At 36.2% G+C, this 109309-nt stretch overlaps 5 protein-coding genes and 1 long non-coding RNA gene across 7 annotated transcripts; 2 read left to right on the forward strand and 4 right to left on the reverse strand.

The window, feature by feature from the left end:
* Positions 1-5362: 5362 nt before the first annotated feature.
* On the reverse strand, positions 5363-21295 carry LOC136805085 (SCO-spondin-like). Its single transcript, XM_067061649.1, has 25 exons — positions 20782-21295; positions 20274-20435; positions 19479-19634; positions 18828-19012; positions 18548-18632; positions 17335-17742; positions 16993-17190; positions 16662-16859; positions 16270-16428; positions 15709-15852; positions 15160-15452; positions 14296-14389; positions 13922-14092; positions 13378-13554; positions 12963-13172; positions 12561-12749; positions 12011-12214; positions 9923-10318; positions 8359-8547; positions 8066-8260; positions 7375-7758; positions 6548-6688; positions 6139-6446; positions 5807-5893; positions 5363-5607 (listed from the first exon to the last, which is right to left on the reverse strand). Exons 1-25 carry the CDS (start codon positions 20840-20842, stop codon positions 5575-5577), a joined length of 4827 nt encoding a protein of 1608 aa, XP_066917750.1. The 5' UTR covers positions 20843-21295; the 3' UTR covers positions 5363-5574.
* Positions 21296-26901: 5606 nt separating this feature from the next.
* LOC136805093 (uncharacterized) lies at positions 26902-30319 on the forward strand. Its single transcript, XR_010846333.1, has 3 exons — positions 26902-27101; positions 27310-27446; positions 29922-30319. It is a non-coding gene; the product is annotated as an uncharacterized lncRNA (long non-coding RNA).
* A 10366-nt stretch (positions 30320-40685) lies between these two features.
* On the reverse strand, positions 40686-55065 carry LOC136805084 (SCO-spondin-like). The gene is made up of 25 exons (XM_067061647.1): positions 54789-55065; positions 54406-54618; positions 52204-52368; positions 51791-51966; positions 51075-51552; positions 49883-50035; positions 49572-49745; positions 49189-49347; positions 48730-49013; positions 48054-48156; positions 47675-47845; positions 47257-47454; positions 46868-47077; positions 46554-46718; positions 46178-46348; positions 45584-45760; positions 45247-45453; positions 44648-45043; positions 44346-44534; positions 44061-44255; positions 42601-42984; positions 41795-41935; positions 41396-41691; positions 41070-41156; positions 40686-40852 (listed from the first exon to the last, which is right to left on the reverse strand). The coding sequence occupies exons 1-25, from the start codon at positions 54853-54855 to the stop codon at positions 40820-40822; spliced, it is 4992 nt and encodes a 1663-aa protein (XP_066917748.1). The 5' UTR covers positions 54856-55065; the 3' UTR covers positions 40686-40819.
* An 859-nt stretch (positions 55066-55924) lies between these two features.
* On the reverse strand, positions 55925-72696 carry LOC136805096 (glutamate-rich WD repeat-containing protein 1-like). The gene is made up of 13 exons (XM_067061659.1): positions 72572-72696; positions 65014-65073; positions 64223-64251; positions 63498-63575; positions 63197-63265; positions 61644-61749; positions 60123-60226; positions 58525-58692; positions 58364-58407; positions 58142-58280; positions 57592-57716; positions 56801-57077; positions 55925-56535 (listed from the first exon to the last, which is right to left on the reverse strand). The coding sequence occupies exons 1-13, from the start codon at positions 72597-72599 to the stop codon at positions 56431-56433; spliced, it is 1332 nt and encodes a 443-aa protein (XP_066917760.1). The 5' UTR covers positions 72600-72696; the 3' UTR covers positions 55925-56430.
* An 11433-nt stretch (positions 72697-84129) lies between these two features.
* On the forward strand, positions 84130-99478 carry LOC136805095 (F-actin-monooxygenase mical1-like; the record flags this gene model as incomplete). Of its 2 annotated transcripts, XM_067061657.1 has the most annotated exon segments (23): positions 84130-84738; positions 84897-84998; positions 85719-86074; positions 86375-86632; positions 88527-88729; positions 89042-89187; positions 89445-89601; positions 89875-89923; positions 90041-90182; positions 90486-90605; positions 92194-92351; positions 92644-92691; positions 93032-93367; positions 93608-93887; positions 94135-94351; positions 94524-95131; positions 95511-95675; positions 96306-96478; positions 97232-97445; positions 97967-98137; positions 98559-98667; positions 98822-98868; positions 99364-99478. In XM_067061657.1, coding segments are annotated over 23 exon segments (4557 nt in total). In that variant the 5' UTR covers positions 84130-84272.
* Positions 99479-103221: 3743 nt separating this feature from the next.
* On the reverse strand, positions 103222-104764 carry LOC136805097 (NADH dehydrogenase [ubiquinone] 1 beta subcomplex subunit 8, mitochondrial-like). Its single transcript, XM_067061660.1, has 2 exons — positions 104596-104764; positions 103222-103736 (listed from the first exon to the last, which is right to left on the reverse strand). The coding sequence occupies exons 1-2, from the start codon at positions 104735-104737 to the stop codon at positions 103309-103311; spliced, it is 570 nt and encodes a 189-aa protein (XP_066917761.1). The 5' UTR covers positions 104738-104764; the 3' UTR covers positions 103222-103308.
* Positions 104765-109309: the final 4545 nt, after the last annotated feature.

Genomic DNA, 109309 nt, shown 5'->3' on the forward strand with positions numbered 1-109309 from the left:
TCTGAGCCCAAAAACAGCTTCTAGCTGTAACGTTGTAACGTTGCAAGCATTTTGACTCCAACTCCCTGGCGGAGGCCGGAGAGATCATTCAGTCATTGTGTTCTCCAAAACAACTATTTCCATGTATTCCAAGTACAAGACAAGTATTACAGGGACTACCAGGTCCCAAAAAGGCACCCTTAAAGGAGACAAATACCCTCTTCACATGCCTAAGACTAAGAGAGGTAAGTGTCGTGCAACTGAAAACAATTGGAACAATCAATGGGTCTTGTCTTGTCTTGGCCCTTTCCTTTGGGTGGTTTCCACTGGTAGAACTATAAATATCACAACATACTCTGGGAACCAGATATCAGATTTAATGATTTGTGTACCTGAAAAACGTTAGGAACAAAATACTTACGTTGAGGAAAAAAATCGAAATCAAAAGATCAGCAGTGCCATGCAACAATCCAAAATCCAAAAGGTCGTGGCTTCTTCGTACGGGTGAGAGTAAATCTTGTATTTTTCTATCTTTGATCTGGAGTTTCCTGGAGTTTCTGAAACTTTACTTAGGATGTTGCCTGGCCGTAATTTTAGCCGTGTTTCATATGAGGGGGGGGTTCGGCTCGTAAAGCCGGTCCGGACTAGTCTACCTCTACAAAACCCCCAGGTAGTATAAGGAGCACGAATCCGTTAGTGGATGCCAGCAGCCTAGGTCCGGACTAGTCGTCGTGGGTCGGGCCGCCGATTTTCGAAGGTTGTCGTAGGTCGGGGCGGCACCCTTCGAAAGTCGTCGTCCGACCAGGAAGTCGTTGGGAGGGACATCGTGGGATCCTCTCTTTCATTTTATCCGTCTTCAATCCAATCTAACTAATTAATCTGGTCTTTAAAATATTGGTATGTCGTTGGCCCGCCGTCCTTCGAGAGTCGTCGTTGGCCCGCCGTCCTTCGAGAGTCGTCGTCGGTCCACCGTCCTTCGAGAGTCGTCGTTGGTTTCCTCGTCGAGCAGTGGTCGTGTTTCAAGTTGAGTGGTGGTAAGTCAAGTCGAGTGGTCGTAATTCACGCCGAGTGGTCGTAACTCAGGCTGAATTATGAGATTGGTTGGATTTCCAGAGGTTTTACTTGTAATCGTAGATTTGGTGATTATGTACATGAAAATATAGAAAAAGCGCGGGAGCGAAAAAAAAATCTTTTATAGCGGAAACAAAAAATTCTAACATACTAACATCGCTGTGGTAACTCCAGTAACTCCCGTTTCGTAACTCTGAGAGAGATAAAGATTAGAGCTTATACTCTGGCTTTTTGCTTTTTGAAAATTTGATGAAACTGAGTCCCGTAGAGTAGAAGAGATGTTTTGATACTTTCGATTCCTGGCTTTCTTTTTCAAAGTTTTTTTTTTTAAAACGTCAAAACAACATGGGACCAGAGGGTTGAAGAATAAACCTCTATAAATTTTTGCATAATAGTCTCACAATTTGGAAAAAAGAGGTGTGGGTCAAATATTTAAATTCTTCATTTTTTACCTCCATGATTGTATCAGGACTTCGGTGTTACGTACAATTTACTATCCAATACTCAAATTTCGGGGATAGACTCAACCCCGAAAAATAATCTCTTTTTAAAGTAAGCGGAAAGGCAAGGTTCTCGAAGTTGTTAAAATTCCAAGGCTTTCTTGATAAAATATGGTAAACTACAAAATAGCAATGACAAAAACTCGCTGAAACCGTAAAATTAGTCTCGCTAAAATTTCTCCGATTTAAGTATGAAATTGTTTTATAAAGAAAGATTTTAAGATGAAAAATTAAAACTTGTCTTTTCATAGCCAAACGAGGTCTTTTTAATTAGTTATAGCCGAAAACCATGGTCAAATTTTACATGAAAAGAGCGAGACGCGGCGGGTTCCCCCTCTAGGTTCATGAATAAGCAAAACGCCTTACCAACAAAATGGATCCGTGGGTTGACTAATTGTGCTTTGCGTAATGTGAGCATTTTTTCTTAAACTAAACCAATTAATAACATATTTATACACGTACGAAATGGAAAATTGCTTGAAACTATACTTTTAACACTGGATACCGTCCATCTTGTAAGCTTATGTTTCTGGTTGCTTGTGTGGTGTGGGTACGTTGCCAGGTTGTTGTGTTTTCGTGAATGCATGATTCTGTGTGTTAGAAATTTAGACTTTGGTTCCCCAAGAAAAATCTTCCCACGACGTACACGTTTCCATCCAATTGAAATTTATTGTCAAATTTCCTCAACCTTTAGTGGTCAGAATAATGAGGTTAAGCATACAATCAAGACGACGGACTAAAAATGTATAAGGCTAGTGAAAATAAGAAATTTGATTGGTTGAAACTCACTAGCCTGGTAAATTTTCGTTCGTCGTCAGAACCACTGCATTTGTTGTTTAGAAAGCTGAGACCTAGAATTTGCACCGGTGCCAAAACTCTTATCTAAAACCCTATTCTAAAATTTCTAGAGCCACAATCGCCATTTGAAATTGAATTTTTTTAAACAAAAATTTCAAAAAAGATTGTTGTCTTCAAAAAAGCGTGGCTTTTAGGGTTAAGAAACGTAACAGTCTACTATTCGACCTATTCGACATTCTCTTACTCGATGAGCTCCCATTTTCTATCAAAGTTTGGGGTCTTTTGATGGTTTTCCGTTCTCTTATTCAATTTCTAACGTGTATAATAAGGTCTTAGGGGCCGTCCACATAGTACGTAAGCACTAAAATATCGAAAATTGAGTACCCCCCCTGTACGCAAGCGTACGCAAATGGCTATACCGGGGGGGGGGGGGTTTGTAGGGGTTCGAAATACCGTTTTCCCGTCAAAATTTTTGCTGAATCCCGGAATCCCGAAAATTGAAAAAAATAATAACACCGTCACACCGGTTTGTACAAGTTCAATTACCGGCAAAATGACAAAAAATAAGGCCAAATACCGTCACCGTCTGATTTTAAAATACCGCTTTCCCGTATTTTTTTTTTCGTCAAATCCCGTAATATCGTACTAAAAAAAGGTCAATCCCGGCACACCGTAAAAGTACAAGATACTGCGGTGAATAAATATTTTAGAGTGATTTCCCTATTGACGATAAAAAGTGATTTTCCCCAAAAAGTCCAAAAACAACCCATGTTAGGCACTTTTTGGCCCAAATCTGCCCAAAAAATTATTTTTTCGAAAATCGGGCTCCATCAGAAATTAAATATTACCGTTTTATATCAATATGCAAAATGTTGGAAAAAATACCAAGCCAATCTTAAGAAATATTACTCATTTTCCCTAAATATGACATAAGGGAATTTCCCCAAATAAGAAAATCCGATTGTTACGACCAAAAAAAATTTCCCGAAAAGAACCGCTTGAGCCACTTTTTAGAGAAACTTGTCCCCTATCTTTATGCATAAAATCAGAAAAAAAAACTAATAAAGCAATTTCACACGTTTTAAGTCCAAAAAAACCATTTTTAGGCACTTCTTGGCCCAAATTTGCCCAAAAAAATTATTTTTCGGAAATTTAGCTCCGTCGCTTTTTTCATTTTGGGAATCACCATTTTGCATCACTGTGCAAAAAATTAGAAAAACTAATGATATTAGGGGGAATTTTGTTCGATTTTTTGGAATCGCTCGACTGTTTTGTTAGAAGCACTTGTTATACATTTTTGGAAAGCTAAGTGGTAGGGGAATCGAAATCACTATGTTTCCAATTTTTTTTCGGACACTTTGGTGTGATTTTTGGACAAATATGACGGTCTCATGCAAAAATCATAGGGTTAAAAATTAATGAAAATTTTAGCTCGAGAAAACGGAGACCTGTTGTATATTTTTGGAAAGCTCTCAAAAAATTAGGATTAGAGATATATTGCAAGTATAGGTGATTTCTGTGTACCTGACTCGAGATATTAACCATTGAAAACCGTGTTTTTCAGCCAGAAACATCTATTTTGTCCAGTTTTGGCGCTTTTTGAAGCTCAATATTTCGAGTTAGGTACTGAAATCACCTATACTAGCAATTATCTCTAATCCTAATTTTTTGAGAGCTTTCCAAAAATATACAACAGGTCTCCGTTTTCTCGAGCAAAAATTTTCATTAATTTTTAACCCTATGATTTTTGCCTGAGATCGTCATATTTGTCCGAAAATCACACCAAAGTGTCCGAAAAAAAATTGGAAACATAGTAACTTCGATTCCCCTACCCCTTAGCTTTCCAAAAATGTATAACAAGTGCTTCTAACAAAACAGTCGAGCGATTTTACAAAATGCCCTCTACTATGAGTCAATTCCGAGAAAAGCTGGTAACAGACTACGGACGGACGAGCAAACCGCGGTGAATTTAAAGGACCTACCACCCATCGGGGTATGTCCAATAAAATTTCACTCAGAATACTCCCTGTGGTAAAGTCTATCATTAGTGAAAATTTCATGTAGTTTAATTAACTAGTTCTTGAAGTATTTAATTTTCTTGTTTTATGACGTCGTGTTTATATCCTGAAGAAAAACCTGATCAAAAGAACAAAAAAATATACATTAGGGAATTTCCAGAGGGGGACGCCGAGCCACACACCAGGGGGGATTTTCCAGCTATTATCGTCAGATTGCACCGTTATCGAAAAAAGTTCGATATGATAACATATGTTTTTCTTCTGGAAAACACAGACAAAAGAAACGTTTATCAACGTATTTCAAATCATTGCAATTTTTTACCACAGGTTGAATTATACTAGTCTAACAGGGTCCCCCAGCGGTTTGCGTGAATGGGCATTTTTGGTTATCTGATATTCCGATGGCGGATTGGCGGCTGCCCACGCTAAAGCTCTAAAGGAGCCGGCCAATTTGCCATCAGAGAGGAATGATGGTCAAACTTTGATGTACTGCATCCCCAGTTAACCTATAAATATTTCGGCTGGGCAATCCACAAAAACGAGGACTGGGTTACAATACCTCCCGCTGCAAAATTCTTGACGCAGTCTCGCAAATTTCCGTAATGTAAACCTTCCAGATGTTGAAAATTTTCCCGACCTTCAGAGCTTTAGCAAATCGGATGAAAATTTCAACATCTGGGTGCCAGATAACATTTTCGGTTGCGTGAATGCGTGAAAATTGAAAAAAAATGCGTGAAATGAAAAAAACTTACATGAACGTGAAAATCCACTTTTTGATTGCATGAATCTGAGCATTTTCGAAAAAGAGAGTGATTGCGTGAATTGAGGGTCCAAGGGGAGGGGTTCTCCTAAGAAGTCAAGGAATTTCAGTTTCATGTGGTTTGAAGGCGTTGAGAGGGAGTGGGAGAGGGTCTGAATCGCAGACCTCTATAGATATACTTCCCGTGTAAGTATATGGGTCAAAAAGGCGTATAAAATAAAGATGGGCAAGGTAAATTAAAGCCAAACATCAAGTTTTTTTTTCAAAGGTAATAATTTTTATGGAATATTTAGAAGATTAAACAACATACAAATATAACTCAGGAAAGAAGTTAACATATTTAAATTGTATAAAAAACGACAAACAAAAATTGCTATTAAATAAAAAAATTTGTATTTGTGATGTTCTTGTGACTTTTTTTGATAGCATGAGACGGGGTATTCACCGTTTAGTTCGATGGGATCGGCTTGTACATAGATTGCTGAAATGTAAAAAAAATTCAATAAATATCAAACGTGATATAATGGTATCTTTAGGAAAAGGGCATCAATATGCGAAATCCTAAGCATTTCTTGCCAATATCTCCGATAAAATGGTTTGAAATGTTTCGCAAAGTTTGGTTCAATGTAGGAATATAAAATTATTCTGTAGAAGATCAGCTGTAAGAATATGATACTTACATATGTTCCACAGTCAACTTCATAAAATCGAAGATCATCAATAGCATGATCAGAATATCGAGTCAATGCTTGTCCTTCAAAGGTGAGCTGAAAAATGAAAAATTTTCAAAATCATTTAAAGCCGAAGACGCTGCTAATAATTTGATGAAAACATCAAGCTCAATCCCTTAGAAAGCATACACTGAGATAACACGGGGCTAATCCTAGCTATAATTATCGATATTTGAATTGGAGAATTATCAAAAGTCAAAACATACATAGAAAGCTTTTTCCAAACCCTGATCTACTTATATTCAATACAAGCATAAAATGATGAACGGAGAAAAAATTACCGTAAATGGCGCAGAAGCTGTAGTATTGTACAACGCAAATTTCCAGCTTTGATCGACAAGGTTATGGTTCAATATTACATTATTATTTTCAGTCACTTTAAGGAAGCCCATGGTACCACCAAGGTTGTCAGCTGCTGCATCATCCGCCCATGAAAAATAGTAAAATCCAATGCATTGATATTTCACTGGAATATTACTCATGGAAAAGCTTTCAGTTTTGTCTTCGTCTCTACTCTTACCATCGTCATAATACGGTTCATTATTTTCGTTGTTTCTCAATGAACTTTCAAAGAATGCATAATGAGTACCTGAAAGAGAGGAAAAATTAGAAATCATGCAAGAACATTTTCGTTTTCGCAAAAGAAAAACTTTTTGTAATGTAAGTGATGTCTCTAAGATGAAAACTTACCTTGCTGAGGTACTGTAGGACCAGTACCGTCAGTCTTAGTTTCATCAGTATCAAGCAGCCAACGTCGCGGTCCGCCATTCAGAGTTTCATACATTGTAAAATTACTACAGTAACCGTCATCGAAAGTGCAATCTTCTGGCGCTGAAAGAAACATGATAAATCCATTTTAATCAAATTGAAAATACAATGGAAGTAGAGTGTTTTTTTGTTTTGGTTTGCTTTTCAATAATCTTTCTTTATTGCACAGTAAAAAATCAGCAGATTTCTTGATACAGTGTGTTCCACAAAAAAGGATACTCAAAAAAGTAAAATCGAATTATGAAAAAGGTAAATCAACTTAAACTTTAGATTAGCTTTAAGCACACCAAGTTGGAGATTAAAAAAAGTCGAGATAGAAAACTTTCAAAGCAAAAAGCTAATTAAAATCAATGTCTCCTCAATGAAAAGCTGTTTGAATATTATTCTTTCAGCAATGGAAAGAATATGAATATTTCTTTCTGTTACATATAAAATTAACTTTCTTGGATATTTCTACCTTTTGCAAATTAACGTTAGTCGAGTTAGCTTATTTTGGAATAACTCATTCCATCTTCAATGTTAAAAAGTTGCACCCTTGTGTAACACTTGATATCTCTGGAGTAAAACCTTCTGAAGTAGATCTTAATCACAGAGAGCTGAACAGCTATGCTTTCAGCTATACTGAAAATTATAATTACAAGTTCAGTCAGTCTTTTCACAGAATTACCTTACTTTATCAGTATACTTTTTTGGGACACTGTAGATCTGATTAAAAACAAACAAAAAAGTGGAACATGAGGGAAACTTACTTCTGCAGAAATAATAACATTCAACAGTTTGATTTTCGTACATCGAAGTTGTGTTGTGAAGATCCACACATTCTTTTCCACCATTCTCTATACCCGTACAATTACGTGTTCTCATCGAAGTTCCATTTCCTCCACAAGCCACAGAACAATTTGACCAATCAGTCCAGTTAGTCCAATTACCATCTCTAACTACGCACTCTTGAGTGCAGTTGTCAGTTTCAGTTTGATTTAAGGCGAAGGTCTGAAAAAATATCGGACATTCGACATTCGCATTTGGACATTCTGATTGGAGACATGTCCTATTTCGAGTTCTATACCCGTCTGTACAGGGCACTGAGTTGTTACAATCACTCCAGCTACTCCAGTTACCCCATTTTGCATCCTCTAAAAGATGAAAGTAAAGAAAAGATTGGTGAGAGGGCTCCATACTATTAATGGGAATATTTTGGCTCTTTCAACAAATCGTACTGAAATTTCAAACTAAAAATCTCAGAATTTACATACTTCAGATATTCCCTACTCTCTAAAAAAGCTAACAAAACGATTCTTCTTCTCAACGAGATCTTATTAACGTCCCGTTATCCATTTAATATTTTATCGGTATAATGATATATCGATCTCATACCTCCACAAACTTCATAGGTTGAGATAAAGTAACAAAAGTTGTGAAAATATATATTACAGAACTTACGCTGGCAGCAAGGTAAACCACAAGAAACAGAGTCAGTATCGTTAAGCCCTAATCCGCCGTTCAATTTAAGACAAGCACCACCACCATTTTCGGGTGGAGGATTGGTGCATTCCCTTGAACGTGTTTTATTCTTGTCTTTTCCACAAGTACCATCACACACAGTCCATGCAGTCCATTCAGTCCAATTACCACTTTCTAAAATGAAATTGTTCGAAATATTTTGGAATTCCACAAGTATCATTTCAACAATATTTGAAAATTAAAATAGCAAAGAAAAAAAGGTAGATACTTACGAGGACATGGGTGAGTATTACATGTAACCCGTTTGGATTCATACAAAACACGGTCTCCGTTTTCATTTGTACATTTGTCTCCATCGTTGACAGGTGCTGAATCGTTGCAGAATCTTTCCATTGTCAAATAACCAGTATCACAACTCGCATCACAAGAACTGTTATACCAAATAGACCAATTTCCAGGAACTGAAATAGTGTGGAAATCAAATTCAAATATGAAATATGAAATGCGATAAAACATTCGATAAATTATTCGATGAATTATTCAATCGGCCCTTACCTGATATTCTGGTGGAAACGGCGCTCCGGAAGGGTGAAATCGTCGATCGAAAAAAAACAGTGTGTCCGAAAAAAATAGAACTAACAGATTTATTGATCTATCTTACTGAGTTTAGAATTATCGCAAATAAATCCAATACTCTTTTGAGCTTAATTATAGGTATGGGTGGAATAAGCAGGGGTTGGTACTCTGAGAGAAAATTCATAGTAAGTGATTTTAGACAAATAAGCACAAAAGAGTAAGTCAATCATCAATTCTGAGGGCAATTATTGAACAGATTTTAGTTTTATGTAGATTATGTTACGTTAAGTTTAGTTCGAAGTCAAATTGCGATGTCGTCAAAGTTTATGAAACTTTTTTCCATCCTCGACCCCAAGGCTTATCTGACCCCCTTACGCTATTGATGATGCTGATGGACGCGTTGACGGGGGATATAACCGATTCCTTCAATTTTGCAACACTGGCCTCTTTACGTCGCAGAATCGCTTATCGGCCCTGGCTCGAGGGTGACTTTTTTCAACTGTCGAAAAAAATGAACTCAAAAAATTGGCCATTCTTAGGGATAATCAATTGGCCATTCTTAGGGATAATCAGATACACGCTTTTTTTGATAAGAATATACTTTATTATACGAATATTCATGATGAAATTGGGCAAAAAGTTAGGAATACGCTAAGAATATCACCATCATGGAATTTTGCAACGGAACCATAGAAGGCCACATTTAGATTATTTTTTACTGTAAATTGCGAACTATCCCCCACAGGAAGACTCAAAACTTTTTTTAAATGCCACTTTTTGCTTCAGATATGTATTACATGTTAAATATAGGTTAAACTTGGATACTAATCTAAGAATACCGTAAGAATAGTTTAGGATGATTTTCCCCAAAAAGTTAAAAATATTCATGATGAAATGAAAAAACACCATTCTTATAAAAAAGGCGTGATATTTGACCTTCGCTATGGTCCTGGGTTGCGTTTTACATTTTGAAAGATATGCCGTTTCCACCAAAAATATAAATATCGGGTAAGGGCCGGTCGGATAATTCATCGAATATTTTATCGAATGGTTTATCGCATCGAATTTTTATTAATTTATCGCATCGAATTTTATGTCGAATGAATTATCGCTTAATCGAATTTTTTTTTCACATAAGGCAGCTACGGCGTTCCATAAAGTTCACCCCTGTTTTATTGTATTTCGGCCAGACTAGAAGGAAAATTCTGGTATGAAAATTCAAAACGATGAACAAAAGAGTATTTGATATAAATAACTTACTTGGACAGGAAGAGTCGTCACAAGGAACATTATACATGTAATCATAATATTGATTTATGACGTTTCTTTCAGTATCAGTGCAGTTCGTACCATTCCCAAGAGCTGAAGGATTATTACAATACCGAGTTCGATTCAAAACACCAGTTGTATCACTTATACCACACGATGTACAAATTGTAGTGTTGACCCATCCACTCCAGCTTCCATTGATGTGACATTCTGATACACAAGATTTCGTGAATATTTCAGTATCATTGTTTCCAGTACCGTCTATGTTTTCACACCAATTACCACCTCCTTGCGGAACAGGGTCGATACATTCTCTTGTAACAACTTTTGTTTGGTTTGAAGCACATGAACATTCAGTTTCGTTGACAACTTTCCATCCTCCGTGTACTACACAACGACAACGACAAAAATAAGAAAATATCAATATCGGAGATTTCTGGTACGCTAGAATCTATTCAAGACTATCGAAATTTCGGGACTTCCCGAAGAAATTAAGGGACGTAGAAATTAATAATTCTGAGAAGCTCAGATAATCTTGATTATTGACTTCACAATACATACTTTTCCAACCGAAATATTTAAAACATAAAGTACACAACAAATTGCGAATAAGTGCATTTTGTGAGACGAAATTTCGATCAACTTTACAATGTAAATGAGCAATCACTGTAAAGTATCGTTTTTTACATATTGGCAACATTGAGTTGAAAAAGACTTGGTTGATACACATTTCTTTCTATATGATTGAAACTATCTACAAAAGTGAGAAATCAAAGGAATCACAGTGGAACCTCCATTTAGCGGGAACCCTCGGGGAGTAAGCAAAGTGTCCGTTAATTGGAGGCGTCCGCTTTTTGGAGACTGTTTTAGTGGCGTTTGTTAAAACTGTCGAACGTGCTAACCGCACTGGCTCAACTTCAGTATCTTTGAAATCAGTCGTAGGCCCAATTGTAAACTTAATGGCTTAAGAAAAATTATAGCATTTTGGGTTTAGCCTCGTTTAGGCTAAAAACTCGTCCCCAGGCCCCAAAAATCAAAATTTTTAAAAAATGAAAGAAACACCCCCAGGGATTTGCCCAAGGATCAAGTGTGCAAAATTTCAGCCCAATCGGACCATTTTTGAAGTATCCAGCCTGCCCCAAAGTTTTAGCCTCGTTTTGGCTAAAAACTCGTCCCAAGTCCCCAAAAATTAAAATTTTGAAAAAATAAAAAAAACACCCCCAGGGATTTGGCCAAGGATCAAGTGTGCAAAATTTCAGCCAAATCGGACCATTTTTGAAGTCTCCAGCCTGCCCCAAAGTTTTAGCCTCGTTTTGGCGAAAAACTCGTCCCCAGGCCCCAAAAATTAAAATTTTGAAAAAATGAAAAAAACACCCCCAGGGATTTGCCCAAGGATCAAGTGTGCAAAATTTCAGCCCAATCGGACCATTTTTGAAGTCTCCAGCCTGCCCCAAAGTTTTAGCCTCGTTTTGGCGAAAAACTCGTCCCCAGGCCCAAAAAATTAAAATTTTGAAAAAATGAAAAAAACACCCCCAGGGATTTGCCCAAGGATCAAGTGTGCAAAATTTCAACCCAATCGGACCATTTTTGAAGTCTCCAGCCTGCCTCAAAGTTTTAGCCTCGTTTTGGCGAAAAACTCGTCCCCAGGCCCCAAAAATTAAAATTTTGAAAAAATGAAAAAACTACCCCCAGGGATTTGCCCAAGGATCAAGTGTGCAAAATTTCAACCAAATCGGACCATTTTTGAAGTCTCCAGCCTGCCCCAAAGTTTTAGCCTCGTTTTGGCGAAAAACTCGTCCCCAGGCCCCAAAAATTATAATTTTGAAAAAATGAAAAAAATACCCCCAGGGATTTGCCCAAGGATCAAGTGCGCAAAATTTCAGCCAAATCGGACCATTTTTGAAGTCTCCAGCCTGCCCCAAAGTTTTGGTGACAGACACACACACATACACACAGACACACACATACACAGACAGACATTCTCAGATTCTAGCTCAACTGAAGTTGAGAAAAGGGGGAATAGGTTGTGTCCGTTTATTAGACAGTGTCGGCTTTTTGGAGTGTCCGTTAATTACTTACATCTGCAAGAACTTCTTTCTTCATCCAGCCAATTCTCACAAGTTCTATTGACATATTGACGATCTCCAGGCGCATATCCGTCACAAAATACATGCGTTCCATCGCAGCTAGCATTGGTACAGACTCGTTCCCATGTCCAGTTACCCTTTCCACATTCTACTGAACATGATGTCGTGTTCATCACATCCACCCATGTCCCATTGGCTAAAAGAAAGCATAAATATGCATTTGAAGTCAAAATGATCATTGCGTGAGCTGCCTTCCCCCTAAGCTAAAAGGCTAAGTTTTTGTGACCACTCACAAAATCTAACTTTGCAAAGGTTTGAAAACAGCTTTGCATTTCTGGTGTGAGGTTTAGGTACGTTTTGCAAAACAGGGTATAGCAAAAAAGGGAGGGCTAAATTCATGGAAATAAAAGACAATGTCACTAAACTTTACAACCTAATGTCAATAAACTATCATAGCCTATAATTAAAGGTTGATAAAGGTTGATTTTATACGTTGATATTACGAAAAACAGACCTGTTAAAAGCCGTAGCTAGTAACTTACTTGGACAACAACTGGAGCATGTAAGATTTTCACTTTCATACAGTGTTTGATTCAAGCCAGTAGCATTAGCACATTTCAAGCCAAAGTCCTTAGGAGCAGGATTATTACACTCTCGGTACCTGAGCTTTGTTCCATTCCCGCATACCACACTACACGTTCCTTCAACCCAGCTGTTCCAGTTCCCATGAGCTAAAATTGAAAAACGTGCGAATCTATATTTTCCATAAAAAGATCAATTTTAGATTTTAGATTTCTGAATGTCAGCCTGTTGCCCTGTTTCCAAAAACATTATCAAAAACTGGGTTTAATGCGGTTTAAAGTAAGACTTTTGACAGCATGACACGGTACAAAGGACGATTCCTTCCCATATTTCATGCATAGATGAGGGATCAAACAACTTACTTGGACAGACAGGAAGTGTACAAGCAGTTTTTTCTGATTCAACTAAATCGTACACGTGAATTCCATTTTCAAGCGGCACGTCAAGTTTACAGAAGGATCCATTTTGTCTTGGTTGAGGGTTATCACAAATCCTTGATCGTACTTTGGTAGCCGTTCCACATGTAGCCGAACAAGCTTGGTATGGACCCCATGAGCCCCATCCACCATCACCTTAAAACATGAAAAAATCACATAAATCTAAAGCATAAACATATCGGCTCACAGTCTTAATTATAAACGCGTTGTAGACGAGAATTTACTGTACCACTCAACACCATTCGGGTCATCAATATTTGTACAAAGAGCTGAAACGCAAATCAGGCCGCATACAAAACTAGAAGAGGCTTAAGAAATTTTCAAGCGGGGGGGGACTTACGATCACATGGTTCCATGTTGCAATCCATTTTTTGAGCTTCTTTGATTCCAGAGCTTCCATCCAATAAGAGACAGACAGCACCTTGAGTATCGCAAACACGTTCTCGGCTGGTCGTCCCGTTATTACATGATACTGAACATTCTTGCCATGGGCTCCATGCGCTCCACGTACCGAAGGCTGAAAACAAACACATCGGTGTCACGTAGATAAATTTAATACCATAGTTTTGGACGCCACCCTTACTATGAAAAGGCCAAGGCGGGCGTAGAGGATTTGGATATAACATGGTGAGTAATATACTCGACACTGTGGTGTGCGTTGGCACTCATCCCTTTCAACGGTGGCGACAAGCCACTATACTCTTCAGCGTAGATTGAGTCTTATACGTTTTTATGGCATAGAACTAGCAGTGTCTGGACGGCGCTCTAATAGTTCTTAAGGACCCGTTCCCGATGGCTTTCGTATCATTATCAACCCTTCTTATAAAAGTTTTTCCTTCTTGATATTGACAGTATCGATATGGAATATTTCTAAAAATTAGTACCTTGACAAGCTTTGTCGTTGCAGGAACGTACTTCCGTAGGGTTTCCTGCACATGTTTTCCCTTCATTTCTTGGATAAGGGAAAGTGCAAGATCGTTTGCGTGTTTGTAGTCCATCACCACATGTTTCGGAGCATTTGCCCCAATCCTCCCAGGTTGACCAATATCCATCCACTTAAAAAAGAAATAAGAAGGTAATGTGAAGAAACACAAAGATTGCACTGAACAAAAAATGACAATGCGACAAGCCATGTGCCAAGTTTTGCTAAATTTACACCAGCTTTAAGTTTCAAAAATCTAGATGTTAGAGGTCAAAGATGTGATATGAGGACAGCTTTCCACACAACAGGGTTAAAGAAACAATAGTAGTACTATACCTGATTCAGGACATAGACCTTCTTTAACGACATAATTATCGATGGAAACATCTGACAAAAATGTTCCAAATGGTTTTTGAACTTTGAAAAGGATCTAAAGAGATATCATAACCATGTCATTTATCATCCGAAAAAAAGGTAGCAAATGCTAATGTAGCAAAAATCAATTTAGACCATGTTCAGACGTTACGGTTCCGTTCGGTTCCGTTCCGAAACAGTTCCGAAACAAGTGTGAACGTCCAAATTCAAAACATAAAAAAAGAAGACGTTACAAAGCAAAACAGATCGATTTCACTCCAATTTTTTCATCAGAACGGAACTGCTCCGTTTTCTTGCTCCGAAGCGTTCCAAAACCAATATGATCCGTAATGTGAAACACTCTCGATCCGTAACGAAAATTATACTGGAGCGAAACGGAACAGTAATGTGTGAACATGGTCTTAGGCATCAGGTAGGTAGTGTGACGTTTGATCGAGTTGTGAAATGTACACTTTGATGTCTGTTCTTGATTTTGGACGTTTTCTTCCCTGTGCGTCTAAAATGTGGAAAAATTCCACTTTTGTCGGTTATAAACTTGACATTTTCTTTCACGTGCGTTTAAAACCTGGAAAGCTTTTGGTTGTGAATTTGGACGTTTTCTTCCCTGTGCGTTTAAAATGTGGAAAACTTTCAATTTTGTCGTAAACTTGACATTTTCTTCCACGTGCGTTTAAAACGTGGAAATTTTTGCTGTGAATTGATGTGTTCAACAACACTCTACTCGGCGGGTGCGACGCCGGGTGACGGCTAGTTATGATCTATCTTTATTAAATGTGGGCGTTTCCTTTTTCAAGAAAGATTACCACGTTATTTAGAGAGACATACCCTGTAATCATTTCTGTTGTCAATATTAAAAAGGTCAATGTTGACTTTATGCCATTTTTTACTGGTTGGTGTTAGATCTTTTGAAGATTCCCAAATGACTTCCTGTTTGTAGCCTGCACCAAATTGCTGTTGGAAAAAATAAACAGTCAAGTTTCCCATGTGGTTCATGTCATTTGCATACATGTTGACATCGAACGAGATACATTGTTGTCCTGTAGGAGCGATCATACTTGGACCAGCAAGGACGCCGTTTTCGAATAAAGAGCTATCGAAGTATAAGAAACTACCACAGCCTGCAAAAAACAAGAAATCAATCAATTAATAATCTGCTGAAATGTTTCTTGTCACAATTTTCACCTTTGCAATGGCTTCATTTTGGTAAGACCTTTGAATAACAACGATGAAGAAGTTTCTCGCTTGTTTTTGAAAATATTCAGGTTAGGGGTGATTTCATACCTTGGACTATTTTCGAAATTAAAAAAATGATGTGGATTTTAAGAGAAACTGCCATATCCACAAAATTTGAAGCCCACAAATATCTAAAGTTACCAGTTGGGAATGTAGCATCAGCGTCAGCTCCAGTGTTAGGTGATGGTGTGCTTTTACCGACAACAAATTTCGTAGGTTCACTGTGGAATTTGGTGATACACATATTATCTTCGAAATCACAGTAAAATTGATATTCGGACGGATCTACAAAAAAAGGTCCATTAAATTATTTCTATCCATTTCTCTTTGAAAAATGAGTTGAAAGAACGTAAAATAAGTCAAAACTTATTTTACATATCATCAAAATAAAAATAGTAGTAGCAATCAGTTTATCAACCTTCGCGGTCATTTATTCTTACCATTAGGGGCCATCCATGTACGTACACAGTGAAGGGGGGTTGAGGGGGGTTATCAAAAGCGTACATCTATTGTTTAAATGACATCATTTCTATTGTTCTCTGCGTACAAGGGGGGGGGGTATCAAATTTTTGGAACATTTTTGCGTACGTACTATATGGACGGCCCCTAACCTGTAAAAGGAGATCTTTGCACAATAAAACACAGGAGTAGGAACGAAATGGCCTTCAGAACCTGTTTCAAGATGAGTTAAAGAAATCATACCAGGGCACTTGTATGTTCGACATCCAGAGCTGCATTCTCTTGTTTCCTTGGTCACACTGCAGATACCTGTACACTGTCTTGTTCGTGTCATTTCACCGAAGCCACATGTCTTTGTGCAAGGCGACCATGGCCCCCAACTTTCAAAAGTATCAAGTGGTTCTATAAAGATAAAGCAATATTTTAGAATATTCAAAAGATTTTGTGAAAGTACTAATGTACAATTAGATGGTCCAACTAAAAGCTCTAGGCTTTAACTCAGTCACAGGTGACCACATGATAAATTCGAAAATCGAATTCATACACAATTTTGAATTTTTCCTGGCACTTATGTTATTTATTTTTGAGAATATTGTCCATTGATTTCATTGCTTTATGATAACGTGATATCTTACCACATGGTTGAGTATTGCATGGCACATCTTTCATTTCCACCATACCCATTGAACCGTTCTCCATTTGACAATGAGCACCATTGATGGAAGGAGAAGGGAAGTTACATTCGCGTTTCACAGTTTGCATACCAGCGTCACATTCTTTACTGCAATTAGTGTGGATATTCCACGCGCCCCATCCTCCGTCCACTACATTATCTTTAATGGAAAAACAACAAAACGATGAGTCATTGTCGAAGCTGGATTAAGCCGAAATTAGAGATACAAAGCGTATTCCACTTAAAGAAAAGATTGACTATAGTAATACTTTATTTTCAAATAAACCGTCTACCTGGGCAAGCAACATAACAATCACTTTCAACCGTTTCATCCATTCCCCTCATGGATCCATCCACTTTCAAACATTGAGCACCTCCAGCTGGAGCAGGGTCGGAGCAAGACCGACTTTTGTTTTGTTTACCCCAACCACATGCGACACCTTGGAATTGGCAGGTGGTGAAACCAGACCATTGAGCCCATTGGCCGTCTCCTTAAAGATGAATGTGATAATAAAGCTACAATACCTATTGGAAGGATATCTAGCAGAGACTATTTTTCTTATAAATATTATCGCCGCCTTTTTGTTACCACAAATCGGTCAATAATTTTTCAACACATGTAAGAATACACTTACCACTTGAAGGGATAGCGCTACTCATAGGTGCTGATACAGAAGAGGACGGTGAGGGAGCGATTGCTGACGAAGTGGCATGTTGCTCAACTGTTGAAGACAACGGTGGTGCAGCTTGACTCGAGGACTCAACCACAGGAGCTTGACTCGAGGATTGGACAGCTGGAGCTTGGCTTGAGGATTGGATAACAGGAGCTTGGCTCGAGGATTGGACAACTGGAGCTTGGCTTGAGGATTGGACAACAGGAGCTTGGCTCGAGGATTGGACCACAGGAGCTTGGCTTGAGGACTCAACAACGGGAGGTTGACTCGAGGATTGGACAACGGGAGTGGATGATTGGACAGCTGCCTGAGATGTAGATACAGGTTGAGTAGTGGAGCTGGATGGTACAACTACTGTTGACGAGTGCCCTGTAAAAAAACATTTGCTTTATAAGAGGGGAAGGGAGATAAATTTATGTTTTCTAAGTTCATGTAAAAATAATCCCCTTTTGTAGGTTGTAAGTAAACCGGAAGACACCCCTGTCTCAATGTCCTGTCGGAACTTTTTTCCTATGTGGGGTTAATAATTTCTATCAAAATACCAATAGGGTTGAAAAACTGGTTTAAGTGCAGAATTCAAGAGTACCTTAATGGTATTAAATTTCGCGTGTTGTGTTTTGCGTGTATTAAATTTCGCGATTGCCAGTTTCTGAGATTTTTCGCGCGTATTAAATTTCGCGATTCACTTAATTTGATATCTTTAAATAGAAGGGTTAAAACAAGAAAAAGACTAATTTTACTTGAAGCACAAAATATTAGGTGCAAAAATAGTATCAAAATTGGAACAAAATATCCTTGGTCACTTAAAAAAATTCATTCTTTCTTCTTTTTTCAAAATTTAGCAATTTTCGGCCTATTTTTGAAATTTTTTCGCGTGTATTTAATTTCGCGATTTCGTATTTCTGAACAATTTAAACGGTATTAAATTTCGCGAAATTTGACCTAAAAAATCGCGAAATTAAGTACCCGCGAAATTTTGTAAGACACGAATTTTAATACCATTAAGGTAATTTCCAAGTGGAGTTGAAATTTTAGAGTGCTCCACTTGAAACGATTTTTGACAAACTTTTCCAGTGGGGCGGAGGCTCTATGACACTGGAGTACGCTACTGTTTCTTTCAATTAAAGTATTATAATTAATCAATTAATTATAATTATAATTAAAGCTATCATACCTGGACATGCGCCCAAGGACGCTTTCACATTATCAAGAGCAACAATTGATGTTGGACCATCACCAACTATCACTTGGAATGAAATCTAAATAAACAAGTATGACCATCGACATTTATAAATAGTGGGAGAAATATGACTTATTTTACTTATTTTTTACCACTACAAGCTTATAAATACTTATACCTGAAAATGTCGTAAAGAACAGCCAAGCCTCGGCCGAAGTTTACCAGTTCTTATGACCAAAGGTGTATAAATAGAAAAAAAGGTTGATCGTCTTACCCTGTAAAAGTTTTTACCAGATACCAACGGAATCGTCATTGATTTAGGAATCCAATTGTCTCCTTGATTGCCAGTAGCCACCAGAACTTCTTTTCGATCACCATCACTGAGGTTTAGTGGATCAATCTGTGGTTTAGGCGATGGTGGTAAAGCATTGCTTGATATTGGGTGTTCCCGAATCACATCTGCAAATATAGGATAAACAATAAAACCATAGACATACATACACTTTATAGATATTTTAGCTCGTACCTCGTAAGTTTTAAAACAGAGAAAGTAAACCTTCTTCGTGTGATATATAACTCTTGATCTATGAAAATTTGCGCTAATTTTACAGTATTTGAAAAAGCCGCGCTTTCTGTTTTTTTCTTTCAAATTGTATTTATTTCCAAGAAAATACTTCAAGCAACTGATGAAAGGATTAGAAACCACTACAAATAACTGAAATATTGAAGAAAGTTCAAATAGTACCTAGGGATTTTCTGGATCCTGAAATCCTAAGGTCTTATGTCTACCATTGAATGTGAGATTTAAAACTCTTCCCTTCTAGACTTAGTTAGAGCACTTTCAACTCGTCTGGTGTTACAAAACTTCGTTGGGAATTTCCTTTTTTGTCTCAAATATTATGAAAAGAATCGTAGTTCGACTTACACAAACTTCCCATGGTGGCACCGTTCATGTTGTAGAGGAAGCTTACACAAACATTAGTGTCAGTTGTTGGATCCATTGAAGTTGATCTACTCGAATAACAATGTTGTGTGTTGAGTAAACCGTTAGCTACAAGATAGAATTTGTCACCAGAAGAACCTAAAACGAGAGGATAAAAGAAGTTGTGATTATGGAAAGACGGTCAAAATGTATACAAGCATACGGAACATAATATTTCCCAAATTACAAAGCAACAAGAATAATACACAATTTACATATAGCCATACACGTTTTTTTATAAGAACGTCCAAAGTTTTTAAAGCCTTCGGATGTTCTTAACTTTTGTAGTGTTAAGCCTAAAAATGTTCTTAATATGTTCTTATTTCCACCATTTTGTGAGCATTTTTGTCCATATTCCTAAGAAATGCGGTGTTTTAGAGTCCACGAAGCCTTAAAATGTTCTTAACTCGTTATTAACATTTCGGCCATCGAAGCCTTAAATTCTTATATAGTTTGTTCTTAAATAAAAAAAAAACGTGTATGCACATTTTGAAACTCAATGTGGAATTTCGTATCGTGTTAATCATCTACTTTTGTTTTTTTTTCACCTTTTTCTAACTTCGTCATGTGTTCCTGTATTATTGACATGAAGCCAAAAGCTGCCAAAAGCTTGCCAATCTTTCCAGTAGGCGTGTGCCTCTGGCTCGATATTTTAGTTTTGAAAACAAACTTTTAATAAGGTCAAGAGATATAAGCTCTTTTTTAGATTCTTAAAAAGATCTTTAAAACAAAACTTACTTATAGTTGTAGGATCAGCACCATTCTGTGGTCCTGTGTTTGGACTTGTAGGCATAGATCGGGTCTGCCACACATTACTATCTGGTTCCAACCAATGACCACCAAATAAGGAGCAGAATTTATCGCCAGTGTCTTTAAACCTACACATGTCAATGTCTCCACCTTTAAACAAAAATTCGAAAGTCAAAAAAAAAAAAAAAAATGAAGATTCAAAGCGAGTTCAAACCTGCAAGAATGGAAATCTTAACATCATTAGCATTCGTGTTCTGTTGGCGGAAATTTTTTTTTCGCGCGTCAGACAAGTCTGTGCTTGTAGACAAGGAGATAGGAGCAGAAGACATTGAACAGATTTTAAAATTTGCCAGAGATCAGATCACACTCCACAAGCTCCATGTATAAAAGTTTCATGCGGGTTGAGAAAACACACAGCATTGGGAGTAGTAGGAGTTCATTTATATTGCACTCTTTTATTTAGAGAACAGGTCGACAAAAACAAAACTCAACTAACCTTCGATAGTTTGCAAGTTGTATACCAAACATGCCAGCACCAAAACAGAAAACGATTTCATGTTGACCAATTGAAAACAAATCAAGCCAGTAATAACATCAAGAAAAAATAAGGAGAAAACGCGCAAGGGAAAATTATCACTAAAGTATCTTCTCTAAACCCTAGGCCTGTTATTCGATATTTTTGACAAGGCCTTTTTTCAAATCAAACTGGTTTCGAAAAATTCTATCGCGAATACCTTCGTACAGAATGACTCATTTGTTTCTGTACTATTATGAAAATAATTCAGGGGGTAAGAGGTTGGACTTTATTACTCATTAAACTTATTGACTGATTTACAAAATTGATTACTTTTATCAATCAGGGGGTAAGATAGTTAACATATTGTCTAAAAAGAGCTAGAAAAAAGAATGGGGGTTAAATAATGCACAGGCTTAATTAAGGCTATTGTTGAATAGTAATTTGCCATAAGAAAAAGAGGATAAAAAATCAATAAAAAGCTATACATGAACTCAATCCATTAAATCATCTTATCTTGGTAATATGTTGACAATAGCTTTAATTAGTCGTTAAGAATTTTGTTGTTATAGCAATAAGAGAGGGAATATTACCTGCCCACTTCGCCTATTTTGTTTGCCCTTAGGAGGCAATTCATTGCCTTCTAAAAATAATGATGAAAAGAAAAAAAACGGACAGTATTTTCTATGGAAATTTTGATGATACACGTTTTTTTTATAAAAGCATCCAAAATATTTGAAGCCTCGGGATGTTCTTAATTTTTTTAAGTTTTAAGCCTAAAAATGTTCTTAACATGTTCTTATTTTCGCCATTTTTTGAGTATTTTTGTTCATTTACTTAATATTTTCCTAACTTGTTCTTAACATTTTGGCCTTAAAAGCCTTACGTTCTTATATAGTTTGTTCTAATAAAAAAACGTGCACACAAGATGATAAGTCATGTTGAAAATATTTCTTACTAAGTTCTCAAGCATGAAGGATTCAACGGTTTGTACCCAGCTGTTTGTACCAGAGAAACCCAAATATTATGTTTCCTCTCAGTCTTGTCGTCCGATATGTGACTGGGAGTAAAAATTGTTCGAAAATAAGGTTAACCTAGAATAAATCAGAACAAGAATAATTACATTAACGGAACGAAAAAGAGAAAATATCACAATTCTGAGATAACCCACAGCCAAGAAGTATACAAATTTAATGGCTAATTTAAATAAGCATTTGAAAGAACATGATTCATGGTTTACATTTTGGCCGAAACAAAAATAGTTCTTGGATTCCTAAAATCAATAAAATAGGTTTTAATCTTGTAAAAAATAATACGAGGCTGAAATTTCCTCTTTCTTATGGGTCCTCTAGTCCATTCGCTTTCAGTGTTTGTTTAAATTTTGTTCTACTTACCATTTTTCAACATGTGTCAAATGTAACATTTATTACACAGAGCAAATACTTTAATGAGATAATGCCGGGAGGGGGGGGGCTCGAGCCAAAAGGGTCCCTTTTCACACTATCCCTCAAAGGGGCACAAAACCATTAAAAAATAAGTTGAGTCTTTGTAAGGGTTCCAAAATTACGAAAATCAAACATCGACTCCGTCAAAGGGGTCATGAATTCTTGAAATTTGGACTAAAATTTGAAAATTTTGGGGAAATATGTCAAAGAATTTAGTAAAATTTTTTAAATTTGGTCTAAATAAATTTTAATTAAATTAGTTTAAATTAAGTGTCGATTTTCAAACAGACATACCCGTCATCTTGCAAACATAAACTTTCGCGAACCGTTGGATAAAAATGAGAATTTTCGATTAAAAATTGCCTTAAAAGTGGGAGATCCATAAATCCGCTAAAGACGGTTGTGCTACTACTATAAAATAGCACTGAAGGATAATAATATGCCGAAAATTTGATATTTATTAAGATTTCGAGGTTATATAGATTTTCATCTTCTTCGAGGATTTTTCGCGAGCATAAACTTTCGCGAAATGCCCTGATAAGAATTTTCAAAGACATTTGCTTTCGCGAAAAAGGCCAAAATTCGCGAAAATCGCGAAAGTTTCTGTTCGCGAAAATTTGTACGCATAAAGTCCCAATGGACTTAGGAAAGGTCTTATCGTGAAATATTTTTGAACAAAACTAAAAAAATTGTCAGATAATTACTTTTGAAATGTTAACTGGTATGGGATCAAAGAAGCGCTAATACTGTAATGCGTAGTTCAACAACCAGTATGTATAATTTGGCAGTGGAAAGACACGAAATCATGAAAATATTGTTTCCTGATAATAATAGGGGGAAATTTGTAAAATCGCTCGATTTTTTAGTCAAAGCACTGTTTTGTCCAGTTTTTGCGCTTTTTGAACCTCAATATGACGTCATATTTGTCCGAAAAAGAAATTGGCACCCAAGATATTTTGATTCCCCCACCCCATAGCTTTCTAAAAATGTACAACAAGTGCTTTGACTTTGACGAGTTTTTAAAAACGAACACATTTTTGATTTAACACAAGGTTAATTTATAGGACCCCATTGAAGGTAGGTCCGAACAACTTGTTTGAAAAATACCCCAAGGATAATTTTCCTCGGGGAAAAGTGACAAATATTTCCCGATAAGGAAAAAAAAGAGGAGGAAATGGTGATTTTCAAAAAGATAAAAATTTAGGGATAAAAAGATTGGCGAAATAGTTAGCATCTAAACTTTCTTAGTTTTGGGTTAGCCGCTGCCAGACAAAAAAGCTTATGAATTATAAAAGATCATGCGACTACTGAACTATTTTCAGACAAAGACAGTCGAAGTAGACACACTTCCGAACTGGTTACATTTCATCTGGATTCAAACTGTTTGGTTGTCGGACTAAAAAGTGTTTGTAAAAGGGGAAACAGAGAACCTAAAATTCAACTGTCGAGAATAAAAGTCAAACAAAATTTTTTATGGAATAAAAAACATACAAATATAACTCAGGAAAGAAGTTAACATATTTAAATTGTATAAAAAACGACAAACAAAAATTGCTATTAAAGTCACTAAAAAATAAAATCCAGACTTTGTTTCGAAATTCTAATTCATTCAGAATATGAATCTACTTTTAAGGAGAGAGTTTGGAAAGTTTTGGCTTGAAATAAGTTTTTTTTCCAAAATACTTGGTTTCACACAAAAACACAAATTAAATTTGAGCCAAATTGGACTATTTTTTGGGAAAAAATTAAAACCTTAATTATCAAACGCTTTTTCTGAGCACTGATTGGATCATTTAGGTGAATTACATCATGATTTTAAGTCTCAACCAATCTGATCGATTTGATTGTTAAGGGAACTTTTGGATTGGTATTAAATAGGTAAATACGGTACGGCGAGAGAGGTACCTCTCCGGCTTTTAGCTGCGTTATCGGATGTTAGTCGATTCAATATGACATGTGATGTAAACTAGTCTACACAATAGACAGCTTCAGAGTAGAAGTTTTGGAAACAAAAGAGGATATAGCGTAGCCTAGACGTAAACCAGGCTCAATTGTTAAAAGTCATTCTGAAAAAAATCAAGCTCGAATAAGAATATAAAAAACAAGACGACTTAAAGTCGAAAATTTCGCATAATATTAGAACATCAACGACGAAAACGTGAAACGTGACTCCGGCAGCATTATGGATTTTGAATGAAGCGTTACACAAAATATACACATTGTATTGTACACACAGGTCGTACCCTGTTTTCTTATGAAAAATCTCAATCCATTAAAAACAAAAAGATTCTTTAAAAAATGCGACTAAAAATTCCTTTTTATAAGCGTAAGATCTTTATATTCAGAATAAATCAGAGAACTGCAATATACAATTTTATAAATTTTAAAGTTTTTTGAAAATGAAGAAGAAAAAATGACACTTGTGATTTCACTTGCGCAAAGTTTATATCAACTTCTTTCTATAAACAGTAGGATTTTTCTAAAATTGAGAAAACGGCTACATTAGTCAGAAAAATCTGTTGTATCTTTCTGATATGAATGATGGTGCACCACCATCAAAATCATTGGGCTTTTCCAGAACAAATTTGAATATTGCAGAATATTGTGGAGGGGGAGGGAGTTTGAGGTTATGAAATTTTTTGGAAATTTACCCTGTGACTTTTGACCCACAAACAGCAGGTCTAACCTTCAGACAAGCATCAGTTGACCCCATGGACAATCAAGAGGCCATTAAATAAAGGCAAAAATCAGTTTAGTAGTTGAGCTCCAGCTTCTGAACTAGAAAATGGCAGGGTAAAAACTAGCCAACTTTAAAGAAATAATACTCTTTGAGATTTTCCAAAATCTCAACGCAATAATCCATATTGGGGGGTTTACGATTTATTGCCTCCTTTGAAAATTCTTTTATTGTTTTTATCGTTTTAATAGACCCTTTTAATTAGCCTTTTATTCTAGAATCAACTTTTTGTATGATACATTTTTCAACCTAGAAATTTCATTTTCAACCTGATGATGAGCAGTTAAGACTCGAAAAGCTTTGTTTGAATAAAATCAAATTTTTGTATTGTTTATTTATTTTGAATCTTGGAGAAAGTGAAAATAATCCATATAAAAATATATTAAGAAAAGCTTAAGGATACAGACTTCGGTCAAGATAGAATATGGGGATTTATTTACCACCACCTGTCACTCAATTCCCACCAGATACAAATTGACAAATACACTCTTCTCGAGATGCATAAATTTATTGCTGTAATCGTTTTCAAACAGATTTCAATTGTAATGAAATTATACATTTAAACCAGCTTAAATTCCCAAAAGGCAGTGAAGTCAAGTTTAAAAATATTTTGTATTAGGAAAAGCGACGGCTAGCTTACCTTTGTTGTTATTTCTCTTTTCAGAATACCACTTCACATCAAAGTTAAACCATATACTGTCAGCACGCAATTTCTCTTCATTTGACATTTAACAAAATGATAACGAAGCGTTACTCCCTTGAGACCCGACAACAGATTCAGTGCAGCCATCCGAAAATTGTTGCAGTGATTAAGAGCCAATAATTGTGCAAGCAAAACACGTAATATTTATTATGATTTAATTTTTCTGGCAAGGTATATTTATTAAAAGTAAATTCTTTTCAGCAAATGTAACTAGGACTTTAACTTTTTATAATGAGTTTTTTAGTATATCGATTCTCTGTCTACGTTTTCTTTCTTGGAGGGCGTGGTAAAAACACGTTTAATGTGGATTTAATTCCCTCTATAACCGTAACCCAATTTCGCAATTTCGTCAATTTTATTTTTAAAGTCTCAAAAATCGCAAAGTTTCCCAGGTATTGGGCCGGTAATTCAGGTCTTGGGCTGTAAAATAATCAGGGCTTGGGCCACTAAATCAGGGCTTGGGCCACTTACGGAAAAAAATTTGCAGCGGGAACTAGGTTTTGCTGGAAGACGGGCTGGCCCGCTCGATGTTTGGTAATCAGAAATTTGGAGGGCAAAACCGTAGAAACTAATCAGAAAATTTGGCAATTTAGCTATTTTTCGTAACTCATTGGCGACTGAAATAAATTTTTTTCTGTTCGCATACCCGTACAATCTATTTGCCACCATTAATGGGCACTGATCTGTTTTGTCTCGGTAAAATGGAGCCAATACTATAGTCAACTTTATCTATATCAAACTAACCCGATATTGAAGTCTTTAATGAATATAAAAAGATCACCCTCCAGTCCGATAAATCCAAGTCCGAGGCACAATAAAAGTCATAATATTTGAGAAAAAAGGAAATCCCCACGAAATTTTATAACCACACACGATCTGGAGCTGCCGGAACTTAGGTTGGAAGGGTGGAGTTTTAACGCTAGACTGAAGACCTTAGGATCTGAAGATCCAAAAGTTCAAGAATGATCTAATAGGGCTTTGAATCTAGCGTGGAAGTCTGTAAACCCCTCCCGAATTGAAAAATATTGAACAAATTTATCAATTAGCCCAAAAGCGACTTTAAATCGCTAAAAACGAGGAATTAACCCAAATTCTCAACATATTTTAACCGAGTTTGTAGAAATCACCTAACGAAAACTATAATGCAACTAAAAACGCTATTTGTGAATAGTTATAGACTGTTTAATTGCAAAATTGAAGATAACTACGGAAATGAATTAACTCCGAGACTGCCTTACTCCTTTATTTCCTTGCTGTTTTCACTTCACACTTGAAGAGGCTATCTGAACTTGAAAATGTACAGAGTTCTGTTGGGTCGTTAGTGTTAATAATGTAACGTGGACATTCACCAATATCATATTCCCAGTGAAAAACAAGTGCTGACAAACATCGTGCATGGCGTTGTTTTCATTGGACCGTAAGTTAAGTAAACTTATAGTTTAACTTATGTATACACGATGGTAATCTCGTGGGAACAAGCTACAGGAGTTAGACCGACCATGACAATCAGAAAAAGCGAAACGTCTGGAAGGAGGTGACCTAGCACTGGGAATGAGTATACCTTGTATTTTTATTGTGTTGAACAGTGAAAAGAATGCGGCTATTATAATTTGCATTTATTTTAGCGTTATCAAGAAGAGATTAGAAATCTTGGTCAAGGATCTGCCCGAATACGACGAGGAGCTGCAAAGAACTTCTCTCCGACAAAAAGACAAAGAGACCGGCGTATGTCGACTTATATGAACGCGTCGTGAAGCAATCGGTAAGCGCTTCAGATTCAAAGTCGAATGTAGAAAGCATGTGAACAAAGCAGCCAAAAACACTCTTTTTTATACGAAACAGTAAACAGTTCGAAAACAAAAACTAACTTTTCCACAATGTACTTTTGCTCTTTGATCGGGTGACGCCGGGTGGACAACATTAATAAAAACGATTCTTAGTTTATTGTACTCTTATTTTTTATAAGCATAATGTTTACCATTAATTAATTCTTCTCTGCATATTTGTTTTAAAAGTGCGAGAAATGAAAGTTAGACAACTACTGTTTCCACTTAAACTTAAACACCTTAAAACAGTGACCTTAAATGTAAAACGTAAGAATATGAAGAATAGCGTGGCTCAGGTAAACTAATAAACTTTAGTTATTATTTGCAGCTTAGCAAAGTGCTTAAAATTATAACTCAAAACAAGCTTATTACGATGTAGAAAATGAAGATCGGTTCACCCAATTCCCCGCCCAATTCCTTTTGGTCGAAATATGGACTCTGGCGAGATCTAGCATTGAGACGTACAATTTTTTAATTTAATACTAGAACTGTAGTACTCCACACGTTGATGCATGTTTTTGTCATTGCCCAGGGAGGGGGGTACTAGGTTTGCGAGGTGACGGGTATGTCCGAGCCGAAAATCGCAAATCGACCCTTTGAGAGACAAAATTTTGGTGATTTTGGGACCCTTTGAGAGACTTTTTCCTAAAATTTGGTCCATTTTTTTCAAATTTTGGTTTGATTTTCACCAAATTTTGGTCAAAATTTTTGGAAATCGTGACCCTTTGAGAGAGAAATTTTAGATTTTCGTGATTTCATCAGAGACTAACTTTTGAATTTGTACCCCTTTGAGAGACTTTTAAGGAATGAGAAAAGGTACTCTTATGCTCGCACATACCCGGCACCCATTTTGCCTAAGTACCCCCCCCCCCCCCGGGGTCATTGCCTTTGACTAATGCGAGGGATCCAAGAATTATGGCTATTTTAAGGACATGCCATAAATTATCCGATGTTCAGATATTACCATACAAAATTTGAGGCTGTATATGAAAATTTACTAAGTGTAATCTTGCTAGGAATACTTTATTGAAACGATATGTTTTTGCATTTCTATCGTTTACTTTACCAGAATTATTTTTTGCATATTATTTACCTTGCGGAGAATGATGCACATCCTTCGACGATATTCTTTGTTTCGCAATATATCTTTTCTACGAATAATGTCTTATTTTTCTTTCTTGTCTTTGAAGGCTACAAGACGAAAATTTCATAAATTACAGCTGAGGGGCCATTTGAAAAATGTAAAATACACATATAATAGATTTATTTTTATTAACATTCGAATAGTTCAACTAGACTACTTTTTTAGCTCTTGAGTGTAGGGGTATTTTCACAGATTTCTGTAAAGGCCGAAGGGCTAGATGCCATGCTTTGGTTGAAAAGTATGCCGAGATTAGGTATGAAATCCTACCTAGGTCATGTGAAATTACAATATATTTTCAGTGCTTGACCAATAAAAAGCTTCGCGGGTTTTAGCAGCAATATTTTTTGCGATATTCATATTTTTTTCTTGGAAGAGGTTAAAGCACGACATCTAGCCCTTCGGCCTTTACAGAAATCTGTGAAAATACCCCTACACTCAAGAGCTAAAAAGTAGTCGACTAGTTGAACTATTCGAATGTTAATAAAAATAGTTCGCGTTCTACCATAGAGACTCAGAGAAATGTCTCTCGTATGAAATGTTTACAAAGTTTCTTGCTAAAAGTAAGCACAAGAATGAAATTAAACACTAGTCATACTTTTAGAAGTTGATGCTTTAGACACGGTCTTTCCAACCGTAGAATTTTGTTTGTACCCACAACTATCAGCCATGATTCAACTAAAAGCAAAAATTTGTATATTACACCCCTGTCTCAGTGCCCCGGTAGAACTTTTCCCCTAACTTTTCCCCTCATTGGGGATGAAAATTTTCAATCAAAATGCCAATGGGGATAGAAAATCTATTGTTTCCAGCTCGAAAATTCCAGTGGGGATGGTTTTGGAGTGCAATTTTTTACATTCAGTTTTCAATGGGAATAAAATCATAGAGCAATTACGCCGTGGGGTTGAAATTGTAGGATATTTTTCCCACCGGGGACGATTTTTTGGCCTATTTTTCCACCGGGGTGGGGGGTCCACCGGGTCTGTGACACAGGGGTGTTATATTCATCTTGATGTTTTGTACATTCATTATGATATTAGTCATACACAAACCAGATGGCAAATAATTATACACCCCTGTGTGACAGACCCGGTGGACACACTGGAAAGCTTAATAAAAGTTTCGTCCCCTTTAGCATAAAAGCCTTACAATTCCAGCCTCACTTTCACTTTCATTTCGTCCCCATTCAAAATTCAATATCAGAAATTGCACTTCAAAACCATTCCAACTTAATTTTTAGTTTTGGACTGTTTATTTCTGTCCCATTTAGATTTCCGTAACAGACAAATATATAGACCGGAATCCCGTCTATCACTTCACTGCGGAAATCTCGAAAAAAACTCGAATTCCTTGTTCAGCATTTTCTCTTTTGGATGTTGCAGGAAAAAAGAAAAAGGTAAGACAGTGTTTCCTGGCTAACAAATATAACGATCTCCGAGGGGTAAAGTCAAGTCAATTCACGTGTCCATTTTTTGAAATGTCAAAAATAATAAAAAGATGGAAAAATATTTCGAAGAAAACGTAAGTGTTTACGTAAAAAGCCAAGATTAAGCTTTTTCACATGCACGTAAAATTTTTCGTAAAGACATTACGAAAATTTGATGTTCATTCATTCTCTTAAGTTACGTAAATTAAACGTACATCTTCTTTGACAACGAGGAAAAACTCTACCAGAAGTGTTTTGTAATACTTTCAGTAGAATTTTACGTGCATGTGAAAAAAGCTGAAGCATGTAAAAAAATCAGGTGACCCTATTCTCAATCGATTTACCCCTCGTACGACGTAGACCACGTTTCTTGGTGTTAAAAATCAACGTCATTTGGTACTTACCTAATCGCAAACAGCTATTCCATCAACCAACGAAAAACGTCTTTAAATAATTCGATTATAATGTTCAACACATTCTAACACACCCAAAAATTGATCTAGATATGACATTTTCTGCATTTTTTCAATCAGTACATTACCATTAGTTTGCAATGATATTTTCCATAGACAATTACTGTTATATCACAACAAGACTCCCTAGAGAGTTCCGCTAACATTAGTAGTCTTGCTATCATTGTTGAAATCATAACATAGTTTGTCGATTCTCTTGGGGTAACAAGGTTGTATTTTATAATTGCTTCTTCGCTAAAGCTACGAACACATTCTAATTTTGTGTTCTGTTTCCTAAAAGATTTAAATATATTAATATGCACAATTTCTTTGATTATGTCATTTTTGCTTTTAATGAATTATAAACTGTGAAATTATTCCAATCAGCCAGTAATTCCTCACGGACTTCTTATTTTATTATTGACGTATACGCACAATCTAATTACAGAGTAAAATGTCACGTGATTCTTCATTTTGAGCGCTCGCGTTAGTATAGTAAGCTTTACTTTTTCTTATCTGTGAAATAAGGGGAAATCTTTTGAACAATATCTTGAGATTTATTAACTCGAGAAAAAAATCCAGCATAGAGAAGGTGTATTTTTAAATGCTTTATCTAATGAAACAGTTTTAAAATCAATCTTATGTTGGGATTTTTGCGCAGTCACTCGTAACTATGCCTGTGCACCTCGTTGCTATGGGTTTGCTATGAAATTAGGCGAAATCGAAAGTGAAAACACGAAAGCGTAGATCTAATTCGCGTTTTCCGTAATACAAAAAAAAGCGATACTTGACCGTACTGAAAGGCAAACATTAACTCTGAAACAAGAGTACTTGAAATTCAAAATGTCTCATGAGGTGTAAACAACACAATTATCATTGTGAATATGTAATTTTATAGCAATGAAATCTGTTTGAAAACGAGGACAACAATAAATTTATGCATCTCGAGAAGAGTGTATTGAGTTAAGGAACGGCGTATTTAAAAATACACGATTTCTCTTTCGATTTTACAGTAAGTCAGTAAGTGAAAATACAGACCAGATGTGCAGCAGTCCCATGCTTCGACCAATCGTCCCAGGACATAACAAACAGTATGCAGCGGATACAAAATCAAAACAAATGTGACATGTCAAAATAAAAAATATAACCATGTCTAATTTTGATTGTTCAATTGTTTTACAAGTTTGTTTTGGACACGTGATTTTAATTGTTCTCTTTAATGACACGTGGTTCGCGCAATGTTTACATTTTACTACTTTAATGTCCCTTTAAAGAGCAGGCCAATATCTATCATCCCATCGGCCAGGCGATGTCAATCAAACTGTTCGATTACCGAACCATGTGTTTGATTGAGCTGACTGATTGAACTTAAAATCAAACTGCGATAGCTATAATCAAACATCAAACTGAAGATTTTCCGGTAAAGTTCAATTACTGTTCGATCAGGTTCGATAATCGAACACCTATTGTTCGATTTCGTTTGATGAAATTTGATGGTTCGATTACCAAAATTGGTTTCATAGGGTTCGGTTGACTACATCATCGCCTGGCATCGGGGAGGAAAAGCTGAAACTTTTTCTTAATCCAAACTCATCGAACAACAATCAAACTTCATCAGATAAAAAACTGTCATCAAACTTACATAATCAAACGAAAAAAGGAAACAAGTATCATACCTGTGCTGTTTGTAGTTTTTTGAAGAAGAGGGTTATGTGTTGTTATGTAAAATTAACTCTTTTTGTACTTACTGAGCATTATCAACTATTGGTGCATTCACTAACTACACAAACATAAAATACTTAGTAGTAAACGAATAATAAACCTCTTTAAATACTCTACAAAAGACCAGAAAACATGATAAAAATTTATACAGCAGCAGCAAGTTTCAAAAGCATGTGCAAACAAGCAGCCATTAAAAAGTTCTCATGATGAAGATGAATGTTTATAAAGGCTTGGTTACACGTATTTGCACTAGAGTATTTTAATTATCAAGAAAAGCGCTGTTTTTTATCTTTGTGAGTGAGTCCAACTTTAAAATATTGGCCGTAGTACGCCCGCAGCCAAACGCCCACGCCATAATTTGCGCCCAAAAATTTTTCTCGCCACACACACACACACACAGAAAGACTATCGTAATACTTTCGCTATGCGAAATTAATAACTAGCAATTAGCTGTCGCTATGAATGCCCCGCTGATAGCAGATATTAGCCCAGAGGAATTTAGCCATGAAGAGAGCAAGGGAATCATAATCAGACTGTAAATTGGTGAAATGAGTCTTCATAGAAAGTGCTCAATGTTACTAGAGCTGTTTAAAGTTAAGAAACACGAGCCGATGCGGTTAAAATTTCCTCAATAAGATCCATACATAACGAAAGTGTTAATCTACACTTTCTGATGCAAAGTGACCTGAATAAAACCATTACTGTACAGGTTTCGCAACATGTTAAGAACTAGAATGATATCAAAGTTGATTTTCTTCAATCACCAGATAAAAATATTTGGAAAACCCAAACATAAGAATGTGTACTGTGAAACTGAAAGTGCTTCCCTCCCATAAAGAAAACATAATGCAGATTAAAGGTGAATTCCAAAATGAAATTGAATGCATTCATTTGATTTGAAATTTAAAAAGTAAGTAACTTTGGACTGGTGGCATACTGTAGATATAATCTATTTGTATCAAAGGTTACTGAAAATTATCTGAAAAACTTTAACAATGTTTACACGTGTTTCTGCAAAAAGTTTTCAGTTACTGTAGCTTGAATAAAATTTCTTCATGGTTACTAAAGATATAAATTTGATACACGTTTTTTTTTTTATAAGGAACACGTTTTTAAGGAACTCGAGGCTGAAAATGGTTCAAAAAATAAGGAATTGTTAAGGAACTGCTCAGGCTGAGAATAAGTGAATTTGAAAATAATGTACCTCCTTATTGGGACTAATTTGACCAACTTTTGATTTTTCAAGGGGCAAAAAGTTCAAAATTTCCTATGTAGTAAGGAACTTTGAGACTGAAATTCTCTGTAAAAATAAGGAACTCCAGGCTCAGAGCGAAGTTAAGGTTCCTTATAAAAAAAAAACGTGTAGTTGCTCTCAAAATTGGCAGTTGAATCAGATAATTTTAATAAAGGTATTAATTTTCAGGGATTAAATTTGTCGGATTTCACAGCCTTTGTTCTTTATTTACAAAAGACCATAAAATAAAATCCTAAGAAAATCTGAAAAGGGGCCTTCAGCAAAAAATGGTCACCATGAAAATATTAAAATAACATCTAATCCGCCACTGTACACAATTTTTTTCTATCGCTGTAATCCACTTCCACTTCCCTGGCAAGCAAGAAAGCGGAGATTCTTCAACGAAATGACCGTGTCCTGTTGTAACCACCGTCAACATGGTTAAAAACTTTTCACTTCACAGGTGGGTACAACATTGTGTTTGTATTTTATTGGACGTCTGGTTCTAAAAAGTCAAAAAGTTTGTTCAGTTTTGATTTGAGCAAAGTACGCTCCTACGTTTAACATCAACACGGTACAGTGTGCAGTGGTGGTATTAGTAGAGAGAGTGTTCAGTGTTCGAGTCTGTTCATAATATGTGACAAAACAATTCAAATTGAAATTACTCCAATAGTGTGTGTAATAATAAGCTTTTCTTAGAAGCTTGAAATGTTTTGTCCCAGTCTGGAATTCAGGTAACTAAGCTGAACTTTGGCGTACATAGACATCAAAGTACCGTTCTGGCACAGTGGCATAAACATCGTGCTTTATAAATTGTAGATACTTTTTCATACGCTTATGTATTTTGTACCGTGAGATTGGGTAACTTGCATCAGTGGAGGCTTACATGCATAGCCCTCAAATGAAAGAACTGGCTGGTCATTAAAATACAAAGTTAAATCAAAACAAAAATGGTAGAGTAGAGCTGTGAGCAGAGCTACGTAGTTGTATTTTAATGACCAGACAGGTCATTCATTTAAGGGCTATGCATGTTAGCCTCCACTGATGCAAGTTTCCCAATCTCACGGTACTGTACTGACGATGACGATAGTCGAAAAGCTTTTACAATAAATTGAACAAATTTTTGTTTTCTTGATTTTTATCGAACATTACTTTGCATGGCATTAATCATTCATCATGGCATAAACATCATTTTCAAAGTTTGCTAAAACTTCAATATTGGCGTAAAAAATTATTCACAAAATAGCATCAAATATATACTCCGTTTTTTCAGCTTTTGTCAGTCGAGCACACTGTCATATTTTAAACGACAAAAAAATGAGTAATCACATCATTTAGCGCCACGCTAAACAAAAGAAAAAAAAGAAAGATCAAAGGCTTAAAACAAAAAGTACTTAAAACGTTCAATAACACGTCGTGGTGAAAACAAAAATACGATATTCGTTTAGCGGCTCTTATAAGGAACGCATTGATATATATTTCTGCTACCCCACAACTTGCAGTCGAAAAATTGAGCAAATAATTGAAAATATTTCTGCGGTGAAGTTTTTCAAATTTCCTTATAGAAATCTCATGTTTGGCACTCCTACGCGGTAGAAAAAGTGAAGAGATGAGAAATATGACGTAAACACGATGCAAGTAGTAATTATATTCCCAAGTGATTACGAAAAGTTATTCTTTCAACAATGGTAAGTTTTTTATTACGTCTATTAGGTTGACGTCTTTGCAGATTCCTGTGAGAGTTACTTTAAGAAGGTCATTGAAATGCGAATGAGTTCAAGGATATTATCTAAGGCCCTCTTTATATCACGATCAATAGGGGATAAAAGCTTGCTTTTTTATGCTTTCTCACAAGCATTAATGTATATTAAGGCAACGTAAAAAGCTCGGTAAAATAGTGGGAAGAAATATTATTTTATCAGGTACGTATTATCCCTGTATCACGCGAGTGGTATTTTAGCTCTCCCGCCTCTCGCACCTCCCTGTGTCACAACAGAGGAAATATACCATATTACATCCCTGTCTCATGCGAGTGTGCAAGTGATGTTTTGCTTTCCTATCTCCCTTTCTCACAATGAAGGAAATACACATCATGTCCTTGTCGGAATACACATTACATCTCTGTCTTGTGCGAGTGGGATTTTTTACTTTCTCGTCACTTCTTACCGTGAAAAGCACAGCTTAAAATCATATATTTACGCTGTGCCGACGAATCGAGATTCTATTCATCGCGCAATCAGCAAAGACAAAAGTAACCATGACGACCATCCAAGATCTTGGATGAGCGTCATAGTCGATATTTTTATTCCCGTCGTTGAAAACACAACTTACAAAAAGTCATCAATGCTTTTTAAAAAGAGTCAGTGATAGAGAATCAAAACATAAAGTCCGTCTATTATTTCGATTCAATTAAAGTGACATTTCCATAATTAAAAGTTTAGTAATTACTGTTATACATTTGGGGATCATGTAAAAGATTTCTTTCGAAATAAACTCATTTCAACTACACTTGGAGGTTTCTGGGGAATTCGTAAATAGTAAACTGCATACTGATACAGTCTGCTAGACATTAATATGGTAATATTTGCTCTTCATCTTTGATTTTTTCTACAGTGATTAGATTGACACATGCGCGATAAAATTTCTATTATTTGTCTTCAGAGGTTACTATTTTCTTTGAAAACTTAACCTCTGATACTCAGGGTAGTCACTTCTGTCTTAATGACACGACTTAGAATACCGCTATTATTACCATTTTCATCGACCTCTAACGTTAGAGGTCGATGCCTATTTTCAATCACTCCACGCAAAGTTAGAGGTTGATGCCATTTTCAATTACTCCACGCGAAGTTTCATCCACCTAAAGCGGCAGATACGTAAGGTATTTGAGTACAGAATTTTCACCGGTTTGGGAACTGTAAAGATCTTCTAACCCCACATGATGGACATTTAAAAATGTTAGAAAGGTTTTGAAACGCTGTTGTGTGTCAACTGTTTTATATTTGATCGGTATTAAGATGCGGTTTTGCCAGTTGAAGATTAAAATAATTTGAATATATTGCTTTTCTTTCTAGATATTCCAAATGGACTTGCCGAATAATGGTACAGCTATCAAGTATCCCGGATCGAGAGGTCAACGCATCGTCATATTGCACATACAACATTAATTAGGAAAAGGTATTTCGTTCTCGAATGTTTCACCTGGTTTTATCGTCATCCTTTATACCATTTTAATATGTATCTTTTCTTCTAGTAAAATAATTTTGTCATTCACCCCTATTTAAGGTCGTTGACTTCTATCTGAAGATAAGCTCAATAATCTAATGAAGCCCTGAATATACCGCAAAATTAGTTTCATAATAATTTTTTTTAATTCATTCGTTGCCTTTTATAGGGACCACTGGGTGAACCGATAATCGAGATCGTTCTTAGATAGACATGACTCTTAATTGTCAACTTGACTAAAACACGACAGAAGAATCGTTTGCACACCATCGAAGCGCGAAGAACCCGATTGTATCCACGGAGATTATATATACAATTTTTTTTATTACACCCCTATATCAGTGACCCGGTATCAGCTCCACTCAATGATGAATTAACCGGCGAAAGAAATTGCATAGAACCCAAATCAAAGATCTTATTGATGGTCCTACCGTCTTACCCCGGTCAGTCTCAGTTTTTTTAAGAACTCTTGAATATTAGTTGAAAGTCAATTTTTCCCTACCAGAGGAAGTTAAAAGATTATCACTTAGTGAGCTTTTGGAGATCCTATATTAAGACCCGGTGGGTTTCAAAACTTCACTGGGTCACTGAGAAAGGGGTGTTCTATTATATATGAAATATAGAAAATGTACTTCTATGCGTGTTAGTAAATGTTCCGGGACAATGTATATCATCCGTTTATGAATTGGGGAGAGAAAAACTCCATATTGAGTAAATAAGTCATTCTGAGGGGCTCAGATAGCCGATAGAACTTTCCAAAGGGGATAAACTTGAAAAATTTGGGGGGAAATGATGAAAATTTCGAGGAGTTAACAAAAGTACACGCCGTCGAAATTTTTCCCCAACCATTTAAAACCCCAAATTTTCTTCCCCGTTAACATATTTTGCACTAGAAATTTCCCGCTGTAGGTCCCCACCGGGTTCTGTGATACGAGAGTGTTGTGCAGATTATTATGTTCTTCTATTGCTCGCTTATCCTTCTGACATGTGATCTTCACAGCTTTGGTAAAAAAAAAACGCAAAGCAAAATGCTTGATGAGTTTTTTGTTCTTATAAAAAGTCTTCGTTTCTTGTTCCATCTTGATTCCAAAGAAGACAGGCCCTAAAAATGACATCGGAAAAATGATCAAATTATATCTAATCTCACTAATTATGCCAATTAACTAAGTGTTAATAACATTTTCAAGTTTCAATTTATACCGTTGCAAAATCAATTTGCTTGCGTGCTCTCGAGTTTTTGGATATCGTGGGATTTGAAGATTTCTAGTGTTTTAATTGCTTTGATAGATTCAAAACACAAGTTACTCTGCGGTGGAACATTATGATGTTCTCATTCGATAGGTCTTTTTGCTTTTCTTTTTTGTATAGAGATGACTTGAAAAGATCGCTCAGTACTCGACTGTTTGTTCCGCTTCTGTTTACATTTTTCTGCTCGCTGCTTCGCTGCTCCCCATGCTCAACCATTTTTTTGCTGTAACATTGTGCTTCAAATGTCCACGAGAATTAATCAGTTCCATGTTAGTCATAGTATATTCTCATTGGCATGTCTCACTCACTAAATCTTCTGTAAGAAACTCAATGTTGGTATCATCAGTTTTTAGCACGTTTTGGCGGCGGCGCAAGGATTACTCTTTGAAAAATTACTTTCGGCGCATGCAATATCCATATATAGGGTACTGGGTTCAGTAGGGTTTCGGTAGAGCAGCGTATAAAACTGTCCAGACACTGTCAGACTGTGTGTGTAAAACACACTGTCATTCATTGTACATTTGATTGAACCAATTGAAGATGTCATCCATTTCTGACGACAATCGTATAAGGTTTGATCCAATATCAGTAGTTTAATAGTTATTCATTCAGTAGCAAACAATGTCCCTCAACTAAATCTAGTTTTAGTTTTGAGCAACTACGTTAAAAAGATATTAACCAAGCAAAAATCTTGTGAGCTGTTTGTTGTTTGTGAAACCTTTAAACTGTGTAGACTGGCAGTGCAAACGGGTGCAAACGGGACTTTCGATTTCTCGCTTTCACAAGTGCTCTGTGTAAAATGCACGAAAGTTAAAAAAAATATCACGAAAAAAATCTGAAGAAACAACATGAACATGAATCTGAATCATGAACATGAATATTTTTCTGGCGAGCAAGTCCGCTACGTGAAGCAACAAAAGCCCCTGCGGGGCAAAAAGTAAAAATTTGTCCGCTTATTTTGGGTGACACTGGAAACGAAATTTGCCTTGGGATCGGCTTTCACAAAAAAGAAGATTTAATAGTATCTTTCTATGATTCGAACTAATTCCCAGTCTCCGTCCCGAATGGATAATTCGAATCTCTCTGTAATTCGACCAACAACGAACATATCAGGTGGTATTTCTAGCAGATTTCTAGGGGTTCCTTAAGCTTGGTTCCCACTAGGCGATAAGAAGCGATAGAAACCGATAGAAAACGATAGAAATATGAAGAAACAAATGTTAAAATAAAATTTTATTGAGGAAAATCTATGAGTAGAATAAAATGAATTCAAGAACATCAAAGGACGATTGGCTTGCGATTTTAGTAACTTTATTTAGTTCCTTGAGTTTTACCTATATTTCGATGTCGTGAGTTTTCAAGTTTTTGGCTAAGCTGAGACTTTAGCTCACCAGAGGAAAACAGCAAAAACAACAGAGCCATCTTCAGGATGCATGCATCAGCGATACGATCTCGTTCAATTCAAGGGATTTGATAAAATCAATTAATTTTGTATACTGTAGTAGCATCAAATCATCACAACACACCTGTGCCACAGATCCACTGAAAAGTTTGGCAAAAATTTCGTCCCCGGTGGGAAAAAAACCGGTAATTTCAGCCCCACTGGGAAATTGACTTTGTTTAAAAATTTCAATCCAAAACCATCCCCGGTGGATTTCTTAACCTTGGAACAATAGAATTGCTTTCCCTATTGGGATTCCAATAGGAATTTTTACCCCCACTCAGCAAAAAAGTTGCACCAGGGCTGTGAAACAGGGGTGTATCATAGCTACATCAAAAATTACCGACTCGACAAAATAAAGAGGTGAAGGAACAAGATAAATTTTAGACACCAAAAGCAAATTTTTTTATAAGAATACCCTATATGTGGAAAATGTCACGTTTTTCCATCTCCAGGGGGTAAAAAACTGATTTTTGTCCACCGTCACTTTAGGTATGCAAATAATTTTCCCAATCATTCTTTTCCCAGGGGATATCCACACATCTCCAAGAAAAGGTGAAAAGCTTCGTCCACCCCCTGTATACAAATTGAATTTGTACCTTTTTTTGAGATTTTTTTCTTCAATTTGATGACGTCAGTGGACGAATTTGAGCAGAAAATTTCATGAAATTAACTAGTTCTTGAAATATTCAATTTTCTTGTTTTATGACGTCGTCACAAATGGCCTCAAAAACAGGTCTAAAGCAAAATCTCAAAAAAGGCATAAATTGAATTTTAGTAACAGCCACTTTCATTTTCTACATCGGAATACGCTTCTTTTGATGTTTGATTCATTATACTAGGGGGAACTGCTCCCGAAAAATTACCGAAAAATTGGACATGCATTAATTTATCAGAGCAATCTAAGCTACGACCAGACAGCACCTTTATAAGAACTTTGCATCTATAATCAAGAATATGTTTATATCTTGAAGAAAAACCTGATCAAAAGAACAAAAAAATATGCATTTGGGAATTTCCAGGGGGGGGGGTGGGGCAGACACCGAGTCACACACAAGGGATGGGCACACACCAGGGGGGATTTTCCAGTTATCATCAGATTGCACCGTCATCGAAAAAAGTGCGATATGATAACATATGTTTTTCTTCTGGAAAACACAGACAAAAGAAACGTTTATCTACCTTATTTCAAATTATGGGCAAGCTAAATTAAAGGCAAACATCAAGTTTTTTTCAAAGGTAATAATTTTTATGGAATATTTAGAAGATTAAACAACATACAAATATAACTCAGGAAAGAAGTTAACATATTTAAATTGTATAAAAAAACGACAAACAAAAATTGCTATTAAATAAAAAAATTTGTATTTGTGATGTTCTTGTGACTTTTTTTGATAGCATGAGACGGGGTATTCACCGTTTAGTTCGATGGGATCGGCTTGTACATAGATTGCTGAAACGTAAAAAAATTAAATAAATATCAAACGTGATATAATGGTATCTTTAGGAAAAGAGTATCAATATGCAAAATCCTAAGCATTTCTTACCAACATCTCACGCGATAAAATGGTTTGAAATGTAAGAAATATTTGAGTTTTTCGCAAAGTTTGGTTCAATGTAGGAATATAAAATTATTCTGTAGATGATCAGCTGTAATATATGATACTTACATATGTTCCACAGTCAACTTCATAAAATCGAAGATCGTCAATAGCATGATCAGAATATCGAGTCAATGCTTGTCCTTCAAAGGTGAGCTGAAAAATGAAAAAAATTTAAATTCATTTAAAACCGAAGACGCTGCTAATAATTTTATGAAAACATCAACCCTTTAGAAAGCATACACTGAGATAACACGGGGCTTATCGTAGCTATAATTATCGATATTTGGATTGGAAAGTTATCAAAAGTCAAAACACACAAAGAAAACTTTTTCCAAACCCGGATCTACTTATATCCAATACAAGCATAAAATGATGAACGGAGAAAAAATTACCGTAAATGGCGCAGAAGCTGTAGTATTGTACAACGCAAGTTTCCAGCTTTGATCGACACGGTTATGGTTCAATATTACATTATTATTTTCAGTCACTTTAAGGAAGCCCATGGTACCACCAACGTTGTCAGTTGCTGATTCCGCCCATGAATAATAGTAAAATCCAATGCATAGATATTTCCCTGGAATATTACTCATGGAAAAGCTTTCAGTTTTGTCTACGTCGTTCTTGATATCATCATAATACGGCACACTATTTACGTCGTATGAACTTTCAAAGTAGGCATAATGAGTACCTGAAAGACAGGAAATAAATTAGAAATCATGCAAGAACATTTTCGTTTTCGCAAAAGAAAAACTTTTTGTAATGTAAGTGATGTCTCTAAGATGAAAACTTACCTTGCTGAGGTGCTGCAGGGCCAGTGTTTGCAGTACTTGTTAGATCAGTATCAAGCAGCCAACGTCGCGGTTCGTCATTCGGAGTTTCAAACATGGTAAAATTACTACAATAGCCGTCATCGAAAGTGCAATCTTCTGGCGCTGAAAGAAACATGACAAATCCATTTTAATCAAATTGAAAATACAATGGAAGTAGAGTGTTTTTTTTTTGTTTTTGTTTGCTTTTCAATAAACTTCTTTATTGCACAATAAAAAATCAGCAGATTATATTATCTTTCTTAATACAGTGTGTTCCGCAAAAAAGTAAAATCGAATTATGAAAAAACGTTAAGGTCAATCAACTTAAACTTTAGAGTTGGAGATTTAAAATAGTCCAGATGAAAAACTTTCAAAGCAAAAAGTTAATCAAAGTCAATGTCTCCTCAATGAAAAGCTGTTTGAATATTATTCTTTCAGCAATGGAAGGAATATGAATTTTTTTCTTTCTGTTGCATATAAAATCAACTTCTTGGACATTTCTACCTTTTGCAAATTAACGTTAGTTGAGTTAGATTATTTTGGAATAACTCATTCCATCTTCAATGTTAAAAAGTTGCACCCTTGTGTAAGACTTGATAACTCTGGAGTAAAACCTTCTGAAGTAGATCGTAATAATTGAGAGCTGAGCAGCTATGCTTTCAGCTAAACTAAAAATTAAAGTTACTGGTTCAGTCAACTACCTTACTTTATTAGTATACTTTTTTGGGACACTGTAGATCTGATTATAATATAAACAAACAAAAAAGTGGAACATGAGGGAAACTTACTTCTGCAGAAATAATAACAATCAGCAGTTTGATTTTCGTACATCGAAGTTGTGTTGTGAAGATCCACACATTCCTTTCCACCATTCTCTATACCCGTACAATTACGTGTTCTCATCGAAGTTCCAGTTCCTCCACAAGCCACAGAACAATTCGACCAATCAGTCCAGTTAGTCCAATTACCATCTCTAACTACGCACTCTTGAGTGCAGTTTTGAATTTCAGTTTGATTTAAGGCGAAGGTCTGAAAAAATATCGGACATTCGACATTCGCATTTGGACATTCTGATTGGAGACATGTTCTATTTCGAGTTCTATTCCCCTCTGTACAGGGCACTGCGTTGTCACAACCACTCCAGTTACTCCAGTTACCCCAGTATGCATCCTCTAAAAGATGAAAGTAAAGAAAAGATCGGTGAGAGGGCTCAGTACTAATAATGGAAATATTTAGGCTCTTTCAACAAATCGTACTGAAATTTCAAACTAAAAATCTCAGAATTAACATACTTCAGATATTCCCTATTCACGGGAAAAGCTAACAAAACGATTCTTCTTCTCATCGAGATCTTAACGTCCCGTGATCCATTTAATATTTTATCGGTATACTCTTAGGTTCCAAATAAACGGGCCCCCCCGCTTGTAATTTTTCGAAAATTTTCCAACCCCCCCGGACCTTATTAGGACCCCCCCGTTTATTAATCTCTAAGAATATTTTCAGCTGTCGAAGAGAAGGCCCCTTATTTTGCTCTAAATAGCCTGATTTTAGCCTATTTTTACCTTATTTTTGGGTTTCGGAAGTACAATTTCCAACCCCCCCGGCAATTAGGTCCCCCCGTTTATTAAAATCTAGAAAATTTTCCAACCCCCCCCGTTTATTCGAACCCCCCGTTTATTTGGAACCTAAGAGTAACTAGGTCACAGTGTGGATTAAACCACACTGAAACGACCGCCTTCCATCACGCATCACGCTCGCAAAAGAGCGCGCCCACATTATTAACGCCTACTCTTAGGTGCCAAATAAACGGCCCCCCCCCCCCGCTTGTTAATTTTTCGATTTTTTCCAACCCCCCCGGACCTTATTAGGACCCCCCCCGTTTATTAATTTTTGAAAAAATTCCCAGCTACCAAAAGGAAAGTTCCTTGTTTTAATCTAAAAAGCCTAAATTTAGTCTATTTTGACCCTTTTTAAGGTCCATTTTCCACCCCCCGGTAATTAGGTCCCCCCCGTTTATTTAATTTGAAAATTTTTTCGAAAAAAAAAGAGAATAACCTGGCTAACCTAGTTAAAAAACCCGAAAGTAAATGGTAGACAAAGTAATGAGCCAAGGCAAAACGAGATTAGCGTACCACTATGAAAGAAACCGCCTCCGGCGGTCGATAATATATCGATCTCATACCTCCACAAACTTCATAGATTGAGATAAAGTAACAAAAGTTGTGAAAATATATATTACAGAACTTACGCTGGCAGCAAGGTAAACCACAAGAAACAGAGTCAGTATCGTTAAGCCCTAATCCGCCTTTCAATTTAAGACAAGCACCACCACCATTTTCGGGTGGAGGATTGGTGCATTCCCTTGAACGAGTTTTATTCTTGTCTTTTCCACAAGTACCATCACATACAGTCCATGCAGTCCATTCAGTCCAATTACCACTTTCTAAAATGAAATTGTTCGAAATATTTTGGAATCCCACATTTCAACAATCTTTGAAAATTAAAATAGCAAATATAAAAGGTAGATACTTACGAGGACATGGATGAGTATTACATGTAACCGATTTGGATTCATACAAAACACGATCTCCGTTTTCATTTGTACATTTGTCTCCATCGTTAACAGGTGCTGAATCGTTGCAGAATCTTTCCATTGTCAAATAACCAGTATCACAACTCGCATCACATGAACTGTTATACCAAATAGACCAATTTCCAGGAACTGAAATAGTGTGAAAATCAAATTCAAATATGAAATATGAAATTGAAGAAGGAAAATCCTGGTATGAAAATTCAAAGCGATAAACAAAAGAGTATCTAATATAAATAACTTACTTGGACAGGAAGAGTCGTCACAATGAACATTATACATGTAATCATAATATTGATTTATGACGTTTCTTTCAGTATCAGTGCAGTTTGTACCATTTCCAAGGGCTGAAGGATTATTACAATACCGAGTTCGATTCAAAACACCGGTTGTATCACTTATACCACACGATGTACAAATTGTAGTGTTGACCCATCCACTCCAGCTTCCATTGATGTGACATTCTGATACACAAGATTTCGTGAATATTTCAGTATCATTGTTTCCAGTACCGTCTATGTTTTCACACCAATTACCACCTCCTTGCGGAACAGGGTCGATACATTCTCTTGTAACAACTTTTGTTTGGTTTGAAGTACATGAACATTCAGTTTCGTTGACAACTTTCCATCCTCCGTGTACTATACGGATAAGAAGCGAAGTAAGTTAAAATTCATGGTGCTTTTACAACGCTAGTTACCTGCTTATAGAAACCGACATTTATGAAAGGTTACAGAGAATGACGGTCAAATAAAAAACAATTACGTAGATAATATCTCAGTTTACACGTTTTTCATTGGCATCTTATTTTGTGTTTTAACACTCCTGAAAGACCGTTACTTACATCTGCAAGACTCTCTTTCCTTATCCAGCCACGTTTTGCATTCTGTAGTATAATTTCGAACAGCTCCAGGCTCTTCCCCTCCTTCACAAAATACATCCGTTCCATTGCATCCAAAATTTGTGCAGACTTGTTCCCATGTCCAGTTACCGACACCACATTCCGCTGAACATGATGTTATGTTCTTGACATCCACCCATGTCCCATTGGCTAAAAAGAAAAATAAGAAAGTAGTTAAATATATCTGTTAACTTGGAAAAAATGAGAGGGTGACGTAATTGAATCATCAGGATAGTGATTTTAAGGTTATGCTGAATAACGAATAATAATAATTGCTCACTAGCACAACAGCCAGGACCACCACATTCAGATTCAAATGTAGAACGAGAAGTATTGAGCATTAAACAGAGGTCAGCACCAACTTCCGGCACAGGATTTGTACATCCACGTGATCTGTATTGAGTTCCATTTGGACATTGCGATGAACATTCCCAAGAAGACCATGTTGTCCAGTTTCCTGAAGAAAAAAATCAATATTTTAAAATAACGGGAAAGGTAAAATTTGATTGGTCTGTTAGAAAAGATTTCAAATTATTCCATTGCTGGCAGAATACAATCATTGTTATTAATATAGGTGAATTCAAATCTGAATTCCAAGAGTCAAGGTATGACTTGGTGCCGTAGTATAGTGGTAGTCGACCTTGGCTTCTGTGCAGGCGGCCAGGGTTCGATTCCCACTCACGGCAGTTCACTTGGCAAGTGAACGTTCCTTCGCCCGGGTCAACCCATGCCATGTGAGGGGAATTGGGTAGTCAGTTCAAGGTGCTGACGGGACGCTCATTAGTAAGCGTCTATAGTTGCGAGAAAAGGCCTCTAAAGCCTCCTGCAACTCAACCAAATAGATAGATAGATAGATAGATAGATATATTCTTACCAGGACAAGGAAGGTTGGTGCAGTTTTCAGTTTTCATGGCATCACCTGGACAATCTAAACCACCATTAGCTGGTGCGGGGTTGTTACAAAGACGTTGGAATCGTTTTGTACCATTACCACAACTAACGGAACAAGAAGTCAATGGTTGCCATTCACTCCATGAACCATTCACTAAACCATGAAAAAAAGGATAAGTTTCGGGTTAACATTTGGTTTAAGAAAGAATTGCCTTACTTGAGCTAGGTTGTTTAAGATAGGTACTACTTTAAAGGGAGTTTTGAGTTTGTTTCAATCATGAATTTTTATTTTGTTATCTTTTAAAACTTTCCATATTTCGATAGTTAGTTTATACTTTCTCGAGGCAAGAGTTACTTACCTGGGCACTTGATGTGAAGGTTACAGAGATAAGATTGTGTGGCGTTTCCTGGGCATGGTTCCTGGATACAAGTTCTGTTCCTGGTTTGTTTCAACTCTGTCACACCGTCATCACATGGGGCACTACATTCTCCCCAATCACTCCATATTGACCAGCCAGTTGTTACTAGAATGAAATAAGACGTGGGTCAAGCATCAAGTTAGATTCTTGCTTGTCAAGAGCTTATAGAATTAAAGATTGACATACAAGAACGCAAGGGGGAGTGGCTACATATTATTGTATGTTGTACATCATTAAAATACAATGTGCAATACCTGTAAGACATTCTCCAGCATAACATGGTTCCTCTCTTCTATCTTGTAAAGCATACATGGTCAGATTGTATAATTTCTTTTCCATAGGGCATTGTTTACCTCCTCCAAGAGGGACAGGGTTGGTGCAGTTTCTAAGGGAAACTTTAGTTCCATTACCACATTCTACAGAGCATTCAACAGCAACGGCCCATGCATTCCAACCACCATCACCTAAAACCGTCACCAACAAATAGTCACAATAGCAAAGTAATATGTCAACCAAGATATCAATTTAGTTGATGGAAATCTACATGCAAATATGTTTTTAGTTTCTCTTTTCTTTTCAAATATGATCTTTGAAGTATTTTTGACTGGTAGATTAAAAAAGCTTTTTCATGAAACTAACTTACGGTCACAGATGATGTCATTGCACGTTTGCACATCCATATCGATCATACTTCGTTCAGTGGAGCTTCCATTCAACAGACATTGTAAACCGTTTCCCATGGGTGGTGGGTTGTGGCACTCTCGGTAGCGTGTCTTGTTTCCACCGCCACAGGATTTGTCGCATGGTCCCCATTCAGTCCAAGCAGACCATTCTCCATTACCTATGGTAAAATAGTTAACAATATATCGATCGAATGATTGAGGACAAGAGGTGTATATATAGCAAGAAAAGTCAGCTCCTTTTGTTGGTGTACAAAATATACCGGGTGTCTCTGAAAAAACTTCCCCTGTTTGATTCAATATTTTTAGCAAATGGAAATGGAAATACGAAATTTATTCAGGTTTTCAAAATTTGGGCGATACAAAAGTAGTAAAACTTACGATCGCAATCTTTGATTTTACAAGTTTGGTTTTGCATGTGCTCCCCCATGCACCAACTGCCACCGTTCATTGGTGCAGGGTTTGTGCAATATCTCGTCCTATTTTGTTTGCCCATTCCACAGGCTTGGTCACACATACCCCAAGATGACCATTCAGTGTAACGTCCGTCAACTAAAAGAGAGTTCTCAGAGTTTTAAACCATTGGATTTTAACTCGGTGGCGAGAAGGCATTTTAATTTTATAAAGCAAAAGAATATATATACAATTGAGAACTAAAAATGTAAAATTTTAGTCTTTCTTTCAGAAAATAAGCGTTAAGGCAATCAAAATCTCGGATTGAATTTCTTTCGGGTTCTTAAAAACACAATGATAAACATACTTGGCCCAGAACAGTTTCCTTCATTCAAGTTGATGTTGTCAATAGCAATATCACTCTCAAAAGAATACACGTTATCATCATTTCTTTGACCAATAAACATTAACTGAAAATTAAACAGAATGATTTTGAAAAGGAGTTTGGACAAGATATAAAATTCCTCTAGGGGAGGGGCGTTTATTAGAAACTTATGACTTTAATACTTCAATATCAGTGTTGATTGGGTTTGAAAAGGAAGATTTTAGTCATTTCTTGTAACCAGAGCAGTTTTCGATGCAATTTCAATCGTTGAACCAAAGAAATTTTGCACTAAAAACCTGATAAAGAACTAAAACAAAGGGTATATTTGTTTTAAATATTCGACTTTAGACTAAAATAATTCAATAAACGGCCCCTCCTTTTAAACGCCCCCTTCGAATAAACGCCCCTCCTAAAATCGAAAAAATTTAATAAACGCCCCGGGCTAAACGCCGAAGTAATACGGTAAATGTAACTTACCTTACGTGATAAGACTGGACGAGGTTATCAGTGTGCCTCACTATAACATTCTGTCGATTGGTAGTATAAAGGCTTCGAACATAGACTGGCACCGCATATAGACTGTGTTCGAATCCCAAACACTTCCAGGCAGGATGTTAGGGAGCGTTATGATGCTATCTATTTTCACTCATATATTTACCTTGTAGCTCATGGTTGTGTTGAGTGGCGGTAAGTTCAAATGAATTTTATCCCAATGTGTGTCGTTCATAGTCATGAAACCCTCGGAATCCCAAATCACTTTGATGATTTTATGATCGTCTCCAATGAGCGCAAGACTCATTGAACCCATGGCATCCACGTTTTTACTGTAGGCGGAGAGGGAGAAACAGAGACACATTTCTCCACTAGTTGACATAAAAGGTGCACTCAAAGCAGACCCTGTCTTCGCATCAGTGGCTTCATAATAAAGGAACTTTCCACAATCTGTAAAAAAAGGGAGTTCATTTTCTTAGTTATGTAAAAATGGAAAATAAGAAAGGATTTATTTCCCTCTTTTGCTGACAAAACAAAAACCCGATCACATTGTAGCTGACCATATGGTTTGCGTTCCAAATGATTTTCACAAGTTCTGTAGATTCAAAAGGAGTCCAATTCTTACTTTTGTTGAAGGTAGCGTCGACAGAAGGGCCAGTGTTTGCTGAGGGTGTCGATGATGCTTCTGCCCATCCATTAAACAACCATTTGTCAAGATTACAAAATTCACTCAACTCTTTTTCGAATGTACCATCAAAAGAACAGCTATACATATTTTCGTACCCTTAAAATTAAATGACAGATGTTCTTTATTTATTTTCACATTATTCGTGGTATGATGAAAATATGGGTAGAATTATCTCAAAGAGCATATTTTCAACTTGCTCTTAGACACTAGATGTGGGAAGTGTGCGAAAAATGTATGACATTCTCGTACTACACAAAGGTATTTCAGGTTTGGCTATGTTACAGGTCTTGATGTGGAAGACATTGGGAAGTAATATCTACCTTGACAACTTGGAAGTACACATTCAGTGTCAGTACAATTTTGGACGATTGTTGAATTAGTTCCTTCACATGGTGGAATACCATGGTTTGGACATTCTCTGGTGCTCATCCGAGTACGACTGCCACAAGTGCCACTGCATTGTGTCCACGCGCTCCATTCAGTCCACGTACCGACTACAGAAAAAACGTAAGTTCATTTTGATGCCAGAAGGAATTTCAAAATAACTACAACACAAACTAAACGAATGAACTAATCATCTGGATGGTGTTTTAGGACCACGCCAAATAGAAGAAGTCATATGAATACTTACGATCGCAAGTGAAAAGGCTAGCCAGACATGGTTCACTATCTTGAAGCAATCCAGCACACATTGTACCATTTTCACAAGTCCGATTACGATGGCGCATTCCCTCTCCGCAAGTGACAGAACATTCTGTCCATTGCGTCCATTCAGTTAATTCACCTGCAAAATAAAGGCAAGAAATCAAAGCCCTTTTCTATGCCCTGATGAACATTTGTGTTTTTGCAAAGGTAACATTACAATGTCACGTCAAATGTATTAACGTTTAGAAACAAGAAGAACAAGCTACACCTCTTTTATGGAGATGTCTGATAATAAAATCAAACATTTTTGAGAAAATAATTAGGAAATTATAATGAAAGCACATCTATTGGGAGAAACTATCACCATTATTGAAAAAGACTTTTAAAAAAAGAAATAAAAAAGCTATTAAACGCTTTTTTTATAAAATCAATCCACTATCAGAAAAATGTACAGCTTAACCCTTTAAGTGCCAATGGCGAGTATATTGGTCATGGGCTATGTAGAAGGACGAATCCCTTCTGTGCTTCTAATGCCCAGTTTGAGTTAAAAATTGTCATCTTTGGTCTAACTCGTAAGAATCGGATTGGGCTTCATGGTCAAGCAAACAAAAAATAAAAAGTGAGTCTTTCCAGCGAGATTTTAAGCCAAAAATGCAAAGATTTGACACAAATCCACGTTTTTAAGACTTTGACCGTTTAGTGAAATAACCTCCAAACTTGACCCTGCTTTACTTGATTCTGTCCTCCAGCGAATTAATTTGAAGTTTTATCACTGGGCACCTTTCTATCATTCAGGCAGGTCCGCGAAGCGGAGATATAAGCCTTTAAAGTTTGAACTAGCAATTTTATTTTAAAAAGTTGGAAAAAAATGACCGTGGCACTTAAAGGGTTAACAATAAGTGTTTCAAGAAAACTGTCGAACGTGCTAACCGCATTGGCTCAACTTCAGTATCTTTTGAATTACTCGTAGGACGAAAAAAAAAAAAAAAATGAAAAAATAAAATTTTTGAGAAAAGAAAAGTTTTCGCCTCATTTTGTGCTAAACCTTGTGACCACGCCCTTTAAGTGAAAATTTGAAAAATGAAAAAAACAATCCGAATCCGAAATTTTGCACACTCTATAGCAAAGTGGCTCAAGAAAAATGCTAGAGGTCAGGAAAGATTAAATATTAGACCTACCAATAGGACCTGATGGAACTGGAGGTTGAGTTGTAGCAGGCTGAGTGGTAGCTGGTTGGGTAGAAGGAGGCTGCGTGGTAGCAGGCTGTGTAGTGGCAGGTTGAGTAGTAGGTGGCTGTGTCGTTGGTGCTTGGGTGGTGGCTGGTTGGGTAGTAGTAGACTGTGTAGTGGTAGGTTGAGTAGTAGGAGGCTGCGTCGTCGGTGCTTGGGTTGTAGCAGGTTGGGTAGTGGCAGGTTGGGTAGTAGGAGGTTGGGTAGTAGGAGGCTGCGTCGTCGGTGCTTGGGTAGTAGGAGGCTGCGTCGTTGGTGCTATGGTAGTAGGAGGTTGGGTAGTAGCAGGTTGGGTCGTTGGTGCTTGGGTGGTAGCAGGTTGGGTAGTAGCAGGCTCAGTGGCACCAGGTTTGATATCTAATCCATCAATAGCGATATTGCCATTATCTCTATCTGAGGGCACTTCTTGAATAACTTGTAAGAAAATCTAAAAAAGAAATATACCATTACTAGTCTAGCAAGCTAGACGACTAATTCAGACATATTAGAAATAAAGCAAAAAAGTAAATCCCGTATCATTATTTGTGTTTATTATTAGTATTACATGCATTATAAACGACTCCAGTCTAACCATTACTGAAGTATATAGATAAGAGTTTAATATATGTTAATGTCCCGTTTAGATCATTCCCCGTTTAAAAATATAGCAACACAAGTCAGCATACTTGACAACTTTCAGTTGACGCCACATCAAAAGTTGCCTTGAACTCTTTCCAGGCTGGGTCTCCATTAGACCCACCAACGTTCCTTTCAATACGTTGCCCAGCATCATTCTTAAGGCTAGTAATATTGATCGGTGTGATTTGGTCAAATCTCGATGGATCGTACTCAAGAACCAAGACTAAAAAATATATAATATGGCAATCAAATCAAAGGATGGGGTTCTTTAAGGCACACACCAATCTCGCTGACATAGTAGAATCGAGACTTTTGATAGAGAGACGTCAAGGGATAGGGATAAAATAATCTCCTCTTTTTAACGATTGAGAATATATAATATTTGATTGTTGAAGATGATTTATCAAAGGTAGGATCATAAAATAAAGTAATGTTTATGTTTGACAGATGCAATACATACCAAGCTGACCAACAGCAGCACCATTTACCACGTACAAAAAGTTTATGTCGAATGTACTCAACGTAGAAACATCCAAGATTGGTGAAATGAAAGCTGTTTGGATAAATGGAGTTCCACTATTCTCATCGGCATTATACCTCAAATAACCAAGATCGGGGTAGGCGCCTGAAGAACAAAAATTTTATTCACTTAGTGGTCTAACTTAGTATGTTTCAGTGGACCAAACGAAAACACCTTTGATGATTGGTTTCCGAAAACCAATGAAACAAACTCAGGAAAGGAAAACTTTTCTTAAAGAGCATAATCTTTCAAGTAACCCAGAATCTCTTCAGGTGTGATGAAGTTTTTATAAGATACTTTAATAATTGGTCATTTGAAGTAATAACAAGCAACATGCTGAATGGACCTACCTAATGATTAACATCAGATGAAAATAAGAAAAAAGTGACAATAATTGTACAAAAATTCAGAATGGAAAAATAAAGCTTGTGTGTTGAATAATGTAAAATGGTAAAAAGGAATGTCCCCAAATACGAAAATCACTTAAACCATTCAGACCCAAAAAACCTTTTAAGCTGTTTTTGGCCCAAATTTGCCCAAATATATTTTCCTTAAAAATCTGGCTTCCTCACATTTTGGGCATTGTCATTTTGCATCATTGTGCAAAAAATAAGAAAAAAATTATGAGTCAACATTGAGAAAAGCTATATTTTCTTATTTGGTTAAAGGGAATTTCCCCAAAATACGAAAATCCGTCTTTTAAGGCGAATAAGAATTTTCCGGGAAAAACCACTTCAGCCATTCTTTAGAGAATCTTGCCCTCCATCTTTGTACAAAAAATCAGAAAAAAGTAATGACAGGATTTTGCACAAGTCCAAAAAACCCTATTTTTAGGTAGTTTTTGGCCCAAATTTGCCCAAATAAATTTTTTCTCAAAAATCGGGCTCCGTCACATTTTAGGCATTGCCATTTTGCATCATTGTGCAAAAAATCAAAAAAAAATAATGAGTCAACTTTGAGAAAAGCTATATTTTCTTATTTGGTTAAAGGGAATTTCCCCAAAATACGAAAATCCGTTTTTTAAGGCGAATAAGAATTTTCCGGGAGAAACCACTTCAGCCATTCTTTAGAGAATCTTGCCCTCCATCTTTGTACAAAAAATCAGAAAAAAGTAATGACAGAATTTTGCACAAAGTCCAAAAAACCCTATTTTTAGGCAGTTTTTGGCCCAAATTTGCCCAAATATATTTTTTTTCGAAAATCGGGCTCCGACACATTTTAGGCATTGCCATTTTGCATCATTGTGCAAAAAATCAGAAAAAATAACGAGTCAACATTGAGAAAAGCTATATTTTCTTATTTGGTTAAAGGGAATTTCCCCCAAAATACGAAAATCCGTTTTTTAAGGCGAATAAGAATTTTCCGGGAAAAACCACTTCAGCCATTCTTTAGAGAAGCTTACCCTCCATCTTTGTACAAAAAATCAGAAAAAAGTAATGACAGGATTTTGCACAAAGTCCAAAAAACCCTATTTTTAGGTAGTTTTTGGCCCAAATTTGCCCAAATAATTTTTTTCTCAAAAATCGGGCTCCGTCACGTTCTGGGCATTGCCATTTTGCATCATTGTGCAAAAAATCAGAAAAAACTAATGAGCCAATCCTGAGAAAAGCTGGTAACAGACGGACGGACGGACGAACGAACGGACGGACATGGGTTAATTTATAGAACCTCCACCGGGGCACCCGGAGGTAGGTCCAAAAATGATGCGGTCTTTAGGAAAAGTAACAAAATTGTTTTATTACTGGTACCAAATCAAATAAGAGCTTGTAAAAACGCCATCTCGTCCCAATCTCTTGAACTTTTCTTGATTAAGCCATGAAAACCTTTTTTACAAATAACAGTTTTTAGTGCTTTTATAAAATGCTTTGTGCATTGATTTCATCGTAAATAAATCGCAAAGTTTTGGATTTTATTTTATTTTATGTACAGAAATGTTTAAAGGTTTCTTCAAAATGATGAAAAACTACACGATCTAACTAGATGTATCGAAACCTTGATGAATAAAGGGAAGAGAGCATGATTTGTATAATCTCTTTGAAAGAACAAAAACTCTTTTAGCAATAATGCAATAATGGTCTGGAATGACCTCAAACACCCATAATGTTCCATACTGTAAGCCACAAGATAAAAAGAATCACTTACTAATATCTTTGGAAAATTTGTTAGGTCCAGATGACAATCCTGTGTCAATTGAAGAGTCCCATAAATTCGGAATTTCAGAGTTTGAAGGAAGAACTTTAAATCCTCCGAAGCCTGTTCCACACAATCGTTTGTCAAGAGTACTTCCAACAGCTCCAAACTGAGAAGGATAGAAGGCGCATTGCAATTCCGTTTCCAAGTTGTGGCCAAAAGTATCTAAAGATGAATATCAAGAAAAATAAAGTAGAGATCATATAGAGATGGTATTTATTTGAAGACGATGATATGGCTTACTTCAAAGTCAGTAAGCTAATCGAAAGCTACTTCGAATGAAAATAAAACCAGTACAAAACTAAAAAATTTAAGAAACTTTAGTCATTACGCACCTTGAAAAGCAAAAGATAGCAGTACCAACAAGACCAGCTTAAGTTTGCTTGTTAAACAAGCCATCATGACCAACTAAAATTGTCTTTCTCCCAATCCAAGCACAGCTCGTTAGAATCTTCTCGAAAAAGTCAAGCCTTTAGAAAAATATCTTGCGTAGGGACATAAAACCCTTTCGCTTTAATTTCTTGCGCTTACTTTTTTTCAGTCAAACACAACCAACATAAAATGACTAAGTCAGGAAAAATTTGAAAAGAAAGGATCGCAATAGCCCATCTAACCAGGGGGATTGGATTTCGATCAGCATTTTTTAAACAAATTGATAAAAAGACTGAGTAATTTGATTTTCTACCTTACCCCCGTGCAAGTTTGACCCTTCTGAGTTAATTAATTCAAACTAAAGCAAGAATTTAATACCATACTATGAGATTAGTTTTAAAGAAGTTTTAAAATAGGTATAAAGCGTTGCCATAGCAACAAGCTTAGCTACAGATAATCAATGACTAATTATCGAAGAGAGGGGGTTTTCTTTTTTTTAATTGCCGATCTATGCGAAGTGGCTAATTATAAAGAAAAAGAGGGATGAATGCTGGGAGAGAAGCTTTTGATTACTTCTGTCAAAGCTCAGTTAGGAGAAAAAAGTAATTAGTATTAGTAATATGTATCTTGAAAAATTTATTAGACTTGCAAAACATTTAGCTCCCTGAACACTCAAGAACGAACTCCCTAAATATTACTTGGTTTAGAACGACCTTCGTTATCAAATTTTGATTACTCGGAGCATTGCCCACGCTAAAATGACTCATTTTGTTCGAGAAAGAATTTTCAGGGAATGTAGGAAAAGCTTTTCAGTTCCTATTATGTTGTGCCTACGACCCATTCATTAGTTCCAACAAAGGAGTGCTTAGTAACATGGTCAAAACATCTTTTTGATAGAGTGGATAATAGTGGATGACGATGAAACTTGGAATACTCGAGGTCAACAATATTTTCCTCATTGAAGAAAAGAGGAAAAGAATTACATAGAGCCGCTGACTGAGAAAAATCTCAAAACGTAATAATAGCTTGTTGATCTATGGGGCAGAAAGTTTTTTCTTAGTTCTTATCGGGATAGCAACAAGGTAATGAAAACTGTATAATGAAATTTCTTTTCGTATTCGATCTCTTCTTTCTTGAACAATCTTTTTCGCGTGATCAGTATCTTCACAGCCCTGCTTGTTATGTTTGTTATAAAAAAGCGGGGAACATTCTTCCACGATACCCGAAACACATTTTCTTATACTATAATAATATATTGTAAAGTATGAAAGATTGTTTACTCGCTTTTCGAAAATTCATTCAAAACCAAAATATAACCCCCATTCAACACTTGAGCATTGCCACGCCCATCTCCAGATGAATGGTAAAAAATACTGATAAAAATAATATAAAATCTAGGATTGAATAAAATGTGTATACCTTATCATGCCAATTTGTTGGTTAATATAAGCCCGAAATAACTGTAATGCCTGGCTTTGGGAACTTAATATTAAATGTTTTTACATCAGTGTAACCTTTCTGTGTATTTCCAAAAAGTCCGTCATTTGATTGGAGTGCCTTTACAGCTATAACTTGCACCTAATGCTCATCCAATAACACACATGACTATACACTTATAGTTTTAAAAATGTTATAACCACTAGCAGCGGTACTGATTAATACTCCTGGTAGTTGTTTATGCCAGTGAATTTCTTTAATGTCCGTCTGGCCCTGAAGCAAACGAGAAAAGGAAGATCTTTTTTTTTGTGTGGATATAACAACTGAATTGAGGTTGAGGTTCAGAAATTATATAATTTCCACCATTATAATATGGAGGAATACTTTTGATTTTCCTTAACAATCGCTATTTCAAAATGGAACATTTTCTTTCCTAGTGATCGATTTCCTGCTTGGTTATATATTTTTCCCAAACCTGGTAACGGTACTATTGCTCATAGAAAGGAGAACCATGGTTCCTAAAGTCGGAGAATCTTACCATGTGAATAAAGAGTAGCTGTGGTGGTAAATCATTAGTCGTTGATAAAGCTTGTTCATTTTCTTCGTCTTTTTCGACAGCCAGATCCCAGATAGTGATTTGATGGTCGTCACCTGATGCTGCGAAAACTGTACTGTCGGTCGGATGCCATTCTACTGATGTGACGGGAGCATTGTGATGTTTGAATGTCGCAACTGGTACACCATTCTGAAATTGTCTCAAATCCCATACTTTAAGCATTCCGTCATCTCCACCCGATAAAATGAAAGGATCGTGCCTAAAAAGCAGACATTGTTTTTTTAAATATGTTTAAAATGAAGAAATTATAGAAGTACTTAGAACACTTTTCACTTGAGTAAACCAATGAAATTCAGCCTTTTTCAGAAGGAAGTATGAAAATATCTTTTAACTAAAATTTTGAGATCGAAATTGAAAAAAATGGCGACATTTAAACTGACGTTCTATTATCTAATTTGGGCTCTACTTTCTGAACCGTGAGACACCTCGTGATTAAAAACCTAAATTTTAAAATTTATATAAGATTTAGCTTATATTCACTAGAAAGTTAGGCGAAACTTTTGGAGAATATTTACAACGTGCCTTCAGTAAAGTCTACTCAAAACATCGAGCTTTTTGAAAAGGAGAATCATAGAAAAGGGCGGGGAGATTCATAAGTAACCTATAGTTGTTAAATGTGGTAACAGGTGGATTTAAGTTATTTATTCAAATGATATCAAAATTTTAAAAAAAAGTCTTCACTTCCACGATTATGCACGCAGTCAAACACATACCTGTTCCACGAGATGACATTAACATCAGAGTCGTGTGCATTTGCAGTTAACATACATGCTTTTGATCCTACTGCACGTGCATCCCATATACGAACTGTTTTATCCACAGAACATGATGCGAAAACCTAAAGCAAAAACAATGTAAAAAAAGCATATCGGAAGTTTACCATGAATCATAAGAATTACGTCTGACTTCGTTTCGAGAGATTCTTCTTCTCCCCTCATCTGGTAGGTCGATAAACTCAAAAATAAGCACTTCAAGATTAGAATTCATTAAGTAGAAAGTCTAAAAACATGTTTCACAAAATCACCATTCTAATATGAATGTCTTTTAGCATAGTATTGCTTTTTATAGACTATATGTGACGCTTAGTGTTCCGGTGGTGGCCATTAGGGAAGCCCAAAAAAAATTTAGATGACAATTACTTGCCATCTCAATCTGAGCACAAGCGGTTGACATAATTATACAAACGAAAAAGAATGAGTTCTAGTTTCATAGCTCAAATAAAAATTTCTCCTTTGGTCAATTTTAAAGTCTGTTTTGACATACGTTGTTTTCGTTTGGACTCCATTGAATATCCTCAACAGAACCAGTATGTGCGTTCAATGGTCTCTGATCCACATTCCACGTCCCTGAATCTCGCAACTGCCATAAATGAATGTTTCGATTGCATGACCCTGTCGCTAGCCTAAAAAAAAACATGATTTCTTTTAAAGTCTAAATTTCTCGATTTATACTTTTTAAAGATTGTACAAAACAACAACAAATTACCTTCCAGGTGTCGCAGAAGACCAGTCCATTGCAAATCCTTCAGCCTTATAAAAAATTAAGAGATCAAATTTTAAATCATTTATCGATTCGTTAAAGACTTTAATAGAAAAAGTCATAAGATTTTTAAGACCATCTTAAACACATCTTAGTCTAGGTATTACCTGATGACCAGAGAAATGAAATGTGTGCTTTGCTGAGTTTGGCGCAGTTTGATGTTGCGCTACTCCTGGCAAGTCAAGGCTTTCCATTCCTTTAGTGTTGTCCCAAACATACACTGTTCCTGTTTCTGACCAAGTTGCGCAAAACTGTTTATTATTGATTGTAGTTTGCTAGAGATAGAAGAAATCAATACGAGTTGAATCATAACAAAAAAGAACAAGCAACATGCTGAATGGACCTACCTAATGATTAGCATCAGATGAAAATAAGAAAAAAGTGACAATAATTGTACAAAAATTCAGAATGGAAAAATAAAGCTTGTGTGTTGAATATTGTAAAATGGTCATGGGCATTGATTGCCATTTTGCATCATTGTGCAAAAATCAGAAAAAAATTATGAGTCAACATTGAGAAAAGCTATACTTTCTTATTTGGTTAAAGGGAATTTCCCCAAAATACGAAAATCCGTTTTTTAAGGCGAATGAGAATTTTCCAGGAAAAACCACTTCAGCCATTCTTTAGAGAATCTTGCCCTCCATCTTTGTACAAAAAATCAGAAAAAAGTAATGACAGGATTTTGCATAAAGTCCAAAAACCCTATTTTTAGGCAGTTTTTGGCCCAAATTTGCCCAAACATATTTTTTTTCGAAAATCAGGCTCCGACACATTTTAGGCATTGCCATTTTGCATCATTGTGCAAAAAATCAGAAAAAAATAACGAGTCAACATTGAGAAAAGCTATATTTGCTTATTTGGTTAAAGAGAATTTCCCCAAAATACGAAAATCCGTTTTTTAAGGCGAATAACAATTTTCCGGGAAAAACCACTTCAGCCATTCTTTAGAGAATCTTGCCCTCCATCTTTGTACAAAAAATCAGAAAAAAGTAATGACAGGATTTTGCACAAAGTCCAAAAAACCCTATTTTTAGGCAGTTTTTGGCCCAAATTTGCCCAAATATATTTTTTTTCGAAAGTCGGGCTCTGACACATTTTAGGCATTGCTATTTTGCATCATTGTGCAAAAAATCAGAAAAAAATAACGAGTCAACATTGAGAAAAGCTATATTTGCTTATTTGGTTAATGGGAATTTCCCCAAAAATACGAAAATCCGTTTTTTAAGGCGAATAAGAATTTTCCGGGAAAAACCACTTCAGCCATTCTTTAGAGAATCTTGCCCTCCATCTTTGAACAAAAAATCAGAAAAAAGTAATGACAGGATTTTGCACAAAGTCCAAAAAACCCTATTTTTAGGTAGTTTTTGGCCCAAATTTGCCCAAATAAATTTTTTCTCAAAAATCGGGCTCCGTCACGTTCTGGGCATTGCCATTTTGCATCATTGTGCAAAAAATCAGAAAAAACTAATGAGCCAATCCTGAGAAAAGCTGGTAACAGACGGACGGACGGACAGACGAACGAACGGACGGACGGACGGACGGACGGACATGGGTTAATTTATAGAACCTCCACCGGGGTACCCGGAGGTAGGTCCAAAAAGAAGAGCTAGTATCCTTGTTTTTTAACTTGATCTGAAAGGAAATGGTCTAAATGCTTTGTCCAAGAAAATTCGAAAGACATTACAGAAGTGCAACATCGTTTTACCCTAATTCTGTTGACACCACCAATATGATTAATGGAGACAGTTCGAAGATGGGGTCCATCACCTTCATTCTCGTCTTCGTCTATATAACTATCCTCTGAATCACCTGAAATTGAAATTATTTTGTCCTTAAATTTCACACATAGCTAATCATTTCGATTTGTATCTTTAGTTTAAAGGAAAATATGATAACTTTATATGATGAACAAAAAAATCAACTGTTATTAGATTATTTTGATGACTTTATATAAATTCTGCTGAGCTTTTTAAACTTTATATCTATTGGTTTGTCGGTTCTCTCTTTTTTGGTATAAAATTCTCATTTCTTGACAGAATGTTTGGTTGGGTTGGTTTGTATATTTAGAAAAATTCAAAAAAAAAATATCAATTTAAAAGAATAGCAGCAATAGTATGAAAATGCAGAAAAATACAAAAACAACTCGAGAAATTCAAGAAAAACCGTTTTTCCGGCGATTCTCGTCTGTTCTGGCGATTTTTAGAAAGTTCCGGCGACCAAAATCAGTTTCATTGAAAATTCAACCATGCTTAATGGTCATAAATAATGTTTTTGTTTGGAAAAACAAGATATAAAACTATTTCCGGCATATTTCCGTCATTTTCGGCCAGAAAAACTTTTCCTTGATCAAAATTCAGAAAAAACAAGCTACATGCTGAATGGACCTACCTGATGATAAAAGTTAGATAGCAATAAGGAGAAAAATGAAAACAATCAATCAATCAGAAGATATAGCGTTTAGCAAAAATGCATAACACATTAAATTTCATCATTGATTGTTGATGAGGGAGAGGGAAGGGGAGTAGGGAAATAAAAATAGAAAGTTCTGGTTGCAAAAATCAGTTTTATTGACAATTGAATCATGCTTGATGGTGGGTATTGTTAATATCAATAATGTTTTTGTGCGAAAAAAAAAGAAGTATAAGGAAAAAGTTCAATTAAAATCTCCAAAAACGGCGATCTCCGGCATATTTCCGGTATTTTCGGCCGGAAAAAAAGTTTTCTCAAAAATCAGACTCGACTATGCTTTGGGCATTGCTAATACACATCTCTGTGCGAAAAATCAGAAAAAACTAATGATGAAATCTCGAAAAAATTCCAAAATATCGGTTTTTCCGGCATAATTCCGGCATTTTCGGCCAGAAAAATTGTTTTTCGAAAATCGGGCTCCTTTACTATTTGGGTACTGTCGTTTTGCATCACTATGTAAAAAAACTAATGAGCCAATCCCGAGAAAAGCTGGTAACGGACGGAACGAACGAAAGAACAAACGAAGGTTAATTTAAAGGACATCCAAGGTAAGTCCAAAAACGGTATGATTATAGAATTATTAGTCTCTTTTTATGTTTCATTTTCATTTTATTTAATATTTTCAACAATTGTTCTCTTTGAGGTCAGATCTCTGATCTTAGCCATATATAGTTTTGACGGGAAATATGATTTTATTGTCCAAAATACGAAAAAGTGAACAACAACAAAAAAACAAAAACAAAAGATGCATACTTACTGTCTTCGCTTATTATTTTGGTTAAATTTGACATTTTCATTAACAACAACTGGTTTGGCTTCCCTTCACTCTGTGTCCCACAAACCATGTAACACGTCATTGGAAACTGAATATAAACAATACATCCATCTTTAATTTTAGGTATAACAGTAACATGACATGGCTTCACCCCACTTTTTGAGTACCCCCTTTGAAGCATGGTGCACCCAACGAGTTAAGTCCCCTTGAGAAATTGCTTTGAGTTAGGTACCCGATAATTCAGCCGATAATTTTTTTGAATTGACACTTTTTGTTCTTTTGTCATTCCTAAATAATCTTAATGATTTTTGGGGCGGTTTGTTATTATGCTAAAATAATGGCGGCTGTCTAAATCAAAACAGTCACATTTGAAAAATATAGCTAAAGATGACGTGCGTGGAAAGAAACGAAAATCGCAATTGGATGCGAAGCTGGGCGCAGGGGTAAAAAAATTCAATAGTTTGAAATATTCAATTTGGAAAATATACACAGCCCCAGAGCCTCCATCAAAACAGCTAGGTATGAATAGGCAACCCCAGGGGGGGGGTACCAAGTCAGTGTACTGGACCATAGGGTACTAACTTGATTTTTGGATTTTTTCCCAAAAAAGGAGACCACCACCCTTTTTAGTACACTGTACTAACTTTCTTATACGGTCGGGGCTTTGACACCACCCTTTTAGTACAGTGTACTGACTTTTCTCCATGGCCGGATTTTTGATACCACCCTTTTAGTACACTGTACTAGCTGTTTTTTGGATCAGATAAGTTTAGAAACCACCCCTTATAGTGCATTGTTCTAATTTCTTCTTGACCAGATAAGTTTAATTACCCCCGTATACAAAGGTTTTGAAGCATTTTGCTAAGAAAAGCACCAAATTATATAAAAGGAAAGATTTGAACATTAAAATATTTGAATCCTTGTTGTACAAACACTGAAACAATGAAACAGACAAAGTCATTCGAATACAGTGAGATTAGCTGAAACTAGCACGTCAAAACACTCAAAACCAACTTTGAGAATTCTCTGGGTTTGTGTGTTTTTACCACTGAAATTAGTACAATGTACTAACTTCTCAGTGTGTATCAATTCAGAACACCACCCTTTTTAGTACAGTGTACTAACTTTTTTAATGTATTTTTCTCAGAGGACCACCCTTTTAACTCAATTTAACTTAAAAAATACACCACCCCACCAGCTATGCTGGCCCATAGCTGGTGGGGTGGTTTTTTTTTTAAGTTTTTACACTGACTCGGTACCCCCCTGGCAACCCTAAAAAATTGCAAAATATTAGCCCCCAATCCCTAACCTGGCCTAGGTGCCCTTCAGATTTCTGGGGGGCGGGCTGACACTATGAGCAATTTAACAATTTGAGCTTTGTTCTAGAGCTGTCATTTTCTCATTTGAAAGCAGTTAAGTACAATATCTTTAGGCATAAAAAACCCTTTCACCAAATAGTACATGGTTTACAATTTATTAGAACATTTCAATAAAACAAACCTGCAGACACCTTAAGTCAATTCATGGAAACAAACCTCTGTTCTGACATCGCCAAGATTATCAGGTACCACATCAAAGCTTAAGCATGGAGCCCCAGTCTGTGCCTGAAAAGAAGAAAATAAATACTGTAGATGTGTTAACTTTATAAGAAGGAGGAATCAGCCACAACGTTTAAAAATGTATTTTATTTTTTCGTACAAAATTTGCCTTTATTCTAATTTTCAAACACGCAAACTTTTCAAAATAGTGGATGTTTGGAAAAAGTTTTTCCAATTCTGTGCTATAAAGACAACCGTAGTCAAACAAAAAAGAACATCAAATAACAAAGTAACATACTGCATGATACATATGGTAAGCACTTTTGTCAAAAGTCAATTCATCACCATCTTCTATTGGATCTCCAGGAAAGTAGACCTGAAAGAAATAAGGTTAATATTATCCTGTTGGAAGGATTCGCATAAAAACTCTTTTGGGACAGTTATAGTTAAAAATCTTTAATCATGAATATTGCCCTTATGTATTACAATGAAGTGAATACAGTTGCTCTCGTATTGTCTTCTGACCAGCCACCAGAACCGTTGGAAAACCAACGGATCCGGCGAGACTCAAACTCACAACCATGCCATTCGCGGGCATATATTTGCTCTACCATTAAGCTACGGGTCCATCTGGAACCCGAGGACTCAATTGCCACGTGGTAGAACAGGAAGTGAATTCTTGTCTACTGACTGGTCAGAGACAGTGAATTGGGAGAAATTATCTCCACATTGCTAGTGTGTTGGAATCCACCAACTACTACACTAACGGAAGGTTTGGGCATGCGACCACAGATATTAATCATGGTGGCTGGTCAGAAGACAACATGAGAGCGATTGTATTCACTTCATTGTTAAAAATCTTTATTTTTCAGTAATCAAATCTGGTCTCTTAAGGATATTTTGAAAGTTCTGAAAGAGTGCAATATGAGAAATATTTTACGAGTTCCGAGATTTTCCTTAATTAAAATATAGAGTATTCTGAAAAGAAATTTTTATACAAGAAAACTATTCAAATTATAATACCTTCTCCTCAGGTTCTTTTCCGTCTTCATCTATAAAGAGGGCCAAATTGAGGAAAAAATTAATAGCAAGTAAGTTATCCCTGGATAACTTCCCTTATTACCCTTATTACTCTCTGCTTGATACTCAGCAATTAAGGGAAGGTAATTGTTGAGTATCAAGCAGAAAGGCAGCCAAGTTGAGCTTTGGTTATAAAAAGGGGAGCTTAATCTGAATGATAACACCTCTTTCAGGTTAGGTTAATGATCTATGTGATTAATTTTTATGCACAAGCTCAAAATCGTGTGAAAGGTTAACCCACTTTAAAGAATTTTTAAGAATTTTCAATTTAAAAAGATGTATTTCTTTAAAATACACTGAACTCAAGAAAATTTACTTGAAAGAGAAACTTTCTTGTGGTACACCCCCTAGTATATTGCCAAAATAAAATGGTTGTAAAAACAGGTATTTCATAGGTATTGATAGCTTTTGAATTTGGTTGGTAAAGTTTTTGTAAATATCATGAAATGCTGCAAATTGTAAAATTAAGCGACATTAAGTCGACTTTAAATTGCACATTTTTTTGTAAAATTTCTCATTTTAGCTAATTACTACATTTCTTTTACAGTTACTTGACAAAAGATTATCCTCACCTCCCTTAATTATTTAAGTTACACAAGTCTGTTTACTGTATTTCAAAAACGTCTGAAGTTAAACGGACAACTGTAATAACTGAGACAGTGTTTCAGAGAACCAGGTGAAACAAGAGAAACAGGAAGAACAAAGGGACTTTTTAAGAAACATCAATCGCTCACCATTTTCGTCCATTTCTTCATCCTCGACTTCATCTTCTTCTTCGTCTTCCATTTCTTCTTCTAAAAAACAATTTGAATTAATAAAATAAATTGGTAAAAAAATTGGTAGTTCAAATAACAAATTCTCAGAAAGATAACATTAAACCATTTTATTCAAAGTAATAACTAAAACAGACTAAAAGTATGTTTAGTTCTGTGAAGTCACGATACTAAATTCCAATTTAATGGACGTATTTAAAAGTAGTTACTCCTACATAGAATTCGGTTTTTTTTATATTGATCTACATGAGAAGAAAAAGCTCATTCGCTAGATTACCAATCTACCTGGCTTCTAGGCTAAGGATCTAGCCTCTGCACTTTGCTAAAAGTCAGCTCATCCAATCTAGTGCTAAACCCTGTCCTCCTGGCACATGTGTAACATGCTTAAATATTCAGGATTTCCACCCCCCCCTTAGCTACTCAAGCAGTCACATGAAATTCCCCCTCCCATCCCCTCCTATTTATGTTTGCAAGTTTCTGCTTTTTTTTTCTGATTTTTCAAGGTTGCTGGCAAGGACAATGTCAATATGTACCCTGCAGACTTTGTTCCCAGGTTTTTCTCAACACCTTGTTTTTTACCCAGAAACAGGCGATTAGGGTTATACCAAGACTTTTGGCTATACTATTGTCATAGTTGTTTGTAGATTGTTTTCCTCCAGATAGTCAGTCAAATACCACATACTTACACTTTGTATCAAACAGTATACACAACATGTTAAAGGCAACATACCCTTGCCTCCCTGTCTGTCAGCAGGCCTTTGACTTTTGATTACATCGAGTTATGTCTCGTTGGGACAAGATTGTCTTGTTGGGACAAGATGCCTTTCCCCCTGCTGGTCAACAGTCCTTTGACCTTTCCCTGCCCAAGCATTCAAAAAGTATGTACGCTCAAAAGTAAGCAAAATTCGACCCCCCCTTGTACGCTCGCGTACGCTTTGAGAGTAGCCCTTCCAAACTCAAATTGTTTCACTAAACTGCAAATGGTTTGAGTTTGTTTACCTAAACAAAGAAGCTATTGCATTGCTAATTCGATTTCTAGGATCTTACACTTCTCCGCTTAATATTTTGAATTTGAATGCCTGAAGTCACAGCAACCAATTTCAAAATGGTAGCCTAGCTGAAGAAAACATTAAAGCTTAGGGCTTATGAATGCGTGCACTTAGTGAACTAGCGTGAACAAGGTGTAGTGCTTGGTTAGAAAAATGGTTTAGCAAAACAAAAAATCAAATGGTGCAGTCTGTTGGCTAAACCCTCGGTTTAGCGAAAAAAAAAAATACAGAAAAAAGACTGTTGGCTTTGATCGTCTGTTTTGGAAAACTTTTAAATGAATCAATGCATTCGCTAAACCCTCTGTTTCACTTTTTTGGGTTTTTGGCTAAATGGTATGCATCCTTTGTTTCGAAATGATCAATAATACCAATGCACCAACACTTAAACACTTTCCAGCTTTTAATTGCACTGTTCGAAAAAGATAACCCCAATTTTAGTAAAAAGTTTAAGATTTGATGTTTCACAGAAAAATGCTACCAAGGGGTATTTCCAGTCCCATATCTTCCGAAGGACTTTTCTGTTTGCCTTCAAATTTGACAACCTTCTTTACCTAAGGCTAATCTACCACTGGTGTAAAGATGAACATTATAGCAGAAGTAGAAAAGAAGTTCAAGTTTTGCAATCACAAATTTAACCAAACAATTAAATTTAATTAACAAATTTAACCACTAAAAATTGCGAAGTTTTCAACCAAAAAAACATTCAAATATAGTGCAGTTTGCGTGTTTTGAAAGTTTCATGTGCGTACTCCGTCTTCGTGGAATTTTATAATGGCATGAAAACAGAATATGCTATGTCTTTAAGAACAGATTTCTAAAAGGCTTCCGTTGTTCTGTAAATATTTCTTTTTGGATTAAAAAATTGTATCTTTTATTGATCTAATGATTATAATATTTCTTTAAGATGCTTTGCTGTCTTTTTAATCTTTGTGTAAACTTGCATATGTTTTGCATATTTTCCAACAAAATCCAACCACGGCTTTTTCGTTCCTGTATTTTTGCATACAATTCAAGATAGCGGATGGAAAGGCGAAAAGGTCTATTGCATTCGCTCGAATCAATCTTTGTCTCGTTCATTACTTAGGCACTCGCTCTTATCTGATTTTCAAATGGCGTATTGGTGGCAACCCACGCTAAAGCTCTCAAGCTCTATAGAGGGGTGGGTTAATTTAATTGCATTGCAATCAATTTATATCAAACATAATCGAATCTCAATCGAACGTAATCGAACAGTTAGTAGAAGTACTTAAATTTGTGAAGCATCTTTAGGTAACTTAGAACAAAAGGAAATAGCAAAAGAACAAAGAAATTACCCATTTAGTCGCGCGGCTGAGGTCGAAAAACGTTTCGTTTCGTGATACATCTTTTAGATTCCAAAAAAAACAACGAAAACTCGCGAATTAGTATGTGTAGATTACAAAATCAAAAAGTTTCCACGATATTATCGTGCAAGTAACGAGTAATTGGCGATTTTTTTGCGTTTCCAGGCAAAATTGGAAGGCCTGGAAATTCATGATTTTTGGGGGGTCTTCAATTAAAAAAAAGACCTATATCACATGATAGAGCTCTTCAAACTGAGCAAAAAAGTGTATTACACCAAAGTCCCAACTTCTCTAGATCAAAATTTATTGGCCTATTTGTGGTAAAAAACTGATGGAAAACAGGGAATTTCCCCACAATCTGCATTAATTTATGCAAAATTAAACACCTTTTTGAGATCTTTGAATGATGAGTTGTAGTCTGAGTAAACGATTCTCAAGAATCTTTTATATAGATTGTTGATTTTATCCTCTAGAGCCCTGCTATGAAACATCAATATGAGAGGACAGTAATTGAAGTGGCATTTAATGAAAGCATTCATTAAGTGTTTCTTTTTTCCTAAACTGAGATAATGTGCTAATTCTGGCTAAGGCGGTTATTTTCAAACTAGCTTTCTTGCAAAGATTTTCTATATGCGATTCAAACGTCAAGAGATTATTGAAGGTTACTCCAAGAATCTTTGACATTTTGGTATTGAAAACAGTCTCTTTTCTAATATTTAGATACTGTAGAGCAAATCGTCAATGATGTTAACTTTTAGCTGACATTTGTCAGCATTGCCAACCATTTGATTAATTGAAAGCCATGTAAAGATTTTTTCTGCTACAGAGCTTAGTTTAACACTTACTTCAATCCAGGTCGGAGCACTAAACATAGGGTGTCGTATCGTCTGCATAATTCGCAACCTTAGTATCCTCAATGATGAAAAAGAGGTCAGAGATATAAATATTGAAAAGCAGAGGGACAAGGATGAATCCCAGTTACTCAGTTTGTTGCCTACTTTTGTCCTTTGTTGCCTGTTTTCTAGATTACTCTTGACTAACCTAGTGGAAAGGTCATTGAATCCGTATGCACTGATCTTTGCTACAAGTAATTTGTGGCACATGCAATCAAAGGCCTTAGAAAGATCGATGAGCAGTGCCCCGAAAATGTCTTTCTTGTCATTGGCTAGCTTCCAGAGCTCTTCCATTGGGATAAGAGATGTTTGGGTGGAATATTCTTTCCTAAAACCACATTGTTGTTCATCAAAGTATTCTGATATTTGAATATTTTAACACCGTCTGGATTTCTCTTGCTAATATAATTTAATTTATAGAAGTGTATTTCTCAGGTCTATTGACCTCTATGAAACAATCTTACATCTTTACAATTTATAGATCTTATCATTCCATTTGTTTGTCAATTCTAGTTTGAATTTCCCTACGGACAGTGCATTTACAACATTGGCTGCCAAACCGTTCCAAGTATCAATGCTCCTATAGTAAAGTGAATTCGTTTGGTATCCTCTAATGTCGTCTTCAGCTAAATTCCTCTTTAATTCGAGATTGTGCTTACGTCGAGGTCGATTTCGAAGAACAAGCTTCTGACATAGGGAAGATTTATCATAGACATTAAGATGTCTAAAGATTTCCACCATGTTCCCGATTTTACGCCAGATCTTGAGGCTGGGTTGGTTCATGACTTGTAAACGTTCTTAATATGAATGGTTTCTATAACCACCGAGTGCGCGGAGCATCTCGGAAGAAAGGAAGTCGAAGGTCCTGTTAATCAATCCAACGATCGAGTTAGCCTTCTTGATCTTGGTGTAGATGTGCTCTTCGAATTTTAATAATCAATAATCACTCCAAGATCCTTCTCTTGATCGACATGTTCTAGGACAGAGCCAGCAATCTCAAAAGGATGTGCATGTTGAATGTTCCAGAATTTCCCTAGTGTAAACATGTGGCACTTGTCAGGATGGAATTTCAACAACCAGTCATCAGACCACTTTTCCATTGCCTCAATATCGTGCTGAAGTCTAATTGCATCTTCAGCGTTATTTATTTCTTCAACCAGCTTTGTGTCATCGGCAAAGAGGAACATTTCTGAGTTGGTGACTTCAGCTAGATCATTGATGTAAATAACGAAAAGAAGTGTACCTAAGACACTTTCTTGTGGTACACCACTTTGCACCTGGCATTTCTTAGATAACTTTCCATTGACCTTCACATATTGGTAACGATCGGACAAAGATGCTTTCATCCAACCAAGTAACCTTCCTCTGATACCATACGCTTCGAGTTTTCTTAGTAATCTGCGATGTGGAACGGTGTCAAAGGCCTTTGGGAAGTCCAAAAAAATTACGTCAACAACCTTATCATTGGATATCCAGTCCGCACATTTGTTTAAGTAGTGAAGAAGTTGTGTCACTCTGTTGATCGCTTGCCCATGAACCCACGTTGTTTGGTTGGATAGCAATTTCTCATTTGTGAGGTGTTCCATTATTTGTTTCTTTAGGATTCTTTCCATTAGTCTACACGCAACTGATGTTAAACTAACAGGCCTGTAATTTTCTGCAAGGTTCTTTTTTCCTTTCTTGTAGATCTGGGACACATGTAGAGTCTTCCAATCATCAGGTAGCTTATTTTCTACGAGGGACTTGGAAATGATAGTATGTAAAGGACCGGCTATATAAAAGGCTAGCTTTTTTAGCATGACTGGGTGAATCTCATCAGGTCCTAGCGATTTATTAGAATTCAAACCTTTCAGTTCCTTTCTGACCATGTCGATTGTTAGATCGAATGCTACATTTGTGTCTGTTTGTGATGGAAACTCAGGTAGTGATCCAGCAGGTTCATTCGTAAAAACACTGCAAAACTGATCCTGTAGGATGTCAGCTTTATCCTCATCAGTAAAACGAATGATGATTTATCATTTGGATCAAGGAGAAGAGGGGAAATTCCCGATTTGGTCTTCATTGAGTTCCGGATATGCTTCCAAAACTTCTTAGGGCTTCTGTTTGCTTGACCACAAATTCGTTCTTCTAGTCTTCTTCTTTCTCGTATGAGAAAGTAACCTTGTTTCTTGCGATGAAGGCGACGTTTTTCTTTTAAGCTTTGTTGAATATCTTGATTGATTGCAAAACTTTCCTTTTTTCCGTAACCATGTTTTCCCTTAGTATATGAGGAACGTACTGATTCCTAAGCTCAAATAATTTATCTCGCAATATCTTCCAGCAATCATTTAATACGTTTGCATTTCCTGCTTTTTGATGGAAACCTGTAACCCAGTCAGAGTTCTCAAGATGTCCTTTTATTGCTTCAAAATTTGCCTTATTTTAGTTATAGTTTTAATTAATGCATTCTGTTTCAAGGTAACATTCGAAGGTAAATGATAGAACACTGTGATCACTTTTATGAAGTGGTGAAAGATAGGAGATGTTGCTGACCTGGCTTTCTTCATTTGTCAGAATCAGGTCAATAAGTGATGGCGTATCAGTACCTCTAGCTCCCGTTGGCTCATTGACATTTTGGTAAAAGAAGGAGTCTCTTAAAAAAGCTTTGAGAAATTGTTCGTCTTCCTTTGTGTCGTTGTGAGGAGTTGACCAATTTTCCCATTTATCTAGGATATAGGTACTTATCTAGGCATATTTTTTATTCTAAGCTAGCAACATTTTCTTTCTTCTCCAAATTTTTCATTTCAAAACAAAGTCGCATGCTCAAGTTATGACTAATAGATGTAATAATACAAAGTGGTTTCTTTTTCCAAAAATCAGCACTTTTGGTGGGTGGAAGGGTGGAAAATCTTAGCTTTTGTAAAAAATATCTTAAATAGGAACATTTTAAGGCTCTCTTTAACTAAAAAACGGGATTTGATATGTAAATAGACCATTAATAATAAGCAGTGGAATCTGCCTGGAAACTTTAAAATGCAATAATTCAATACTGCATTGATGAATCTTTCGGAAATTTGGAACACAGTTAGAAAATACCTAAATAATAATTGATACATGCGACTTTTTTTAGTTTTAATGTAAAATAAAAGTCTCTAAAATATTCTAACCTTATAATAAAAAATATGCCTAGATAAGTACCTATATCCTAGATGAGAGTATATATTTGTAAAATCGATAAATTTGTTCCTATTTAGGCAGTTAATCCTGACTGAAAAACATTCATTTTCTCTTCCTCAATCTTTTTTGGTAGCATCCTCCAGTTAGGGAAACCATCCAGGATCCTGCCATTCTATAAGCCAGCAAAAACTAAATGCCATTTGTAAACTTAAGTTTCTTACCATTTTCCATCAAAAACAACCAAAAACATTGCTACTTCCCAAAGCTGGAGACCAAAACAAATTATTTTCCAAGATTATGGCGCTCTTTGGATCTATTGTTATGGCCATCTAAAATGGTGGAAAGAGTTGCGGAAAGACAGGGGCGCCCGCTAGCTTCGAGGGTGGTAACGCCAAAACGCCCAATATGATCTTCCAACAAAAAGCAAGTTAGTTACCGCGCGAGTTACGTCATACACTCCACCGCAGCGCACAACGAACGGTGTTTTAGTGAATATCAATAATTATAAGAATATCTTATGTGCTTAAATTCAGTAAACTTTGAGTGCTTTATTGAATATTAAGAAGATAAGAAGATAAAAAATGCGCTGGATAATTTTCATTGTAACAGTTTGGTCAATCATTTCTAAAAGTTTGAAAAAAATTTTCCGACGCAAAAAAAAAACTTCAGCCAATTAAAAGCACAGTGTGCTTATATTTACTATGTTTCCTACATCGTCTAGGCTAAAAAAGTGCAAAAAGACACGAACGTCATTTTTTAATGAGTGTTGTTATGATTTTTTAGATCGCGGTCGCGTACAGGAACTCGCCAAATGTTACTAACTGTCCTCTGTCGTTGACACCACCATGGTCATGGATGATGTTCTATGATCTTCTAATCTTTTCCCTTCCTTCTGCTGCTTCCTCCTCGAGGACCTCTTTAACGACGTCTTGATATTGTCATTAGGCACTTGGACATTAGCAGAAGTGGCTGCAGCATACAATTTTTTATATTTTCCTCTTTCAATTAATTTTTCATTTTTCGATTTTTTCAGAAAAACTCAGATTTTGATAAATATGATAAATAGAATAATTAGGCATAAAGAGAAATTTCTTCTCACCTTTAATAACTCCATCGTCAGTAGCCATATCAGCAAGTTATTTGCAACAAAGTGAAAAAAAGAACTCCTTTCTTGCTTCCCCTCTAAAAATCTAAATAATATTCAATATTGTTGACGTTAAAAGTGAAAGTTGGTTTTGAAAAGCACATGTTTTTTTAACATCATCCTAATAAATTGCAGAGCTGAGTTACAGCTAAAATTACTTAATTAACATTTCAATTCTTAAAATTTTTACAATGGTTTTCAAATTTGAAATAATATAAACAATTTTTAATTATCTTATTTTAGATTAAGCTGAAAAAATGCTCATACTATTTTAAAAAATATTAACTTTTTGAGTCTTGAAAATACAATTTTCATTCTTAAGGCTTGTCTATACTATAACCTTTAAACTTTCCTGTAATTAGATGTAGCTGGGCCTTTAATTTTTCCGCTTCGTTGTCGTCAAAGAGCCGGGACCGTGGCCGAGGCGGGCGAAAAGTGACCAAAAGAGCCAGTGCAAAATAAATTTCAAAATGTAAACAAAAATCTAGTCAACCACTACATACAGCTTGTCCACTCAATCAAAAATGAGCCAGGAAGTCTGAAAAGGTAAGAAATACTGCATTCTTTGGTTTCTGGAAACTACATAATGCCGGGCAGGGGGTTAACAACTGAAAACCTGTCCTGTAGCTGTAGCTGTATTATTATGGTAACAGGATAGGACCACTGACCTTTATATATCCAAGCTATACTATCCGCCATCTTTGATTGGAGTTTTTTTGGAATTGGTACCCGAGAAGAAGCCATTGCAATGTTAAAAATTAACGTATAACATGCATTTACACTCTGGCTATTCTTATTGAGTAAAAGTACAGCCATTTGCCATTTTAGGCCAGACGTAGCCTGGATATCCAGCCCGTAAACTTTTTTTTGATTTTGATATTTCTTATGTTTACGGTCTGGTTTACCTAGATCGTCTGCATTCTGATCTGAGGATGATTATGCAGATATTCTGATTGGTTGGGTCTAAGCAAATCAGAGATATCTGAATGATGGAGCGCGTATAAGAAATTATGCGAGCTGACTTGAATAGCGACTCCAGAAGTCATGCAACTTTCGTTGACGTCAAACCAAATGTTTCATTTTTCCGTGAACTTTGAACCCTTGGAACTTCTTTTCTATGTATGCTAAAGCGTTACGGGTTTTACTAAATGAAAGCCCGTAATCTTAGCTTTCCAGCGGTATATAACACTGTGGACACGGGCTCGACGGCAAATTGGTAAAATGCCGAACGTTTTGCAACATTTTGAAAATTGTTTGCCGACGGGAGAAAAACAATTTGCAACTTTCAAAGAACAAATGTGTCAGGAAACGGAGGAAAATGTATTTGGAGGCTGAAACTTTGTATGTTTATCAGAAAAAGGGTGAGGAATTCAAAAATCACAATCGCTAATTCTAGTTCTTTCATTTTCATGTAGTTTTTTTAACTTTTTTGCTTCTTTAGCATGGGAATGTCCCAAAAAAAAGTTTTTATTTCTGCCGAAATGGATTTTCTTTTTATTTGGGGGTTCTCCTTTCAGAAAAACTTATTCTTTACTCATAAGTTTTTGTTCCTCCATTTCCAGAGGCCCCTTGAAAATGGGTCCTACCACCTTTTTTGACTCATTTCAACCTTTTCCAAGCTATTTTCTTCAAAAACAAAAATAAAACAATGCAATGTCTTCTTTTTTCAAAAAAAGATATATCTTTCGTTATTTTGATAAATATACTAAATATTTTACCAACATTTTTATATAATAATATTTTAACACCATCAAAGAATTCTTCCTCCAAATTTGAGGTCTCTAGCTACACTAGAAAAAGAGATATGCAAAATTTAAGAAGCATGACTGGAAAGTTTCTTTTTTTTCTTTTTTGACACATTTTTCGAATTTTTCCAAGCTATTTTCCTAGCCTTTTTTTTGACATTTTTAGTCAATTTTTGACACTAAAATTTGAATATCTTTACAACCACTAATCCTCTGGAGGCCTATGACCCCTCATTTTCTTTCTTTTTCAAAGCTCTACAAGATAGGATAGATTTTGAAAAAAAAATTAAAACTTAAAAAATCTTCTGGAGTTGCTAACTTGAAGTGTCCGGCAAAGTATTTGGATGGATCGCGCAGGCGATCAGCAAGGCGTGTATGCTGCTTTGCAAATCTCCCTGATTTTTCTTCCTCGAAGCAAATAACAATAGAATGCCTAATTATCTCCCTTGGGTGTTTGACCACGCATCCAAATTTAAAAATATCAGTAATGGTAGGGAAGAAGTGGGAAGATCAAAACATGGGCATTTTTAGATGTTCTGGTTGTTTTCTTTCCAATTACTTGCTTAGGTATTCTTGTTTTAATCTTCTTAATGACTTGGTTGCACCGTGTAAAGAACTAAAGGTATATTTATTTTGCTTCAATTCTTCTTTTCTGTTTGCCAATTTTGTAGTGCTGTTTTGGAAGTTTTGTTTTGATAATTTTTTTACTCCAAAATTCACTTTGCACTTTCTGTCTAACTAACAGACTTTCCACCACACTGTCTATATTTTATGGTCAAGGCTACCATAGACCTTTTTTCAAAGAGGCCACCCTGTTGAATAATTATGTAGTCCAGAAGAAAAACAATGATACACCCATGCATAATTATTACAATATGCATGAAACAGTAATTATACTTTGCTGTATCATTGTTTGTATGGCTGGACTACATAATTATTCAACAGGGTTGCCTCTTTGAAAAAAGGTCTATTATAAAATTATGCATGTCATTATGTGCATATATTTATTTGCAGCCATGGGATTCATGCAGGAAAATCTGTCAACAGGGGTTCACCTGATTTCTAGGTGAACCAAGCTCTATAATTTTAGAACTTTGACTGGCTGAGGTAAAACTTATTTTTTCTAAAATTTTGAGCTTGGATAGCCAGGCTAGGCCAGACGGTACTATCCAGACGATCTCAATCAAACGGAATCGACCATCGAACCGATCGAACCAAATCGAACGCAATCGACCGCAATCGACCGATTGAAATTCGATTGTTGAACGCAATCGAATCTCAATCGAACGTCAAAAATTTGGGGTAATATTCGATTGGTCCAGACGTAATTAATCGAACCAATCGAACTGTATTTTTAATCGAACTTTGTCGAACTTAATCGAACCTTGTTAGCCGATTAATGTCCGACTAAGTTCGGTTGTCGAACTTTAATCGAATACTCACAAATTCTCAAAATACAAAGTTCGATTAAGTTCGATTACTGAAATCAAACTTAATCGAACTTTTTTTAAAGAGACCTCAACAGTTTGATTAGTTCAATTACATTATTCGAACTTAATCGAACTAATCGAACTTAATCGAACTTTGTCAAGTTTAATCAAACAAAAATTTGAGAAAACCCGAGCAACTGAAGGCTGCTCCACTTGCGCGTAATTCCATTGCACTTTTTGCCGGCCTTTGACGACACTTTGAGGAACTTTGAAGCACCCCCGCTGGTGCAGGCGTGTACCCTCACATCCCTCCTGACCAGTGGGCACCGATCAAACCTCCCGCAACCACGGCCGGGACCCCCAGGGGCCGTCCACGGTGGTACCCAAATGATGAGGTCATTTTCCAATTTTTTCCAAATTTTCGCCAATTTTCCAATTTTCCAATTTTTGCCGGCTTTTGACGACGCTTTGAGGAACTTTGAAGGACCCCCACCGATGCAGGCGTGTACCCTCACATCCCACCTGACCAGTGGGCACCGATCGAACTCCTCGGAACCCTGGCCGGGACCTCCAGGGGCCGTCAATGGTGGTACCCAAATAAAGGAGGTCATTTTTCCAATTTTGACCAATTTTCGCCAATTTTCAAGCCTTTCCAAGCTTTTTAAAGACTTCAGAGCACTGATGGAGGGTGCTGGCTTTGAGGGAGAGCAAGCAGAGGGTATCCGAAGGGCTATGGGGGGCTGCGGAGGGCTGTAGAGGCCTCAATTGGTCTCACCGGCGATTTTTCCTGGTGAGAAAGGGGTGTAGCAGCCTCAATTGAGGAGGTTATTATTGGCAATTTTTACCGGCTTTTGATGGCACTTTGAGGAACTTTGAAGGACCCCCAATGGTGCAGGCGTGTACTCTCACACCCCCTGACCAGTAAGCACCGATCGGACTCCCCGGCACACCGGCCGGGACCCCCAGGGGCCGTCCGCAGTGGTACCCAAAGGAGGTCATTTTTTTTCCAATTTTGACCGATTTTCAAGCCTTTCCGCCTTTCCGAGCCTTTTAAAGGCTTTGGATGACTGATGGAGGGTGCTGGCTTTGAGGGAAAGCAAGGCAGAGGGTATCCAAAGCGGTCCGAAGGGCTGTGGAGGGCTGTAGAAGCCTCGATTGGTCCCATCGGGGCTGGTACCCAAAGGAGGTCATTTTTTGTAATTTTGCCAGCTTTTGAAAACATTTTGAGGAACTTTGAAGGACCCCCAATGGTGCAGACGTGTACCCTCACATCCCCTGACCAGTGGGCACCAATTGGACCCCCAGGACCTCGGCCGGGACCTCCAGGGATTGGTTTGATTGTTGTTTGACTGGTCGATCGTTGATTCCGTTCGATTGAGATTGTCTGGCTTTATTCTTGCAGCTTCCCAACATCCAAGCTCTCAAACATCACAAGCTGAATGAAATTACTTTCGATTTCCCGTAGAAATTATGCGATGAACAATCCGGGGGTCAATAAATCGACGATCGAACGTAATCAAACGCAATCGAACATCAATCGAACGCAATCAAATATCAATCGAATCTGAAAATTGCGGTAATATTCGATTGAGATTCGATTGCGTTCGACAATCGAATTTCAATCGGTCGATTGCGTTCGATTTGGTTCGACTGGTTCGATCGTCGATTCCGTTCGATTAAGATCGTCTGGTATTATAATCGAACGTTCGATTGTGATTGAAGTAATCAATAATGATCAATAATAATAATCGAAGGTGATCAGTGACCACTTATCGATTCTATCGGTGATCGAATACTCACTCAACTCCAAATCATCATCATGGCATTTTCTTCGATCATTTTCGATTTGTTCGATCGTTTCGATTACTGTTCAATTACTTTCAATCACTTTCGATCATATTGAATGCTTTCGATCATATTGAATACCTTCCATAGAACTGTTCATACAAAAATTACGGGAAACGCATGTTTGGACTTTGTACCCTATGCTGCACGCAAGCACTTAAGCTAAAGTCCTGCAAAAGCAGGACATAAAGTCCTGCAAAAGCGGGACAAAAATCAGTTTTTTGAAGTTTGCAAAAAAACGCCACATAGAAGATCTTTCAAATTCAGTATGTGAATAGAGCAGTAAAAAATACAACTTTTCTATTTTTCCTTTTTTTTGCAAAAGTTCTAGGAATGAAAATAAAGGTATAATGATAATTGAATACTATCCACTGATGATCCACGGCACTATCGTAAAGCTAGAATCGCTTCACGTAGGTACTCTTTGCTTGAGAAAATGATTGTCAAACTGAAGTTTTTCACTCGCACGGGCCTTCGCAGGCGTTTTGCGAGCATTTTCCGCTCAATCCTCAAACCGCGCTAAAAATGGTAGACCTAGCTGTGATAGATCATTTCGATGGAAGTTGTTGGAATGTTTACAAGGCTCTTGAAAGAATATCGTTTGTTTTATTGTCAATGATGACAGTGCCGTTATAAATTTTGTTAGATCAGACATATTGATGTTTGTAAGTACACTTTATAGTTTTGATTCCCATTGAAGAATCATATTCTGGTTTTCATGTTATTAGATGCTGTTTTAGAGCTTTAGAGCTAGCCTGCCTTGATTGTGTCGGATATATGTTTCCTGTAGTAAAGCGACGGAATCTGAAACTGAGTTTATCTCATCCACTAAAATATGAGACTGAGTTTATTTTGTCCAATAAAAACAGGCAATTTACGCGCGAAAACCACTTTCGCTTTCTCTAACCAATCAGAATACGCGATATGGGTTATTTGAGGAAACCCAGGGCGAGCACACTCAAAATGGCAGGAAGGTGAAGGTGATTCTTATGGCTTCTTTTTGTGGTTTGGTTTTAGGTCAATGTTTTTGGTTTTTCCAAGGTATCTATGTAATCAACTGGTTATCAAAGTAATCAATTGGTTATCGAAAGTAATCAATAACAATCAAAGTACTCGAACGGTAATCGAGTCTTCAAAGGGTTGTTAAGAAGGTGATCAAAGACTCACAATTTTTTTGAAATTTTGGTACTCGAAATTTGATTGTTAATCGATAAATGGTCATTCGATTACTTCGACCATTATAGATTACTTCGATCATTATCGATTACTTCGATAATCGAATTTATCGATTAATACTGTCTGGATTAGGGTACCACTTTTCAAAAAACTCCGATCAAAGATTTTGCTTTGCCGGGATTGAGAAACTTGGTCCAGGGTATATAAAGGTCAGTGAACAGGACAGAAACCAAAAACCAGGAAGAAAACCAGGCACCAAATTGGCCAACAATTTGAGAAAAAGGAAAAGGCTAAAGAATCTTCTAAAGAAAAAATTAAAATGCCCTTCGTCTGCGTTTTATGCCATTTTCATTTTAAAGTTGAGATTTGTTAATTTTCGTGCATTTTGCCTTACACGTTCTAGCTCATTTGCACAGGGTCGGAAAAAATCGTTGAAACCGTTGCAAATGCACACCCCGTGCAAATGCAAGGATTTCCGTGACTGTTGGTAATATGATATAAATACCAGACAGTACCAATCGAATACGTTTGCTTGTGATCGAAGTAATCGATAATGATCGATAATAACCGAAGGTGATCAGTGACCACCCATCGATTTTATCGGTGATCGAATACTCACTCGGCTCCAGATTATGTCATTTTCTTCGACCATTTTTAATTTGCTCAATCATTTCGATTATACCTCCGTTCATCTAGACCTTTTTGCCTTTCCATCTGCCATATTGGATTGTATGCAAAAATTATGGTGGCCGAATTGCCGTGGTGAAATTCCTTTAGAAAGTATGCAAAACATATGCAAAAAGGAAGTATCAATATAAAACTTATACATAATTGGCATTATATAAGTATGATGTCTGTAAGCTTTGTTACACCAAATAGTTTTTAATTATTCTGAATGAGATATGCCTTTAGTATGAATAGATAGAACATGTCAGTAGGAAAAAATCGGGAAGGCCAGTTTTCAAGATATGAATCTAATCAATTATTCTATTTTCTTTATGCTGACAAAATGACTAATTTTGACAGAAATAACAATATGATGATGAAATAGAAATTTTCTCAAACCAATTTCAAAAGATTTTGTACTGCTAATTATTTTTCAATGCCAATAATACAAAAGGATAGAAATTGCCACCATAATCAAGCTTCAAGAGCGTCGAAATGGTTGTTTTACGCATTGAGCATATGGCTCTAAACAGATGAGACAGGGGTGAGCTTTCTCTTCAATATGATATGTTCAAATTTGGAGAAATGGAAAAAGCTCAATAACCCAAAATTATCTGGTTGCTGGTCGTGGTCACCGGTTGTTGTCGCCATTTCTGGTCAATGTTTAGAAACTCCCAGATTTTGACCTTTAATAAAATACCTTCAGAATGATTTTTTGACAATAACGAGTCTTTTTTAAGTACATTCTTATTCAGAATAAAAGACTGTTTACTTTTTGGGAATAAAGTTGTGTAACCACTCAAATCACACATCTTTTCACTGGTAAAAATCTCAAATTATAATAAGCGGGGGGGTTGGAATAAAAATGTCCTGGGTGAAAATTTTATGAAAGGAGGCAAATACAGCAGAATTAGGACAAAAGAGGAAACTTTCAAAAACATTTACCCCAAAATTAATAAGCAGGGGGTTGGAATAAGAATGTGCTGGGTGGAAAATTTTTGAACAATTAATTAGCGAGGGGACGGCTATTAGGTACCCAAGAGTACCTGTCATTTTGACATTATCATATATGAAAATATTGGTAAAATATTTTGTACTTTTAGTTATGATATATTTATAGATATGGAAAGTTTTTTGACAAAATTATTGACAGGCTACTTAAGTCTGATACCTGCAAGCTTTATTACACCAAATATTTTACTTGTAGCAAATGAGATGCCTTTGATATAAATAGATAAAATTGTCAAAAGGCAAACACTGGGAAGGGTAGTTTTAGAGCTACAATACTGTACTTTAAATATGTTGACTTTAAAATGACTTATTTTTAGGAAATAATAATCTGATGGTCAAATATAAAGCTTTTTTAAATCAATTCCAGCAAAGGTTTTGTTACCTATAAATTTCATGCTGATAATACAAAAGCATAGAAATTGACACCCTATTCAAGTTTTGATAGCATTCAAATGGCTGTTCTACACGTTTTGCACGTGGTCTTATTATTACTGTAGCTGAAACAGGTTGAGCTTTATTCTTCAATTTTTCACCCCTCAGAGCCACCATTCTCAACCTGTTACCTTGTTGCCCTTGTTCCCCCTTTTACCTATTTTCAAAAAAAGATATCTTTTGTTATTTTGATCAAAGTACTAAATACACTCATTTTTTTAATAAGCATAACGTTTATAAGCATACTGAAGCTCAAATTTCCAGAAAAATAAAGCATATGCTAAGCATATCTTGAGGCTCAGCCAAAGAAATTTTTAGAACCATAATTTATAATAATATATGTATAATGCATATCAAAACTGGTAGTACTGTATTATACAGAATCCAAATTAATCCCTATATAATATGAAAAAGCAAGAGAGAAAATGTAGCAGCAGTCTGTTTTTGAAACATGAACAGTGAACACAACACTATAAAGATTCGAAATCATATGGTAAACATTCGAAAACAAGAGAATGTCTTCATTTCTCTCAAGATTAAAGAGAGGGGATAATGCGCTTAATTACCCCCCCCCCTTCATAATTTCTTTACCAAGCATAGGGTTAAGCATAAGTCGAGGATCAAAATTGAGCTTTACTTAACCCTTTCTGGGCGCACGGGCCACTGGGTGGCCCATGAATCGTGTTACTATATGACGCACGGGCAACCGGGTGGCACATAGCTTTGTAAAAGATTTTAACAGTTCTCGCGCCAAAATACAATAACATGGTTTTGAATAATGATTTTGAGATAAATTTCCCGTAACCTGCAAAAAACCGCTTTTCGATATCTTGTTTACAACTAGAATTATAAATTTTCAATGTTTGTTGTAAATTTACTCAGGCTAAATCTGTAAGGGAAAAATTGCTCAAAAATTTGGACAAAAAATCACTTTACTCAGATTCTTGGAAAGCTTTTGACATGAAATTCTTTTTACCCGGTCAGTAATTAAAAATTCTCTAAATCATATTAAAAGTTCAAGGCGTAAAGCAAATGCCTTTTACTCTATTTCTTTATTCAAAGTCAAAAATTTTGCCTTTCCGAAAAAAAATCTGCCGATTTTTCGGTCACGTGACCAGGTGTCAGCCATATTTAAAGATTTTTTTTTGGTATTTCAAAACCCCTATTACATGTGAAAAAAAAAGAGGTATTACTTATCGTGATATCTTTTATCAATCACTTTCTATTGCAATTTTAGTGAAGAAAATCAAATTTTTGTTTGCGTCATATAGCCGTGAAATCATGCGTCCGGAAAGGGTTAAGCATAGTGAGCTTCAGCCGAAATTTACCGTATGCTTATAAAAAAAAGAAACTGTATTTTACCAATATTTTCATATGATAATATTCTAATATTATCAAAGAATCTTCCCTCCAAATTTCAGGTCTCTAGCTACACTACACTAGAAAGAGAGATGTGGAAGATTTTTTGCTTTGAAATAGAATGTGGTATATATGGCTTGTAAAAGGACTTTTTTCAGGTTTTGATCCTAGATATGGGTTTGTAATCCTTTGAAGGTTGGATGAACTGGTCAAAATGCTAAGAGTTTTCTTACGGTGTGATGGGATGTTTTTGATAGCTTATTACAATTTTATAGAGTATCCTAATTCCACTTTTTTCTATATGAACCAAATACCTATAAAGGAGCATCAAAGTTAGGTTAGGAAAATATTTTAAGGTTTTTGAGTTTTTCTAACAATGTGATAAAAAGTTACCAATTTTCAATACATCTCACAAGCAACTTTAAATAAAATGGAATGTTTCAGTAAAAACAAGGTTCATTCCAGGACTGAGAATACTTGAGAACGTTTTGAATTGTCCCCTTCATTTGTTACTCAGTTTAGCAGCATCTCAGAACAAAATTTTCCTGAATGTTTCAACTGAGTGGAGCATATTTAAATGTTCATAAAAGTTCAGAATGTTGGTTTGCCATTATCCAACCAACTCTAACCCAACCCTTGCAATCAATTGCCATTTTAAAGAATAGTCTTCTCGTCTTGTGTGTGTCCATTTTCCATCCGTGACAAAAAATTGCCACACATTTTACATAGATTATTCATTTTCTTCCAAACTGATGGTCTGATTTCACTGAAATCTGATCATTTTTTTTATTACTAATGCCCAATAATACTAGCATTTTCCAATGTAATGCACAGGTAATTTAAAATTATGATGTGAAAATAATTCAGACCTTGAAAGGTGGCCATCTGCCCCAGGTTTGTATGTCAAGGGGGGTTACTGCACAAAATTTGAAAAATAATGTACAAACTTTTTGTTACATTAATGGGAAATTGATCAGGGAATGCTGTATAGTTTCCGGTGTGTTTTTGAAATAGTTTGTAAGTTTTTAAACCTTTAAAACAATCAGGTAAAATAAACTTAGTATCACTTGATCTAGAACAATAATTCATGTATTTTATTATACCTTGTAAAGTGTAGGGGCTACACGGAATAGTGGCTTTAATTATCTCCTTATCCCAGAAACTGAATATTACGCTCAACTATTAATGAATACAATTTCTAATATGTAAGAGTTGTTTTAGGGAGATTTTTTAAAAGAGAAAAACTGAGTTATGGTGAGAGAAGCATTTAAAACAGTTTAATGTCAAAAACCGTTACAAATTAAATAGCACTTCCTATATGATTTTTTTTGCCTAATCATTATTCTTATAATTAAAGGATGACACCACTCATACAACAAAGCAAAAAGAATTTTATAGAAAATGATATGACTTATAATAATAAAAGCCTTTTCTCTCTGGACATGTTACATAACTGAGATATAAACGAACTGTTCTAAACAAACTCCTCTTCTTATAATGTTTTTAATTTGTCTGGAAACATTGTATATGACTTAACATAGCGATTAATTATAAAGGTTTTTCTTGTCTTTTTATGTTAGAATTATCATTTGTCAAGAAGAGTGTTAAACCTATTATTGATATCAGGGTATACACAGATCTGCTTTTCTACTGTTTACAGTAGGTAGGCGATGATCTGTCACAAGTCTTTTCATATTTGAAGTTCTCTCACCTCAACACTTCACTCGTGTTTCAATCTTTAGATCATCATGTATGAATCATATATTTTTGTCAACGCTCACTGAACACAATAATATATTAGATTCATGGATATTGTTTATAACCTTGAAATGTATTCTGATCTTTTTAGTTTTAATAAATATCAAAAATGATTTTGATATGATTTTGGTATGTACCAAAGGATATGATATTTTGGAAAATGTCTTAAATGCAACATTGATGAATTGAAAGTCGATACATTTTCTTGTGGAATATTTGGAGAGACTTTGAACCATGGATGTAGAAGAGGGAGAAGTTAACAATATTGATGCCACTTATAATAAACTCTTGGCAGCAAATGATATACCAGACACAGTCAAATATTTTGCTCAACTTTGTGAATTACTTGATATAAACCCTAAAAATCATAAGACAGTTTTAACAACACTCAAAGCAAAATTGAAATCATGGAAATATCAAAACTTGTTCAATAAACTTGAGAAACGAGGGAAACACCAGGACTATAAGAACAAGCCATGCGCCAAAACCAAAGTATTGATTATAGGTGCTGGCCCAGTTGGGTTACGTCTTGCTATCGAATGTGCTTTTCTTGGTGCCCATGTGACTATTATTGAAAAACGAAACAAATTCTCCAGGAACAATGTTCTTCATCTATGGCCGTTTTTGATTGTTGATTTGAAGGGTATTGGAGTGAAATCGTTCTTCGGGAAATTTTGTTCGGGTTCTTTGGATCATATAAGTAAGTACATTATCTTTCTGCTTTACTATCCAGCAGATTTAAAGAACTCCTTATATATATATGATGTAGTTTTAGAAAATACGATTCTTTATGATAATAGGAAATACTAAACTAGCCATTTCCATCTATAAAACATTGGTATGTTTTCGATTTTTTAGGTATCAAAAGGATGCAATGTATTTTGTTGAAGATTGCTTTATTCCTTGGAGTACAATTTCACGTTAATGTTTTGTTCGAGGATGTTATACAACCCTCAGAAGGTATTTTCATTTCATGAGACCCTACATCAATTATCATTCATTTTAAATACAACTCAATTAATGTTATCCTATGTGCCATTTAACAACACTGTCAATTATGTCTATTTTTAATTAAATAATAATGACATTGAGATGTAACTAGGAAGTAAAGGAAGTGCTGAATCAATCAGCTCATTGAATTGCCAAGCCATTACTGATCCTAAATTTTTTATTATCATCAGGTCCTAACCACAGCATAGTTCAATATCAAACTCAATTCTCTTGATGGACTAGTTGTCCGAAATCGGGGCTCCGTTGGGTTAATGCCTCTCCCCAATGTACATAGCTTAACAGTTCTCTCAAAGTTAGCGGGTTGGTTGGAGATTGGACACTAGCTGTGTCTCAGTTCGTGGCAATTCCATTGATTCGTAGAATTCAGGTACCGGATGGTGAACATTGAGCACGTCGCTCCGCTCGTCTACTACGAACTAGTGTAATAGCAACTAACCGATAGCGCAGTTGGGAGAGCAATCGCCCGGCAAGCGAGAGGTCGTGGGTTCAATTCTCACTCGATTCGTTACCTTTGAGAAAACTGGGAAGTACATTAGTGCAGGATCCGTTGATTCAAACTCAATTCAAAAATATACTCTCAAGTTACAATTTCTGGAAGTTCGCGAAAATTTCACTAATTTCATCTATATTTTGATTAGCCTAAAAGTAACTTTTTCCTTTTTGGACTAGGTAAGGGTTGGAGGGCAAAGATTTCACCAAGCTCATCACCAATAAGTGGTCAAGAGTTTGATGCTATCTGTGGCTGCGATGGGAAATATAATTGTTTGAAGTTCAAAAGGAAAGAGTTCCGCGGGAAACTAGCCATCGCTATCACTTGTAATTTCGTCAACAAGCAAACCAGTGAAGAAGCACGCGTGGAAGAAATCAGTGGTGTTGCTTTTATTTATAATCAAGACTTTTTTCATGAACTCAAACAAAAGACTGGTATAGAACTTGAAAACATTGTATATTATAGAGATGAAACTCATTATTTTGTTATGACAGCCAAAAAAAAAAGTTTGCTTGCAACTGGTGTTATAAAACAGGTATATATACTTTTATTTCAAGGGAAATTTTCATATCTACCGAATGTCCCAAAGACTTACTTCAGATACATTGATGCCGGTGCAAAAGATAGAAAGAAATGAAAAGTTATTTTATGATAAACTTGTGTTGGCTCATTTCCGCTCAAGATTCCAGTATTATAGCAGTCTTCGGAAACTGGTAACTGAGAATTCAAAATTCTGATCTAGGGCTTTTTCTCGTTTTGCCATACTATCATGAGATGAAAGACTTGTTATAAAAAAGTGAGATAAGATTTAGAATATTCAGATTTTTGTTTTTAGGACTGTAAAGATGTGTTCAAGTTATTATCATCCGACAATGTCAATCATAAGAATTTATTGAAATTTGCCAAAGACGCTGCTGACTTCTCCACTAATTACCAATTGCCACATCACCAATTCGCTGTGAACCATTATCAGAAGGAAGATGTTGCAATGTTTGACTTCACCTCAATCCACCAAGCGGAGAATTCGTCTCGTATATATGAGAGAAAAGGCAAAAGGTTACTGATGTGTATTGCTGGTGATGTCCTTCTAGAGGTATGTGTCTTATTTTTAGAAAGGATACTGTTTACCTAACTAAGTTGCTCACATTCCGATGAGACAAAAGGGGAAAGAATAATATCCTATCTGTATCGGCCATATCCGGTGACTATTTATTGTTTTGCCTTGTATGCGATGTCTGATTTGATATATAAAAGCACTCGATTTTGGTATGTTGTCTTATTAAAGGGGAATTAACGTTTCAAAATTGTCAACAAATAAATTACAGAATCAAATAGAGCTCATTGAGACAATTTCAAATATATATGGTTTATAGGGCTTTACTCTTCTACATCCGGAATAAGAGTTGTTTGAAAATTCCCTTGCGTTGCTATGGATACGAAAAATGTGACGTAGCACACGCCCTGTGTTTCTCTTTTTTATAAGGGAAGAGTGGTGAATGATGATTTAAAATGCAGTTTTTGAGTTTCTTTTTACCGTTAGAAAGCTCACTGCACCTTTGGAATACTAACTAGACTCTCCTAGTATTATTTCTTCAACGTTTTGCTATAACTACTCTAAAAAAAGATTAATTTCTATGTTTTTTATCTCTTTTACAACCAAATATAGTGTAACAGTAAGAATAGTTGGAGCACACGTGACGTCACAAAATCAACAGAGGGGGAGCTTTTCTCCATTGTAGAGTCAAAATCGTGAGAAATTAAAGATTGAATAACTCAATGAATAAAAGACATTATGAAGTGGTTCTTTTTTTGTTCGATCACATTTTTCTTCCTCTTTAATGTTTCGAAAAAAAATCTTAGGGTTAATTCCAAACGTTAATTCCCCTTTAACATGACACTTCTCATTCGACGGAAATGAAATACTCGAAGCACTCCATTATAATGACATCATAACCATAACTAGTAAGGTAATTTCGAACAATTGTACTTGGAGTATTTTTTCTTAATGGAATTCCCAGAAAATATTATATACTGCTGACTGTATAACAGGATGTTCTACGAAACCCACCTATCCCATAATTCATTTTTCTTACAATCAACGAGCATGTCATATCAAATTAAACGCCTGCAGCTTATTTGTTATTCATAGAAATAAATCCGAATTTAATGACGTCATCATGACATCGTTTTATTATCTGACAAAATAAATGAATCAGTTATGTACAGCAGGGAAGCATCATCATATGCTTCCGATCTTTCTCTAGCGTAATGTCTCTTCACGTATCGAATGTGTCCCCACTGAAAGTTTTCTTTTTTGGTTTCATAAACTGCTTATAAGAAATCCTGAATTTCAAGTTCGGCAAAAATGAATCGTTTTAAATGATATCGCATTTTCATATTTTTTTGACAAGTTCTTAGAAACCGAAATCGAGTTTTATTATCAAGATAACACTCAAATAAATAAAAATTGAATAAATTTCGGAATTATTCGAATCAATTTAAGAAGTTTTGATTTAATTTTTATCTAATCTTTACGTGGTTTCGCAAGACGAACAAAAACGGCAAGGAGAAGACCCTTTGTAGCTTGAGAGTCATCTTTGTCACTGGACCACGATTTAATAAACGCTGTGCGGTTTCTTAAGCTTATTAAAAACCTTTTGATAATGTCTAGGAACTTCAAAAAGTATTATAATCATGATGAAATTCCAACGGTTTTTCAAACGTGTCAAACCAATTGACCTTTTTCTCTGCTCAGGAAAAACATACGAAGACTTTCCTCGAATCAAATCAAAGGATTAGGAATATAAACATCCCTTCATAATTTCCTTATTAGTCTCACCCTGTTTATTTTGTGTACTCCTCTGTACAAATAAAATGAAAGAACTCTTCAGGGAAAAGATTATCTATGAAATCACCACCTCCTCGCCTTTCCATCTTATTAACCAACTCAATCTGAAAGCATAAATCCTCTCAATTTCGTCTTTCAGCCGTTTTGGCCCACCGGTTCAGGGTGTGCCCGTGGATTTCTCGGTGCTTTTGATGCAGCATGGATGATCAGAGGTCTGGGACTAAATCGAGAATCACTTGACATTCTACAAGAGCGTGAAAGCATCTTTCAACTATTACCACAGACCAAACCAGATAATTTGTGTCGCAAACATGATCTTTATTGTATTGATCCTTCCACAAGGTTAGAAAGCCTACTACTATATTAATTTTTGCCACTCCTAACTCCCAGTTTAAGACTCTTTGAATTAAAAGCCCGAACGAGCTCTTTACTCATTGTAAAAGTACTCGCTTCACTTCACTATCGATCGACTAACATCGGAAAAGATGATCTCATTTCTCGATCTCAGCCTATTTCGGAACAAGAATTAATTTCTCCCTTGTAAACCATATATACAGGGACTGAATTATAACAGATTGGGAAAATTTCTTCTTCTTGAAAACTCTTCCTTATTTTGTGAATTTTAAGTTATATGATCCTTTTTCTTATTTCCAGATATTTAAATTTAAACGCTCGTTCGTTGAGAAAGGAGCAAATAAGTCATTTACTCGATGCAACCGATTCCAAGGTCAATTTAGCCGATTGGGCTGAGAAACTCACCGATCATCAGAAACAACTTCAAGAGAGACAAAGGGAAAAAAGTAAGTCTACAGTATCGGCATAGAAAGAGTCTTCGATTTCAGATTATTTTTAAGGTTAAAGCAAGTCCCCAATATAAACTAAAAACCTAGCGTTTATCAAGGAAAAAGTTGCACCTTTTTTCAAAGTAATTGGGACCAATTATTTCTTCAATTTTGGAAGTTTCCACCAGTATAGGAAAGTCCAAGCACTAAGGATGGCTAGAAAAAAATCCAGAAAGATGTTTGGGACAAAACTTTGTCGTTGAATTTTCTTGTAGAACGAAAAGAGAAGGAAATCGATCCGGACCACTTATTGAGATGGTGTAAAGAACAAACGAAATCTTACCAAAATGTCACCATTGTTGATATGTCAAGGTCCTGGCAAAATGGGTTGGGATTCTGCGCAATTATTCACCGATATCGTCCGGAGTTAATGTAAGATATACTTACCATATTCTTTATACTTCTTTAAGTAACCTTTTTTACATGGTAGATCATAGTTCTGTAGATTTTATCATAGGTCTAATCCCTATAGCGATTGATGGCGAGGTCACCTCGTGTTTTGTGACTAAAAGACCGATGCCAAGATACTATTTAAAAAAAGTCAATTGTACATGAATTTTGGCCCGGTCGTCAAAGGGTTAAAATGACTCTATATTCTTCTTGGTATTTTCAATCATTTTTATCTCATTATTATTGTTCTTTCAGTGATTATCATAGTTTAAAAGAAGAGGATGCAAGAGTGAATTGTGAAAAGGTAACCATTGTTTCATTTCTTTCTTGTTTGCTGTTAAATACTTCAGTATGAAGAGCTAAGAAGATTAAAATAAATACGTCACGCTAACAAATAATGTCTTCTGATTTCTTTGAAAAGGCATTTGAAGTTGCAGAAGAACACCTGGGCATCCCGCCGAAGATTGCAGCTCGTGATTTTGTACGATCACGAAATCCTGACACTCTGACAGTTATGGCGTATTTATCGCTTTATTATGAAGCTCTTCACCAAGAAACTCCAGGTAAAGCTCACAGTTCTCCCATTCGAAACTGTTTGTTTCTCATGTTTCACACATTGTTCTGTTTTTTAACAGATATCATAAAAATGCATTGAGCAGAAGTGTTATTGCTTCGATTCTAAGACTTTAAATAAATTTTAACCGTTTGATAATGCCTGGAGAATTTGGCATGCACTAATGAAATTAATTTTGAGCACTTTTAACAGATTGCACGATTTGGCACGAAAGACGCACGTCGAAAAATTGTTTCGAAACGTTAATCAGCATCAGGAAATCTGTCGACTAACAACTCTCTCCTTTTTGCAGTGTTTATAAATCAGCCAAATAACGAAAATTGCAACAGCAGGATGAATGAACAAGAATCGTCAGTCTTAATCGAACCTTTTACTAAAAACAACACCAAATATGGCATTGCCGTTGCCATAGGTAACCCATCTAATCAATACGAGTGCAATATCTTAAAACTTGATTTGACTGTCATACTGACCTACCTCATTTTATTTGACAAGACATCCATTTAATTGGCTAAAATGCAGAGACACGTTTAATACACAGACATCCATCAAACCATACCTTGACATAATTTCCATTTTTTTACAGTACTGATCTTAAGCTGAATGAATGAGTATTGAATAAAATAACGATCTTTTATCAACCACACAAAACATGTTCTACCTTTACTGCACTGTTCTTTTAACCAATAACCAATAACTAACATTGATAACACTATACATCTTTGCATGATCTTGCACGTAAAATTACACTTAACAGAACACTGCACCAGAAAATATCACTATGTTACTCTCTACAAGTTACTGAAAATGACTGACGACCAGAGAAAAACCTTTTCACTTTCATCGGTCATAAAACTGAGCCACCTGTTGCAACTTCGCCTCTGCAAAAGATTTCTCTTGTGACATTTAAATTTGACTCTGTTTCTCTATCAAGTGTGCTCTACCTTAAGGGAATAAATTAATGCGAGAATTAATTAATGCGGAATAAATTACTGCGGAATAAATTACTGCGAGCAACCCCCAAAAAATTTTATGTTTTGCAGAATAAATTAATGCGAATAGGCCCATTTTAAGGGATTTTGCGGAATTAATTAATGCGAAATAGCCTTTCAAATCATTTTTTCCTTTTCAAGAAACAGAACAACGAACGAACGAACTAAAAAATTTCCAACGAAATACAAACAAAACGTGTAAAAATGTTTCAATTGGTTCGGGTGCTTATTAAGTAAGAGAATAATGTCAAATATGGGAATACAAGTAGCAAGTGCTTAATTTATGCACTGGAGTCCAGAAAATGAATATTTGGGGTTTACACCTCCAAAATAAGCAATATTTTAGAAAAAATGCGGAATTTATTAATGCGAATGGCCGAAATTTTCTAAGTTTTGCGGAATTTAATTTTACGAAAAAGGGCCAAATTCGCATTAATTAATTCCGCATTAATTAATTCCGCATTAATTTATTCCGCATTAATTAATTGTCGCATTAATTTATTCCGCATTAATTAATTCTTGCATTAATTTATTCCCTTAAGGTACTAATACATCTATGTTAACGTAATAGGGTTAGCATATGATATAATTTAAATATACTATTGTATATAGACCATGTATTGATACATGGCTCTGCTTCTTAACTAGTCGAGCACTCTTATGGCATTGATTTATCACACTTGTTTTTAATACACAAAAACAAAACAAATTGTTAGACGTCTTACCTTTTTTGTAAAGCTATGGTAGGGTAGAAAAGTACCAACAGAGCTCTCTGTACTTCCCACAGACTCTGACGATTTTGCCGACAGATAACGGAACCTGTTAACGTTATACAGCTCTGAATTCTTTTAATAACATAATATTTATTGTCTGGTTTTATTGCATGTACACATTCCCTCCCATGCATTTCATCCCCAAAATTTCATCTACTTATACGAAGGCTCTTTTAAAAAATTCCCAGTATCGTTTTACCTGCATAAATCTAAGCAAAATCTGCACTTCTTTCAGTGGCAAGCTCTGCACCAAAAGAAAAGACACCAGCGAAAGGAGGCGATACGTTGAAAGTGGAAGCACAAACCATCCCTGTTTCACCGAAATCACCAGTTGAAAAGAAAGGGAAAACAAGTAAAATGGCGATCATCTCAAGACTCTCCAGAAGATCAAAGGTAAAATAATAAAACTCGATATTTTTGCTTTATGTATTTATTAAAATAATTCTCTACTACTCGAACACTCAATCATCATCTCCCTCCTTGGATGTTCGAGTTACGAGCTACCATAATAAAATACAACGCCTAACTAAAAACTCACTGTCTATAATAATTTAACTGGCGCACAAATGGGAACGACCATAAAACCCGCAAATTAAGTGGTGCAAAAAGGTACATTAGTTCTAGACCACACCTTTATGAAATTAAGAAGTAGATTGATTGATTGACTGTATGTGACTTTCTTTAGAAAAGCAAACTTGCGAAGAAAGCAAAACACGACAGAGAAAATCAACAGGTATAAAGTTTTCATATGCTCCTATTTTACACGGAGCTCAAAAGTTATCATTTCTTATCATGGATCGTGAGAACGTGAGAAGAAGCTTCACGAAAAGAATAAATGAGTCGTTAGACTCGCACATTGAAGATTAAAAAATGAAGTCTTAAAATAAGATAATCTTTTAATGAGTTGACGATCGCACTACTTTGAGTGTATATTAATTTTGGCATGTACTTAATTTTGGCTAATTTTGCTTAAATCCGCCAAATCCGCCAAAATGAACACTTATTAAGGTATATTATGCCGATCGTTCTTTAACAATGGGAGAAAAGAAAAAAATTCGTTGATTTGCTTTCAGACAATCAATGAAGAAAACGACGTTCAATTGCAATCTTACACCAAAAAGCAAGAAATCAACGGCAATGCTTTGGAACACGAAAAAAATGCCATCAACGCATCAAAGAAAGACGAGGTTCAAAAGAAAACTTCTCCTATGCTTCGATCACGTGATAACAAATTGACCAATGGGAATGCAGGGAATGAACCCTTAGAGAATATGGAAGCGTCAAAAGGACAACAGAGATATAAGAGGATATCACAGCTGGCAGAATCTGTCTTTGGTGATAGTATTGTACAAGAAGGAACGAAGAAAGGATCAGGCTTGCGACCACGCAAAGAATCCAGTGTCGAAGGGGTAAACCCACTTTTTAGTCTAATTACCTATACTTCTATGAAACACTCCTTCGCTAAAATATGAGAAATCCTTTTTTGTCTTCGTCGAATAAATGTATTTTTAATAACATTTTCAAATACAAAGTTATTGTACATGGATTGTCTCAATGGCTGCAATGCTTCTGCATTCATATATTCTTTAGACAAATCTCAAAAACCTGTTCTTTTAATGATTTAAATACTAACCTTCCTTCCATTTCAGCTGTCGGAGAGCGAATTGTGTCATTTCTGCAATCGAAAAGTATACGTTGTGGAACGTCAATCAGCTGAAGGTCTTTTCTTCCACCGCAGTTGTTTCAGATGTACTGCTTGCAAATGCCGTTTGTTGCTTGGCAACTACGCATTCCATTGCAAGGACGAAGAAACCGAAGGGAAGTTTTATTGTAATGTTCATTATAACAGCTTGCTGTATAAAGGTGGAAAAGAAGAAGAAGAAGAAAGGAATTTGCGACCCACTCAAGTTGTTGTTAAAAAGGAATCTGGTAAGTAGAATTTCAAAGTTTTTTGAGGTTTGTTTATGAGAATTTATTACCAAAATATTACTCTTGGTTGCTTAATAAACGCCCTACCTTGTTTTGCCTTGGATAACCTTACATTAACCTGTTTTTATGCAGCATCATAGGGGTTAAGAAGTACTTTTATGTTATACGGGTATATGAATTGCTTCATTTGACACTAGTGTACACTTTCATGATTCCTAATCGATATTTGGTTCTTTTTAAAATCCAGTGAAACGTCGACGAGCTGTTACACAACAAATCATGCCTTCTGACGTCCGTGCAGCTAATTATTCACGTCAACTGAGTAACGATGACCTCGACATAACAACCAAGTCACAGCAAACTTCCCAAGTACTCAACATCCAAAAGAAACTAAAAAATAACCTTCCACAATTGGAAGTATCCACCAAAGATACGAAACATAAACCTTATTTCACCAAAGCAGAGTAAGTGGTCTTTAAGTATTGCTTTCTTACTAAGCGCTGGAATCTATCTCGTATCACTTCGCGCTCAGTATCCGATGACGTATCTGAACTAGTGACTGTTTATTATATTGTATGCTTACATTTTCAAGATATTATTTCTTTCTGATATCGAACTAACCTTCAAATTTTCCAGTGTTGATAAAATCGATTCTTCTCAAACACCGGAAGAAAAAGAAGACCAAATTGAAAGTCCGTACGACCGCTTCACACCGCGCTCTTTGCTAGATAGGCATCCAAGCTTACTACGATGTACACCAGAGAAAGTGACAACAAAAAGTTTCATGGCTGCATCCAAGTTCAGTGTTTCGACACCAAATTTGACGAAATTAATTCAGGAAGATTCTATGTTTGAAGAGGAGAAAAAGAAGCACGAAGCTAAGTTGAATAGTCAGAAGAAAAAGAAATTAGAATACAGCCCTACCAAGGAGAAGAAAAAACTGTCGGTACCCGACCAGTTACGAGATTCGAACAAACCAACGAACGAGGACGATCAAGAAATTTATGGTAGCGATGAATATCGACAACGTTATCAAAGTTACGTTTCACGCGAGGACAGTTTCGGTGCTGTTCATAGGAGACCGCAAGAAGAACGCCGTGCACAATATCCGGTTTCGATGGCTTTTACCGAAGGTATGCGGATACCGGGTAGTACTTTTCGACCGATATCCGTTGACATTGATATTGACGGAGCTCCTGATCTGGTTGAACCACCGACATCAACGCAAACTGAACCTGAAAAAGGTAAAGTAGGATTATTTCATACAATCTATTTCATAAGGTATACCATTTAAATACTACATTAAAATCTTCTCAATTCGTCGTATCCAATATCAGTGCCGTAGCAACTGGGTGCCCCCCCAATAATTTTTTCAAAAATAGTTATTTTGCAAAATGCAAAGTTTTTCTTTTTTAATTTGTCATAATTGTCTTTTAAGTGCATGTTATGAGTGCATTTTCAAGCAATCTAGAACTCAAATTTTCAAAATCCCCCCCCCTCGGGCCAAACCATGGTTGGCCCTCGCGGTGTCACTAATCTTCAGCCCCCCCCCCTCACCAATATGAAAATGCTTCCTACGGCACTGAATATTCTTTAGATTCTAAGTCTCTTCTTTCTTACTAGCAAAACCGAAAAAGAAGAAACTTGTCTTGAGAAAGAAGAAGAAAACGCTGAAACCGGAGACTATTGTGGAGGATGAAAGCGAATTGATTCCATCACCCATCAGGAAGATTTCCCAAGGAAAAGACACCTCACCCCAAATTCCAATGTCCTCCAAAACGACTGAAGGTAAAACAGGTTTTACTACTATTTTATTATTAATAGTATGCCGGTTAAAGTCCACTGAAATCAGCTGAACTTGTGATGTGATTTGTCAAAGCTTGATGCCTGAAACATTTCATCGATTATTTATCCCTGGATGTGTAATGTGTCAGAGTTGGATTATAATTTGCTATTTCTCATTGTTAACCGGTTACTTTTTCGAAGCGGGCTACACGACTTTTTGCGCAATGCAATTGGTTCTTTTCGCATGACGACGGGCCTACATTGTCCAGAGTGCCCGTCGTTAGGAAAATTCATTGTGACGTCACTTTTTCAAAGGAAAATGAACAATGCGTTGACATCATTTCTCTCATTTTTTATTTCTGACGTCAGAAATTATAGCAATTTTTTTTTCTGCTTTATTTCGCTATTTTTGCTGGATAAAGCGCTAAAAATCAATCAAAGCTGGAGGAAACGGTTAACAAATACAATAACGACCGGTTTTTTTCGGGCTGTACTGAAAATATTGCCCTCGGTCAATGCAACAACCTCGCAAGCTCGGTCGTTACTTGACCTCGGGCAATATTTCTCAGTACAGCCCTCACTAACCGGTCATTATTGTATTAACATCAAATATTATGATTGCTTTTCTTTTAGACGGGTCATCGAAAGTGTCACCCGTTTCACCCATCAATCCTTTTACATCACCACGGCAACAAGAAGACAGAGGGCGTGGCATGTTCTCAGATTCTTCATCGTCAAGTGAAAGTGAAGAGGATGAAAGAAATAACACCCTCTTTAAAAGGGCGTTCGGTGGCGGAAAGAAAAAGGTTATTACATATTTTACGCCCCTGTTTCAATTCCCGAATGTAAGTTTCTGATACGTCTTAAGTTTCTTGCTGGGCGAACAAATTAAAGTTCGTAGATTTAAGTTTGACAAATAGCTTATTCGAGATACCAGCAGATCGATGTACCGGATGTTACAAGTTTGTTGTTAGTTTACCCGGTGAATTAAAAAAACTACCTGGTGAATATTATTTATTTTCCCTCCTTTACACAGAACAATTGCCACGGCATTTCCGGAGTGCTCAGAGGCCACTTTCCCGATCGAGAAACTGGTGAACTTCCCGATTTGGAAAGTCCAGCTATTTTGGGAAGTTTTCCACTTTCCCGTTCGGGAAATATTTCCCATTAAGGCAATAGTTGCCTTTTCCATAGTGGTTCCGACTAAAAGAGAAAGAGAAAAAAAAATGATCTTTTTTCTCAAAAATGACTCTTTTCGAATTTTCTTCATAACTTTTGAACGCGTGAAGCAAATTTAAAGTACGATAGCTCAAAATTTAAGTTAGCCTTTGTTCTTTCTGGTGGTGGAAAGTTTAGATATATAATATCTATAGTTTTCTCACAATCTAGCTTCAAACTTGTACACTTTTTTTGAAACACCCGGTACTTTGTTCGTTCTATATTTTTGAAGTTCTGAAGTTATAAAGGTTCTATAAAAGAACACCTGAGCTTACCAAAGTAGTGTAGGTGTGGTCCTTTTAGACAAATCTTCAAAATTCGTTCTTTAATCTCGTCAACAGAAGAAGGCATTAACAGAAGAAGAAAGGCGACAACAAGAGCAAAAAGCTAAGCGAAGGGAACAGCGAAAAATACGCAAAGAAATGAAAGAGCGTGAATCGAAACGACTTTGGGAAGCCCAATCAATTCAATGGAAACTCAATGAGGTTGATGTCAAGATGTATGAGCTGGAAGAACGTGCTAAATCGGTAGAGAGAAGTCTACGCGATGGAAATAGTAAGTAATTCCTTTTTTTTAGGAGTGTGCTCCACCACTTCCCGAGGGGGGGGGGTACTTATGCAAAATATGTAACGGGTATGTGCGAGCCATAAGGGTCTTTTTTCACACCATCGAAGGTCTCTCAAAGGGGTACAAAAACCATTAAAAAGAAAATTGAGTATCTGTAAGGGTCCAGAAATCACAAAATTTCTCATAGGGTCGTGATTTTCCAAAAATTGGACAAAAACCTAGCAAACCTAGCCCCCCCCCGGTACCACTTTCAGGCTCTTGCACTTTTTAGACGACCAAATTTCTGAGTTTATCTTTGCAATTTTGCTTTATGTGCTTCATTTTAACACACTTTTTATGTGACCAAATTTTTGATTGGAGATACTCCAAAAACTACCAATTTGTCGAAACTAATAATTTCTTTCCTTCTCATTCTTTGTGGTGATATTCTAAAAAGGTTCTTGTTTTCGATAATATAAAGTTATATTCTCAGAGTGAATTAACTATTTTCGGTTGACTTGCTTTTACAGCGCCACCAGCGGATACCAACAAATTGACGTTTGAATGGTTCAACTTGGTGAACGAGAAGAACACATTATTACGTTTTGAATCTGAACTCGTTATCCAATCCAACTCCATCCAATTGGAAGACCGACAAGCTCGTTTGGAACAAAGGATTCGTGACCTACTTACCTCTGATAGTAAGAACTTTTTTGATTTTTTTTCTTACAACCGTTACGCTGCTAGTTCATGGGGATGGGTCACTATATTTAAATATTTAAATGACTGGGTTATAAATGATCTCATCCACATATCATCCATCCGATGTACACCACGCTCTGCTCTCAAGGGTTGTGGCGAATGTGACCTAGTTTTTCAGTGAAAACAATAACAAACAAACCATTAAAATATTACATAGTATTTATGTATACGATTGAGTTTGATTTTGGTGCAATTGTTCTGACTTCCACATCGCCGCGCTCAAAGGCTCGTATAACTGATATTCATCCAAAAACTGGATTTAAAAGATCGAAGCAGTTCGCCAGCTTGGATAGATTCTCTTATCAGACTAGCTTGTAACATGTCACTGGATTCTAAAGTGTCTGTTTATTCTTCTTCAAGGTCCACGAAAGAAGCAACACGAAGAGGTTGAGCGTCTGACGAAAGAATTGGTGGACACCGTAGAGCAACGAAATGGTCTCGTGGAAATGTTGGAAGGAGATCGATTGAGGTAACAGTGGCTCATTATCATTCAAATTACTACCTCTAATTGAATAATTTCAGATTTATATCGTCTTTTTCTAGTCGTGTCGGAGAGTCTCTCTAGAAAGTAGAAGCAAACACTCGAATACGAAGTTGAATTTGCAACTTTTTTTATTTCCCAGGGAACTGGAGGAAGACAAAACAATCGAAGATGTATTTACGCAAAAAGGTATTCTTTACTTACCTTGCTATGTACTCTCGGGTACCTAATAGCCGCCCCCCCCCCGCTAATTAATTTTTCGAAAATTTTCCAACCAGGACATTCTATTCTAACCCCCCCCCCCGCTTATTAATTTTTGGGAAAATGTTTTCGAAAGTTCCCTCTTTTGTCCTAATTCTTCTGTATTAGCTCCCTTTTCAAAAATTTCCCACCCAGGACATTTTTATTCCAACCCCCCCCCCCCCGCTTATTAAGTTTTGAGATTTTTTCCAACTCCCCCGCTTATTCCAATCCCCCCCGGCTATTAAGTACCCGAGAGTATCTCATAACTTAACGGGACTTATTTTCGCACGAACTGATAAATAAGGTATCCTTTATTTGAATCACCCTACGAATCGCTTTTTGTCGGAGTTTCAGGTGTTATCCCAGAGAGTTCTGGAGAGTTTTAGTTGAAATGAAATTTAATAGATTTAATAGCAGATACCTTTTTTTCTTTTTTTGCAGCTCATGCGTTCGGCATGGATCGGTTAATTTAAATGATCTTTCACTGGTTGCGTGTGGAATGACAAGTTAAAACCTCCAAAGAAATTCATAATATTTTTGATATATTTTTAAAATCACCATTCTTGAATGTTAAGTTAAGTTTTGACTATAGCTTTAAAAGACTATTGGATTTGATCACTTCAGTTCTTCCAGATGCCAACGTAACTTCAGAAGCTTAATAATTGAAATTGAATTGAATCTGTCAAACCTTAAATATTTTCTTTGATTTACAAAGTATCCATTGAGTATTGTTTTATATTATAGTCGAACGTGTGCAACGCACTGGGCTCAACTTCAGTGGCTTCAAATTATTCATAGGCCCAATTGTAGACACTCAGGTATTCACCCAATGACCAAGTGTGCCAAATCAGCCAAATCCGACAATTTTTGGCTGCCCCAAAGTTTTAGCCTCGTTTTTGGCGAAAAACTCGTCCCCATGCCCCAAAAATCCAGTTCGATTTGATTGAAATGATCACTTTTTAAAAAGAATGTTAAAAAAAGAATGTGCTCGATGAGTAGCCTAACGGTCTTGGAAAACTAGTAAGTTTGACGTTTGACGATAGAAATCTTAGGCTGATTCAATACGGCTTTTTCATTTAGAAAACGACATACAGGGTGTCCCTAATAAAAGTATCGAGTTTGAACATGCGATTGAGTAGAAAGTTTTAAGTGTGTATTCACAAAATTGTATTTTAAGCTCTCCCTCTTTTTTCTTTGTCATTACGTAACAATAAAAACATACTCTGCCTGTTTACAAATGCAACGAAATTACGATCATGAGAAAAACGCAACAATTAAAACATGTTTGTAAAGAATCGTATGTAAAACTATGAAAATAATAAAAATGGAATGTATGGAACAATAAAAAAGTAAAACGAGGGAATTTGAATTGTAAAAGGGCTATTGATTAATTTATAAGTTGTAACTACCTTTTGTAATGAGCCTATGTGATGGAGAACGTTCTTATATTTTAGCGATAACACACACAAACTTTTTTACTCAATCGCATGTTCAAACTCGATACTTTTATTAGGGACACCCTGTAGAACCGCAACTTTCAAAAAATTTGAATAAAAATTTAGTAATCAGTGCATTTTTAACATAATTTTATTTTTTTACTTAAATTTGTATATGTAATGTTTATTTTGTTTAATTTATTTAGTTTTTTTTTTGTCCTTTTTTATTTGGCCTTAATTTATGAAAATTTATGCACTTTTCTTATCGAGTACTTCAAGAATTTCGATTAAATTTTTATGCCACCCTAAATTGTTATGGGATGTTGTGCTGGTTCATCTTCGAGTATGTAGTTTTGAAGAATTTTTTTCACTTTTCTATTATTACAATCAAACCATTGACTTCTTCAAGACATGAGCATCATTGTACAGTATACCTCGATCATTTAGAAAGATCTTTTTGCAATTTGATAGTGTTGTTTATACGAAAACGAGAATTTTTAACATAAGTCTTTATAATTATATAGATCTTCACAATTTATAACATAGTATTTCCTTCGTTTAGAGGGTAGAAAAAGAATATTTAAGAGAGTTTAATAGAGATCAAGTAGTCATTGTTTCTTTTTTCCAACTCTCTTTTAAAGTTTTGTTTTTCCAACTCTTTTTAAAGTTTCGTTTTTCCAAAAGAATTTTCTTGAATCGATTTCTTCCCGTTAAAAAATATTTCCTTAAGGGGCCATTCAAATGGAAGATAACTTCTTGGAAAACCTTACTCTTAGGTGCCAAATAAACGGGGGGGGGTTGGAAAATTTTCGAAATTTTAATAAACGGGGGGGGACCTAATTGCCGGGGGGTTGGAAATTGTACTTCTGAAAACCCCAAAATAAGGTAAATATAGGCTAAAATCAGGCTTTTTGGAGCAAAATAAGGGGACTTCTTTTGCCAACTGACAATATTCTTAAAAATTAATAAACGGGGGGGTCCTAATAAGGTCCGGGGGGGTTGGAAAATTTTCGAAAAATTAACAAGCGGAGGGGCCCGTTTATTTGGCACCTAAGAGTACACCTGCATTCAAAAAATGTTCTACTTACTTGTAGACATGTTTTTTCGGGATACCCTGTATACAAGAATATTGAATTCCCATCAGCTATAAAAAAAGTAAGAAAAGAAATTTTAATCCAAAATGTTCAAAAGTAATTTCCTAAAGGCTTGGGGACACGAGAAGTTTTTTTTCGCGTTGGTGCAATGCAACATGCTCCATCCCACTGACACAATAAAAAAAGTGATTCGAATCAATTTTGCTCCATAGTCCCAGGGACAAAAGTGCGATTTCACTTTTATTGATAGAAAAAAAATGGGGTGGAGACACGAGAAAGCGTTTCAGGTTGGTGGGATGGAGCATGTTGCATTGCACCAACGCGAAAATAACTTCTCGTGTCCCCAGGGATGGTAATTGTTAATTTAGAGTTCCGTGTTTTTTATATGTACTGTCAAATGTACTCGTTGGGGATAGCTATTGAATTGAAATTGAAATATATGCTTATTACTCTCTTTTGTGCTTAATTGTAGGGGGTGGGATAAGCAGGGGGTCATTATTAAGCGATATAGGGGTGAAAATTTCATAAAATGGGGGGGGACATTTTAATTTTCCCAAAAATTGCAAAGTGACCCCCACCCTACAATTAAGCACAAAAGAGTACGCTTCTTTTGATGTCAAATAAACATAAGCTGTTATTCACGGCCACACTACTTGGGAGATTTTGCCTCACACAAAAATTATGAAGGTTTTTTCTTAGAGAGAGAGAGAGATAAACCTTCCCTTAGCACAGGGAATAGGCCCTATCCTAAGATAGAGATCACAGCGCTAGGTAGATAAAATAAAAAGCGAAAAAAAGGAAAAATTATGCAAATAAGTAACTAGATAAAACTATCAAAAAATATTCTACTTGGAATTAATAATTTTACGCCAATCCAGACGATTCAAAGCTTTTTGATACCAGTCATTTTTTGACAAACCAACCTTTTTCAAGTACTAAATTTCGCGATTGCTACTTTCTGTAATTTTTCGCGTGTATCAAATTTGGCGATTCACTGAATCGGATATTTTTAAATAAAGGAGTTATAACAAAAATAAACTAAACACAACGTATTACAACCATCGTTGAGAATTCTGATTATTTTAACGTTTTTCAAGATTTAAAGTTCCGGCGAGAAAGTCGATTTTGGGCTTATCTCTTTAATTTAATCGAATATTTCAATTTGGGAGGGGTTTGCAGACTTCCATGCTATATTCTGAGCCTTATTGGACTATTTTTGAACTTTTGGATTTCCAGATCCTAAGGTAAAACTCTTATTATCGTACTTAAAATTTTACCCTTCCAACCTACTTACTACCTACAAATCGATTGTGGTTTCAAACTACCCGGTGAATTTGCCTTTTTTTCTCAAATATTATGACCTTGATTGTAGGTGCAAAAATAGTATGAAATAGATATTACTGATCACTCAAAAAGATTCATTCTCTCTTTTATTTTCGAAATTGTTGGTCTACTTTGAAAAAAATTTTTCGTGTGTATTTAATTTAGCGATTTTGTGGTTTTGAAAAATTTAAACAGTACTAAATTCCGCAAAATTTTGCCTAAAAACTCGCGAAATTAAGTACACGCGAAAATTAAGTACCCGCGAAAATATATACACTTTTAAGATAAAATTTTTGGTATACCCAACATCTACCAACCAGATTAGGAAGTAAAATTTCTTCAAAACCATGGTACAGGTCTGGTATTTGAGACCTTTTGAGAACTCGGTACAAAAAGTTAAATAACTAGATTTATTGTAAACACTTAGACGAGTAAAGTGAAGCGAATTATAATTTTAAACAATTTTTATTCAAATTAATAAAAAATAAGAAATGTACAATAAGCTTTCATTCAAAAGAATATGAAATAAAATTTCACCATCCATAATGTGGTCGTGGAATCTTTCTTTTGAGGTCATACTCTGTTGGTTCTTTATCAGGGTCCCCGCCCATCTCAAGATACAAATTATTGTAAGGATATGGTTTTGGTGCAGCTGGGTCCCTCGATGGAGCATCGTAAACATATTCTGAATAAAAAATCAAACCACCAAGAAGACCTAAGGCAATGCTGAGATGTAAAGCCATTTCCTTTGGTGTGTAGCGATGGTTTGAAATATCATCTGGCATCCATATATTCAGTGCGTCATGGTTTACATGAAGAGGTTCCCCAAAATGTCTACGTTCCTGTTGATCCCAGTATGGCAAAGTTGGGTCACGGTTTTGATATGACCATTCTTTGTAGTTAGGGTAATCTCCCAAGCCTAACCCATCATCTTTCCAGCCTTGATCAATGAATTCTTTGCCTGAAAATTAAAGATAATTTCAGTAGAGGTGGCATAGTAGAAATGAATACGTTAAGGGGAACACGTCAGTCTATTGAATAACAAATTACTCCAGATAGACTTAAACTCTTATATCAAGATCACAGGATTTGGAGTGCAGGCCTCATAAAAATGCGGGAGAGCTTCAAGTTGGAAAAATTTTCCCAGATGATCCAATTTTTCCAAATTGAAATTTTTTTTTCGGGAAATCAGGGAATTTTCCGTCCCAATTTTCCAAAGTCAGGAAATTTTGCCATTCCATTTTTACAAAATTTGAAATTTGTTCAGGAAATCAGGAAATTTTTGGAAATGCAGGATGCGGGAGAAAATCCTGAAAATGCGGGTGATTTGGCAGAATTTTTTTACCGTGGGAGAAAACGTTGACAAGCGGGAGTTTTCGGCCCAATACGGGAAAGTTGACAGCTATGCTAACTACCTAGCTAACTACCTACTACACTAAGAGGATTTGCAGGACCCCTCCGGCGCTCCAGAAATGGCCGGAGCAAAAGGTGTTGTTTTTTTCGTGTTCTGAAATACCGGGAGATTTTCCAGAGAGAAAAATAGTGTTTTTTTTAGCTGCTCTGGAAAACTCCGGAATGGAAGTTTCCGGAGAGTGCCGGGTGTCCTGAGTTTGCCCAGTTGAGATGAACACATTCTTGTTATTTTCATGTTCAACACATTCAAATGAAACTACCCCTCTTAATTATTATTTGTTTAGCCGTTCGAAACGACAGATTTTTTAACAGTAGGTAAAAAAGAATGGGGAGAAAAAATATTCAAAAATTTGTAAAAAAATTACCAGCTCAAAAAATCAATTTCAACAAAAAATACTGTCTAATACCTGGTGGTTTTATTGGTGGAGCAGGAGGATCGTTTCCTGTGCTACCGTTCCTCACAAAAGTAGTGGAAAGGGTTGACTTTTGAATGGTTTTAGATTGTGAAAATAGACTTCTCTTCAAAACTTGACTGATTCGAGCCGCCATTTTGAATCGCTGTGGACTAAAATCGGATTTTCGGGTTATAAATTCGGGTTCGAAAAATTACGTCACTATTTATACGCAAGGGAGGCGGAAAACAAATGGAAGCCGAACAGCGAAGAAGAAATGAAGATTTTTTTTGCTGAGATTTTTTGTAATTTTTCCTTTTTTATCCTGGGACTTAAAACATATATGTTTCATTTTTGTTTCGTCCTCACAGAGCAAAAGGGTGTAGTGCTTCTACTAATAAAACTCTAGCCTATCCAGCCAGGAGAGGAGCAGTCCAGGACCAGGGCTTCCTTGGTCTTCTTTTTAAATATTGATTCAGATAGTCTAGAATAAAAACATACCTGATCAACGCAACCAAACCTTCTGTCTTGTGTTCATTCTTTCTTTCCCAACAACTTTCGCTTTTGCTTATGTAGGTTTTGAAATTCACAAGTTCAAGTACAGTCTGGGAAATCCTCTCAATTGCATGCTTATGTTCCGAGGGCGTAAGCGCGCAATTGCATGGTTATAATTTACGCCCGCTCCCGCCCCGGTTGAAATTGCTTAGGGATTTCAAGGGGTTCAGAATTCTCTAATTCGGGCGAAGGCATGGTTTAACAACAACGGGCAATCCATTTTTACGGAATCTTCTTCTACGATAAATTTTGAGTAAAACTGCCCTAGGCTTTTGAAATTCAACAGAGCTTTCGGAAGGAATTGCGTGTCAGAATAATAAAGGTCATAAAAGGTGCAATTGCACGCTTACCGCTTACCGCCCGTTCCCGAACAACAATTTCGATAAGCGTGTAATTACACGCTTAAAAATTCTGCCATTTTGATAACCGTGCAATTGCGCGCTTACGGCCTCGGAACATAAGCGTGCAATTGAGAGGTTTTCCCAGACTGAAGTAAGGCGATGGGAATTTGATGTTCTGTTTACCGTCGACCGCCCGCATGCTCTTAAGCTGCCGCTCAAAATAGTTCATTATTTTTTAAAAACTCATTTTTTTCTTCTTTTCCTGTGCCAAGCTATCCAAAACACTCAAAGTGAATCAAAAATAACATCTTCGCTAACAAAATGTGCGCCTCGAGTAAAAAACATGGTTCCAATCATGTCCGCGAATGGGGCGGGCATTTTTTTAAGCAGTGGGCGGCATCAAGGGCGTTTTAGAAATTTGCGTTTTAGACGCGTCTCGAACGCGTTTGAATTTTCGCGCATGTCATTTTGATTCCGAAAGCAAAAGCAGCTTGATTTCACGGTGGAATTCAACTTCGTTGGAGATTGGAAGCACCAGGTAGGAATAATGAATAATGAATAATGAAATTTTGCCGCATCAAATATTTTTTGAAACGCGACGGTAAAACAGAATATCAAATTCCCATCGCCTAATGGACTTTGTGACTAACTTTGTAGTAGGACAGAGTAGGGAGGTCGGGCCTTACGCGTGCGGCAGTAACAAAACATAGATTTTCGAAAAAAAATATTCAAGCTTACATACCCCAAGGAAGGAAACCTCTTTTAACATAAGTAATTTTTCCAAAGTGTAGAAAATTTATTCAGCTTTCTTTTGCAGAAAAAATCAGCACATCATGTCTTCATTTTCCTTCAAAATTTGAAATTGAGTACTTGCGGGTGAGTTTTTTCAAACTTCTTGTTCGCGGCACGGCAAAAATTTTTATCCGGGGGTTCTAAAATCCAAAGCGCTAGCCACCCGAAACAGCTATCGACTTGGAATTTTTTGCATCGTTCCCGGCAATAATTTAGCTTTTGAGACGTACCACGTTCGTTGGTTGGAGCAAGGTATATTTTTCAGGAAGTCAAATTATGTACTTGTACTGGAGCCTTATCCGAATGCTTGCCTAGCAGACGAATAAGACGCAGTGGGTGAGTGAGTCTAGACTACGAAAGGGGCGGGCTAAAGGAACCTAGGGGAGTAGAACCTAATCCTATTTGCAGACAGGAACGGGAGACTATGCAGTTACAATAAACTAATATTTAATAATGACAACGCTCTACAATCGTGCTATAAATAAGAAAAGGATACTTACAAACCTATGTCCTGAGCAGGTCCGCCGCCGATCGCTGCCGAAACAACACTAAAGTTTAGGAGGGCTGGACAGCAATTGCTAAGTTGCTGCCCAGTGGAGCGTGGAAGGCGTAGTTGGGCGTTAGAAGGGCGCTAGATACGATCAGTAAAGGTATAGCCGAAGGAACTTTAGTACATTCCTCCGACTTAAATGGCTACGTGGGTCGCGTTTTCTTTGGGGGCGTTCCCTGCTCAGGGCTGACTAATAAAATAATAAAAATAATAAAATTTCCTAAACTGACACTTCTTCCATCTTTGCTTGGGGGGATCGGAGATTGGTCGGGGGGTAGCCACTCTTCAGGACAGGTCTTGTGCTTCTCAGCTGTTGGTGGATGGATCATCATCTGCTTTCCTTGGGATATTTCTGGGGTGGTTATGGTGGCAGTGGAACTAGCAGGTTCCACTAATACTGGTGGCTTGATGATAGTGGATGACTGGTAGTGGTGTCATCCCCAGCTGCTGTGGTGGTGGTTAGCAGGCGTTAAAAGTTCATTTTTGTTTTGAGGTTATTTGGTGTGTCTTCTCAGCCACCAGTCTCTTTGTTTCTCCTTTGGTGGTCATTTTAGTAGGTCAGCAGATTCAGGTTTCCTTGGCGTTGGTGGTGTTGGTTGCCATTTTGGGTAGTCATTGTTTGTAGAAGTGTTGGTTGGATGGGTGAAGATGAGTAGCTACCGCAGGGAGGGGCATAGGCTTTTTGGTTCTGGTTTTAGGGGTTTTAGGGTTGGTTTCAGGGAGACTAAGGATTGGTTTGTGGCGTTCTTGTGTGTCTTCTTCATCCCTTGCAAATACTATAAATATATATAAAAATCGTTAATTCAACCTAGAAATTAAATAAAAATTTAATCGGAGTGCAGTCCAACTTCGATTTCTCGTTTCCTTGTTTTTTTTCTCTCTCTCCTTTAAAAATGAAATACGGTGTGCGGTTCAAATTTCGAATTTCTCGTTTCCTTTCTCTCTCTCTCCTTTAAAAATGAAAACGATTTTTTTGAACTTTCACACCTTTAAATTCCGACCGATAAGAAGAGAACTCGAATTTCAGACCTCATTCAGATGAAGTTTAACAAGAAAAAATTTTAAGAAAGAAAGCAAGTTGACCTTTGTTACAGTGGAATCTGTTTCTAAAAAAAACTGAAAATTGATTGTGATTTTAGGGATAAAAAAAACAGGCAAGACAGGCAAGGCGACGATGCCTGCGGTACTTTTTTAGAATACTTACGGAGTTTGCGTAATTTACCTTGTACGTCATTGCTTCTTTTTTCATAAAAAAATTCCTGAAAGATACTGAGAAAAGGTCAAATTTAAAAATCTCTTGAAAAACTTGAACGCATATGTTTAATTTCAGGTAGAGTGCCTGGACCCATTAGTCGACAGATCTCGTCACTCGGCATACTACACTCAAAATTAGCCACTGCATGAGCGAATTCCTATCGAATTTCGCAACCCACGCGATTAGATCAGCAGCGTCTATCTAGAATTAAACTCTGATCTAATATACAAACATCGTTCGTTTTGTTTAAACAGGTGTTTGTTCTTTTCGTTTACAAACACCTGTAGTCTAGCGGCTTCAATTTTCGTTTATCAAACAATCTCTACACACTTGCCGCATTAACTGAAAAAAAAATTCTCATTTTCTATTTTCGCGACCAAAAGTTAAAAAAAAAACAAAAAAAAATTGAAAAAAACTAAAAAAAGAGAAAAAAAAAATATTGAAACTTTGGCCCATACTCGGGTTTAAAACCTGGACGCTCGGGTCCCGAAGTACATTGTCCATTTCCTACAGCGGAATGAAAATCTCAATATTCTCAAAGCATCATCGTGAAATCATTCTCGATGTCTCCATACATCAGTACTACAGGATCTCAATATCCTCAAATTATATTCAATAAAACCGTAAACTCTGAAGTGTCTCAAACATCAATTTCCCTAATATCTCTATCGAACACAAGGTAAATGAAAAAAAACCACTGGCGGCTCACCGCCGGCTGGGACTCCGACACTAGTCAATTCTCATCCACGATGTGTGGACCGACCTTTCACTAATTTGTTCCCATTCAAGAAAAAGATTCGAGGCGGTCCAAGCTCGAAACAAAAACGCGAGAAGAGAGACAGTCGTTACACGACTACAGCGTCACTCTGATATTTCTAACTTTCTACGTCAACTCTCAACACTCCTCTCATCACACACACTCCTACATCTTGCTTAACAGCGTTCGCACCTTATAGAGGACAGTGCACCCTGGTCTTGTGGATTCCGTTATCAAACTGGGGATGCGTCCTATCGCCCACCCGATTATTTTGTTTGCTGGTATAGCTTGAAACCGCTTTTGATTAGGGATATGCAGTAAAAGATAACCTTCCTTACAGGTCCATGCGATGGAATTCTACAGAGTATCTGGAACCCCACCCCAAGAAAGGAAGAAATCCTATAGAACCCTTTCCCTAGACTCGGGAGTGATTTCTTAATTTTAGCTTCGGGTGAAAAGAAAAGTAATCATTAGCCAGT

This window comes from Clytia hemisphaerica, unplaced genomic scaffold (genome assembly GCF_902728285.1).
Source record: "Clytia hemisphaerica strain Z4C2 unplaced genomic scaffold, Clytia hemisphaerica genome assembly, whole genome shotgun sequence".
NCBI classification, from domain to species: Eukaryota; Metazoa; Cnidaria; class Hydrozoa; order Leptothecata; family Clytiidae; genus Clytia; species Clytia hemisphaerica.

Bases quoted from the DNA above. Each gene is read 5' to 3' on its own strand.
- LOC136805085 (XM_067061649.1), bottom strand. From the start codon at position 20,842: ATGAAATCGTTTTCTGTTTTGGTGCTGGCATGTTTGGTATACAACTTG. The intron at 12,750-12,962 runs GTAAGTTGTTTG...TTTCAATTTTAG, and splicing joins TACACTTCCTGTCTGTCCAA to CTCATGGGAACTGGAACAGC. The intron at 8,548-9,922 runs GTAAGTTATTTA...ACACTATTTCAG, and splicing joins TGACGACTCTTCCTGTCCAA to TTCCTGGAAATTGGTCTATT.
- LOC136805084 (XM_067061647.1), bottom strand. From the start codon at position 54,855: ATGATGGCTTGTTTAACAAGCAAACTTAAGCTGGTCTTGTTGGTACTG. The intron at 50,036-51,074 runs GTAGGTCTAATA...TTTATTTTGCAG, and splicing joins AGTTCCATCAGGTCCTATTG to GTGAATTAACTGAATGGACG. The intron at 40,853-41,069 runs GTAAGTATCATA...TTTACGTTTCAG, and splicing joins AAGTTGACTGTGGAACATAT to CAATCTATGTACAAGCCGAT.
- LOC136805097 (XM_067061660.1), bottom strand. From the start codon at position 104,737: ATGGCGGCTCGAATCAGTCAAGTTTTGAAGAGAAGTCTATTTTCACAA. The intron at 103,737-104,595 runs GTATTAGACAGT...TTTAATTTTCAG, and splicing joins TCCACCAATAAAACCACCAG to GCAAAGAATTCATTGATCAA.
- LOC136805096 (XM_067061659.1), bottom strand. From the start codon at position 72,599: ATGGCTACTGACGATGGAGTTATTAAAG. The intron at 61,750-63,196 runs GTTTGTTTCCAT...GTTTATATTCAG, and splicing joins TTGGCGATGTCAGAACAGAG to TTTCCAATGACGTGTTACAT. The intron at 56,536-56,800 runs GTAAGATTCTCC...CGTTTGCTTCAG, and splicing joins AGCTACTCTTTATTCACATG to GGCCAGACGGACATTAAAGA.